Raw genomic sequence first — 134,622 nt, 5'->3', positions numbered from 1 at the left:
ATGATTTTGTATTTTATATTTTGAATTTCACGTTATATTGGTATTTGTTAGTGTACATATTATGAATACATGACTGTACTGGCTCTTCTTTTTATGGAATAATAATGATCAGCAAATACAAGATGCATTTTTGGTATACGTCCAGCAAAGTCAGCCGGATGAAAGCTATCTCACGATGGGTTTCTACCGAGCGTACTAATTGACCAAGGATTTAAAACGTCTACCAAAAATGCAACATAAAGATTTTTCGCTACTTATTATTGACAAATAGAAGAAAACAACTTATGAAATGTTTGTTTTGATCTGATTTTTTCTTATACACACAATCCGGCCAGGTATTCTGAACACTTAAAAAATGGGAAGTGCATGCGGGCATTTTCTTAAATGTCAAAATGCAATATGTAAATTGCAATATTTAATTGGCATTGGACGTTAATAAAAAAACTATTCTTAGGGAGCTACCATTTGATTTTTATGGGGGTGGGGGGCTAGGATGAACAATTTTGTCCTGCATTTTTTTTTAGTTGTAATCTCTGTCCTGCCTTTTTTTTTAAATCAAATGGTAGCTCCTTAATTACATTTTTATTATAAAATAAAATTATCTTAGGTTAATGCCCAGTTGATTGACTTGATTTACACTGCTGTTAGGTTGTATTCAGTCACTGTTAAGCCAATGTTGTTCCTCTAATGACGATTTGTTAAGAATAAGATAATAATCTTTTGTTTTTATTTTGGGAAAGCTTGCGCTTTACAAATATGAATATAATAAATAAGGATTATTCGTAGTAAAGTAGCGTCATATTTAGAGTACAATAATAGAGTTGCTATCCTTGACTATCTAGTTTTGTTAAAACGTTTGAATTGGGTTTTTTTCAGTCACATGACTGTGTTAAACCAAATAACTTTATTCTATCAAAGAATAAAATGGTATATGATATGATTGAAGAAAGAAATATAAAAGAAATGGACGAAAACGAAAGAAATCAATAACAACAGATGAAGAGAAGAGAAAAAAAGAAAAAAGAAAAAAAAGGAAAGAGATATTATGCGGTTAATTACCGAATCGTTTGGTTTTTTTACTGCACTGTTGGACTGCTGTGGTTATCACATTACTTGATGAGGTAAAGCCACGTGACCATTTTGGAAAAAAATAGTTCTATTTTTATACCGATTTCCATATGTCGTTTGTTAATGTGCTTCGGATGAGTGTCGCTATCCATTGAGTTAAAGTTCAAATTAAAGTTCGAGTTGTTGTTCAGAGTTATTTGGTATGAAAAAGGGGAACGGCAGACAAAAATAAGAAAAAAAGTACCAAACAAAATATCAATATTTCGGACATAAGGGGGATATCCCCAAACCACTTGGTCCTGCCGTTTTTCCCCATAGTTATCAAATGGAAGCAGTATTACAATAAATTCGTGAAGAATTCCACGGAACCCTGTGTCTCGCCTGAGATTGCTGCTGTCATTGTAAAAGTGTAATGTTGACTGTAAAACGTCCATTTATCGGTAAAAAACAAAATTAAAAAAATTGTTTTTCTGTACATGCTTGATCTCGATATAGAAGATTAACTCCTATACAAGTTTTATAACAATTCATGGAGGTTTACAAATTTATCATGACAAAATAGTTTAATTTGGTAATATTTAATGCAAATAAAACTTTAGAAAAAACAAGAAGATGTGGTATGATTGCCAATGAGACAACTCTCCACAACTTACCAAATGACGTAGCAGTTAACAACTATATGTCACTGTATGGTCTTCAACAATGAGCAAAACTCATACCGCATAGTAAGCTATAACAGGTCCAGAAATGACAAATGTAAAAACAATTCAAACGAGTAACCTAACGATCTAAATGATGAAGACGCCGCCGACGGAATATAGGTTTGTTGTGTCTCACTTCCGCGACATTTTAATATCGCAGGCTGGACACACATCAAATGACTTGTACTTTATTGTCAACAAACAAGACACTTTAAATCAACTCACACTAAAGTTACAGGGAATCTATAAAATAAGAATTCTCCGATTTTTTTTAGCATGTATTATCATTTGAACATATACGAATATCAATCTTTTAATATAAATTTTTATAACTTCCTTCTCTGATATACCTCGCACTAAATTGAAAAAAAAACTAAACTTTTTGGAATATTTGTTTCACAGGTGACGACGGATATGTTCCAGTTGTCGTAAACACAATCCCGTATTCTTTTCCTCGAATGTGACCTACCGAATTAGACCAAATCACTGAGTTTGTACTTTCACGAATAACACGACGGGTGCCACACGTTGTGCAGGATCTGCTTACTCTTCCGGAGCACCCGAGATCACCCCAGGATTTTGATGGATTTATATTACCCAGTCATACCGATCTATAGAGTTAAGCCAAGTACATCTGATTTTTACAGTTTATTCTTGTGTTGTGTTGTTACGCTATTCACCCATGGTAGGGTTAGGGTTTAGCGCTCACAGACATGTTTAACTCCGCCACGTGCACATTCTTTATGTGCCTGTCCCAAGTCAGGAGCCTGTAATTCAATGGTTGTCTTTGTTTCATGTGTGTCATATTTGTTTTTCGTATGTTCTTTAGTTATTAGTTACGGGTGCCTATAATTGCTTACATCCACTGCATTAAAGATCTGGTGGATAGATGTCTTATTGGCAATCACACCACATCTAACTTTATTTCGATTTCTATGTGGTATTTTGTATACTGTAACATTGTTTGTCTTTGGTACGCATACCCCTTAACCCTTTTTTTTCGGAAGCCATATCAAGTCCATACGAAACCATATCATGTAATATCGAAATATCATTAAGTAATGACTATTCCATATTGAGTAATATTAAAGCATCATTACGTAATGTCAAATCCATATTATGTAAAGACAAAATATCATTAAGTAAAGTATAATACAACATAACGTAATATCAGAGTACCACATAAGACAGCTGTGGCGTTCCATACTAACAAGTCAATTGTTAAGGAGTTTTGTATAAACCCGCTATGAAAAGCCGAGGAAATTCTAATTTTAGTGCAATATCAAAAATATAAACATTTGGTGAATAACAGTATGGTTTCGTATAATTAGGTTAAGTGCTTTGAACTCGTTTTCAGTAAATGTGAACATTGTTTGAAATGGTATTGGATATTATTGTTTTGCTTTGTGTTGTCTATTATTCCGTTAGTATAGAGCAATGATTGAGACACCACTGTCCCAGGTTAGAGGTGGGTTGATCGCTCATTAACATATACCTGTCCCTGGGACAGGAAGAAGCCGTGTAGTTCAGTGGTAGTCGTTGGTTGCTTTCTTTCTTATTCAGTTGTATTTTCGTTTATTGATTTGTCATGAATCAGGTCGTTGGTTTTCTCGTTTATAATGCAAATGAGACGAATCTCCAACAGAGACCAAATGACGTAAACGTTAGCGACTATAGTCACCCTACGGCCTTCAACAATGAACAAAAATAATCCGCATAGCAAGCTAGTTTCTAATGCTTTTTGTTATTTCTGAAAGGAAAACCGAGTGCAAACCAAACTACAATTAACCAGATTGAGCGTAAAGATTGAGAGATATTATCTCAAAACATGTCATGATGATTTGTATAAAGTAAAATAACAAAAATACTGAACTCCAAGGCAAATACAAAACGGAACGTCCTTTACCAAATGGCAAAATCAAAAGCTCAAACACATCAAACGAATGGCAAACAACTGTCATATTCCTTGGTATAGGCATTTCCTTATGTAGAAAATGGTGGATTAAATCTGGTTTTATAGCTAGCTAAACCTCTCACTTGTATGATTTGTATCTTTTCTTTCTACTTGTGAATTAATAATGCTCTTACAAGTTAAACTTATTAGAAAAAATGTTATAAAATGATGTTCCAAAGTTTCCAAGATAAAGCGAGAACGATCTCTGATTACAATTAATGATGAACTCAATAGAATAACACCGTATAAGTATTATTCACATGTGTACATCTATGCTAACACATTCGCTTAATTTTATTGAAACACATTCAAGCGTTTCCTGGTGACATGGCGGTAACAACAGTTATTCATTAGATCCATAGTTTAATTAAATTTGTTTTCCAAAAGATCAAACATGATAAAATTCGTTCTGTAATTGGAAATTGGTGATTTTTTCATTAGTTATTAGCATCATTAAAGCAATAAGTAACAGCATATCTCGCCAGATATAGCATTTTGACGAATATTGTGAGGTATTCACACGAACTTTGTCTGGCATCTCTTCGATAAGTTAACAATGCAACCGTGGTATGATTGTAATTTGTTATATTGAAAAAGATTTAAATGCTTCCTATTAGAATTTATCTTGCATGGAAATGAAAATATTTTATTTACAGCTATGGATTATAAATCTTGATATATGTCTGGTTGCTTGATTTAAATACGTGTCTTTCTACTAATAGTACGTGTCATTTGCTGAATTCATACGCCTTACTTGATTATCTGCATGTTTGTTGCTTTAAATTTTGCACTTTTGCACAAGCTAAGCTTAAAATCAAGTCTTGATTCTATTTTAACTGCACTAATGTATTGTAAAGGCAAAAGTATTCCTCGTTATGGAAGATATGATCGAACTAAAATACGATAGCATGTAAGATCTTGTCAGTATTACTCTCGGGTAACTATACATCTGCAAAATAAATCTTATTCAAACAATGGAATATTAACAAGCACTAGCTTCCGTATGAGTAGGTTGAATGTTGTCACGTGCAAATGTCACAAATGATCGTAGATAAATTTTCCTGATCATGGTTGCTGCACACTCTTAGCGAGTTGTTATTAAGCAGTTTGAACCGATCATCAGCCTTAACAAGTGGTTAATACGACAGATGCCACAATATATGCTTACTTTTCAGGATCACTTCTTATCATGCATGTCCGGTGATGTGAATAAAAAGAAATGTGGTATAAACGTTAATGAGATAGCAATCCAAGATCGAAAATCAAGTGTCTTTGTCACCTGCCAAGCTTTAAAATGCGCCTTTTATACAGTTGTGAATGAAACAAAAAGTAAAATAACACAAATACCTAACTCCAAGGACAATGCAAAGCGGAAAGTCCCTTATCAAATGGCAAAATCAAAAGCTCAAACACATAAAACAAATGTCATATTCCTGACTTGGTACAGGCATTTCCTTATGTAGAAAATGGTGGATTAAACCTGGTTTTATAGCTAGCTAAACCTCTCACTTTCATGACAGTCATATAGTATTCCATTATATTGACAACATTGTGTGAGCAAAACAAACAGACATAATAGGTAAAAATGTCAAAAATTGGGATACAGCAGTCAACATTTAAACAAAGAAAAACAAAATGGCATATAGGCACTCTACAGACAAAGTACATAAGCAAAACTGAAAGACAAAAATACAAAAATGACCATTGCACAATAACACAATGGCGGGATGTATGAATACCTAGCCATGTAAGTCTGTCATATTTGTTTTTTGTAAATTGTTTTGTTATTAATTAGGCCGTTAGTTTTTCTCAATTGATTTGTTTCATATTGGAGCCTTTTATAGCCAACTATACGGTTTGGGTTGTTTTCATTGTGGAAGACCGTAAGGTTGCCTTCAATTGCTTACATCCACTTCATTTGAACTTTGGTGGATAGTTGTCTCATTGGGAATCATACCGCATCTCCTTATTTTCATAAAAATACCGGTACTATTAAAAAAAAAGCTGATAAAAACTTTTAAAAGAGGGACGAAAGATACCAGAGGGACAGTCAAACTCATAGATCGAAAACAAACTGACAACGCCATGGCCAAAAATAAAAAGACAAACAGACAAATAATAGTACAGATGACACAACATAGAAAACTAAAGACTAAGCAACACGAACCCTACCAAAAACTGGGGGTGATCTCAGGTGCTCCGGAAGGGTAAGCAGATCCTGCTCCACATGTGGCACCCGTCGTGTTGCTTATGTTATTACAAATCCGGTAAATAGTCTAATTCGGTAAGTCACATTCGTGAAAAGGGAAGGGTATTGTAGTTACGACATAAGGAACATATCCGATATCATCTGTGAAACGGTTATTCCATAACGGTCAACCAACTCGTGATGGCGTCCGTAAAATTTACGAAGGGATGATCTCAACTTCACCATTTGGAACTCTTGGCTTAATAGCTTCCTTGTGAGCAGCAATCCTCTATCAAGGAAATCATGATAGGAAACACAAGCCCGGGAATATCGTATCAATTGGGAGATATATACTCCGTATGCAGGCGCTGCTGGAATGTTGCTACATAGAAATGGAAAGTTCACAATTGGGAAGCTGAAATCATCTCTTTTGTCGTAAAGTTTTGTTTTCAACCGACACTCATTGTCAATTTCTAGATGTAAGTCAAGATATGAGGCAGACTTAACTGTATCTGTAGTATCCTTTATCTCTAGTTCGATGGGATAGATTCGTTCAACATAGTCACCAAATTTTGTATTATTTAGTGAAAGAACATCATCTATATAGCGGAACGTAGAGTTAAAGGATATTGCTAACTTCTTATCTTTCTTCCTAAGAAGTTCCTGTATGAAGTCAGCCTCATAATAATAAAGAAACAAGTCGGCAAGAAGAGGGGCACAATTGGTTCCCATTGGAATTCCGACAGTCTGTTGAAAAACACGTCCTCCAAACGTAACAAATATGTTGTCAATCAAGAAATCAAGCATTTAAGTATCGCATAGTGTTGTTAAAAGTTCTTAAATTGTTCATTGCCGTGTCAAAACTGAGCGCAAACTATAATTTCTTTTCGATCGATAATCAAATCATGCAGTCTAACAATCTATGTTTGTCCAATTTATTTATAAACCTTGCTACATAGCCATTTCATAGATTGTTTAATCCAGTCCAATGCCCAAATTTGCACACATAAAAAAAGAAAAGAAAAACATAAATCTACAGTATTCCATCCTATAATTATCAATACAATATTTTATTTTAAACTTTAAAAGAATCAGATGTTTACAGCAGCATTATGACTATAACCATTGTTATTCGGCAGAACGCAAAGATAAAAAGGACACTTTAAATTAAAATAATTGACAAAAACAGTTTTGATCGATATATCATATTCTATTGAATATATTATGCACATTAAACAAAATTAAAAAAAGGCTTTTTAGTTTACACCAATGTAATTTTTCATTTTCAGTATTATTTAACTAATGTATACCGCTTATGCAGACAGGTGCGTATCAAACCAAACTACTTGATATCACCATAAAGAAAGGAAAGTTAATCATCAGAAAAGGTCAAACGTTTTTGAAAATGTATCCGCAAAAAAAAGTAATGATTTATTTGATAAGTGTGACCATGCAATAAGATTCATGAATGTGCTAAAGGCTAAAAGAAATTTAAATACTTTTAATTTGACAATTAAATTTTAATAACGCCAATACAAGCAGAATATTTTTATCCGTCAAACGGTTTGTGACTTTAATCATTGCATTGCGTGTTCAATTAGTCTAAGAGTATTTTATTTTAGATTTTATTAATGAAAGGACTGCAAAATCCACGTAATAGGAATATAACATTTTCAAGCATGGAAATTCTGGTTTAAATATTACTTTGTTGTAAATGCATGTATAATGTAGAGCAATCATAGCTGTCCATAACAAAGTTTCCTTATTAGGGCATATATTTTTATTCCAACATTTAATAACACTTTTACTTAAAATATTCAAGCTGCATCATTAACATGATTAATATGATCCATACCTGGCTAAACATCGTATCTGATAGCTAATACTTCAATCGTTTTTGTTTCCCTGAACTTACAGCTCTTTTCATAATGCTAGCAAGGCAAAGATTTAAATCCGCCTTTTTGTGTTGGTTTCATATGTCAATCTTAATTACAATGCTTGAGCAAACATTAACACAAACAAAGCAAGCAAGCCAAACAATCCTTTGTTTTGCTAGCATTATGAAAAGAGCTGTAACGGCAAAGAAATGTGAAAGGACTATGAGAAATATCCAAGAAAGAACCATGATAAGTCCTCAATTACGAAATCACGGACATAACCCGAGATGTCATGGACATTAGATCTTACAAATGTTATGAAAAAGATATATAACTAACAAACTCGTTAAAGTTGATGTAAATAGACCCCATGATGATATCTAATTATTTTAGTCGTTGTGTTGCTGTCTTATAGATATATACCCAAAAACTTATTTTATTTACATAGCTAAAGATTCTGCAATGGTGTCTTACCCTACTTACATTGTCTCCATCAGGAAAGTAAAACACGCAGCACATCAAAAGACAATTAAATTCACCTGGTAAAAAAATTATACTGGTTATTTAAATACATGTATGAGCCAAGGCTCCGTTTTGAAGGCCGTACTTTGACCTATAAATGTTTACTTTTTACACATTGGGACTTGGGTGGATAGCTGTCTCATTGGCACTCATACCACATCTTCTTATTTATATATAAAACTGGGGGAGTTTAAACTCATTTGATTTTTTCCTGGTCAAGTGATGCTGTAAAAAATACAGGTGTCCCTAAGTATGCGACCTGGGCTACTTAGGTATTTATATATCAGGAAATGCTTGAATAAACAATCATATTTGTTATCGTTAATAAAAACAAAAGGGACAACTAAATGGTGAAATAGAAGCGTATATTACAAACAAGACACAACTGGCGGAACTAATTACAGACAATTCTAAAGTTGGGCAGCTAGACACACTGTATTATAACTGTGAACAAACTGATCTACCAACGTCAACAACTAATATTAAAAAAAATAAACACGTAAACATGACAGCAAACAAATACTTAAAAAGCAGCAAATAGGAAAGGATTGCTTTTCATTAAATCATCCTAACGGAAAGTGTTGATACAATAAACTGTTCCTTTGAACCCTGATTTTTGCTCATAGTCCAACATAACTATATAAATAGTGAGACGATTACAGTTTTAAGAGGCGGTGCATTGCATTTGCGCGCAAAAATCATTACGTTTGCTCGCAGCTTTTGATTACATTTGCGCGCATACTTTTACATGTAAGAGGAACAGTACAGCAAGATGAACATTACATACTAAGTGTGTAATTAGTAACCGGAGGATCAGACGTATCTTTGGACATTAAAATTCAACCAATGTGGATGTATGTGCTACTTTTAAAAGCATGCAAATATCTGTATTCAAATGACCGTTTTTCTTTAGCTAATAGTAAAAGAAACGCACATGGGATATCTTCCATTCAACCAAACTGAATCGGTAGCATTTATGTATTCTGAATTTTTAAAAGAAATCTTGCAAACGGGATACACATAGGCACCAATAGGATTTTTTTGTGTCATTTTCAAAAGTAATTTCTACATGTTGTGTCTTTAAAAATAAAAGCAGTTTGAAAAAACTGTGTCATTTTCAAAAGTACGTAATTTTTTTATATGCAAACAATCGTTTTCTTTCGCGAACCGCGCATACGATATCAACCACTGAACAACACCGAATCGTTAGGGTTTATGTTAATTTCCAAAATATACCACAGACGTGAATGGTATATATGCTAACAACTTGGCGTATATACAAGCTTCAAATGCAACTTTTTTTCAGATGAAAACAAATATCAGATACACCGAATGTGTTCAATAATGCACATAAAAAGATTTAACGTGCTTTATGGATATATTGTATATGTGAAATATGATTTCATCTGATCTGGACTATGTTATTCTAAACTTTGTTTTAATTTGCTGTTTTTTTTTATTAGTAACCTTTCTTTTTTAAAAGAATAATACACATACCAGTAACCTTTCAAACATCCTGCCAACATAGAGCTTCTTTCGTGAAAAGCAATTTAAAACTTTAATCTTAATTGATTTCGCTTGTTTTCCTGTGCTGTTTAATGCCGTCAATTCAATGCAATATTCCGACTTAGTGGTTTATGCATTAGATGTAATTGATTAGGGTAAAAATAAGAAATGTTCATAGAATTCAAATCCAAAATGTCAACAGAAAATAGATGAACAGTCTTTTAACATTTTTAGTTGTTTAGAAACGTCAGATTGCTCTAACAAACAAACAAGATGTAATTAGGTACGTGAATTATAAAATGGTTTTATATCCAACCATGAAAATTACATTGTATTTATGCATATGAATACAATGCATTCAAAACTTGGCCTCGCAAGCTGAAAGTGAAGCATAAAAATAAACTCCTTTGATATATTTAATTTTGCGATGAGATACGAAAAATCTATACATACAAATAAAGCGATGGAGCTTTTATATCATGTGATGACCATACTATCATATTTGGACAGCTTTTTTATTTGTCACAGTAATTCAGTTGTTACTACACTGTACGAACTCGTATGATTATGATCAGATTAGTTTATTTAAGTGATTTATTTGATTGTACAATCAATGAAAAAGAAAGTCAGTCTTCAAACTTTTTTAATTAAATATTGCATAGTTTAGATTATTTTTTAAGTTAAAGAAAGTCAAAATCTGTTTTAACGTTGTAAAGAACCAGGATGCCAAACTGAGCGACTGTCGTTACCATAAATAGAATATGAGGTAGACCAAGAAGAAATTATATGTATAATATAAAAATAAGAAATGTAGTATGATTGTCATTGAAGCAACTATCCATCAGAGACTACATGACGAAGAAGTTAGCAAATATGAGTCACCGTCTGGCCTTCAACAATGAGCAAAATCCATACCGCATAGCAAGCTATAAAAGGCCTCCCTATGACAATGTAAAACAATTCAAAAAAGAAAACTATAATGTATAACGGCCTAATTTATGTACAAAACAATAAATGATATGATATACAGCAACAAACGACAACCACAGGGTTTACAGGCTCTTGACAAGGGACGGTACACACATATATGACAGGGTTAAACATTTTTGCTGGCGCCTATCTCTCCCTAAGCTTGGTGTAACGGAACGACACACAAGAACTAACTATAAAATAAAACAGTTGAAAATGGCTTATGCATTAGATCGATACAAAGCACATAAAAGAACTAATTAAAGTACTAGACGCAAAGTACAGATCTTATAGTACTTGCAGTTACTGAAAGCTAGTTCATAACAACTAATAAAAAATCATATGAATTTCTTGATTTTTTTCTCCAAAAATATCTTACTTTCAGTGTATATTTACATTAAACTTGGATTTTGACAAACATCGAGAAAAAAATCCACCAAACACAGAAAATAAATGATTTAGCAACAGGAACCCCTCAAACCTTTAAACCATTCGGTTGAACTCAAACGGTCGGCAGTAACTTGGCCACTATATATTCATTGTGATGCCCATGTAGAGATCATGTGACAAGTCCTATATAATGAGCATGCATGAATGCAGAATTGAATCAGGGAGCACAGGATTTCGACTGCAGAAATGTACATGTCCGTACCGTGAAATTCTACAGTGCAATGGCCAGATTGAGAGCCAGTGTAAAACAGACCGCAACTTCCTAAACATGTACCTACATAAAAATTTAATAATACATGTACCAATTAAAAGTTCGATGTCGACAATGAGGACTTATACCAATGGCTAAACTGACAATTTAAATGGCAGTTGTTTTCCAGACGTTCCGTTGGCTGATATAGATAGTCCAGCTTTTTGGTATTTTCCGGTTATATAGACTCCCCTTTTTAATTTACCTTGGCTTTCGGTATTTTTGTTAATACTTTTTTAAACATAACAACACCAACAAAATCAATACAACTCCTTTCGAAAAAAGTACAATCTGCGTGTAATTAGTTGAAATTAAATCAGTTAAACTGAAACATATAGAACCTGTTCAAATATTTAAAAACTTCTTTGAATTGTGTATTTATACTCATTACAAAATTTAATATAATTTTAAACGTCAATAATTATAGATTATTCTTTCTGGTTTACCTACTTCTAATATAATTTATGAAATGATGTAGATTTAAAGATAGTGTAACGATATTTTGGATTTAAAGGTGTTATATTATGAGTAAAAAAAACGTGTTCTTTGGACCTAATGAGGACACTAGGATTTATGTTGCATGATAGCACAACACTCAAGTGTCATAAATTCTATGACCGAAATCACGACGTTACTTTTATATTGATTGATTGTTTGATTGATTGTTGGTGTTTAACGCCACTTTCAGCACTATTGGCAATATAGTGGCGGTCAGTTGTTATTGGTGAAGGAAGCCAGGGTGCCCGGAGAGAACCACCGACCTTCATCAGGAAAACTGACAATAAGTCAATAAAGATAATAGTCGAAGGCACCTGTCATGAGCGGGGTTCGATCTCACACAACCTTGTCGTTGATATAAATAAGTAGATGCGGTCTGAGTGCCAATGAGACAACTCTCCATCCAAGTCACAATGTATAAAAAGTTAACAATTATAGGTCAAAGTACGGCCTTCAACACGGAGCCTTGGCTCACACCGAACAGCAAGCTATAAAGGGCCCCAAATGACAAGTGTAAAATAATTCAAACAGGAAAACCAACGGTTTAATCTATATAAAAATGAGAAACGAGACCAATGAACCGCACCAACAAACGACAACCACTGAACATCAGGTTCCTGACTTGGGACAGGTGCATAATAATGCAGCGGGTTTTAACGTTTAAACAGGCGCCAACCTTCACCCTAACCTGAGACAGTAGTGTAACATTACAACATAAAAATACACACTATAAAGTATCAATTGAAATGGCTTAACTCGATCAAAAAGACATTTAAACAAAAAGCAAGTAAACATACACTGAACGAATAAGTTTTATCTATGACACAATATAAAATGGCGTTAAATAAAACAACGTACACAGGTAAATTTAAATATAATAATTGTGTTGTTAGGAGTACGGAAGTAAACATTTTTTACAAAATTAATAAATTTGTTGTTCAGAGTACGAGTACAAAAGTGAAAATGTATCGTCATACTAAATACTTATCAAAGGTGGTTAATATTAAAAATAGTGAAACGAGATATAACACAAAATAAGTAAACATTGAATAACAGAAATGCATTACAAATTGTGTCAACAGGTCAAATTAACACGAAGGCATGTTACTGATACAGTAGATTAACTACTTAGACTATTGGGCCACTGAGGCACCCGTTACTTTAAGAAGCTCCACCATGGGTTACTGATGATCATGTGACCTAATAAAGATGTACTGCTTCTTAATGTTGTTAAAACTGCTTAAAATGCTATTGACAGAGTCTTTAGTTTTCTTCGTAGTGTTTTGTAAACTATTGTTAGTCTTTCCGTCGTTTTTCTTTTACCCCATGGCATTCTTTTTTTTTCAACTTCTAATGTTTGATTATCTGTTTTGTATCCTCTTATGTCTGTTATGCGTGTCTAAAGGTGAATGCATTGCCCAGGTTTGCTGAACAAAATGTAAATATGAAAATACGAAGATGTGGTATGACTGCCAATGAGACAACTCTCCATCAGAGACCAAATGACATAGAAGTTAACAGCTATAGATCATCGTACGGCCTACAATAATGAGCAAAAATCATACCGCATAGTAAACTATAAAAGGCCCCGAAATGGTAAATATAAACAATTCAAACGAGAAAACTAATGGCCTGATTTGTGTACAAAACAATAAACGGAAAACAAATATGACATACAGCAACAAACGACAATCACTGAATTACAGGCTTATAACTTCAGTATTTTTAGTGTTCTAACAAAGGAATTGATAAAACATATGAAATTTGTATGATGTATACTAAATATTTCACGAAATTTCGATCTGAGACCAATATAATATTACACTGTGTTGTAGCAATCTCGGTTATACATTCATACATGTATTTCGATGGAACTTTTTGTTTCGAAACTATCACATTGATCAGCTATGAAACGTTAAATGGCAATGCACGTCTTTTCTGTCATTGCATTCTTTAATAACTACAGTTAGACTTAAACTGAATATTAGTACTAATATTAGTACTGTTGTACTTAATGAACTTTTAAATTATTTTAAATATTTATAAATATAGTTTGGTATTAATCGTATTAAATCAATCATTTTCTTTCTAGTTACTTCGATTTCCGATCAGAATATTTTCTAAATTGTGCTTTGCCTTCATAAATTTAATGTTAAGGTGGATATTATTTGCATAAATTTTTCTGTAAAGACTTTTGATTCAGGTACTTTTAAATTCTGTTATTTCACCGTATATGGTATTTGCTGGCACTGGATCAATATAATCATTTGATAGTGGTTCAACTTTAGGAATGAATATCAAAATGTTAAATCTCTACTGGCCCTATGCAATTGCAGTTCCGATAAAATGGGCCTATAAAAAGAAATTAAAACTTTTATTGACCACAACTCAATACCCATCCTACAATTTTATGGCCAGACATTCGATTAACTAAAGCATTGTATTTTGATCGTATATATTGAGACACATATCATCACTGTGAATGACGTGATTCCCTTAATATCACATGCTCGGGCGTTGTTTAAACAGCTACGTACTATAACGCATGCTATTTGACAAACGACTTACTCATGACAAATCAAAATAGATAGAACATGCTCGACCTCGCTTTCATTGATAACAAATACTTCAGTCTACGACCTATCTTTTGAAAGACTGCTTCTATCTACAGTAGACGAATCTAAGGTCTGAGACGAATTTGAAAAGAATTTGGCATAATAAAAGTATAATTAGAGGTTTGGTCAAAATCAGACAGCTGAAGAAAACTTAAAAACTTTGAATATTTAATGATATAGAATGATATATATTTAAAAAGTAAAATAACAAAAATACCGAACTCCAAGGGAAATTAAAAACGGAAAGTCCTTATCAAATGGCAATATCCAAAGCTCAAACACCTCAAACGAATGGAAAACAACTGTCATATTCCTGACTTGGTACATTTCATTATGTAGAAAATTTTGTGCTTTGCCGTCATAAATTTAATGTTAAGGAGGATATTATTTGCATGAACATTTCTGTAAAGACTTTTGCTTCAGGTACTTTTAAATTCTGTAATGTCACCGTATATGGTATTTGCTGGCACTGGATTAAAACGATTTTCTACAATTTTACATACATGTATATCAATAAAATTAAAATTTCATTCAATGTAAACAATGTAATTTGTGTTTTGAATTTACAATTGGATATTAATTTCTAAGGCAAATGGTAATGAATGGTTGATAAAGAATAAGCAGCTACAATAATTTCTTTGTGAACAAAATAATTAGTATCCTTTTTCAGGTACATGTATATACTTATATTTGCATATCTAATATTTTCTATTGACCTTTCGATTTTCATTAGTCTTGTTATAATAATTAAACCAGTCCAATTGAATTTAAGGCATGTTTCATAATATACAATAGCGATTATTATTTAAGGAATGACTGTAATATTTTTTCTGTCTATGAAGAAATGACATCAAAAATGTGGTGCACACTGAATAATATTTTTTTAAAGTGTGCACCACATTTTTTAGGTTATTTCGAATAGACAGAAACAATATTACAGTCATTCCTTATAATTTAATTGCAGATTCCATTTTAAGGGGTAAATCATGAAAAAAAACGTTGATGACGTCACGGTCACATGACACACGTATGTCTATGAGCTGATAGACAAAAAATTTCAGCCAATCAGAAGACGTGTTACATCCAAAATGAAATTATTAGGACATATTAATCTTACATATAATTGGTGTACTATAATTTATTTTCGACGTGGACAATATTTATCTTTCAACTTATAATCTGATACTATCCAAACGTTGCATTTGAAAACGTACTTAATGCTATGTTAATAATTGTCTTATTGCAATAATTGATTAAGCACTTTCACGGGGAGAAAGCGGATGCTCCGTACCTTAGGTTAACAGAATCACAAAATGGAAGACGTTGTAACTGACGAAGAGAAATTTTGCTTCAAATAAATAAAAACAGAAAAAAATGATTTATATTAATACAAATATCATCAGAAAACAAATATATTTAAGACGAAAATGATCCCTGTAATGAAAAAATCAGACCATAAAAAATGTAAAAGATACGCGTTCCTAAATTATTGTGATAATCGTTTGGTTTTTTTTAGGAATCGCAACTCTATAAAGTGCTAAATTTTGCATGCATATTAATATCAAAATAAGCTAATAATATATCAAATGTATAACGAATGTCTGAAACCTCGATTGACATGGAGAAGAGCGCATTGTCATTGAAAAATTGAGCATTATCAAAGATCTGCCTTACAGCGGGTGCATATAGTTCCTTTCAAGTGCCGAAAGCTAGAGGCATTCATTCAATATGTGCTACTGAGTTGTCTCCTTGGCAATCAAACCAAATCTTATTATCATACCCATGCAGATTTATAAGAAATGATTGAACGTGGTAACAGATATTATTTTATTGATATTCTTTATCTTAAAACTTGCAGGATATAGTTTTTATCAATAAATTACACTATATACAACAAGTATACTACGACTTCAATTATGTCGTTTACTTCCGACGGGTAGAGACCACTTCTGGTCACAGTCCTTTAGAAGAGGGTTAATATCTTAGAATACTATTACACAATACTGTAGCCTGTGTAATATCAACCGTGTTGTAGTCATCGCTTAAGCACTGACATTATTTGAATACGTTGTGTAAAACATAATATGCAATAAATTATTAAACCTAGTCTTTGTCACAGACTTTTAATTTTATTATTAATATATAAATGATGACGTCAAAATAGGTTACTTTCGACTTTTTTAAAAAGATTTAAACAAAACAGAAGCTGTATTCCGTCTAGCATCACGAATTGATGCAAAACTATATTGTACCAATTTTTCCCTTAGTTATTTATTGCTAAAAATATCTTCCACTTGGTTAAAAAAAATATTTAATTTCAACCTATTTTTTTTATATCTTCAAATATTTCCTGACATAACAAATGTCAAATCAATTAACTATTAAAACTCGATAGAATAAAACAATTTGATATAAAACTGACAATGCTTGCATTTTATATTTGTAGGCATTTATATATAAGAGAATAGAAATGGATCATTACAAGTTTTGTTTTTGCAACCAGCGCTACAAACATTTAAAATAAAATGAAATTCAGTGAAATAAAACATCCAACGTTGTATCTATAATTATAACGGTCATTTTATAAGGTTGTTGAATTTAAAAACTAAATCGCCTAACAAATCAAATGTCTAATCAGAGATCTACATATAGAACATTATCAAAATAGATATTTACCATCTATTGTTTTTTATTAACTGTAAGCGTTAGATTGTTTTTCGTTTTGTAAACTATGAATTTCGAAAAAGACAATATAAGAAATTACCGTGACTAGAAGCTTGATTAAAAATTGGTAAAGTGGTTTCAGAAGAGATTGTTTGCGCGGCGTACGTAAAAGGTCTAGTGAATTTAAAAAGAAAACGGTCAATACTTTTCATTTTAAACAAATGTCTTACGTACAAATGTAAGTTCAAATAAATGAACGGAAACAGTCGGATTTTAATGAACTTTAAAAACATTGAGGCCAGGTGCGTCAACAAACTAGACATCTCCTGCCAAGCATGTATTAGATACAATACAAAGGTACAAAGAAACAAGCCGGTAAGATGCATTACCCCTCAAACAATCGATTTGATTTGATTTGATTTTTGGTGTTTTAACGCCTTTTTTAAGCACCGCTTTTGGGGTATTTCGTGGCGGCCAGTTTTTATTGGTGGAGGAAGCCGGAGTGCCCGGAGAAAACCACCGACCTTCGATAGGAAAACTGACAATCCTAGTCAATTAAGATTAGAGTCGAGTACACCCGCACGAGCGGGGTTCGAACTCACAACCTCAGTGTTGACTGGCTAGTGATTACAGTAGTAAATACTTAGACCACTCGGCCACCGATGCCCCCTCTCAAACAATCGAAAAGCCAGGAATATAACTAAACCGATAACAAAAGATATAGTGGCCATGTGTGATATTTGACAGAGTAAGCATATCTCTTGTAAGTTAAGACATTGGCATGATTTCTATATAATTTGTTCGTGATAGCCAGCGTAATTCTTTTGAACAAATAATGTCCTGTTTAGACCTTTTCTGTAACTCTCTCCCGAGCTTGGACAATTTGATATACATATATAAATATATGTATAGATGTGACAGTTTTATGAAATAGGTTATGTTACATAATCAACACTTTTACATACCAACACTTTTAATTTCAGAATTGCATAATTAATGTAATTTTGTTACCTGATAATTTCGATACAGCACGGTTACCTGACGATGTTGATGTAGCATGGATACCTGTCGATGTTGTTGCAACACGGCTACCTGACGATACAGTTGTGGCATGGTTACCTGTCGAGGCTGTTGCAGCACGGCTACCTGACGATGCAGTTGTAACATGGTTACCTGTCGAGGCTGTTACAGCACGGCTACCTGACGATGATTTTGCAATGGCGTTTCTTGTTGAAACCAATGCTAAAAAAAGAGAGGAAATAGACATGGGAAGTAGAAGATGACCATGCCGTATTTTAATTGTTGATTTGGGTTTTTTGTTTGTTATTTTGTGGTGATATCTGGGTCTGTTCCTGGTTGAGTTATGATATTTTTAAGGATACGTTTTTATAGAATAATCTGTGTTGATTGTTTATCAATGTCACAATCCGATAAACTTCGGTAACGAACTCGAAAGTTAATAAGCTCGCGATCAACAATCACTGAATGAAATATAATTTGTCGATAATACGTTATAAATTCAGAATATAAACAAAAAACGTGCATTCAGGACATAGTTTAGTATATATGCATGCATTAGCTCAATACTTTCGATAGCATCATAATTACAAGAAACTCGTTTGATATGACTTTAAAACTGGTAGTTAATTAATCATGTTTAAATAAGGTTGAAGGTTCGTCGGCCTTCTATGATTTTGGACGTTCCATTTAGGCCATTTTGGTTTGTTGTTGGTTAGAAGTTTATATATTTGGCTTTCATTATAACTTTTGGTCCCAAGTATACACAAGTAATGCGCACTGAAATCGATTTTATTTACTTTGATATGATTAAATATGTTTTGTGCAAAAAGTGTCTTATCAGCAATGACACCTACAAATAAGAAGTTTTACAAGCGTTTGGTGATTATTCTAGTGCGCACGACTATTTGTTCCAGCAATGACCGACACCATTATTTGGAATTTCACACTAGAGAACTTGGAATTCTTGTAAAATTGCGAATTCCTCATATACCACTTCATCTTTAACTAAAGAGGAGATTTTAGAAAATCACAAATCCGTCCTTCTCATCTTTTGTACTAATATAAAAAAGGACGATGAAAATCTCTCATCATCATACTAAATACCTAAACTTCACATAAAATCTTTATAAAGAATGATTTTTAGCCGGGTCGTTAATGCTTTCTACAGTGAAAAAAAGTTTTCAGAAATATTATGATGACGTATATTCAATCATGCAGATGTGGATACTTAAGAAATCTAAAGATCTACTCCAAATCTACAATCACAATCTTTACAATTTTGGAGAAATATCAAAACCTTAGATTTTGTAGGCTTTACACTACTATACCCCATGCTCATTTAAACGATCTACTAAATTGTCTCATTAAACAGAGCTTATTTTACAAATATAGGATACAGATTCCTTGTTTTAGGTCATGAAAAATCTATACTTTGTAATAAAACCGATTCTAAAATCTAATACACCAAAGGTGAAATCAAAATGCAGGACTTTTGATTAACAACATATTTGTTGAGTTTGGTGGGTTGATATTTCAGCAGACAGTCTGTATTCCAATGGGTACTAATTTTGCACCACTACTTGCCGACTTGTTTTTGTATTCATATGAACAGAATTCATATGTAGAACCTTCTCAAAGACAAAAAGGAATAAATAAATTTGCCAAGTTTCTTTAATTTCAATTTCACTTTCACTCAATAACCCACATTTCAATGAGTACTTACATCTTGTGTATCCTAGTGAACTTGAGATTAAGGATACTACAGAAAGTAGAAAGTCTGCATCATATCTTGATCTTTTCCTCGATGTTGACACAGATGGACGACTTCAAACTAGAATCTATGACGATTGTGATGTTTTCAACTTTCCATTTGTTGAATTCCCATTTCTCAGCAGTAATACCCTATGTCCCATAGTGTGGCGTTTACATATCTGAGTTAACACGTTACGCATGTGCATGTTCACACTTTACGGACTTCATTAACAAGGAAGTGCTATTTACAAATAAACTGCTCAAACAGTTAAGAGCAAGACCGTTTGAAATCGACACTTCATAAATTTTACGGTCATCATCACGAATTGGTTGACCGATACGATGTCTGAACTCACTAGTGACATGTTTCCGCGGTTATAATCTTCAGATATCAGTATAGTCGTCTGATCTGTCTCGCTCATTTTGGGTTTCACTCGATTCCTTGTTTGATACCTTGATTTATCTCTTCCTAATCAATATACAAGATTTACATAGTTACCTCCAATGATTTTATGAGTTTACCATTTTCACAGTCATAATGATGACGCCTATGACTTTCAAATGTTTGACTTTGAGCGTTCATGATGAAGGTAAATCCAGAAAACGCTTCGGACGCATGAAATTTATAAACTTTTGTTTCATTTTTTTCTCTATGATGTTATCATAATTAAGCATCATTAAGGTCAATGGGTATAAATCGAAAATTTAAATTATCGACTGCGTCGGAAAAGGGGTGACCGATCTCTTCAACTTAGTTACCAGCCTATATCACTGATAAGTTGTGTTGGTATCATTGTGTAAAGATTAAAAAGAATATATGAATTCCAATCTAGGTTTTTTGCCAATACACTTAACTGTTAACCAACTACATTGTATTTGCTGGATAAGGGAATTTAGCTGTTTCGTTTTTGTGACTTTTCAAAAGCCTTCGACAAGATTTAACATAGAGGGTTAATAATGATAATTGGTTCTTGTGGAATAAATGAAATCTTTTAAAATGTTTAGAAATTATATTTAAAAGACAGACAAAGAAGGTGTAAACATAAAGTTCATCCTCATGCGTTACTGCTATTTCTGCGGTTCAAGGTCTGTATCAGCCCCTTCTTGTTCCTTGTGTTTATCAACGATATTGGTGACAGTCCTTAAAATTAATCAAGGGTTAACTAGTATACGCATGTTAGATTTTTATCATTTTTGTAAGTGCATGTTCAATTCAATATAATATTGTTATCAAACTGTAAACAGGAGACAAATCCAGAAGCTGTTAAAAGTTGCGTCTGATTATATTTGTATATCAAATAAAATAATCATACACCTAAACATATTCAAAACTATATTCTTAAATTGTTTCATTTCGTATCACGTATCATTGTAGAGATGCACACCAAAAATGTGTAGTTCTTTTTATTTTTTTAATATTTGAGAACATATCGCAATTGAACTACATTTTCCAAATTCTTTATTAAAGTATGATAAAAACATACCTGCATTACACTTATTTCCAGTCCAACCATGTTTACATCCGCTTGGGCATGAACCAGATATTCTATCACAGACGGCATTACCGTGGCAGTGACCACAAGCCTTGCCACATAAAGACTTATTATTTTGTGTAGTTTCACCTGTGGAATCATAACAAAAACTACTTCTAAAAATATATTCTTCCCAAACAACTTCTGCCTTAATGTAATAGCCTTTTCGTTTACGTTTTTGTTTTCTATCTGAACTACTAAATACAAATATTTCGAACTTAACACCAAGATACACCATGATCTTTTTTTCATATTACACTATTTAGACATCTTTACAATTTGATACATTTAGTCTTAATCTTTTGTATTATTGATAACCTAATACATGGTCATCCCTGTTTTTTTTCTGGTTTATGTTTTTTTTTACCTTGTAGAGTTTGGTGAAATTGTTTGTCCAATTGTCTTTCTTTCTTTTGACAATGATGTTGCCTGTTTATACATGCATGTTATTCTCTGTACCTTTGATTGTATTGGGTTTTATAGAATAAAGTATTGTTGTTGTATACTGATTAATCTGTATTGCTTCATTGTTTTCTTCGTATTGTTTTCCAAATGACCATTACAGTTGGTGGGTGGGATAGGAGATGGTTTCATCCCGAATTCCCAAGAAAATAAATGCAAATCTCGAATTCCCGTGAAAATAAATGCAAATCCCGAATTCCCATGAAAATAATGCGTCCGTTCCCGCGTCGCAATATAATTAAATACCGAATTTCCGACGATTTTACTGGCTGTTCCCGTGAATTAAACGGCTCAATCCCAAATTCCCGAAAAAGTCCCTTCCGCCCGAGAGCGCTATTAAAAAAACACCGGGGGAACATTAAAAGTAGCCATACAAATATTACCAAAATCACACGCCCTCTATACATGTACTTTAAACACAACTACTATTCAGTCTGATTATAATACAGATCCTGTGTCCAAGCTTCGCCTACAAGCTTCGCCTACAAGCCTTGTCCAAGCTTCGCCTACAAGCCTTGTCCAAGCTTCGCCTACAAGCCTTGTCCAAACTTCGCCTACAAGCCTTGTAAGCGAAGCTTGAACACAGGATGATCTGTATTTGAGTCAGACTGAACTACTATTATAGCTGTAATCATTTTTCTGAGGGACGCATATGAATTTATTCTGTGATTCACAAAGTAAGAAATATTTTATTTTGAAGTCTACGTTAAGAGCTGATCATGTTTAAGATAAACACAGCTGTTTAAACCCACCTCTTAGTATGTTCATCGCTATTTAACGAAAAATCAAAGGATAAATATGCAGTAAAACAATTGCTGCTTATGACCTTTCGTTTCACCTATTAATAAAACATCCTTATTCTAATGGGAGTTCATTATTTCTAACGATTTTTTTGTACCGTATCGTTGTTTTGAGACATTTTGTGTACTCGAAACTAAACATGTGTAAGCATCACATTCGATGTCCACTTCCAGGTATTTGAAAGTAAAATGTCTATCTAAATCGATAGATTTGCACTAACTTTACTCCTGATATCTCAATTTTTTTCTAATAACTCAATTTGATATATTGTTTTTGTCGTTCCGATCAATTTTGACATCATGATAGTCAACTGTATTTCGTGCTTTTGCTATACTGCGAAACAGTATAAGATATCGACATATTTTGTTTCTCAAAATGAGTAATTTAAGATACAACATCAGGACCGTATCAGTGACTTACTGGATTTCATTCCATGCATTTAACAAATACATATATGTATCGTAAACCGTTAGTTATTTAAATTTAGGTCTTTAGTCCATTCACATGAAATTATGGATAATGCCTAAGATCTAGATTATATATTCTATACGTATATTACACTTATAAAAACGTCTTTACCACAGCAATATCTGATACCATATATGAATAATCATTATTACTTATAAATGGTATAGAAATTGTGTCTTTTTTATATTTTTATATATTTTTGTCTGGTTAGTAAAAATAGTACTTAATTACCTGGTGAGTAAAATCTCCATAAGCCATCACGTTTAGTCATTATACCAATTCCTTTAATCTGTATCGGGTTATCGTCAGTCCATTCAAAATTTAGGTTACAGTCTTGTTCAAGCTGAATTTTCCCATAGGACCATTTAATCGTAAAATTTCTTAATGTTAAACGATGCAATATGGTATTGTTTGCATCTTTGGATGAAGATGAAGTTTTCCAGTTTGAATTTACATGCTTCCTGAGATTAAATTTCAAGTTATGTTGCACTCCTATTCCTATGGCATAATAATCCTCCGAACTTAGGTTCACAGATGCTGATAGCAAAATGGAAGCAAACGGACTTGCTTTCAAACTAAACGTAAACGATTTAGTTTGGGGAGGATAAAAACTGTGATTGCTTAAACTGACGTAATATTCGTTTAATTTCTTTAATTTGGTTATTTGCGACCCACTGAACGTCCTTACTTCCAAATATCCTGTAAATTACAAACAAAAATATGAGAATATATCAATGTTTGCGAAACGGACATCAAAACTATTTCTGCAAAGTCCTATTGATGCTGACAATAAAATGGGGATTACTATGCATACTCTCGTTCTACAGTTTATCAAGCACTAAAAGTAAACTGCTTCCTTATATCATTAAATCGTCTGATAAAGGTTTGCTTGGATTCCATCGCATATTGTTTTTTTTAACAAACAGTACTATTCTATATAAGCAAGAAAGTCGTGTTTATCATAAAGTATTCTGTGGAAAACAACATAATTATATTGGTCAATCTATAAACAATATGATTATCATTTCACACTCAAAATAATTTCAATAAGAAGCATTCACTTATTTTATATATATGTAATTTCACTTTCCTGTGCATTATTTTATTGTTTACAATTTAAAACCACTGATCGTTGCCTCAATGGTTTAGTTGATAGAGATGTTGGATATACGTAAAGGGAAAGGCGTTCCAAAAGCATGATAAAATTTTCCAAAAAAAAAAACCTAGGTGTCAACATATTGTCCTCAAGTGCAAGAAAATGTATATATCATATTTAAAGCTTGCAATATACCGTGTTTAGTAAAGTTGTGAATACATTTAACTTATACGACCAAAGAATTACCACTAACACTCACTGAATTTTATAAAAGGCAACCTTTAAGCTAAGATTCAACGAAAGAAAATCATAGACTGGCTATAGCCCTTGCAACATACGGGTATCCGTGTCAGAGGCAACCAGATAAAGGACAGGGAATCAGGCTAAAGAAAACCACTGACGAAGTTCCTTACTTGGGGACACCTTCTTTTAATTTCGTCGTAAGAAAAAAGTCGATACAATTTCACAATTTTCTCCTAAGCAGAACGTGCATATGTATCGAAAAGGTTTTTTTTTTATTACTAACGATGGTTTTATGCTCAATCCGATGTCAATGAAGACTGAAGGGATTTTAGAGTATAACCATAGATTTACCTTAAGATGTTTGATATCGATATTTGGAATATCAACATTTTCAGAAATTCCGATTCTTGAATAGAAAATATGTAATTATTATGCATCAAATTATATGTTTTTTAATACAAGCACTAGAAGAATTAAAAATTATTTTTAAGGGGAAAATATTTCTGGATTTTTTAAATGTAATATTTGGGCAAACTTGAGTTTACTGCATTTAAAATGTAAAAGAAATTGTAACAAGAAAACCTTTTGTCAGAAATATAGGGTTTCTGGGCCAAAAAAATCATTCCATGGGGAAAGCCAGAGCGGTTAAAAATGTAAAGGAAAAGATGATAATATGCACAACCGATCATCCTTTACTAACCACAATCGACTTGCCTTGAAGAAAACCAGAATATCAAATATTCATAACACAATACAAGGACGGGAAAATCAATGTAATCGACAAGAAGACATCAGACAGAGACAATCCAATAATGCATAAGATGATACCAGATGAGTACACTCCCACACAATAGGGAGACTCAAGACAGAGACAATCCAGAAATGTATAGTATGATACAAGATCTTGACGATCTAAAACCTGAGAAAGGCACCAGACCTATACAATCCAAAAATATGTAGGATGAAACAAGATATAGACCTTCTCAAACCTAACAAAGACACCAGACCTAGACAATCCAAAAATATATATGATGATACAAGACATAGACCTTCTAAAACCTAAGAAAGGCACCAGACGACAGACGCCAAATAATGGCAATCGCTCATTTGGCCTAAAGGACTAGGTGATGTACGAAGTAAGCAACTCCATGATATCATAAAATAACGTATAAATAGATCCTACAGGTAGAAAACTTTAGAACAGTGTTGAATAACAACCAGCACTTTTATTTATCAGTATTGATTAATTTAGTAGAGTCGGATTTTCAGGCCTTTCCATTCAAACGTGATCGCGGATCAAAGAATCGAGTTAGTCTTCTTAGTTATATATATAGATAAATACTTATAAACTAGTTTTACAGCAAAACAATTGTTCAAGTAATGTACATACCAGCTACTAACGTAATCCAACCAGCAAGATGTATTAGAAGCTGCATCTTTGTGATATTAAAACGTTGGACTAAACTAACTTATCAGATAATTGGAAATAAAAGTACAATAATGGCTTGTGTAAACTTTTAATTATCTTAATTTGTGTTTTATTAAAACCCTAAACAGCAAAGTAAACAATTTACAATCTAAAAGTTCAGCTTTTTGTTATTTTAATTTATTATATTCAGATAAGACAGCTGTCGAGTTTCATTATGCAATGGTCTTGCGTCCACCCACTGGACGAAATCTCAAACATAACGGCATGCAGATTTTTTTTAAATTCACAAATTTTTAAACATCCGAAATAATTACAAACTATGTGATATTTGCGGCAGTTACACATTTTTTTTTTATTTCGATAGGTTTTTTTCGCATGTCTGTCATTTTGTTTCCTTTATCAACGTTAAGTCACAGAATGGCAATTTTCAAATGTTCTTTACTTTTGGGGCTATTGGCGTATTTAAGAATTGAGTGTTTTTTTGTAATTTTATTGAGGTGTAAAAGCGTGGACCGAAGCAAATGTTGTATGAATGTTATGGCAAAATCGAAAAACGACCATATTCAAACCAAATTTAGAAATCTATAAATAACAATACAAGCAAAAATAAATCAAGGCCAAAATATTAAGGGGGCAGTTAAGTCGTTATAACGAGTCAGTTAAGTCGTTATAACGAGATATCTAACTCATTATAACGATTTAGCTTCGCGTAGTAGTTATAACGAGTTAGCTAAGTCGGTATAACAAGTCGGTATAACGAGTTATATGTAAAAAACATTCCCCCTGACACTAACCGGCTTCCGTATAATACATGAAAGCGGAGGGACAGGAGAAAAATGTGTTTGTTTACCTGTTATTTGTACAATAGTTGGCTGGTGCAGGATAATGAATGAGGGTCTGTATGGTGTTTAGATAATATAGAGTAATGGGCAAAAAAAAAAGAAAAAAAGGCAAAAAAAAGAATAATGGGCAACAAAAATAAAGAGAATAATTGGGCTGCTATAAAAAAAGGAGGATAGAGAATAGAGGGGTGCTTAAATATATATATATATATATATAAAGAGAAAATAATGGACAAAAAATTTAAAAAATGGTCTAAAAGTTCACAAGAATACAGAAATAAAGACACCCTTAAAGCGTTATAGGAATCTATATTCGTTGCTTAAGTTCCAACATAATATTTGCCGGTTCCAAAGAATTTTATAAGTTCCGATATTATAATAATATCAAAATATTCACACTTTTCTCTGTTAGTTGAATTTTATAAGTTCTGTATAATATTCTATCCAGTGTGTATGGAATTTTATTACGTCAAGGAATATTACATGGTTAAAGTTCCGTAGATTATTTAAGCCGAATTCGTGAAAGTTGTCGGTCCACAACGATTCAAAAATTAATATTGTTTTGGTAAACACATGTTATTATTACATTGTAAATAGAACTCTATATGCCTGTGCTTTTATAAAGTCCTATGAATATGGTTGAGATTTCAAATGATTCTTTGTCGGATCGATAAAAAATTCAACAAGAGGACTGAAAATAAGTTGCAATTTTTGTTTGTCCTAGCGGCTCAGCGATGTCGTTCATGACATGAAGTTCCATAATGTAACAAATTCAAGATCCAACAATTACAAAGGATCTATGTATTGGTAAAATAATACAAACATTAACCAGGTTATATTTATAACTAAATGAAAACAATGTCTATTTATTCATACAAGTCTTTAATGTTGAACAATGACCACGGTCATCTGCAATGAGACATAAAACATTGTAAGCATTAATAAGAACAGTTGAGTCCATAGTTATAAGTCACAAATGTACATAGGCATTTATAACCCTCTATCGCCCCCTTCATTTTTGGCTCCTGTAATGTTCCATTAAAGGTGGCAAACACTTGTCCACTGTTACTTTGGAAAAGATAATATTCACACTAATCTCTGTTAGTTGAAATGTAAAAAGAAAAATCCAAAGGGCCAATGTCATGATTGTTAATCCATATTATAATCTGAATGCCAGGCAGGTGGGCGACTAGCACGACTAGATTTACCGTTGTGGAGTAAGTTCTGTTGGACTAATGATCAACGGAGGAGTGTTGGTGGTCGGCTGTGTTCCTTGTTCCTCGAGTGGTGTTTCGCTGAATTCCAAACGACGGCGCTCAGGATGTGTGTTTCCTACTCTAGGAACTGTATATCTGTTCGCATAATATATGTTCCACATGTAACAAAGTGGTAGTTAACAAAAGTTCTTCGGAACGTAAATTATATACCATTTGATTGTTTACACTTGAGTGCATTTTACGTAGTAGTTCATATATACGAATCATGCAAAATCCAAATTTTGTGATACACTTCATGAAAGTCTACAAATATTTATTTTTGTCAATCATTTGCAATATGGGTGCAGTTGAAAGGAATGATTACTATTTTGCATTTACTGCCTTACCAGGCCAAATAATCATCATACATGTTATAATATATTCCCTATACATCAGTATTTTTAATGCACTTATATCTCATCTGTTAAGGTGCATATAAAAAATTGAATATGAATTTTAATTTATTTTTTTTCCCCAAATAAGATTTCAAAAAATTTCGTTTATAGGCTTTCCACCCACGAATCAGATTTAACATGATTATTACATTTATTTTTTTTTTTATAAATAGGCTATGAATATCCGTTACATATTGATTATTCCAAAAACTACTCTTACATGAGTATTATTCCTGGTAATTTTTTACATAATAAATATTCCCATTTATTTCCCTATAATAATAAAAAAAAAAAAATTGAAAACGAAATATTTTGAAAAACTTTAAATGTTGATTTGAAATGAGTGTTGTCATAAATATTAGTATTTGCAATTTAACAACTATTTTTTTTTTCAATTTTGATATTCCTATGTTATTGTTTCTCTCAAAGCGTTATAGGAATCAATATGCAATGCTTATAAATTCCAACATAATATTTGTTCCAAATAATCCGGTTATTAGTGTAACAAATGTTCCGATAGTAACTTTCTTTGTATAATATTTTACCCATTGTGTATGAAATTATATTGCGGCAATGAATATTATATTGCGAAAGTTCCAAATAGAACTATTGTTAAGTAACAATAGTTCTTAGGGTCACGGCTGGAAATTATATTCTGTCACACATTTTAACGGAACATACTAAATTGCTCGCATATAAAAACAATGGACTATTCAAAAAAATGTCTAACTAGTTTTTTTTTAAAAACCGTAGATAATGCCTCTTATGAACGAGGTTGAAAAATGTACAATATTTTTATTTTCTAAATAATTTTTTTGTTAGTGGTACAACGCAATTAACGCGGACGTCTCCGAAGACACCTTTACTTAAAAGAGTTAACTTTTCTTGACAGTGATCTTCCAAAACTTTTTAGCCAATCAAAATCGCAGAAACAAACATCAACAAATTAGGATTGACAGGCAATGGCGGCTAAAAGTTACAATCTTCTGTGCTTGAAAACTTTTCGATGACAATTTACACAGTTTAATAGTATCTTCTGTTGAAGATTTTGATAAGGTGATGATCTGACATACTTTTTACAACATGAGAACATTATATACAACTCGGACATGACGCCAATCGATTACATATAAAAACGATCAAGTTTGAAAGTCGATGAACTCATTATAATTTTTAGCAACTTAGTCATACACGTTTATATTGTTGTGTTTTATATTTGTTACTTGATAAGCTATACCCAACCATTGGTTTCAATGGATCAGATGACCACTTGAAATTGGCGCCCGCAATACTGGCCCCATGACGGTCAAAAGATTTACCCTATGCAAACAAAAATTATACTCAATAGTGGAATTCAATATACATTTGTCTTGTCCCAGGAACATATGTATTGACGGTACTTGACACTACCTAATTATAGCCAATTTTATCTGGGGTCATCAGTCAGGGGTGCTACTTAAACAAGTGATTTCATCATCACTTATTTCAGTGATTTGATAAATTCAGTTATCACCTATTTAAGTGATTTTAGTGTTTTCTTTGATCTTCAAATGCTAATTTCATTGATTTTCCATATTTTCACAATCTTTTCTATAATTTTCCTACATAAATCAATTATCCCTTTTTCTTTGTATATTAATTTCACCAGTGCGCTTGGGCAGTAAGTTAGTGCGCTTGGGCAGTAAGTTAGTGCGCTAAAGCTTTTAAAAGTACCCTTGGGAATTTTTCTGTAATCAAAAATTCATTAACTATTCTTACTATCAGACAAAGATCAACAATATTAGGTAACCTGATTGGTTTCTTTAGAGTTAGAATGATCTACTTCAAGGTTATGACCTGATCTACAAACTATTCCAGTTTTTGCATATTTTAAAAAAACTGTAAAAGTGTCAGGCTTATCAAGCAAAAGACAGTTTCTGCATGTACATAGTTGTTTTTTCAATGGAATTGTTGTCTTTTTACCAATAAAAAAATCAAGCTTGTGGGAAAAATATCAAGAAAATGTTATAAACACTTATTAAAGTGATTACATTTTAACTTCTAAAATTACTTGTTTCAGTGATTTAAAAAAGTCTGTGTGAAAATTTTTAATATTTCACAGCCAAAATCACTTGAGGAAGTGATTCTGAAATCACTTGTTTAAGTAGTACCCCTGACTGGTCATAGTTAATACATATCACATACAGAAACTGACATGTAAAATACACAATAACAATAAGAAAATCAACTAAAAAAATCAGTAAAAAAAATAATTTACTAGTGAATCCCAAATTGTAAATTGTTTTACAACCTTTGCATTTGCAGGGTTTGAAGCTAAGAAAATATAGTGGCCTGGATTTTATGAATGTATAATAATAATCGCTAGGTCAGGAGAAGGGTGTATAAATTTCCATATGAGAAAAACAATAGTGACCATTGGTGACAGAGAAATTTTCATCTTCAGATTGGTCACAGCTTAACTTTATTCATCACCTTTAAAAATAGAATAATCACAAAAGATCAATTACGCAAGGAGAAGTATCAGAATTGAAAATCACGCAGCACTTCTGTTTTGTGTCGTTCTGCTGTTCCGTCACGGGTTAAACAGAACAGCCAAATGACATCAAAACGGAAGTGCTCCGGATACAGGAGTACATTTTCCATAACAAGAAAAAAAAACATTCTTATCTAGACGATTGTGGCGGTGCACTAATCAGCGGGTGGCCAGTTTAAATAAGCCTGCGCAAAACTAAGTAAACAAAGTCGGAAGACTCCTTTCTTAAAAATATATTGGTAATATTTCTGTTTTTATTAAATTTTTATTTACACTGAAAAAGTGGGCGACAGAGACTGGATTTTTATTGGCCCACACAGGAATTTGATATTCACTCGCCAAGTGGGCGATAGACATATGATAGAGAGAGAATCTTTATGGGCCTACACTGAAATTTACTCACCAATGGCGAGTGGCCGACCACTAATTTCAAACCCTGGTTTGTGCATTCCTTGTTGACAGAGGCTGTCACGTAAAGCATACGATTTTCCGCAAATTTTGATTTCTGATAAATTTACCAAAAAAGTATCATAAATAAAAATATTTCATCCTCTTTTACAGCTAACATCTTCCTCATATTATACTGGTACATAATTTTATAACAGTCTTCTCACTCTTCTGCCATTTGATAAGTGACTTTCCGTTTTGAATTTTCCTTGGAGTTCGGTATTTTTGTTATTTTACTTCTCACTTATTAGCACCAAGAAAAAAAAATCAGTGACAAGAAGAAAAAATTAGCGACCCTAAAGTTTGTATTTTATATATATTTATAAAAAAAATTATAAATTTATTGAAAAAGTCAATTACTTGCTGTTTAATTAATTTTCAAATTTCGTTGTATTTATATGTAGGAATGAATTGTTTAGGGCAAATGGACCTTTTGAGTCTGAAATAAATAAAGATAAGTTAAGATTATTCTATGTTATATAAATCTTAAATGATGTCAGTACTGAAATGCTGACTACTGAGCCGTCTTTTCTTGAACAAATGTTTATTTTCTTCTATCAGTGTATTGAAACAAGGACTTAAAACGTACTAATATATGACCTTGAATAAAATAAAGAAAATATAAATGTAGCTATTGTACTTGAAAAAAATATGTGCACCTCACACTTGTCGTAAGCAAAATGCACAGAAGTCTACCTTCTTTAAGGACAAAACTAACCAGAAATGATAAGAATCAGACTATTAACTAGGTTTGTGTTTCATTTATACTCATAACAAGTTTACATGTACATGTACTAAGGTGTACATGTATTTACATTTTATTACAAAAGAATGAATGGCATTGCTCGCATGCATTTTCCTTATGTACATGTAACAATATGGCTGTTGTACATCTACAGAAGTCTTAATAATCACCATAGCACTGAAAAAAACATGTATTGTAAGAACCTTTTTTGTTTATCCTTATCAGTGGTAAATCAAATGAATTCGTAATAATTATCACACTTCTGCTGCATGTACATGTACATTTGTAAATTGATGAATTGCATACAGGCTAAAAAAATTGTTCTCTTGAGCATGTTGAGATCAATTGAGTATTGTAATCACTGATAAATGAGTAAAATGGACACTTACATGTAACCCTAGATCATTGACATTGTCTTTTCTTCTTGTTTCTATTAGGATTTTGGTACATTTAAGGAGGATGTAAGCATTTCTGAGGTATCAGGCCAGGATCTTAAAACTAGTAGTAGATCTAGGAGGTCACAATATTTAATCACTGTTTCTAGGTGTCTGCTGAGCAACCAACTAAATTGTCTGTCTTCATCACTTTAAAACTACTTGTTTTGCTGGTTTAGACATTGGGAAAATCGTATATGTACAATTTGTGACTCTTAAGCACCGTCCCCTGTTGTCTCCTTTACATTAGCTCAGTAGTCAACCCAATTAATTTTTATGTCTCTGCCATAGCGGAGGGGCATTAAGTTTTACCCTTGTCCATCTGTACGTCTGAAAGTATCGAAATTGGTTTCCATTCTTTAACTTTAGTTTGCCTCAACCAAATGTCATGAAACTTATACACAATGCATATTACCACAAAACACAGATCAAGTTTGAATTTGGGTGGAGTCACTTTTACCTTTCTAGAGGTATACACTTTACAAATGGAAAAATTGCTGAATTTTTCATTTCGGTTCTCTTAACTTAAGTTTGCCTCAACTAAATGTTACTAATCTTATACACAATGCTTATTACCACAAAACACAGATTAAGTTTGAATATTGGTGGTGCACTTTTACCGTTCTAGAGTTATGCCCCTTTACAAATGGAAAAAATGCTGAATTTTTCGTTTCCATTCTCTAACGTAAGTTTGCCTCATCTAAATGTTATGAAACTTATACTCAATGCTTATTTCCACAAAACTCGGATCAAGTACGAATTTAAGAAGCGTCACTTTTACTACTTGAGTTATGTCCCTTTATAATGTTATATGCATGCAGGGGCATCATTTGCGTCCCAATGACGCATTCCCCATTTTTTGTGTCCTCTTTAATTTTGTCCCTCTGCATGCATAAAACTTAAAATTTCTAAATCTGTCCTTTTGTTGTTATTAAACAGTAAAACAAATGTATATGTTGTATCTGTAATGTTTGTTTATGTTGATAAACTGCCCCCTTAGGAACTTGAATTGAATTAAACACATATACCAGGGTACCAGGTGTTGGTTCCTATCAGTATGGATAGTTCATTAACTTCTATTATTAAATTTGATTTTGAATCTTATCTAGCAATCATGAGAATAAATTAGTTCTTTAGACTGCAATAGTCAGACTATTGGTATCATTTGTAATTAATGAAAAAAATCATTTAATAGTCAATATTCCTGGGGGGAATTAGTTTATCATATTTATAAAATCATTATCATTTGATGATGATGATTTTGCAATGTAATTAGTTCAAGTCCATTGTTTCAGTCACATGCATTTTTCAGGATTGTCTCCATCAACAGTTGAATCTGTTTTTCCTTCCCTGTACAATGTAACTAGTGCTTTTCATATTACTATATCTAGATTACATCTTGCTTAACTTTAATTAGTGCTTAAGTTAATGACTCTTTCAATCACAGTCATTAGAACAGCAACAAAAGTAAACAAGGTGTCATTTTTTATTGATCCTTACAACATGTACCAGTACAACACATGTCCATGATGAACTTTTTGAATCATATGTTAAATTACGGTTTTGACCCCAATTACACTGTGAACTGAACATTGTGATTGTGAGCACGTGAGACCAGTACATTCTCAGGTTAAATTTTTTTATTTATTTATTTATTTTACCATGAAGTAATGGTCACATCAACTTTGAACTTTCACATGTTTATTATGAAGTGGTTGGGGGACCAGGGGCTTGGTGGCTGAGTGTTCCAAAAAGTCCAACTACTGTATCACTAGCCTGCCAACACTTAGGTTGTGAGTTTGTTTGAATCCCTCACTTGGCAGGTGGTTCGACTCCAATCTTAATTGACTAGGATTGACAGTTTTCCTACAGAAGGTCAGGGGCTCCAGCTTCCTCAAACAAAAAAAAACTGACTGCCATGATATAGCTAATAGTGCTGATAGTGGCGTTAAACGCCAATCAATCAATCATTATGATGTGAACAATTTTAAAATATGCCAAATAACTGATTTGAATTTGATTTCACAGTTCACAGAATATGGGAATGTGATACTAAGTGCAAGCAAAACATTGTGTTCTATGAGCACATATTCTTGTTTTATATTGTACATGTACATGTATTTTCTATGCTTAGTTGTAAGTCAAATTCTTATTATTGTTGGTAATTACCCTTGATCAGTTGTGTTCTTCGTTCAGAGTTGTAAATATTGCTGAGTTCCTTAAAAGGTGGGAGTTTAAAATGTTAAATAAATAATAAAAGATTTTACAAAAATGCTTGGATATTGGTGAGAGTACATTCTTAGATTAATCTGTTCAGATTCATTGTGTTAAGAGTTCTTTCTTTACGTCTTTATCAATATCATACATTGTACATATCATAGTGTTGATATATTGAGAAAATTCAAGAAACATAAAATCATATGCAACCATGAAAATTTTAACATTGAAATAGGCCACTTCCTTTTTCCGTAATGTTTTTTTGAATATTGAATGTGTATCTTATGAATCATATATTTGAGCAACTCTTAAGCAAGACTAGATCTTTACATTATAATAAGATAATACATTGTACATGTATGTTCAATATTTTATGGTGGTCCTGTAATTTTTTTTGTATATTTCATTTTCTATCAATGTTTTTAGATAAGACAAAATGCCTACAGCTGAAATTACGGTAACATTACGTGAAGTACTAGAGTATCGTGGTAGTCCACTCCTGGAAACAGAAATATGGAGTGTACTTCACCAGTCAATGATATACCTACAAGCAAGGTTAGGTAGGTACAATGTACATGTACTATAGGTTTAATTATTCATTTATGATCATGTTAAGTCAAGTTAGACAAATTAACATGTTACATGTAGTAAATTACCATGTCTGCTTATGTGTATAACTAAACAATTGATAACTGACATTGAGAGTAAGTTAAATGTTACTAGGTCGGTCATGGTGGTAAAAAATTGAAAGAAATTTCTCCATTGTAACCATGTGTTTATTGATATACGAGTGCCGTCAGGCAATCTGTAAGACTTTTACTCTTGACTCCCTTCCAAGAGACTCACGTCAACCGTTTTGTGTTTACATTAATAGGAACAACTCAGATTCTTAAGATTGTCCTGTCATAAAAAGTAAAAACAAACAAAGAGATTGAATTTTAACAACATTTTGTTAAATTTCTTCTGATAATCCTCCTGTTTTGATATCTCCCTTTTTCATTTGCGTTTATTTTCCAATACGGAAAATTAGAATTAAGCAGTATTTATATTGAGGGTTTTATATATTTAGAATCACGTCAGAGAGGGAATTCCGTAACCCGAATAATTCCGTCGTCATATAATTACGATCACTCCGATCACTCCATTAACGCAGATCAACCGGAAATTAAAAATAAGGTGCATCATATCAATGTATCCTGACGTATGGCGCGAAAAAGGAGGAGTTTAAAATTGTTTGTAAACATGTACAATGGAGCACGAAATGTGTTTTCAATGTACACACGTGTTTGAACAGAAGAATTTAGTGAAGGAATGCAGACGAAATATTCAGAAGATTAACGGTGAAATTGATATAACTAGTAGAAATTTTGAAGTCAATTTATGGTGGTGTTGAACTGCATGATGGTTTTGAACAAGAATGTTTTGTTTGCAGTAAGAAGTGCCATAATGTCATACAGGGCATCCCAAATAATCCAGTCATTATATTATGATCACTTCGATCACTCCATTAATTTGAATTTTCCAAATTTCATGGAATTTTATTGTACTACCTGGATTGGGTAAATTTGATCAAAAGGGCAAAATTTTGAAGGAAAAACAAATTTTAATTGTTTTTGGTATTTTACTGAGAAATTAAAATGTACTCAGTTATTTGTAATGGGGGAAAGTAATTTAGACATCAATGAACATGATGAATAGCTTTTTTTTTTAACAAGACATCAATGAATAGCTAGTATTTATATCTCAGTCATCAAAATTTTCTTAAACATGTTTAATGTATTAAATGAACAGTGGACATAATCAAGAAATGCATCAGAAGAAAAAGGTTTATTATTTCATACTGACAGAAGATACAGAAGCATGAGTAGCAAAATCTCATGTACAAAAAATGTATGGAACTTATAATTTAGTACATGTAGTACGCGAGAAATGCTACATAAAACTCATCAGTGGCACATGAATCAAAACAGTACGAAAGTCGAATCAAATACAGAGTTGAAAGTTGAAGAACATAAAAAACAGGGTTTAGTTTAATCAATTAGATTTTTTTGTTAAATTGAGATACCGTTTTCCAAAAAAGCTTTTCATTAATGATAGAATTTACAATCTTGCCCGCGATCATCATTTAAATGTGTGCAATTTTGGAAGACGTCTAGGATTTTAACATTTTGGGCCATATGAATCGTAAACCCAAAGAAAGAACAGATTGACTTTTGTGTGCTTGTACAAATGTATATTTTTGACACTTAGTATGTGGGATTGATAACATTTAGAAGGAATCTATACTACTAAAGGAAGAGACTGATTTCATTGAGCCCCAAATCCTCTGAAACCATTCAAAGTCGGAAATATTTGTGATATCATGTATAGATCTAGTGTTTTGTTCTTCCTAAATTTGTCTTTGAAACACTTGTTTTTCCACAGAAAATGCCAATTTTTGAGAAAATATCCAATTCGGAGACCGTTATCAATCTTTGTCTTATACGCTGTCGTGCCTGCTCAATAGACGTAACTGCACGCGAAATCTAACTAATATGTTGTTGATTGAAAATTACCACATTCCAGGCCCGATCCCAATTGTACCTGTTACCTGTTGCATAATCTACTTTCCGACTGTCAGGTGCACCACCAAACAGTGTATATGGGACCAAAATCACACAAGAACTTTGTCATTATAAATATCAATGAAAACAATGGCAATCTTATCCCTCAGGGCAATCATGCTCTTTGATTTTATAAGTTGTTGTCATGTTTCACTGGGTCCAGACATGAAACTGGGAGTTGTTTAGAGATTGTCTCCTTCTAGTCAGTCAAGTCATATCAATAAAATAATAATTTATACTGTATGAAAAATAAGTTCAGTATTACTGATTATTCAACAAAAAATTTTACTGAGTAAAAAACTGTATTTTTATATCTACAATATGTACTCCACTTCCCTCAAATTTCTCAAAAAGAGGTGACTTCCCTCTAAATGTAATAATTAAATTTACTATAAGAATTTGAGTTACTATGTTAATTGGGATTAAAAAAGTAATTAGTTGAGACCTTTCAAACAATACAAAAATTTGTTCGACAGGTGAAGGAAATACAGGTGTACTGCATTTCGTTATTACACCACGTTCCATAGCCTTTACCTCTGCAGGAAGTGTAGTATTGTCAACAGACAGAACCAGTAAAGGGAACCAGTTTGACTCAGCTGTACAGGACAAGGTAAAAAAAAGTTTAATTACATGCGGTTTATACTATTATCATAAGCAGGATTTGCATTTCCTTTGAATCTGAAAAGAATTTTGACTTTTGGATGTTATCTTTTGAACCATACAATGTTATTCACAATGGTCGAAATCATCATTTGTCTCCTTATAGAATTTTTTGTCCTTTAATGATGATCTATACCAAATTAAAACATTTTTGGTGGAAACTATAGATCGATTGATTGTTAGTATTTTAACACCACTTTCAGCACTGTTGCAATGTATTGGCTATACATGGCAGTCAGTTTTTATACGCCCGTCAAAAATGGGACGTTTTATGGTATACAAATGTCCGGTGTCCGTCTGTCTGTCTGTCTGTCTGTCCGGCGTAAACATGTCGCACCGTAACTTGAGAATGACTTATCCAAATTTCATGAAACTTAACATAGTTGTTTCTTATGATTGTCAAAGATCTGTATACTTTTTGGTGAAAATAAGATTTAAACTTTTTGAGTTACAGGACTTAGTAACTAAAACAGGTGTGTGTTTTTTTTCACATGTCGCGCCGTATCTCAAAAACAATTTATGATTATTGCTTAAAATTTTACACATTTCTTAGTTATATTAATCTTAAGATCTGTATACTTTTTGGTTTTGATTCAAAATTTTATTTTTGAGATATTGATTTTTTTTTTTTTTAAAGGGGGGGTTTTCACATGTCGCGCCGTATGTCAGAAACTATTTATGCTTATTGCATAAAAATTCACACACAAGACGACGGGCGTATCATGCGCTCATGGCGCAGCTGTTTATTACTTGTGGAGGAAGCTGGAGTGCTCTGAAAGAACCACTGACTTCAACAGGAAAACTGACAATCCTCATCAATTAAGATTGGAATAGAACGCACCTACCATGTGTGGGTTTCAAACTTATAACCAGAGTGTTGACAGGCTAGTTATATGTAGTTGAACTTCTTAGATCACTCAGCCATAGAGGCCCCGGAAACTATAGAAGAAAGAGGAAACTATAAACTTCAAAACAGATAAACCAAATGATCAAGATCTACAACTAATTTAGTATGTTTGAATTGTCAATCAACTCCTAAGTCCTAACATGAGTTGTTGTCCCTAATTTTAACTGTTTTGTTTGTTTTTATACTACCGCAAACAAATTTTGTGGTCGTATATTGGTATGACGTTGGCGTCGTCGTCGTCGTCCGAAGACACATAAGTTTTCGCACTCTAACTTTAGTTTAAGTGAATGGATCTCAATGAAAATTTACCTTAAGGTTCAATACCACAAAAGGAAGGTGGGGATTGATTTTGGGGTTATGGTACGAACAGTTAAGGAATTAGGGGCCAAAGAGAGGCCAAAAATAAGCATTTTTGTAACTTCCAAACATAACTTGTGTGTAAGTGTATGGATCTCTCTGACATTGTACCACAAGGTTCCATATCACAAAGGGAATGTTGGGATTGATTTTGGGGGTAATTGCTTCCAAAATTTTAGGAATTAGGGGCCAAAAAGGGAAAATAACAAGCATTTTTCTAGTTTCATGACAATAACTTGTGTGTAAGTGTATGGATCTTTATGAAATTGTACTACAAGGTTCCATATCACAAAGGGAAAGCTAGAATTGAGTTTGGGGGTAATTGCCCAAAAAGTTTAGGAATAAGGGGCCAAAAAGGGGCCAAAAATAAGCATTTTTAGCTCACCTGACCTGAAAGGTCAAGTGAGCTTTTCTCATCACTTTGCGTCCGTCGTCCGTAAACTTTTACAAAATTCTTCTCCTCTGAAACTACTGGGCCAAATTTAACCAAACTTTACCACAATCATCATTGGGGTATCTAGTTCAAAAAATGTGTCCGATGACCTGGTCAACCAACCAAGATGGCCGCCACGGCTAAAAATAGAACATAGGGGTAAAATGCAGTTTTTAGCTTATAACTCAAAAACCAAAGCATTAAGAGCAAATCTGACACGGGGTAAAATTGTTCATCAGGTCAAGATCTATCTGCCCTGAAATTTTCAGATGAATCGGACAACCCGTTATTGGGTTGCTGCCCCTGAATTGGTAATTTTAAGGAAATTTTGCTGTTTTTGGTTATTATCTTGAATATTATTATAGATAGAGATAAACTGTAAACAGCAATAATGTTCAGCAAAGTAAGATTTACAAATAAGTCAATATAACCGAAATGGTCAGTTGACCCCTTAGGAGTAATTGCCCTTTATAGTCAATTTTTAACCATTTTTCGTAAATCTTAGTAATCTTTTACAAAAATCTTCTCCTCTGAAACAACTGGGCCAAATTAAACCAAATTTGGCCACAATCATCATTGGGGTAAATAGTTTAAAAAATTTGTGGCGTGACCCGGCCAACCAACCAAGATGGCCGCCACAGCTAAAAATAAAACATAGGGGTAAAATGCAGTTTTTGGCTTATAACTCAAAAACCAAAGCATTTAGAGCAAATCTGACAAGAAGTAAAATTGTTTATCAGGTCAAGATCTATCTGCCCTGAAATTTTCAGATGAATCGAACAATCTGTTGTTGGGTTGCTGCCCCTGAATTGGTAATTTTAAGGAAATTTTGCTGTTTTTGGTTATTATCTTGAATATTATTATAGATAGAGATAAACTGTAAAAAACAATAAATGTGGGCAAAGTAAGATCTATAAATAAGTCAACATGACCGAAATTGTCAGTTGACCCCTTTAGGAGTTATTGCCCTTTATAGTCAATTTTTAACCATTTTTTCGTAAATCTTAGTAATCTTTTACAAAAATCTTCTCCTCTGAAACTACTGGGCCAAGTTAATTATAGATAGAGATAATTGTAAGCAGGAAAAATGTTCAGTAAATTAAGATGTACAAACACATCACCATCACCAAAACACAATTTTGTCATGAATCCATCTGCGTCCTTTGTTTAATATTCACATAGACCAAGGTGAGCGACACAGGCTCTTTAGAGCCTCTAGTTCTAGTTTCCAGACAATAACTTGTGTTCAAGTGTATGGATCTCTCTGAAATTGTACTGCAAGGTACCATACCACAAAGGGAAGGCTGGGATTGATTTGGGGGTAATTCCCTCAAAATTTTAGGAATTAGGGGCCATAAAAGGGCAAAAAAACAAGCATTTTTCTAGTTTCAGGACAATAACTTGTGTGTAAGTCTATGGATCTTTATGAAATTGAACTGCAAGGTTCCATATCACAAAGGGAAAGCTGGGTTTGAGTTTTGGGGTAATTGCCCTAAACGTTTGGGAATTTGGGGCCAAAAAGGGGCCAAAAACAAGTATTTCTAGTTTCCAGACAATAACTTGTGTTCAAGTGCATGGATCTCTCTGTAATTGTACTGCAAGGTACCATACCACAAAGGGAAGGCTGGGATTGAGTTTGGGGGTGATGAATCATAAGGGGGTTCAAAAAATTGGGGGGGGGGGGGATTTTTTTCTTTAAAATTTACAATTTTAAATTGGTTATTTCTGATATATATATAAAAGCAAATAATAATGATATGGTTTTAATAGGTAAATTATAAATTTTTAAGTTCTTAGACCACTTTCATTCTGTGTCAGAAACCTATGCTGTGTCAAATATTTAATTACAATCCAAATTCAGTGCTGTATCAAGCTTGAATGTTGTGTCCATACTTGCCCCAACTGTTCAGGGTTCGACCTCTGCGGTCGTATCAAGCTGCGCCCCAGGAGCATTTTATTGCCTTTTGTCTTGAAAGCTTAAATGAATAGACAAAAACTTGTGTTAAACAAAATTAGTCAGCCATTCCACACAAATATTCTTATTGCATTGTATCAATTTTATGCAAAAATGACAGGTGAGCCAGACAGGCTCCTTGGTGCCTTTTGTTTATATGTCATATGACAATGATCACAACTTCATGTCTCAGTGGTCAGATTAAATTTTCAAGGAATTTTGAGTCACTTTAAATGATAGTCAACAATTATTGGTCTGTTCATCGGTAGAAAAAAAGTACATAAATAGGTCTATCAGCACTCTATCTGACATATGCCATATTGACTTGACCTCATTTTCACACTCCAGTGATCAGGGTAAATTATCAGGATGGTGTCTGTTCCTCAGTAGGTATACATGGTACAATGTTGGTCAACATTATTTTGTTTGTGGTTTAGCTGGAAGAAGTTAAATCAGAAAATCATATTTCATATTGCCATGAACCTATTGACCTGATATCCAGTGTTCATATAAATTTCTGGATTAAGTGTGTAGCTCAGATATTAATAATGATAGCTTGAAAATATTCTGTTTGTAAATTAATTAGGTACATCTGTGTACATTAACATGTGCACCTTACAGTTTTCATGTGACTATTGAGTTGACATCATGCATAGCCTGGCATAAGACAATGGTTTATGTTGAAAATAGATTTAATAGGTCTTGGTAGCACATTTACCTTGTATCAAGGTATATTATTGATAGAATTAAAATAAAGATAAACAGTGTAACTACATGCTTCACAGCATGGTGAAATTATCAATTTTTACTGAAGTATATGTAGGTGCAAATTCTTTGATTCAGAGATAAATTGAAATTCTGTATAACATGCAAATCACCAGAATTGGCTGATTATCAGAACTATCCTAAAACATGTTTATGTGTTTACTGATGATTCATCGTTTATTATTTGTATTGTAAGTTCTAACTGATTAGAGGTAATTTTCTACCTCACGTTATTAGACAGAAATACTTGTTAAAATTGCCCTGTCATTTCTGTGTCTATGGTTTATATTGATTAACATGCACGATTACGTGAATATTAATCAATCTTTTTTTTTTCAATTTTGTATTTGAAAGAAAATCAAATTTATTATTTACAACTGCTGAATTTAAAATTAGATGTAAAACATATTATTGTATAGTTATATTCTATAGTTGTTAAATCTACAAATAGACTAGTACTGACACCATTTTTGGAAAGTTTGCTATAGCTTGCTACAGCAAAAACTTTCCTTAGGCATCAGCCTCAAACCGGAAGTGACAGACTATCTTACTTTAGGATGTGTGTTCTACTCCTAGATAATGTAGTACTGGTGTTTGACAACTAATTCTAGGAAGATGCTTTTGAAATTTTGAGTTACTTCTATTTTGATTAGCCTACAGTTTGAATTAAAATTTACTGAATGTTCATTGATAATTCAAATAATCCAACTTCATTTTGAAAATGGCTATCACAAACACTACTTCGCAGATCTGCTCTGCGCGAAAGTAAAATCAATACACATCTACACGAGACAGCAGTTTCTATGTTATGCTTTTATCGGTATTCCCCAGATATGCGTGAGAATCATATCAACGGGAGTACTACATGTATACTCCTGGTTTCAGGTGTTTCCTCCCGTCCTCCGGTTGAAGAGAAAATAAATACCATGTTTAAAATATTTCATGAATGAACATTTTTCGACGCTTACTACGATTTTTACAATGTTTATTAAAGATGTAAAAGCCCGAGCGAATCGAAAGTATCCCGGTATCTTATCTCGTCCCACAACAAACTCGAACTATAATAAACTCGGCCTATTACATAATCGGCATCAGAAAATCTGACTATAACAAAATTCGTAATTATACTACTTGCTATTAAGTCTCCTAAACATAGTTTGGAGACTTTTTGTCTTGCTCAGTTCTTATTATTTCCAACAGAAGGGATGGATTTACTATACAATGTAGAACCCTATGGGATTATTTTTTTTTTAATTTTCAAATGACTATAACGTGAAAACAGTAAGTGATAGACACACACGGTTTTCAGTAATGATCACAGGATCATAAAACAGATCAAATGAAATATAGCGGGAGTCCCTCTGGATCAGCCCCACCACCTCCTGTTTGAGAACTTGTAAAACCCCTCCTGTTTGAGAACCTGTAAACGGTTGAGATCCCCACCCCTAAACATATATATTCTTGTATGGGACAATAAAACAAGTCAAATGAAATATAGGGAGAGTCCCTGGGTGTCACCCCAACCCCATCCTGTTTTGAGAACTTGTAAACGGTCAAGATCCCCACCCCGAAACCATATATATTCTTGTACGGGACAATAAAACAAATCTAATGAAATAAAAGGCGAATCCCCTGGGGTCACTACCACCCCCTTCCTGGGAATGACTAATTATGGGAGCTTTGTTTGGGAGACTTCGTAACAGCATCATGTTACAATTATTTCTTGTATTAAGTAATTTTTTTTTAAAGTCAGAAAAAAAGTTAAACACCCAATCTACACATTTACAACCTATTTGAAATAATACACATCTACCGTTGCAAACTTTCCACAGGTGCTATCCAGCACTTTGATTTGTATTCATTAACTATTGCAAGTACCCTTGAGTTAAAGATTTTAAAAACAGTTACCATGACTGTAATAACAAGTATAGTTACTCTTTGCAAACTTAAGTAAGATGAATCCTGTAGCTAAGTTTTAAACTCATTTAAATTACCAGAACTTGGTGGCTTATGTGGTAAAAATTTTCAAAATATTCCTGCTCTGAAACAATTAATCAATTTTAACCTAGACAAGTAGAATTTTAAAGGACCTGACATAAATATTTACTTTATTTTAGTCATTCAAGGCATGATTAACTGCAAGATTTGTTGATATTAAAAAAGAGTTTTATATTCTGATCCATCTGCATCGAATAATTGAAAATATATTTATTCAACATGATTAATAAAAATATTTAGCAAGATAATAGCGTAAATCTAATGTTTACAATTGTACATGTACACATCAATATAAATTACGAAAGTACTTTTGGAATAAAATTGGTCTTTGGTGATGTACAAATGTAGTTGCTAACAGTTGGAAGTCCAGTCTTAATCTTTCCAATAACTTTTATCAATTGATCATGATTATAATAATTCTTTCATTTTAATGGATGTTCTCAGCATAGGTCTGATAATTGCTTCTATAATTACTCTTGGGTAAAGGATGCTCTTTTTTCCACTTGATCAATCATTGTCTGCAAACAATAAACATGACATTCTGACTGTAAAACAAACAAATTGATTTAAATAGTATTAATTAAGAAAACTCCATTATTTTTATGCATAATTTATTACATGATTTTCGAACTTGATTTTTTTTTCTTCAAATTTTCTTTTACTTGCAAATTCATAACAGCAGGGTTGATTTACCTTTATTGGTATTCAACAGTACTTTAAACATGATTTCAACCAATTCAACTCCTCAGAGAAAGAACATTGAGCAAACAGGAATTTTACAAAGTCTGAAAAGTATCTCAACCTACCCAAGTTTTCAAGAACAACCAATCATGAATAATCAAGTTTTGACCATATATGAAAATGTTTATCGAATTTACTGAAAAAAAAATACAATCAAAGTGAAGAATCTTGTGACAGACATAATATTGGGTTAGATCTGGGTGGTGTTTGTGTATTCAGAATAGGGTTTGGACTATATTATAACCAGTGTCCATATTAAGACTCTGTTGCTGATAATTATGTGTGATAATTTTTCAATTTGAAAGATTTTTTAGTTTGAAAAAATGATAAGTCCTGTCACAATTTTTTGTTAAATATTTTGTACATGTAGCTCTCCTGAACCAAAGTGTCAGTGTCAAATTTTTCCATCTTGTGTCTATTTTGTTGTCTCTCCAAAAAGACTTGTGAATGATTTTGCCAATAGAAGCTCCATGGGTAAAAATGTTCTTAAGATGTCTTACTACCCTTATAAGTATTATTGAGAATCTGATCAATACACCATCAGACGTAACCTCTATTGTAATGTGACAAGGATCTGGATTTTTTTCACATAATTTCGGTCATTTTGATATGACTTGAAAGTTGGGGTCTTTTTTCAAACTGTCTAAATTATTCATACTAGATTCATGGCATCAACAGACTTCTATTGGTGGCTTCAATACATTTACTTCATACAGTTTCTTACCGTTTTTCTAAAAACATTCAAGGACAATTTATGAAATGCAACAGTTTAAAATTGAAATTATTTTAATGACTTAAAACTGTAAATTTCTCAGGAGTCATCAACACTTGTTTTGATTTTGAAGACAAAATAAAAACTGTCAGTTTCAAGTTTAAACTAAATTACGAGTGATTCCAAATTCATTTACAGGAATGTTCCGTTTATCAAATGGCAGGAAATCATTGTATTTTTAATTTTATTACTGTGGATTCATTATTATTCGTTGGATACCAATTTTCGTGGTTTTCGTGGATACAGGTAAACCGCGAATTTAAATGTTCAACGAATTACAAATTTTCTATCAGGTTGTATGCTGACTTCAGCAAAACCAGGAAATCACATATCCACGAAAATGCAAGTTTTCTGCAATCCACGAAAATTGGTACCCACAAAAATAAATGAATCCACAGTACCTGTAAAAGTGTATGAATATATAACTGAACTGGTTTCACTCCTTTAATTTGGCATGACATTATTTTGCATTTTACAATAATTGTCTAATCTGGTGCTTGCATGCATATTACATAGTAAAAAAGCACTTGTTTGACTCGACTCGTGAAAAATAACATTTTTGTACTAATTTAATAAAAGTTTTAATTTTTTAATCAGAATTGGTGATTGTGTTTGCTGTAAAGTTATAAAATAATGAAGTAATTTGTCATGGAATAGAATTTCTTTATAATATTAGTTCCAGCACGGGACGTTTGCCCTTTTTCATAGGACATTTGCGCTTTTTTTAATGGACATTTGCGCTTCAATTCATAGGACATTTGCGCTTCTTAAATATGGACATTTGCGCTTTTACAATATTTTCTTTATGGTTAAAAGTTAGATAGTCATTCCATAGCACATTCGTGTTTAAAAGTATTTTCATAGCACATTGATATAGTTATATATACCTAAAAGTAAACATTATAAAGACATCAAAGACACGCATAGTTATCACAGGCCAATTTTCGCTTGATATCTGAAGCCCAAGGAATGAACAATTTTGCTCTTGTAATCTATCCTGACTGGTATTTCGCCCTCATTTCAAATACCTATTCTAGTCTCTATTTCTCAATTCTTGACTGAGATGCCTGTTCATCAACATAACGAATTTTAATGTAATTAACCGACTGTTGTTCAATGATAAAAATCCATCGTGACATATACATTTTTGTCTCGCCTTGACAGAGTCAAAAAGCAAGACATAGGTATGATGTTTCTGGCGTCGGCGGTGACGGCGTCAACAATGTATTAGTTTGTGATTAGGTCTAGTTCATGATGAACCACTAGTGGTAGGTCAATGATATTTGGTATGCAGTTGTATTAGCATTGGCACATCTCATTACCATGGAGATTATTTGGCCCCGCCCCCTCAGTCAAGGTCTATTGACTTTGAAACTTTTCATAGTTTACATGTATTAGTTTGTGATTAGGTCAATTTATGGGGAACCACTAGTGGTAGGTCATTGATATTTGGTATGCAGTTGTATAAGCATTGGCATATCTCATTTCCATGGAGATTATTTTGCTCCGCCCCCTTATCATGGTCTATAGACTTTGAAAATTTTGCTAAGTTAACATGTATTAGTTTGTGATTAGGTCAGTTCAAGGGGAACCATTAGTGGTAGGCCAATGTTAATTGGTGTTCAGCTGTATAAGCATTAGCACATCTCATTTCCATGGAGAATATTTGGCCCTGCCCCTTCAGTCATGGTCTATTTACTTTGAAACTTTTGCTTAGTTTACATGTATTAGTTTGTGATTAGATCAGTTTAAGATGACCTGCTAATGTTAAGTCAATGATATTTGGTATGCAAATTTATTGGCATTTGCAAGTATTGTTTCCATGGAGATTATATAGCCCCACCCCTGATCATGGTTCATTGACTTTGAAACTTTTACATAGTTTACAAGTTAATGTTTGTGTTTAGGTTTGTTTAATCGGAACGACTTATATAAGTCAATGGTATTTGGTATGCAGTTGTATTAGCATTGGCATATCTCATTCCATTTTTGATTGTTTAGCCATGTACCTTCAGTCATGGTTCATCGACTTTGAATATTTGCATAACTTTACATGTTAAAGTATTGCTATTATAATTTCAACATTTGCATTATCAAAATTACAAAAAGGCGAGACATACCTCTGTGATAACAGTTTATTTTCCTGTACTTGTCTCCATAACTTTATACTCTATGTTTAAGGCTGTGTCAATGTGAACTAACTAACGACAATTACAAGTTAAATTTATTTACGTAACTCATTAAAAATTACAGGTAGACGACTAAAGGTAAAAAGCGCAAATGTCCAGTCAATTTACTACAGGTGTGTCAAAACTTAAAGCGCAAATGTTCATAGTGTTTGGAGCGGAAATGTCCTATCGTGTTACAGGTAAAAAAGCGCAAACGTCCTGTGCCCATTAGTTCTGAGTTTGATCTCTAGTGTCAGGTGTGTAGAACAAAGTTTAAAAGTGATTAGAAATCATTAGCCCATATCTCAGGGAGCCATTAATATTGCAATGAGAAGGGCCCTCAGGATTAATATTTTTTATTGGAGTGGCAGTTTTATTACTGGAAAAGCATTTTTAAACAAAAATTAGTGCAAAATGGCATTAAAAAAACCCAATCTCAAAGAAAATGACTGAAATTATTTCTGTCAAAAAATAGTATCTTGACCTAAATCCCAATCTTCCATTTTGGTCAATGACTTTTCAGTTAAGGTCTTGTCTGGCAAATATGACCATTTCTGGACCCTTGGTGACTCCTTAATAGATTATGTTATAAAATTACACCTGCCTTTAAAACATGGCCTCCACCATTTAGAAATAAAATCTGACAGAAATAAAATTCGAGAACTTTGTGTTGGTGGTCGATCTTTGATTGTTTCTGTCTAATTTATTCAGGATACCACATGATTTAGAGCTTGCTTTATTCTTTTGGTCCATTGTTGAATATATATTATCATTGAGTTCTTGTCACTATGAGGAATTCCCAACATCTTTTATTTACAGGATTTATATGAATACATGTACATGAAACAAATTTAAATATGTACAACATGCGTTTCTTTAATGGTTTAATTATATCAAAAGTTGATCGCCAAATTAGTGATTCAGACTCCCATAACCTTCTAATTCTATTCCTTGCCTAAGATAGTAGAGAGGCTTTATGTTTTTCCAGTCAGTATGTCCGTCCATCTGTACCGTATTAGGTTAAGTTTTGGTTAAGATGGCTTGTGGTCACATGAACTTGAAACTTAGTACACATGTTCATTATTAGTGTTTAATGTATGTGCAAAATTAGGGTTTGACCAAGATTTCACGGTTTACTGAACATGAAAATGTGGTCGTGTGAGGTGGCATTGTGTCCTATGGACGCATATTTTTGTTTTTGACTTATTTAACATCCTTACCAGCTATGTCAACCATAGTTAGATTGTTACACTGTTATTTTAGAACTGACTTTAAATTATTTATTTCAGTTTACCTTATTCTCTCTTGGAACATGGCTGATTTTAGAACTGACCATAAAATATTTATTTCAGTTGGCTTTATTATGGGATCATGGCTGATTTTTACACGGTTTATATACATTTGTAGAATTGACTTAGAAATATTTATTTCAGTTGACTTTATTCTCCCTAGTATCATGGCTGATTTTTACACTGTTTATATACATTTGTAGAACTGACTTAGAAGTTTTTATTTCAGTTGACTTTATTCTCCCTGGGATCATCGCTGATTCAAGCAGCTGAATATGGGCTTCCAAAAGGAATGGTAAGTCAAATCATTTCAATATTTAATACCATTTCATATATTTACAGGTAGTATTTCAATTATATTTACAGATAAGGCCAGACAAAACAGGTTGTCTGTTTAGGGTTCCTCCTTGAAAAAAAAAGGTAGTAAGTAATATTTATGCCCCCACGGAAGGCGACAGGGGCATTAAGTGTTACCCTTGACCGTCTTTCCGTCTGTCCGTCCTATTTTCATTGCAACGCTTGAGTGAGAGCATTCGTGTCCTCAGACACTTTCATCTTTTATTTTCATTTTTCTCAACATTTTTCTTTAAATATTTGGAGAGACCTGAAATTTTATGACAATTCACTATCAAGAATACCAAAAAAATTATGGTTAGGGATCCTCAGGCATAACAAATACAGAATGTAAAGAAACCAACACAATTGTTTTTTAGATTTTGGCCTTACAAGTGTGTGTGTGCCAACAGATTCTCCTTCCTGTGAAAATTGCTATGTCAAACATTTCTTTTTTGCCTGTAATAATTAATTTCTCCAAAGATATTTTTGTTGTTTCTGCCATAGAAGGGTTTGTAAAAAAAAGTAAAGTTAATTTTTCTTACTGATTTTCTTTTAAAAGCACATAAAAATTTCCTTCAAACTGAGATTAAAATTTTATGGAAATTGATCATGATCTTTTATTTACCACACAAAATATCTGCACATTTGACTTAAAAGAACGGTCCCTTGAGTGATATATATATATCCTCTTAATCCCCTTCCAATAATACACAGCATAATCATGATAATGATGAATGTGGATTAAAGGATGTCTGGTAAAGTAAAAGAAGAATTAATTATCATTTGTCTTCAGATCTCATTGTGATCAGAATTCTGTTTTTATGATCAAAGGAAAATTTCACTTTGTTAATACAAATAAGAATGAAGATATAAAAGCAAATATGAATGGTAGATAGTGACAAGTAATAAAATTTTATAAGTTTAAGATGGAAAATGATCCCATTATAAACAACTTTGACTCAGAGCTCTGCATAGATTAATTTAATCATTGATATTATGAAGTAAAAAGAACTATATTTATAATAAGGGAAAGCAAAATGTCCTGATGCGTAAATCTATTTCATTTGATTTTGAATGTCATTATCTAAGCTTTCTAGTTTTGAATTGTTTTGAGTCATGGAAATTGTCTTCCAGAAATAGATTCTGCATGTGCAGTACCATACATTTTGTTTTAATTGAATATTGATCTTACCGAATTTAAATTATATTTTCTTTGAAACAGTTTTAAAAGATACCCATGCTACTTAAGTTTCTTGAAATATTCATATATTATTTTTATGTCCCATTTCTTTTTACTGGAAATATTAGCAGAACTATTTGTTAAACATTTTTCCCTGTTATAAGCAAATACATATACAATGCATGTGTAAGTATGCACAATATGGAGCTATAGAATTAAACGTTTGATCATTCAAAAATATCTTTACATTAATCCATGATTGTCAATAATTAATACAATTTTAGTTTGAGCTGAGTGAGTTCTAACAATGTCCCTTATGAGATGTGACTTTTATTACCATTGTGTTGTCTAAACACTTTTCTAAAAATCCTGATATAAGGCCAACATCAGTAAACAGACTGAAAAAAGTTCTTATTTACTTATAAATAAGAACTTTTTTCAGTCTGTTTACTGATGTTGGCCTTATATCAGTAAACAGACTGAAAAAAGTTCTTATTTACTTATAAAAGTATATCCTTCATAAAATGCTTGTACTTTTTATGCCAAATACTGTTATTTATGCTTTTCTGTTGCATTTTAAGTGTTTAATAAAAAAAATAAGGAGATGGTATGGTTTCAAATGAGACACCTATCAAGTAAGACCTCAGGACAAGCATGTAAACAACTACAGCTCCCTGTATGACCTTCAATAATCAGCAAAACCAGCAAAACCATACTGATTATATGCTTTAAAAGGCCCCAAGATGACAAAATGGGAAACAATTCAAAAGAGAAAAACAATGACCTGATTTAAGCTCATAACATAAAAAAAACAAAACAATTATGACAAACAGTAACAAATAGAAAGCACTGGACTACATTCTTCTAGCTTGGTAGAGGCACATAAGGACTGCTACTTTGAAATGTGTAATTTACTGTTTAAGTCTTTTTAATGTTCAAGAATGTATAATTATTATACACATTTATAAACTAACACATGCATTTTGTGTATTTTAGCCAGTAAACATAAGTAATGATTTAGAGTATGTATTATGTGCCATGTGTGATAAGAATGGGAAACAGATACCGGAGGTGTCCCAATTGATGGAGGTAATTATTGATATGCCTTTGTAATAATCATAATAATTTACCTATCAATAGATTAGTCACATTATTAAGATGCTGATATGACAGCTTGATAGGTTGCGAAATGTCGAGTGATGATTTTGTTTTAATAGAATATTGTTACAATTTAATGGAAGTCCTGAAGTTCTGTTTTAATTTTTGACATCAATGAAACCAAGTGTCATTTTTAATTAGCTATTAAAATCTTATTCTCAGAAACTGCTGTGCCAATATTGAATTCAGCAAAATTTATCCGTTTTTGCATATTTATGAAAAACTTGATATTTGTACCATTCAATTTGCTGTGCCGAGTCTGCAATATGGGAACTTACAAAGTTTTAGTAACCCGGGTTAAGCTTTTGAAACTTAACCTCAGGTTTCAGGTAATTCGATATGAACTTAATTTTTTTAACTTACCACATCCTTGTCTCTGTGTTCTCCCAAAAAAAGGTGAATTTTCCTATTAAAAAATTGCTTATACAGTACATGTAGCTATGATATAAGGATACAAATCTATAATTAACCTTCAGTCCTCAGTGAGAGTTGTCTTACTTGCAGCAGACATATAGATTTATAACTTGTGTGTATATAGAAGATATGCACAAGAGCTTGTAAAGTTAAAAAAAACTCAAAAATAAAAATTTTATGCATGGTATGTTGAAATCTCAATTTTTGTTAGTTTTGAACAAATCTGACATATATGGTATTAGAGACGGTGAATAAAAAGTTATAAGAAAGGATCTTGTTATGTATGAATATTTGAAGTGCGAAATTGAATACTCTGTGTATTAGTATTATAAAATCAGGTAGATATTTTGGTTCTTTTTAGTATAGCTCACTGTATTTCTTTACATTGTTAGGCTTGTGCAGGTTTCCAAGAGGAAAACTTTGGATTGAACTCTTTCTCCCAATATACAAGAGACTTGTATAATGCTATTCTTGGCAGTGGAAGTGAGGCAAGTATTTTAAAGCACTTAAATAATTTTAATGGCCAGGTCATGCTGATGAGGTTACTACACTGAGAACAGTTGATGACCTAAAGAACATTAAATATGAATGTTTTTCTTTCCCTTATTGCAACTATAAATATTTGTATTTGAACAAATTCTTTTAATGTCCTCTTGTATACAAGTTGTATCTGAAACAATCATAATCTCTATACTATGATCTACTTTTAAAACATCTGAATAAAGTTATAAACAATGTAATGAATTTTATCTCACTTTAAGTGTTTAAACACCACTCTAATCCTTTATTAATGTTTGTCTTGCTGTAAGAGTACCTTTTATAGTCACAATTCATCTGTCAAAATCATTTTGGGATCAGTTAGGATAACAGGATAGATGCATTTCAGAGAATTCTCATATTGAAAATTGGCAATTGGAGGGGGTCTATCTGATACAATTATAATTTGTATACTTTGATCTGTTTTTTAAAACATCTGAATAAAGGCTTTAAAGGGTTATATTAGCACTGGCTTGACAATACAATACGATACTTTATACACTAAAAACCAATACAATCAAAGGTACAGAGAATGACATGCAAAAATAATATACAAATAATACATAGTATGGTATAGGTGAGTTAACATTGGTGTAGTAGGGACAATATGTAAAAAAAAAAAAAACCCAAAAAACAATACTGTAAATTCAGAAATTATTGCGATGTTTTTATTATTGCGAAAAATGCGACAGGGTTATAATCGCAATAATTTAAACTCGCATTTTGAAATTTTTTATATGAATTAAACAGGATTTTTCTCAGTATCGCAAAAATTAAAATCGCGTTTTAGTCTAAAATGACAAAATCGCAATAATAAATGCACGCAATAATTTCTGAATTTATAGTATTGTAGTGCAGTCTAGCCCGGAGGACAGGTTTTTTGGTTTATTATTTTAATTAGTTTACACAGTCTTTTAAGAAGAGAAATTTTCTTTGTGTTACAAAGTTTCTGAAGTTTTAATACGTATGAGTGATATGAAAAATATGGGAGTAAATACAGTTTCCTTTCGTTTTTCAGTGCAGGACTTTCTGAAGTATAATGATATTCATCTCCTATCTCTGATCTGTCCCAAAGTGTGCATTTTCTCTCTGATCTTTCTACATTTGTCCATCGACCTCTTTTGATTAGTAAATTATGATTAAGTGTCCTTAATTTACAAAAAGTTACTAAGTTTTTTTCATGCCCCCGCCAACTACAATCAATACTTTATACAATGCAATGTTTAATTTTGACTTCCACTGATAAAACACAGATCAAGTTGAATTTGGGTAGACTAAGTATCACTTTAACCATTATTGAGTTATGCCCCTTTATAAATCGAAAGATTGCCAAATTTTTAGTTTCCATTCTGTAACTTAAGTTTGCCCCAACCAAACATTATGAAACCTATACACAATATTCATTACCACAAAACTAAGATCAAGTACAAATTTTTTGTTTCCGTTTTCTAACTTTAGTTTGCCTCAACCAAATGTTATGTAAACTTATACACAATGCTTATTACTACATAATACAGATTAAGTACGAAATTAGGTGGCGACACTTTTACCATTCTTGAGTTATGTCCCTTTAATAAAAATAAAAATTGCTGAATTTTTTAGTTTGTCTCAACCAAATGTTATTATACTTATACAAAACCGTTCTAGAGTTATGCGTGTTTACAAATAGAAAAATTGTTGAATTTTTAGTTTCTGTTCTCTACTTAAGTTAGCCTCAACCAAATGTTATGAGACTTACACACAACGCTGATTACCACAAAACTCAGATCAAGTTCAAATTTGGGTAGCGTCACTTTTACCGTTCTTCAGTTATGTCCCTTTATAACTATATGATATGCAAGCGGGGGCATCATTGGTGTCCACATGTGGAATCTATCCACATTTATTTAAGTATTTGTAAACAATCTTCAAGAGAGGTGAAAGATACCAAAGGGACATTCAAACTCATAAGTCGAAACTGACAACGCCTTGGCTAAAAATGAAAAAGACCAACAGACAAACAATAGTACACAAAACACAACATAGAAAACTAAAGACTGAGCAACACGAACCCCACCAAAAACAGGGGGTGATGTCAGGTACTGTGAAAGGGTAAGCAGATCCTGCTCCACATGTTAAATCTTTCTTGAAGATTTAGTAATTCAAACATTTTGGAGTGTTTTGAATTTTTGAAAGCCATGTTTGCTTAAATTTATCTGTGAATCGAAGTTTTACGGCTGCAACTAACACTTTTTTGGGTAATTACCATTTTGTAGTAGGAAAATATTTGAGAAACCACATTCATTCATTAATGACTGTGATGTCATAATAGAGATTTTCCACCAAGTTATTCCGTCTTGTTTATGAAGTCGCCTTTTGAGATTAGCACCCTACCAATTTCAAATCCTGGCTGGAACACTGCATTGTATATATGATTTTTAATCTTTCTAGGTTTGAGAACAATGTCATCTCAATTACATTTATGATATAACTATAAATTGGATATACAGGTCAAGTTATTTTTAGAAATGTTTGGTTTTTTTTTACTTCAGGGTGAACTGTCCCCAGACACTGCTGCCATTGAAGAATATAGCCGCCATTACAACTCCCTGTCTAAAGAAAACAGACCTGGAAGATCAAGGGGAAAGTATAAGTATACTCATCATCGGGACAACAGAAGGCCAAGGTCATACTCAGGGTCACAATCTAGATCACGATCAAGGTCTAGGTCACCAACAAGAAGTTATGGTGAAGGTGAGTTACAATCTGAAATAAGGGAGGAAAATAAGACAAACAATGTAATAATGTATTAATGAAATAAATAATTCATGATATAAAAAAAATAAATAAAGGTGCATAAGAGTAACTGAATAATAGAATTAAACAATTCACAATGATTAAGAACTGTCATTTAGAAAAGAGATGTATATTTAGTTTATTTATTTTGTACAGCCAAATTAACCAATGGATAATAAGTATTTTTTCTACCCAAACAAATGTCCACAACTTTATAAGAATTATGATTTGGTAACCCATGTATTCCTTGTCTCATTCTAATTGGTTGGTATACAAAATTACTATGGTGTCACAGAGTCCCTGAACATTATGGGGAATCTTTCAATTTCTTGTCGCTATATAGCCTTTTTGTGCTGATGCGGCTTAAAGCAATCACCAGTCAATCAATCAATTTCTTGTCTTCTACTTAATGACCATTATGAAGTTCTCATGGAGCAAAACCTATATGGCATAGTAAGCTATGAAAGGCCCCCGAAATGACAAATGTAACTTCTACTAACCACATGGCTACCTGTGAAATTTATTGAGTCTGGTTGAGTCCCATTCAACCATATTGGATTCTTGTTTGGTTTGAAAATATGAAATGTACAGATCTAAACATTATTTACACATTGCAAAACATGCCTATATTATATAATAGTTTGGATACAGAATTTGATGTCTGTAGAACACATTTGGCTGTTATATATTAGCTAGTTGAGCAATACAGGCCTTTTAAACCCTTCCATTATTAAATTTGTTAGTATCCTATTTAAAAATAGATTGTTTACCAAATTTTCAGTGACTACCGTAGAAAGGCTTGTATAGTCCGCGGTTTTATTCTCCAAAATTGGACCTTCCAGACGGGGTGCGGACTATAAAGTACAATAAGCAAGAAATAAGAGAAAAATTTCAATTTCGCGGGCGAGGTGGTTTGTTTACGTTCCACCATCTTTGTTATTTATATTGTAGAGGGGGCTCTTATCATTTTTCAAACTAATAATTTTAACTCATCCATATTAATAAGTTATTTCTATTCAATATCAAATTAATACTGATAAATATAAAAACTAAACCTTTCATTACAAATTTTTTGTTTCTTTTCAATGCATTGGTTGAAATAAACTGGTATCTGCTTGATTGAAACGATACAAACATAGTGAAAAAGACAACCGTAAACCAGCTTAGAATTTGTAAACTACAAAACGTAATCGGTTATTGTTCGTTCTGTTTTAGTGTTTCATACTGACTAATATGGTTTGTATTAGCTTAAGACCCTTCAAACATTAATGTGATAGATATATTAAAGACTGTTTTACAAAAGGATGGAACTGTTTTACTTTCAAAGTCGTATTATAGTGATATCTGTTATGTACGGATTTCAACTCTCACCGGTTAATTTCTTCTTTAACACGTGCTTTTTAAACTTCTTGTCTAAACATACACAAGTTTCTAAATTTTTTTTTAAGTGAATTAAACTTATTTTAACAATCATGAAGCGTTCTAGAATCATTTACAAGCAGTTTCAGCTTCTGTTTGATGATGGAAAACAGTTTTTTCCAAGAAAATACCGCAAACGACCGCACAGGATTTGAAATTACCGGAGTTTCATTAGACCTTTTCTAACAGTTACAAAAAGTTTTTTTACCTAAAATTTCATGGGGAGAAGGGGGTGAGGACTATGTACCAGTGTGAACTATACAAGCCTTTCTACGGTATCTCAAAAATTATTTTATTTATATCATTCATTGTAATCCAATGGGTCTTATGAAACAATGGTGCTATCTGAAAAGATTTTATAATAGAATGCTATAAAAGTGGTACTATAGTTTAAACTTTTATGTAAATATTTCTGTTTCAAATCCTGTGGTGCATATTTAAAATACTTAGAAAAACTCTGAATCATTGTCATAATAATGTACCATAAAATCGTGATTAAAAAAAACTTTAATAGAAAATTTTCCTGCATTTTTTTTGTGATCATTTTTTGTAAATCTGAAGAAATTTATCAGGCAAATTAATTGCATATGACATTTAGATGAAATCCTTTTAAAATGTTTGTATTGATTAAAAAAAACAAAAAAATAAAAGATAAAAAGAGTTTTTTGTGCCTAAAAAAAGTTGCCGAACTAAGTAGGCTTAATAACATCACGCTAATTGCAAGGCAGAATGTTATTATTGTTATAAAACATTTAGTGCCTCAAATATTGACACTGTAACAAATTCTAACAATATTAATTATATGTATGACATTAAGTTTTACTTGGTAATGGATTATTGATCAGAAAGCGTAAAATATTTATGACTCTTTTCTATAAGTAGCATTGATTGGAATCAAATCTTCAGATTTTTCTTTTCAGACGTATGCTTTCCCTAACCTTTATTCTACTTATCCATTATTAATATCCTAGAAGAAATTGATAATCTTATGAATTATTTTTTACCAAAGTTAAATATAATTTTGGTCTTGATTTAAAAGGTGTTATTAATCTATTTCATAGATTAACGATACAACAAACATGACAGATCTGTATTAGTTGCCATGGCTGAAAGTGAAAAGGCTTTTCTGCTTTGTGTCTTCAGTTTCAAAGCCTTTCAATAAGGGGTCAAGAAGTGGAATCTCTTTTGGAATAAACTTGAACTAAGATATTGTCTTTTTTACTAGTAATAGGTTAAGGTTCACATGGTACGTATGTGACACCATATTCAAACTAGATTTTTCATGTTATATTTTTGGTTAATAATACTTCCTTCTTGTAAGATAGAGTTTTATTGTCCCTTGCTTTATTATAACGTCTATCAGATATATGAATGTTCATAAATTTTCTATGAAATTTCTGCACTACAAGACAAAATTCAATTCTGTTTTGTACTCCATGCAATTTTTTTTGGACAAAGAATGCATACTTAGCATTTTTCTGGTTTTGTCGAGCCTGCGACATTTATGTCGGAAAAAGGAGACATAGCTATCCTAGATTCCGTCGACGGCGTCAACATTTATGTTCAGTCTGTGGTTAAAGACTTTTTAGACATTAATAACTTTGTAAAACCTGCATGGAATTTTAGGAAATTTAGACAGAAGCTTGTTTATGACCAAAAAAGATTATCCATAGCAAAATTTTTAAAATATTTATTTTCATTTTTCCGTATTTTACTAGTAAATGGACTTAGTTTTTTTTACAGTTAACATTCAGATTTAGTCAGAGGTTAAAGTTTTTCAGTCATCAATAACTTTGTTAAACCTTCATGGAATTATATGAATTTTTGAAAGAAGCTTGTTTATGACCAAAAAACAGTATCCAGAGCAATATTTTGAAAATATTTATTTTCATTTTTCCGTATCTTACTGATAAATGGACTTAGTTTTTTTTACAGTTAACAAGTATCAATCTGGGGTTGAAATTTGTTACACATCAATTACTTTGTTGAACCTTCATAGAGTTTTATGAAACTTTGGTAGGAGCTTTTTAATGAATAAGAGATAATGTCTGAAGCAAATCTTTGAAAATATGTTTTTTTTTTCATTTTTAGTATTTTTCTGATAGATGGACTTGGTTTTTTACAGTTAACATTTACAAACAGTCTGGGATTAATTTTTAGCTCACCTGACCCAAAGGGTCAGGTGAGCTTTTCTCATCACTTGGCGTCCGTAGTCCGTCGTCGTCTGTTAACTTTTACAAAAATCTTCTCCTCTGAAACTACTGGGCCAATTGAACCAAACTTGGCCTAAATCATCCTTAGGGTATCTAGTTTTAAAAAATGTATCCGAAGACCCTGCCCACCAACCAAGATGGCTGCCATGGCTTAAAATAGAACATAGGGGTAAAATGTAGATTTTCGCTGATATCTCTGAAACCAAAGCATTTAGAGCAAATCTGACATGGGGTTAAATTGTTCCTCAGTTCAAGATCTATCTGCCCTGAAATTATCAATCAAATCAGACAACAATGAAACTACTGGGCCAAATTAAACCAAACTTGGCCTAAATCATCCCTAGGGTATCTAGTTTAAAAAATGTATCCAATGATTCCTTTTTTTTTGAAGGGTGATAAAAAAAAACATTTAAAGACATTTCCAGCATTATACAGGCCCTGGGTGAAAAAAATTTTGGAGCAGAGGAAAGGATTTGCATTTTTTGTTAATTATCTTGAATATCATTATAGATTGAGATATACTGTAAACAGCAAAAATATCAAGCAAAGAAAGATCTATAAATAAGTCAACATGACCAAAATTGGCAATTGACATCTTATATGAGTTATTGTCCTTTAAAGATTTTTTCTGCAATTTATTGGTAATTTTTGTAAATTTTTTCAAAAATCTTCTGCTTTTAATTTAATTTCTGGGCCAAATTAAAACAAACTTGGCCTCAATCATTATTAGGGTATCTATTATGATTTTAACCGTATTTTACATGATTTCCAAAACCACAGAAGACACAGGTGAGCGACACAGGCTCTTGAGCGCCTCTAGTTTTTAACATGATAAGTTTGTAAACCTTCATGGACTGTTATGAAACTTGGACAGGAGCTAATCTTCAAGACCAAAAAATAGCATCTAAAGAAAAAGATGAAATTTTTTTTTAATTCTGTATTTTACTGATAAAATGGACTCACTTTTTAAGTCGAACATTACACTTTTACACTGACAGCAGCAGTCACAGGTGCAGAACCCCTTACTAATTTTTATTATAATCAACTGACAAGTTGCATGAGAAAATAAAATGGAAGAAAACCATATCGTTAGATATAGATTGAAGCAATATCACTCCTACCACCCTATATGCCTTGATTTACTCTTACTTAACAAATTGGGTAGTATTTTTTTAGGCAGTTTATGCATTTGTGTAAACATATCTTTGAGTGCATTGATATATTCTCCCAGACACTTTATTGCTTTGATTAATCATGAAAATCTGAATAAACAAGTTCTTTTTTTTATCATTGATATGTTATTCTTAAGTCATTTCATGATAAAGCCTAAGCATATTTTGTTGTTATTTAATGATAAAAATAATTATACCCCCGCTTTAAAAAAGTGGGGGTATACTGTTTTACCTCTATCTGTCTGTCCGTCCATCCATCCATCCATCCATCCGTCCATCTGTCAGTCCATCTGTCCATCCCATGAATATTTTTCGTCACATCTTTCTGAGGAACTGCATTACAAGGATTTCTGAAATTTGGTTTCAGGGTTTATATGAGTCAGCTATACCGTGTGATGGGTTTTCATATTCATCACTCAACAACTTCCTGTTTACCTTATACTTTTAGGGGGCAGGGGTATCATTAGTGAGCAGTAGCTCACAGATTCACTTGTTTAATTTGATTGAACATTCCATAGTAGGTGTATTTGAATGAATTGAAATATGTATGCAGCAGTCTGCAAATTGCTGGACTAAAGTTATATGAAATATAGCCCTAATAGTATACTTATAGATTATCAATGGTTTTTCAAACGAGAGGGTGTTTCTCAGCTAAAATCTCATCAGAGGGTGATAGCCTTGAGATGAGATGTGAAGGAGAAACATCCTCAAGTTTGAAAGACCATTGATAATCTGTTTATCGCTATTTTGCCTATGATGTTGTTTATGTTTACATTGACAACGGCACATGCATTCTTAGTTTCTGACGATAAATTTCTATCTCAAGCGAGTAGCATGATATGAAAAATTATCACAAGAAAAGATTAAAGGAAAAATGCACAAAATAGCGATAACATTAATTAAAGGCAGAGAACAGCATGAACAGGTTATTGTGTAAATTTTGACGTGAATTTAAGAATCACACGAATAGCCAAAAAAGCCAATAGATAGAGAATGCAAAGATTTAATTAAATGTTTATTTGCTTCGGTTTCTGATATGCAATACATTGTTTGCAGGATCAGTAGTTAGATGTATTTTATCACATGATATGCATTATCTTTTTTATTTGAAGTAATTTTAAAAAACAAGTTTTCCATAAATTAAAGCTCTAGTATTTTGGGCTAACATTCAGTCTAGATTTATTGCGGCTAGCAAACACCTTAAAAGGAAGTGAGTAGGAATCGCACTTGAAAAAAGTGCTTATACATTTTACACCTATCAGCAGCAGTTTAAACAATGGCAGACATTTGAAAACTGGATGACATAATTTTATTGATTCCTTTTTTATACGACCGCAAAAATTAAAAATTTTTTGGTCGTATATTGGTATGACGTTGGCGTCGTCGTCGTCGTCGTCGTTGTCGTCGTCGTCGTCGTCCGGCGTCGTCTGGCGTCGTCCGAAGACACATTGGTTTTCGCACTCTAACTTTAGTTTAAGTGAATGGATCTCCATGAAATTTCACCATAAGGTTCAATACCACAAAAGGAAGGTTGGGATTGATTTTGGGGGTTATGGTACCAACAGTTAAGGAATTAGGGGCCAAAAATAAGCATTTTTGTGACTTTCAGACAATAACTTGTGTGTAAGTGTATGGATCTCTCTGACATTGTACCACAAGGTTCCATATCACTAAGGGAAGGCTGTAATTGATTTTGGGGGTAATTGCCTCAAAATTTTAGGAATTAGGGGCCAAAAAAGGGGCAAAAAACAAGCATTTTTCTAGTTTCATGACAATAACTTGTGTGTAAGTGTTTGGATATTTCTGAAATTGTACTACAAGGTTCCATATCACAAAGGGAAAGCTGGAATTGAGTTTGGGGGTAATTGCCCGAAACGTTTAGGAATTGGGGGCCAAAAAGGGGCCAAAAATAAGCATTTTTCTAGTTTCCAGACAATAACTTGTGTTCAAGTGTATGGATCTCTCTGAAATTGTACTGCAAGGTACCATACCACAAAGGGAAGGCTGGGATTGAGTTTGGGGGTGATGAATCATAAGGGGGTTCAAAAAATTTGGGGGGGGGGATTTTTTTTTTTTTTTTTTTCTTTTTTTCCTTTTTTTTTTCTTCTAAAATTTTCCATTTTAAGTTGGTTATTTCTGATTTATACTTAAAAGCAAATAATAATGATATGGAAGGAGATACACACCAAACAGGATGTGTAAATTATTATATAATAAGTATTGTGCAATAGCAAGAAATTTTCAATTGCACAGTATTGCACAATAGCAAGAAATCTTCAATTGCACAGTATTGCGCAATAGCAAGAAATCTTCAATTTAACAGTATTGCGCAATAGCAAGAAATATCCAATAGCACAATATTGCGCAATAGCAAGAAATTATCAATTGTACAGTATTGCACAATAGCAAGAAATATTCAATTGCACAGTATTGTGCAAAAGAAGATACTTCGTATAAATTGCTTATTTCTTGATCAATTTCAATGGGGTTTTATTCTTGAATTCTTGGGGTTCTTTAATATGCTGAATCTAACCGTGTATTAAGTTTTTGGATTTTGGGCCCCGTTTTTTAAATTGGTCCACATTGAGGTCCAAAGGGTCCAAAATTAAACTTTGTTTGATTTCATCAAAAATTGAATTGTTGGGGTTCTTTGATATGCCGAATCTAACCGTGTATTTAGATTTTTAATTTTGGGTCCCGTTTTTTAAATTTGTCTACATTAAGGTCCAAAGGGTCCAAAATTAAACTTAGTTTGATTTTAACAAAAATTGAATTCTTAGGGTTCTTTGATATGCTGAATCTAAACATGTGTTTAGATTTTTGATTATGGGCCCAGTTTTCAAATTGGTCCAAGTTGGGGTCCAAAATTAAACTTTGTTTGATTTCAACAAAAATTGAATATATGGGGTTCTTTGATATGCTGAATCTAAACATGTATTTAGATTTTAGATTTTTGGCCCAGTTTTCAAGTTGGTCCAAATTGGGGTCCAAAATTAAACTTTGTTTGATTTCAACAAAAATTGAATATATGGGGTTCTTTGATATGCTGAATCTTACCATGTATTTAGATTTTTTATTTGTGGGCCCTCTATCAAATTGGTTCATATTGAGGTCAAAAGGGTCCAAAATTAAACTTTGTTTGATTTCATCAAAAATTGAATTATTGGGGTTCTTTGATATGCCAAATCTAACCGTGTATTTAGATTTTTAATTTTGGGTCCTGTTTTTTAAATTGGTCTACATTAAGGTCCAAAGGGTCCAAAATTAAACTTAGTTTGATTTTAACAAAAATTGAATTTTTAGGGTTCTTTGATATGCTGAATCTAAAAATGTGTTTAGATTTTTGATTATGGGACCAGTTTTCAAGTTGGTCCAAGTTGGGGTCCAAAATTAAACTTTGTTTGATTTCAACAAAAATTGAATATATGGGGTTCTTTGATATGCTGAATCTAAACATGTATGTAGATTTTAGATTTTTGGCCCAGTTTTCAAGATGGTCCAAATTGGGGTCCAAAATAAAACTTTGTTTGATTTCAACAAAAATTGAATATATGGGGTTCTTTGATATGCTGAATCTTACCATGTATTTAGATTTTTTATTTGTGGGCCCGCTATCAAATTGGTTCATATTGAGGTCAAAAGGGTCCAAAATTAAACTTTGTTTGATTTCATCAAAAATTAAATTATTGGGGTTCTTTGATATGCCAAATCTAACTGTGTTTTTAGATTTTTAATTTAGGGTCCTGTTTTTTAAATTTGTCTACATTAAGGTCCAAAGGGTCCAAAATTAAACTTAGTTTGATTTTAACAAAAATTGAATTCTTCTGGTACTTTGATATGCTGAATCTAAACATGTGTTTAGATTTTTGATTATGGGACCAGTTTTTAAGTTTGTCCAAGTTGGGGTCCAAAATTAAACTTTGTTTGATTTCAACAAAAATTGAATATATGGGGTTCTTTGATATGCTGAATCTAACCATGTATTTTGATTTTGGACATTGGACCATAATAGGTAAATTAAAAAAATTGAAGTTCTTAGACCACATTCTTTCTGTGTCAGAAACCTATGCTGTGTCAAATATTTAATCACAATCCAAATTCAGAGCTGTATCAAGCTTGAATGTTGTGTCCATACTTGCCCCAACTGTTCAGGGTTCGACCTCTGCGGTCGTATCAAGCTGCGCCCAGCGAAGCATTTTATTAGGATATAAACTGCCTTCCTAGCGATTCAGCACTTTGATCTGTAATTAGCTAGCCTCATGCACTCTATTGCAGCATAATACCTTCTTGATTTCATTAGGTATTTTTGTATATTAAGTTCTTTTTATATAAGATGATATAAAATCAGCCGTAAGAATTATTGATTTTTCTTAATTTCAGAGAAACACCATAGAAACCACAAATCATCATCTGACACATACTTTGATGGACAGAGTGCATACCACCCATCATCTATGCAGACAGAAGTTTCACCAACAACTGGTCGTTCATATCATCTCTCTGACATAACTTTTTCTTCACATCAAAATAGTAATCAGAAAGCTAAACAAACTGAAGCAAAGAATCAAATTAAACCTAAGTCCAAATCATTTGCAACAGGAGAACACATGGGTCAGTCAGCATATGAGAAATACCTTAGAATAAAAGAAAGGCAGAAGAAGTTGAAAGTGTTGAGGCGTGGGCTGATTGGTGAAGACAGTGATGATGAGCAGCCAATCAGGGTGGCTGATAGATATGATCACATGACAGCAGATACAAGATCACTTATTTCAACAACATCATATCAGCAAGGTATAATGTTGTATCTGTGTCTTAAAATCTTGATTGTCCTTAATCCTATTAATTTTTTTGAAGACTTATCCTTAGAATGTTCTTGGTGTCAGTTTTTAGAGTTCAACTATTTTCTGTCTTACATAGAACGAAAAAAGGCATTTGGTTCTTTCTTACCTTTTTTTGTAAATTGGTTCATCACTCATTTAGGAAATGACCATATAAAATAAGGAGATGTGGTATGATTCCCAAATTGACAACAATCCACCAAAGTTCAAATGAAGTGGATGTATGCAATTATAGACAACCATACGTATGGCCTTCAACAATGAGAAAAACCCATACTGTATAGTCGGCTATAAAAGGCCCTGACATGAAAAATATGAAACATTTCAATTGTAAAAACTAACGGCCTAATTTATATCAGAACAATTATATTTTTTCTACCCCATTACATCTGTTCAAAAGTATTTGAAAGTATCATGTACTGGTTGTGTTGAAGAGAATTAATTTTGTTATATTGATTTTTTTTTTTTTTTAAACATCTTATCTCGGCATCTTGGCCCAACCTCCTGTTAGCTTCAGAAAGGCCAGGCATAATACAATCTACATGACCCCTTTCAGCGCTGAAGAGGACTAATTAACTGTGCATGTTATATAAACTTGATATACGATAAAAATCAGTGAGATTTTGATCATTATAACTATATTTTTTTTTTGAAAATAGCAATTTGCATGAATTTCTGAATACTTTTTAACATATTCATGGCTATATAAATATTTCATGCCATGTTTCAAGAAATGTTTCTATCATACAATGCATCGTTCTAACATCCAATAAACAAATACACGTCACTGTATTCCACCTGGCTCTACTGATAAGCAGGGAGCCAGAATCTCAAACTAAAATCATCTAAGCTTAATTACCTACCAAGAGATATTGTGTTGCATTTATTTTGATATACCCTCCTATTATTGTACTTGTTGAAATAGATAGGAATTTTATGTTTCTATCCAGTTTCATCTTCTGGTACATTTAACTTGAAATCAAAAAGGGAAATGTAAAAATTGTTAGAAACAATTATCTCTTAACAAATCATTGAGCTAACAAGAAGTTTCAGATACATATTTTGATGAATTGAAAATGTTAGAAACAATTATCTCTTCGCACTTTCACTTGCAAAAATAAAATCAATAACTCAATTTGAAAAATTATGAAGCTCAAGTTTTCTCTAAGCTATTAACCTGTTCATACCAAAATTATTCCTGAATATATAATATAACTTTATTCTCATCACCAAAAGCTTATGTACAATATTTAATGTAAGATATTTAATGTGACAGATACATAATGCCACAGGAACTTAGGCATTGAACAAGAGTTTTGTTTTTATTAGATAGGGATTGAAAAAAGAAACATTACAAAGCCTGTCCTGACTGATTTTCTAGCATTATATCAAGATGGCTTAAACAAATTAAAAAAAAATTCCAGTTAAATTATTGTATAATTGACTTATTCAACATTATACAAAAAGATATTCTGAATAAAGGTATTTTATAAAAATAAATTGTAAATTTATAAAGCAAATTTTTCACCTTTTTTACATTTCCCTTTTTGATTTCAAGTTAAATGTACCAGAAGATGAAACTGGATAGAAACATAAAATTCCTATCTATTTTCAATTCATCAAAATATGTATCTGAAACTTCAGTGAAAAAGTTATTTACTCAACCAGTCTAAATTTTCCCCTAGAATTTGGAAAGTCAATATTGGTTTGTATATATTTTCAACAGTAGAATAAACAAAAATATCATGTTTAAGACAGTCTTTTGTTATAACAAGCGTATTTTGCCAGTTATAAAAGTGACAAGTGAGGTAATTTCTGTAAAACCAAGCCCTAATTTCATACCCTATCATCAGAGTATTATTGATATACATAATCAGTTAAATGTCAAAAAGTTCTTTTTATCTTAAAATACAGGCCAACTTTCACAGGCTTTCATCTATAAAAATCACTTAAAAATTTAAAGTTTTCTAAAGTCAGTCAGCAAAATCTCATCGTTTATATGAAAACACATAGGTATGAAACTTATGATGCAATGAAATGAATGAAAAATTTATAGGTTTTGTTATAGACTTACCTTAAAAATCAATGCAGCTTTAAGCATGCATATGATGAAAAAAGATGACAACAAATAGGGAAGTTTGGAAAATTTTGTACAATGATAAAAATATACAAGAATTTTGTGTGCTTTGGAGATGCTGATCTCTTAACTTTTTGAGACCTTTTTCTGCTAAAAATTTGGAACCCAAAACCACAAATTTACAAATTTATCTATCTTAAGTTTGTGTATTTGATGTGATGTTATACATGTCTTCTCTGTACCTAAGCTTTTGGTGATGAGAATAAAGTTATATTATATATTCAGGAATAATTTTGGTATGAACAGGTTAATAGCTTAGAGAAAACTTGAGCTTCATAATTTTTCAAATTGAGTTATTGATTTTATTTTTGCAAGTGATTATTATATATGTTTATAGAGTATCAATGGTTTTTGAAACGAGAGTGTGTTTCTCAGCTACAATCTCATCGAAGGGCGACAGCCCTAAAATGAGATGTGGCCGAGAAACATCCTTGAGTTTGAAAGAGCATTGATAATCTGTTTATCGTTATTTTGTCTATGACGTTGTTAATTTTTACATTGACAACAGCACGTGCACTCTAAGTTTCTGACAATAATTTTCTATCTCGATTGAGTAGCATGATATGAAAAATTAGCACAAAAAAAGATCAAAGGAAAAATACACAATATAGCGATAAATATATATATATGTATGAAGAAAACAAATATCTTTGCAAAGAAATGTGTCCTGAATGTAAATTAACAGTGCATAGTTTGTATGCACGAAATGTAAGCATGTTAAAAGACTTTTACAATTTTATATGAAACCCCATGCATGGAATTTGATGAATTATCTAGATAAGCCCACTTTAACCCAAATTAAAAGAATCAGATCTTTTTTCCAAACACTGACTTCCACGTCAACAGGACATCCTTTTGTGAATGATAATCTGTTTTCTATTTTCTGGGAATAATTAGCATATCAGATTTCTTACTAAAATTGTCAACATTGACAGATTACACGAAGTAAACAATGACAATTGTTCAAAGCATTCAAAGTGAAATTTGAATAATCTCCGAAGATAACATCTTTTATGGAAGTGACTTTGCAGATGATTCTGTTTGTAATAGAAATAAGATCGCAAACAGGAATTGTTAAAATTAAGAAAATTGATTTCATTTGTCAGACATGCACTAAACTGGTGTTAACTATGTTTGTTACATTTCAATTACAATGTATCAGAAAAAAATCAGTTGTTTGCCTGATATTTAATGTGACAGATACATAATGCCACAGGAACTTAGGCATTGAACAAGAGTTTTGTTTTTATTAGATAGGGATTGAAAAAAGAAACATTACAAAGCCTGTCCTGACTGATTTTCTAGCATTATATCAAGATGGCTTAAACAAATTAAAAAAAAATTCCAGTTAAATTATTGTATAATTGACTTATTCAACATTATACAAAAAGATATTCTGAATAAAGGTATTTTATAAAAATAAATTGTAAATTTATAAAGCAAATTTTTAATTTTTACACATTGCAGTTACTTTTTTCAATATGGATTTTATTCTTTGAGTACATAAAATAATATATTTTGTTTTTTGCATTGTTACAAAAAGTAAGTTATGCATGTGTACACAAAATCATCATTTGGTCAGTCTAGAGGATCCTTCTTGGGGATTTCTAGAAATATAATTGTATACAATGGCAATATGGTGTTTTACACAAAGTAGATTTTTTTCATTTTTGCAGTTTGAAAATGAAATATTTAATTTGTATTTTCTTTTAAAAAGAATTCATATTTAAACATTCTCCTCAAGAAATTCTAGTATAAACATCAGCAACATTAATTGTCGTACAATTATATTTGTTTAATATCTGTACATTTATATTTTGATTCCCTCTATATCTCCAAATAGTTGTTTTGTTTTTTCTCCTGGCAGCTCCAATATAGAAATGTATTTTTATTTGGAATTCATTATCTTCATTTTTCCATAAATCCCTAATCCACCTCTTTTTCATAACTGTTATTTTTATTGCTGGTCAGTGGTTATAAAGCTATCAATGATTCTATTGATTAACCACAAAGTACTGCCCACATGTTCTTATCTTGTATCAGTCAGACAGTGCATTTGTTTATAAAACTGATTATCATCAAAACTCATTAACAGTGCAAGATATGTAAATAAATTTTTCTTCTGTGGTTTTGGAATATTAAGAAGTAATTTCTGATAAAATTTAGTTACTTTTGTATTGTGCTACCTTAAAAGAGCAACTATTGCATGTAAACTTATTTTGTCTGTCTTTATAACAAAGTATGGGCTGTAATTTCAGACCTGTTATGAAATCATAGCAGTTGATAAAAAATTTCCATGACAACTTACTTCTTCCTAAAATTTCATTAAAACGTTCAAAATCTTCGTTTAAATTATAATATTTTCAACCTAAGACAAAAATATTGTATTTATCAATTGAAGTATGTTGAACTAATTTCTTGAAACTCAGTACTATAACATTTATTGAAAAATGATGTTTTTGTCTTTTAATCCATAGTCTGATATTTAATTAATAGCGGGTTTACAAATTTTAATTATGCTGTTTGAAAAAGTTCAAAATATTAAAATGTACTTTTGTAACATCATGCCAGCAAATTTAATTGAAAAAAGATTTTAGGACCACCTCCTGGTGCGGGATTTTCTCGCTGCATTGAAGACCTATTGGTGGCCTTCGGCTGTTATCTGCTCTTTGGCCGGGTTGTTGTCTCTTTGACATATTCCCCATTTCCATTCTCAATTTTATTTTAAATTACAATGTATATTAAATGCATTTCAGCATGAAATATTTACAATTTAATTTTGATTAAATGTCTACAGGTCAAAACATCAAAAGAATAGGTACAATATAAGTAAACACATGGGAATGTGCACACTTTATATGGTTGCATAGTTCAAGCAAAATTACACTATTGTTTTTGTTTTATAAGTAATTTCTGATGTTATGGGTTACTATTTATTGTTGCTAATGAAGTTGTCAGTCACATGGGAGAATATACTGTCAATTTATTTTTTATAAAATCCTATTATTTCAAATTGCATGTAGTGAATCACAAAATTAATTTTTAGAGAATATAATTGAAAATATATAAATATTTTAAAATGAAATTATAGTAATTTTTTATATTTGCCATGTATGACAATTTTATTGCATATGTAGAATGCATGTATGATTCTTGCATAGAAAAAATGGAAAAAGTAAATTAGTACAAGCAAGCCACTCTTGATATGCTGTTTGGGTTATTGTGGCACTAATCAGGTTTATTGTTCTGCAAATGATCATCATGAAAAGGTATATGGTCTACTCATTTTGTGTTTCTGAATGTATCTAGAATGAAAAGGTTAACATCTACTGAACATTATATGACCTTCAAATATGAGCAAGGATCCATATTGCAATTAGCTATTAAAATTTAAGGCTTCTTATAAAAACACAATTGTTAAAAATTAAACAGGGCAAACCTTGGAAGAAATGAAAATGATGAATATTAGATAATGAAAATATACATGTATTTGTAATAACTGATAAAGAACTGTATAATTATAAGGCTCCTGGTTTTCAACAGGCACAACTGTATGTTGTGAGGTTAATCATGTCTGTGAGTTCTTTTCCCACATTGCACCCATTTTTTCACTGGGACAGTTGTTTAACAGAAAAAGGAACCAGTTCTATAAGAATGATGTTTATTGTTCTAAAATCATCAGATTGGTACTGATAGGCAACACTCTCTAAAGAAATAAAGACAAAAATGAAATACTCACAATTCGAAATCTAATGTGTGGTTGTGTAATATTGCTATTAGGTTAACATATACTTAATATTTGAATAAACCTTTTATATTGAAAGGATTACCAAAAGAAAGTTGTTAAATTAGGGGTGCCACAAAATTATAATACCCATGCTTTAAAAAAGTGGGGGTATACTGTTTTATTATACCCCCGCTTTAAAAAAGTGGGAGTATAATGTTTTTCCTCTGTCCGTCCGTCAGTCCATCCATCCGTCAGTCCATCGGTCAATCTGTCCGTCCGTTCCATGAATATTTTTGTTGCATCTTTCTCAGGAACTACAATACAAGGATTTCTAAAATTTGGTTTCAGGGTTTATTTAAGTCAGCTATAACGTGTGATGCGCTTTCAGATTCATCACTCAACAACTCTTGTTTACCGAACACTTGTATTATTTTACACATGATAGCCAAGTTGAAAATTTTCGTCACATTTTTCTCAAGAACTACAATACAAGGATTTCAGAAATTTGGTTTCAGGGTTTATATAAGTCATCTATACCGTGTGATGCGTTTTCAGATTCATCACTGAACAACTTCCTGTTTACTGAAATATTTGGGCGGGGGTATCATCAGTGAGCAGTAGCTCACAGTTTCACTTGTTTCATTTTACTATGCATGATGTATCACATCACTCAACTGTAAAATGTAACAAATATACCGTACTCAATAGCTATAATTTACTCAATAATGATTGTGATTTGTAGTGTACTAATAATTATAGTTTAATTGTTGCTTAGTTGACAACATCATCTGTGTAAACTACAACCCAGTTCACTGAAGTGTTGATGTCAACTTAGGGACATTTTATTTTTAACTTATTTAATTTTACAACTTTGCATACCATTAGTATTCACTTAAGGGACTCTGCAAATGCTTTGGTTCAGTCTTTTCATTATATTGATAATTATTTTGAGATAAGTTTGTAAACAAATTATAAGGGGCTTGACTTTCCATGCTTGTGGAGTTACTGAGTTAATTATATTTCTCCCATCTGATGTGTGGGGAAGGGTCTATGATTGGTCTTTCCTTTCAATAGAAAACAATTAACTAAAATCCAAAAGGGAAACTATTTTAATAGTTTTTTGTGCAGTCTAAAGTGGTTTGTTCTGTTTTAGCAATTAAAGGAAAAGTCAATGAGTAGCAATTTTGGACACACTCATTTTCAGCCCAACTCTGAAACAATGTCTAGAACTTGACACAATCCCAAAGTTGCATATAAAGCAAAAAATCATATCAAAACAATGAAATATTTTTCTGTCAGGAATCACTTTTGACTAAAAATGAAGTTACTGTACAAATTAAATAATATGTGGAAGAATAATGTACTTTTTCATTAGTCCCTATGGGATATAGGATCAAGTGTTTATGCATTCATTTTTAATAGGATTTTGGTCACACTTTGATTGGTCATATCTGATGAAGATAATTGGTTTCTAATCAGGTAAATTGAACTATAAAACATGTGTTAAAGTACAAAATATTTCTGGAGAGCTTATTTAGTTCAGAGGATGACAAATGTATCCTGCTTTGATTCCAGTAATTTTTTTGTCTCGCCTGCGAAGAAAGTCACAGAAGGCGAGAGATAGGCAGAAAACTTGAAAATTGTTGACACCTTAGCAGAAAACTAAACAATTGTTGACGCCGTAGCCGCAGCCATATTCTGAAAAGCAATCCCTATGTCTCGCTTTCTGCGACTTTCTTTGTAGGCGAGACATAGGGATTACTTTTCTGGCTGCGGCTATGGCGTCAACAATTGTTAAGTTTTCTGCTTTAGTTTGATAGAAACTACGTGTGATAGATCATTGATTTTTTGTATGAATATGCATTACTATCAGTAGATATCATTTTGACGACAATTTTGAGGCCCTGCCTCCTTGGCCATGGTCCAGTGACTTTGAATTAATAAGAAATTTTAAATGTTAAGTTTTCTGCTTAAGGTAGATGGGGTGTCTAAATTACAATCCATAGAATTTTTTAATAATTTGCCAAAATGTAGTTTATATCATGCTTTTTAAAAAAAAATAATAAAAAGAATGGGTCACGGGGCTTATTTTCATGCTACAGGTTGTGCAAAATTGACAGATTTTGTATAGATTATGCATGGAAAACCCAATTTTCTGCCATAAAACGAAAACTACACCATAGAATTTTGAGATAAAATATGAGAAGATAGCTCAAATATTATGCTTTCAGATAAGAAAAAGAAAAAATGGGGTCACCGGACCCGTTTTCTTGCTACATAATAAAATAGGTAAATTCCTAACACATTCTATTGTAAAAATAACTTTATCTGAATTGTCTGCCCTTACATTTGAGTTGCCTCCCCTTATGTGGCAAAGTTGGAAAAAATTGAATAAAACAAAAGTTTTCTGTTTTTTGTAAAATACAACCATAAATATGATAAAACATGTCATTTTCTGTATTGAAATGAAAATTCTTACACATGAATTACCTACTACTCTCAAAATTTGCACATTTTCTTAATGATCTAGACCGATTGTTTATAGTATTTCAAAATCCAAGATGGAGGAAGACACCCTATCTACCTTAAGTTAGATTGATAGGAACTACTTGTGATAGACCAATGATATTTTGTATGAAGTTGCATTACAATCAGTACATATCAGTTTGACGACAATTTTGAGGCCCTGGCCCCTAGGCCATGGTCCAGTGACATTGAATTACTTAGCCATTTTCAATGTTAAATTTTCTGTTTAAGATAGTTTGATAGGAACTACTTGTGATAGTTCAATGATATTTTGTAAGAAGTTGCATTAATATCATTACATATCAGTTTGATGACTATTTTTAAGCCCTGGCCTCTTGCCCATGGTCCAGTGACTTTGAATCAATTAGCAAATTTAAATATTAAGTTTTCTGCTTAAGTTAGATTGATAGGAACTACAGGTGATAGATCAATAATATTTTGTGTGAAGTTGCATTGCTATCAATACATATCATTTTGATGACTATTTTGAGGCCCTGCCCCCCTAGGCCATGGTTCAGTGACTTTCAATTAATTAGCAATTTTCAATGATAAGTTTTCTGCTTATGTTAGTTTGAGATGAACTACTTGCGATAGATCAATGATATTTTCTCTAACGTTGCATTACTATCAGTACATATCAGTTTGATGACTATTTCAAGGCCCTGCCCCCTAGGTCATGGTCCAGTGAATATCAATCAATTAACAATTTTCAATGTTAAGTTTTCTGATTAAGTTATAATTAGTCTGATAGGAACTACTTACAATAGACATATTTTCTATAAAGTTACATTGCTGTCTGTACATCTCAGTTTGTTAACCATTTCGATGCCCTACCCACTAGTTGGTCCAGCGACTTTAAATTAATTAGCAATGTTGCTGCCCATCAGATTGTCTTTTTCTGAATTTTATGCCGACAGGCGAGACATATCTCTGTGTCATCAGTTTATTTATCAAGTGCCTATGAAAAACATGATATATTTCTATGATTTAGAAAAATATTTTCACTGAAGAGAAAACAAAATACAATTGGACTTTTATTTAACAAAAGAAATGTTAAGTGGTTACCAGAAGAAAATACAAAAATAAAGAAATGGTCAAAGGAATAACCCCTAAGGGGTCATCCTTAATTGTCAACCATCTTCCAAACTATGCAAAAGACACATCTTTACAGACCCCCATTTCTCAAAAAGTATACATCATCCATTTTCAGAAGCTTGTACCAGAACAGAAATTATATTTACTTCATTCTGTTCACCAATATTGAGGTAAGAGATATTCCAGTTAAAATATCCTCCAAAACCTAGAACTCCAGAAATTAATAGATCATATTTAAAAGCCAACTGGATTTTGTTGATCCACTCCATAAATCCAGGACACTTCTTGAAAAAACCTGGACTGTTAAAAAAAATGGACTAAAAGAATTAATTAATTCACACATAGATATAAGAAGATGTGGTATGAGTGCCAATGAGACAACTCTCCATCCAAGTCACAATTTTTAAAAGTAAACCATTATAGGTCAAAGTATGACCTTCAACATGGAGCCTTGGCTCACACCGAACAGCAAGCATGTACTTTTTTTGCAATTATAAATATTTTTGAAAAGTGAATATTAGTGTAAGGATATAAAGATTGTATGAATCCATTTCATTTGAAATTTGTATTCTTATGTGTATAAATAGGGCTTTATTCCTTGACCTTATTGGAAATAAAAGCATTTTACAGGTTTATTTCTCTTTTGTTACTCACAATAATATGCTTAATAATAACTTTTTAGAACAATTACTCCCATCTCAAATAACTTTATTCCAAGCTTCAGTTCCACGTCTTACCGGAAACATTGTTTTCATTTTACATCATATTCATAGACAAAAACATGGTCACGCTATAATAAAAACCAATCCAATCACTAGAAAAAATAGGGACCCAGCCAGACACCTAGTACTGTAATATACATAAGGTTTGAGATCCATGTAAGTGTAGAGTGGACAGATGATCTGTATTTGAAAATGTCGATCTTTTTTCTCACCAGCCCCCCTAGTGGGTGTTTTGCACACTTTGGAAAATTGTTGACATTTATGGATGACCCCTTACTTGAAAGGTGAAAATGATCAGTCTATATGTGTGATAAATTATTTATATGCTGTGATTTATGGATTGAGGAAGTAGATTTTTTGGTTATATTGTTAAATCATTAATTATTCAGGCATGAACCCAGAGTACTCATCCTTTTTTAGCTCACCTGGCCCGAAGGGCCAAGTGAGCTTTTCTCATCACTTGGCGTCCGTCGTCCGTCGTCGTCGTCGTTAGCTTTTTACAAAAATCTTCTCCTCTAAAACCACTGGGCCAAATTTAACCAAACTTGGCCACAATCATTATTAGGGTATCTAGTTTAAAAAATGTGTCCGATGACCCCGCCAACCAATCAAGATGGCCGCCATGGCTAAAAATAGGACATAGGGGTAAAATGTAGATTTTGGCTTATATCTCTGAAACCAAAGCATTTAGAGTAAATCTGACATAGGGTAAAACTGATTATCAGGTCAAGTTCTATCTGCCCTGAAATTTTCAGACAAATCTGACAACCTGTTGTTGGGTTGCTGCCCCTGAATTGGTAATTTTAAGGAAATTTTGCAGTTTTTGGTTATTATCTTGAATATTGTTATAGATAGAGATAAACTGTAAACAGCAATAATGTTCAGCAAAGTAAGATCTACAAATAAGTCAACATGACCAAAATTGTCAGTCGACCCCTTTAGGAGTTATTGCCCTTAATAGTCAATTTTTAACAATTTTTCGTAAATTTTTGTAATCTTTTACAAAAATCTTCTTCTCTGAAACTACTGATACAAATTTAACCATACTTGGCCATAATCATTATTAGGGTATCTAGTTTAAAAAATTTGTCCGATGACCCCGCCTTCCAACCATCATGGCCGACTTGGTTAAAAATAGAACATAGGGGTAAAATGCAGTTTTTGGTTTATATCTCTGAAACTAAAGCATTTAGAGCAAATCTGACATGTTGCAAAAATGTTCATCAGATTGAGATTCATCTGCCCTGAAATTTTCAGACGAATCCGACAACCCGTTGTTGGGTTGCTGCCCCTGAGTTAGTAATTTTACAAAAATTTTGCAGTTTTTTGTTATTATCTTAGATATCATTATAATATCTAATATCTAATACTATTAATTATGATTTTAACCTTATTTTACATAATTTCCAAATCATCAGTAAATACAGGTGAGCGACACAGGCTCTTGAGAGCCTTTAGTTTTTTTTACATTGTATCATTATACGACCGCAAAAATTAAAAAACTTTTTGGTCGTATATTGGTATGACGTTGGCGTCGTCGTCGTCGTCCGAAGACACATTGGTTTTCGCACTCTAACTTTAGTTTAAGTGAATGGATCTCCATGAAATTTTACCATAAGGTTCAATACCACGATAGGAAGGTTGTGATTGATTTTGGGGGTTATGGTACCAACAGTTCAGGAATTAGGGGCCAAAAAGGGGCCAAAAATAAGCATTTTTGTAACTTCCAGACAATAACTTGTGTGTAAGTGTATGGATCTCTCTGACATTGTACCACAAGGTTCCATATCACAAAGGGAAGGCTGTAATTGATTTTGGGGGTAATTGCCTCAAAATTTTAGGAATTAGGGGCCAAAAAAGGGGCAAAAAACAAGCATTTTTCTAGTTTCATGACAATAACTTGTGTGTAAGTGTTTGGATATTTCTGAAATTGTACTACAAGGTTCCATATCACAAAGGGAAAGCTGGAATTGAGTTTGGGGGTAATTGCCCGAAACGTTTATTAATTGGGGGCCAAAAAGGGGCCAAAAATAAGCATTTTTCTAGTTTCCAGACAATAACTTGTGTTCAAGTGTATGGATCTCTCTGAAATTGTACTGCAAGGTACCATACCACAAAGGGAAGGCTGAGATTGAGTTTGGGGGTGATGAATCATAAGGGGGTTCAAAAAATTTTGGGGGGGGGATTTTTTTTTTCTTTTTTTTTTCTTTTTTTCCTTTTTTTTGTCTTTTAAAATTTTCCATTTTAAGTTGGTTATTTCTGATTTATATTTAAAAGCAAATAATAATGATATGGTAGGAGATACACACCAAACAGGATGTGTAAATTATTATATAATAAGTATTGTGCAATAGCAAGAAATTTTCAATTGCACAGTATTGCACAATAGCAAGAAATCTTCAATTGCACAGTATTGCGCAATAGCAAGAAATCTTCAATTGCACAGTATTGCGCAATAGCAAGAAATATCCAATAGCACAATATTGCGCAAAAGCAAGAAATTGTCAATTGTACAGTATTGCGCAATAGCAAGAAATAATCAATTGCACAGTATTGTGCAAAAGAAGATACTTCGTATAAATTGCTTATTTCTTGATCAATTTCAATGGGGTTTTATTCTTGAATTCTTGGGGTTCTTTAATATGCTGAATCTAACCGTGTATTAAGTTTTTGGATTTTGGGCCCCGTTTTTAAATTGGTCCACATTGAGGTCCAAAGGGTCCAAAATTTAACTTTGTTTGATTTCATCAAAAATTGAATTATTGGGGTTCTTTGATATGCCGAATCTAACAGTGTATTTAGATTCTTAATTTTTATACGACCACAAAAAAATTTTTGTGGTCGTATATTGGTATGACGTTGGCGTCGTCGTCGTCGTCGTCTGGCGTCGTCCGAAGACACATTGGTTTTCGCACTCTAACTTTAGTTTAAGTGAATGGATCTCTATGAAATTTTACCACAAGGTTCAATACCACAAAAGGAAGGTTGGGATTGATTTTGGGGGTTATGGTACTAACAGTAAAGGAATTAGGGGCCAAAAAGGGGCCAAAAATAAGCATTTTTGTAACTTCCAGACATAACTTGTGTGTTAGTGTATGGATCTCTCTGAAATTGTACTGCAAGGTACCATACCACAAAGGGAAGGCTGGGATTGATGATGGGGGTAATAGCCTCAATATTTTAGGAATTAGGGGCCAAAAAGGGGCAAAAAACAAGCATTTTTCTAGTTTCAGGACAATAACTTGTGTGTTAGTGTATGGATCTTTCTGAAATTGTACTACAAGGTTCCATATCACAAAGGGAAAGCTGGAATTGAGTTGGGGGGTGATGAATCATAAGGGGGTTCAAAAAATTTGGGGGGGGGGATTTTTTTTTTTTTTTCCTTTTTTTTTTCTTTTAAAATTTTCCATTTTAAGTTGGTTATTTCTGATTTATATTTAAAAGCAAATAATAATGATATGGTAGGAGGTACACACCAAACAGGATGTGTAAATTATTATATAATAAGTATTGTGCAATAGCAAGAAATTTTCAATTGCACAGTATTGCACAATAGCAAGAAATCTTCAATTGCACAGTATTGCGCAATAGCAAGAAATATCCAATAGCACAATATTGCGCAATAGCAAGAAATTGTCAATTGTACAGTATTGCGCAATAGCAAGAAATATTTAATTGCACAGTATTGTGCAAAAGAAGATACTTCGTATAAATTGCTTATTTCTTGACCAATTTCAATGGGGAGTTATTCTTGAATTCTTGGGGTTCTTTAATATGCTGAATCTAACCGTGTATTTAGTTTTTGGATTTTGGGCCCCGTTTTTAAATTGGTCCACATTGAGGTCCAAAGGGTCCAAAATTAAACTTTGTTTGATTTCATCAAAAATTGAATTATTTGGGTTCTTTGATATGCCGAATCTAACCGTGTATTTAGATTCTTAATTTTTGGTTCCATTTTCAAATTGGTCTACATTAAGGTCCAAAGGGTCCAAAATAAAACTTAGTTTGATTTTAACAAAAATTGAATTCTTAGGGTTCTTTGATATGCTGAATCTAAACATGTATTTAGATTTTTGATTATGGGCCCGGTTTTCAAGTTGGTCCAAATCGGGGTCCAAAATTAAACTTTGTTTGATTTCAACAAAAATTGAATATATGGGGTTCTTTGATATGCTGAATCTAACCATGTATTTAGATATTGGATATTAGACCATAATAGGTGAATGTCCAATTTAAAATTTTTAAGTTCTTAGACCACATTCATTCTGTGTCAAAAACCTATGCTGTGTCAAATATTTAATCACAATCCAAATGCAAAGCTGTATCAAGCTTGAATGTTGTGTCCATACTTGCCCCAACTGTTCAGGGTTCGACCTCTGTGGTCGTATCAAGCTGCGCCCTGTGGAGCATTTTATTGACGTATGTCCTGGATCTCATTTCATTTAAATTAAAAATTTAAAGATGAGATGTGATGGTAAAATTTCATTCTATCACCTAGGGAATACAAATGTATATGAAAGGACACCTACCTATAAGTTTAATTTCACCCATTGAAAAATTTAATTAATAAAATATTAAAACAAATGCAATTTTGATGTTGTTTCTCTTGTTGCTGGAATCATTTTCCATACTGTGACCCTTACATTGTTTAATTTCATATTGATTATGAAATATTCAACTATTTTAATTATCTTGGTTCTCCAACCTTGTATTGATTATTCTATCTGAAACTGTTAAATATATTCAAATCTATCACTTTTTTGTTTGCTTTTTAATGGAATTGAAGGAAAATATTGATTGAACATCATTTTAACAATCTCCTTCTAATCTAAGTAATTCTAAAAAGTATTATTATTCTATTCTTTTATTTACGGTGATAACAGAAGGTGGCTTAGTCTAATGGTATTTCATTTTTTTAAGCAACAAGGAGAGGTATGAATTATTAAATTCAATAGTTGCCCTGATTACAGTTTTCTTTTGATCTTTGTTCTGGAGCAATATGGAAAGTCTTTACATAAACTATTTGATATGAATTTGAATATTTAAACTTATCTGGTCTAAGGGAGATAAATCTGTGTGAACAAATTGTATGCTATGCAGAAATTGGCAGTGTTTTGATGGGTAGTCAACTTATTAATTCTTTTGTCTTCAGTTTTCCTTAATCAGCAAACAGATTGAAATGAAACTGATAAGTCTTAAACCTCATAATAAAATAGTTTTGGTATTAGATTTAAATAAGAGAATGGAGACTGCCGTTTCCTCATATTTCTAAATCTAGTATTTATTACAAAATTAATAGATGTTATACCATTTTGGTACAATGTTATCAAAATTTATAAATAAAAGACATTTTGAAAGATGTATGTTGGCCTCCAGATGTCTTTCTATCTAATTTTTTAGTATTTTAAGTTGGCTGACTTATTGACATGTGCCCTACATTCTTTAATTTTGCCCTCAGCAAAAAATTCAGGTGAGCATTTAGTTGATATTTTGTCTGTACTTCAGAAACAAGTGAATTTGACTTGAATACCCTTTGGAGTAGGTGATTACAACTTATAACATTACCTTGTAGTTTGAAACATTGCTTTCAACGACAAAATGTAGGTTAAGTTGTATTTTACTGTTGCAGCAGTTAATATAAGTTTGGGCCTGTGAACTACCTAAAAATAATAAAAACTAGTTTCTGAATGGTAAATTAGGTTGGTTTGGATTAGACTATTACCATCTACCATGCAATGGATGTCTAGTTCAATCTTCACTTTTGCCAGAAATATGGTTCTAGAGTTATGCCTCTAAATTTTCTTTAATCAGTAAATATATTTCCAGATTGTAACTAAACTTTGGAAGAGAACTTTAAAACTTACAACATTATTTTATAGTCCTGTTTGTCAACATTGTAGATTTATGTCCGTTTAATTATCTCCAAATGATTAACAGATAATAATTGAGATCACTCAAGTATAGGAATTTCTACTTTCAATGAAATGGTGGTCAACTTGTATTTGCGATGGTTATGCAATTACCAATCCAGAGTTATGCCCATTAATTTTTCTTTAAAATCGTGAAATTAGGTTTCTGAGTGATGAAATTAGTTTGATATAAGTTAGGAGTTTAATTCATTGTAATGCTTCAGTCTGCCATGAGATACAGTTCAAACTAGCACATTTAAGTGAAGCAAAGTTTTCAGATCACAACTTAAGCTTGTTCTAGAAGCTAAGTTCAGTTCACTACTAACAACCTGCTCAGGCATGTTACATTGCAAAAAGCTAGTGTTATCATTGTTCCATTGTGTTCCTTCTTAAATTATTTGTCTACATCTTCAATGGTGAAAGCAGGTCTAGTAACGGCTCTGTCTGTCATTCCGTTCCTCCAAAAGACCTAAGGTAGAAAACTTTCGCCAAAGTTTTCATGGCTTCTTTTTAAGGGAATGGTTGTATATTTGGTCTGCAGCTGCAAAATGTTGAGTTGTATTGTGTAAGCAATTTTTTCATCAGCCCTGTGTTGCCCTTCCTTTTTGCCTATATTTTGAAATTTTACAAAACTCATTGTACAAAGAAAACTTTTAATGGCTTCTATGGAAGGAACAGATTTTAAATTTGGTCTGCAGCTTGATAAGTAACTATTATCAGGTTGTCTGAATATTAATATTGTAAAACATCAGCTTCGATCCACAATATGAAGTTTTTTTGTAGAGTGAGTGCAGTGAAGGAGTTCAAAAAGGCTTTATATTGTGTCAGTCAGCTTATATTTTGAAATATCAATATGCAGACAACCTGATAATTGATTTATTGGATTGTATTTGTGTATTTGCCAGCAAACCGGAAGATGACGTGATAAGTTCAGGTCAAACTTATCAATGTAGGTTCGTTTATTATGAGGTCAATGATATGTCCATGTCAAAGTTATTAAGGCCGGGTCATCACATTTGACGTCACAAAGCCGTGATATGCTATTTTATGAAGAGTTGAGCAGAGTGATACAGACAATGGGAACACCAATAATGTTGAGTTGTAGTTACTGTGCAGCCAATTCCTGTTTGTCAATACTAGTAGTTTGAAGTTTTCTTGACTTTAATGATTTTAAGAAATGATCCATTATGCTTCAGTATACATGTTACCTCAATCAATTACATGCAGCAATGTAGTTGAAGACATAATATTGGTCTTTTTTTGTACTACAATTCAGGCTTGAACAATTTTTACTTTTCTGTATGTGCGCTACTGCAAATTTAGAAGTCTTTGCATGCCTTTATAATTGCAATTATTGAATAATAGACACAAATGCCAGATACCGTTAAATTATTGGGATATTAAGAAATGCTGCATGAAATAATGCTTTCAAAATTTAAAATGTGAGTTTTTTGTAAAAATTTTCAGGTTTCTTTTTTCACAATAATAAAACATGGCACATTTACAGTATTCAAGGGATCATCCGCTGGATGTGTCATCTGTTTACTCTTTTTCTTTTGGTCAAAATGGTCACACATAAGAATCAATCCCGAATAAAAATGTTAAATTGCACTTTTATTTGATTTAGATGGGAAAATGATTCTCTGGAAAGGAAATTCCATGCCATTTAATATCCTAATAGTCAGACTTTGGTTTTTAAAGAATTATGATATACTTATAAATATTAATGTAAGCTAAAATAACCTGGCGAATGAAGTACATGTATTATATATTTGTTATATTGTTTCCTGATACTTACGATTGTCATAAAAGAACGCATTACTATGAAATCATACAATAAAACCTAGTGAACGATGTTTGCAGGTTAATTTTCACATGCATAATACATCAGTTTGTCAGAAAAGATGCTGATAAAATTATAATAAAATAGTGCTTTGATTTTTTATCATATATCGATCATCTCTATTATTTACACCTACACAGATCTAGTGGGATAAAGATTTTATAATAGAATTGAATTCTTTTTGAATTCTTTTTATTAAATTTGTAAGTGGCCATTGTTTTACATTCCAAAGAAATAAAAGAATAAAAAGGATTACCTGAATTGAACCATGTTCTTTGCAATTTGCTGTGTCAAAATCTTACGAAAATAAATGAAAACAATGCTGCAAAAGTTTTATTTTTTTAAGTAGGCTATATAACACAAGATGTTTAGTGTTGATGGTAAAGTGAATTACTTCTTGTAACATCATCAGATAATAGGTCCCCACTCATAAGCTTCTTTTTCAAATGTAATTATATATATATATAAGCTGTTATCTGACAAGTGTTGTACAAAATTTGTTATGTGTTTACAGCAAAAATGTTATCAGCTTCAAATATCACCAGAAGTTTACATTAAAGTCAGAAAAAATTATGAAACTTTAAAAAGTTATTTTATTAACTGTCATTTTCTTTGTAATAGGTGCTTATTCACCGGCTATTCACATGCAGTATGGTTCAGAAATTGCATTACGTATGGGGCGGGCAGAATCAGACAGAGAAAGTATTATCAGTAGCGAAGTTTCTGCATTTAACGACCAGAATGCTATGAGGTAAGATAATCATAATTATACACTGTCCATGACTCCATACATGGCAATAGGTTTGGAAAAGACTAAGTAATGACATGTGAAGGAGTTCAGGTTTATGACTCCTTCTGTAAGCCTGTGTATTAAGAAATTTTCAAAGTGCTATAATATCAAAACAGCAAAAATACAGAAAAATTCGTAAGGGTTCCGCGGAACCCAGTGTCTCGCCTACTTTTGCTGTTAATCGCAGGCTCAACAAAAATGAGGAAAAAACTTAATAAAAATATTCCTCTCTATACTATCTTTTGATTGCAAGTAGCTTCTGTCCAAGTTTGGTAAAAATCCAGGATAGTTTATGAATCAAATAAAAGTTTTAAAAACTTAAACTGCAGACTGTATGTAATGTTAACTGGAAGAAAAACAAAGTCCATTTATAAGTAAAAAACGGAAAAAATGGAACAAAATTTTAACAAATTTTCCTTCTACATACTAGCTTTTAATCATAAACAAGCTTCTGTCCAAGTTTGGTACAAATCCAGGATAGTTTAAGAAAGTTGTTAAAATTTAAAAAACACTTTAACCACAGAGTGAATGTAATGTAAACTGGCAGAAAAACTAAGTCCATTTATAAGTTAAATACGGATAAACTGGATTTTTTTTACAAATTTTACTTCTGGATACTATCTTATGATCATAAACAAGCTTCTGTCCAAGTTTGGTACAAATCCAGGATAGTTTAAGAAAGTTGTTAAAATTTTAAAAACTTTAACCACAGAGTGAATGTAATGTTAACTGGCAGACAAACTAAGTCCATTTATAAGTAAAATACGGAAAAAATGGAATTTTTTTTTTTTAAATTTACTTCTGGATACTATCTTATGATCATAAACAAGCTTCTTTCCAAGTTTGGTAGAAATCCAGGATAGTTTAAGAAAGTTATTAAAATTTCAAAAACTTTAACCACAGAGTGAATGTAATGTTTCCTGGCAGAAAAACTAAGTCCATTTATAAGTAAAATACGGAAAAAATGGAATTTTTTTTTTACAAAATTTACTTCTAGATACTATCTTATGATCATGAACAAGCTTCTGTCCAAGTTTGGTAGAAATCCAGGATAGTTTAAGAAAGTTATTAAAGTTTCAAAAACTTTAACCACAGAGTGAATATTTGTGGACGCCGCCGACGCCGACGGAATGTAGGATCGCTATGTCTCGCTTTTTCGACAAAAGTCGAAGGCTCGACAATAAAAGTGACACGCCATTATGTACATATACCAATGGGATACTCTGTTCCAAGCAATACTGTTTATTTATTCATTGCATTTAATAGAAATTGGGGATTTTGTGGCAAATAAAGCCAACATTTTTGCAAAAAATTAACAGACTTTAGTTTTTGTAATAAAATTTAAAACATTGATTACTCACTTGTTTGTCCATGATGTATTAGTGCTTATAGTATAAAAAAAGTCCTAAACAATCTTTTAAATCCAAAAAACCTTGTGCTGAGTCACTAAAGTCGAGCGCACCCTTAAGAGTGTATTTGAATAGGTCCATATTTATGCTTGTTTTAAACGATATCTTTATTTATAAACTTGTTTAAGGGAAATCATTGCTAGCACTGCATGCAATAATCCTGTATCTATTAAGCACCAAATTGTCAAATATAGGACTACAAGGGGAAAGGCTGTGGATTTTTATGCCCCCGCTGTAGGGGAGGGCGCATTAAGTTTTACCCTTGTCTGTCCGTACGTCCCAAAACTGGTTTCGGTTCTCTTACTTCAGTTTGCCTCAACCAAATGTTATGAAACTTATACACAATGCTTATTACCACAAAATACAGATCAAATATGAATTGTGGTGGCGTCACTTTTACCGTTCTAGAGTTTATGCCCCTTTACAAATGGAAAAATTGCTGTAGTTTGTTTCCATTCTCTAACTTTAAATTGCCTCAACCAAATGTTATGAAACTTATGCACAATGCTGATTACCACAAATCATTGATCAAGTTTGAATTTTGGTGGCGTCACTTTTACTGTTCTAGAGTTATGCCCCTTTACATTTTCGTTTCTGTCCTCTAACTTAAGTTTGCCTCAACCAAATGTTATGAAACTTATACACAATGCTTATTACCACAAAACACAGATCAAGTACAAATTTGGGTAGCGTCACTTTAAATCTCTTGAGTTATGTCCCTTTATAACGTTATATGCAAGCGGGGGCATCATCTGTGTCCCATGGACACATTCCCAATTTATTTTATAAAATTTCAATATGTTTAGCATTGAAACAGCAAAAGAGTACATTTTAGGCATTGAAGTATCAGTATTTACATGTAAGTTGTATTATGCATGGACTGTATATATATGGACAATCGAGCTTCTTTGTACAAGCATTATATATAAAAGATTGTTTGCTGACACTGATTGACAGGTAAAAAGAATGTTGTCAGCAAACAGGTTACAGTAAATGATGGTTTCTAATTGTAGAGTATTAAAATTTTCACTTTATTAACTGCGGATCCTTATAATTACCATAATTGCATATCCCTACTGTCCGAGATTTTAATGCAACATGTTATAATAAAACAAAAACAAAATTTCTTCATCTTTTCAAAAAAGAATTGTATGCATATTATGTATCTGTGCATGCATCGGTCTTTTAGTTCCTCCAGTATAAGGTTGAAGTTCTGGTTTAAGGAAGTTTACTATGAAGTTGTCACATCATTTTGAAACTAAATACAAATGTTCATTATGATGTAAACTTTTCAAAATATATACCAAATTTGAGTTTTCATTCAGATTTCATGTACACTTGTTCACATGGAAATGTGATATTGTGGATGTTGGGTAGCTGCATTGTTGACATATACCTTATATATCTTTTGGTCATGAGGACATTAGTGTCCTGTCAATCAATTATTAATTAAGGTATTTGGCTTATATAAACCTCTAGTTTTTGTATTGTAAAAAAAATCAGTTCAAAAGTTTAAGCTTAAGTCAGATTTGTTGTAGATTTATCAACAATTTATTTATCAGTGATGTATAAGCATGAAAGATTTTTTCTCTAAAGATACTTAAGCCTTATTGACATCAGTTTCAATTAGAAAATATAGAAATGTTTTGAAATGAAGGTATTTGAATTGCATTATGGTAATTGAAATATTTTGCCTAAAGAAAAAATGTAAGCTTTTAATACATTGCTGATAGACTTGGAAATATCAAAGTTTGCGTATTGATGAGATATCTAATACTACTACAAGGCTACACAATGAATTGTATGAATAAAACATTTAGAATAAACTGATGACTTTATAGTCATTTTTTTTATCAATTTGGATTAGATTTGAACCTAACTTCCTGGTCAAGGCAAAAAGGTGCTGTTTACTTTTTATTCTTAGATCACTTGAAATTGGTTTAGAAAATGTATACTTTAGAGGGTTTTAAGAATATTGTCTTCTTTTTCTACAGAAGAAGTTTGTATTTTAAAACTCTTTAATTACAAAAAAAAACAGATCATTAAAAAAAATTTAGTACCTAAGCATGATATACTTTAACAAAATCAGATTTTTATGCTTTTTTTCAATGTTTGAGAAAGTAGAGTTCTTCTGTAACTTTTGCATAGAGCAGTAAAAGCTCTATTTGTGATTATATATATTTCAACTAGATTTCAAAATTCCCCAGAATTTTTCTATGAATTATCAAAACATTATTGATCTTACTGTATTGAATAGATTTTTATTTGAGCTTGAGCTACGATTCTTCCAGATTTATATGGTTTTACATGAGCATTTGAATGTATATGTATAATTTCTCTTGTAATTACAGATCCATGGAACATCATTCTCATCATGAAAAATTCCTCTTACCTCCTCCGCCTTCACGTCAACCTCCACCCAGACCACACGTGTCTAATGGAACATTGCCAAAAAGAACCAGAGTAAGTTACTCAAATATGTTTTTTTTTTATTACTGTGAATTCTCTATTGTTCTTGGGGTACTATATTTCATGGATTTTGTGGGTTAAGGTAAACCACATATATAAGTGTTACACAAAGTACTAAATTCCTTTCTATTTGTATGCAGTTTTAATCAAAACAACAGAGTCATATATACAAGGAATACTATTTTAATTTTTTCCACAATCAGCAAAAATTGGTACACACAATGTATTAAAATCCACAGTGTTGCATATTTATACTAATAAAGAATAAACCTGAATGCTTTCTGTTAAAAAAAAATCAAAACTTATATATAAGGTCTGATTATATATGCTTTTAATTTCTATTCCATCATATGGTGAATTGGTATTTTCGGGAAAATGTCAACAAAGAGCACTGTGACAAGATTATTAATACAAAAAAAAGTGATGTGGTATGATTTTCAATGAGACAACTATCCTCCAAACTGCAAGGATATGGCCAATTACAGGTCCCAATAAAGCCTTCAACAAAAAGCAATTCAATACTGTATAGTAAGCTATAAAATGCCCTGGAATAATGAAATATGTAAAATTTCAACATGTTCAAAGAGAAAACAAAAAGCCTGATTGAGTTAAAACAATAAAGTAAAACAATTATGACAGACATCAACATACGACAACCACTGGATAATGGGTTCCTGGCTTGGGACATGTAAATAATGTGGCAGAGTTTATGAGCACTAGCCCTTTCCTGGGACAGTGGTAATGAACTTTATTTGAAGAGTTTTCCCAATATATTACAAATAATATAATTATTAAACTGTATAATTTCAGGATTACTATGGACCAGAATTTGTACACAGGTCATCTAATCCAATCATCAGGATTCCTATACCATTACAGGGAGAGGTATGGTGATGACATTTTATATCTCAATGAAAATGGTTATATTTATACATTCAAACCTGAATGGGAAATAGAATTTTGCTAAAACTGATATGATTTTATATAACCAAATTGCATTTGTGCCCTTCATTATCAGACATTATGAATATGCATCTCTGAGAATAGAAAACAACTATTGGAAAATATTTTTAAGAATATGTGTCACCATTTAAGTTCTAAAAATTATTTGGAGCATAACATTTTACTTCAATTTTTGTCAAGTCATAAATATTTATCCACTCTGAAAGCACAGAAATGTCTGGATATTTTTAATTTTTCAGCATGCCTTGTTTATTGTTTTTCAGGAATCAAAATGAATATAGGTAAACAATGATGTCGATACAGTAGATCATGAATAAATCGCTATTTTGAAAGTTTGAAGATGAGTGTATCTTTTGAAAAATTTCACAAGATTTTAATCTTGATTAATAAAGTGCAATTAATTTTGGATTTAAAAAGAAAAAGTTTGGTATGATGGACATGATGACTGTGTATGAATATGTCACAAATGGACATAGTTGGTTTATACATGTACAAAAAAGGAATTTTTTAAACTGCCTATACAAACAATTTATTTTTTTTTTATTTTTTTCAGAGTTTAAAGAACCCAACTCATGTTAGACGAGTTGTGATAGTATTGTTAACAGGACAGAAATTGGAAGCAATGTGTGATCCTAGTACAACAGGTCAACAGTTGTTTGAAGCTGTAATTACTCATGCAGAACTGCCAGAATTTTTCTTCTTTGGATTATCATATATTAATGGTATGTGTTTTAACTAGGGATGTTAACTCGGTGAAGAAATACTAATTGAGTACTCGTTAGATTTACCGAGCGATACTTGAGTACTCGCTCGGAAAAAACATCTACAAAATGGAAACACAAAATGATACCTATCTTAAGTATTGTGGGTCGTTGTCTTAAGGACGTAAAACCCTCGACATTATTACCTAGGACTAGATAATAGTCTCAGGAATTTTATACCATAATTAATAGCTCATATACTACATGAACTAATTGTGTAAACTGGCAATAATCTAATCAATTAATTAATAAACAGCTATTAAAAAATGTTTACTCAAACAACAGTATTTGTGAATCGTAAAAAAACACATTTAATGACCGACAAAGGGGTGATGGTTAGAACTTACTGATGCTTTAACCATTCTCTGAGGGTCGACGCAGGGTGCAACAAATTCGTTCTTATTTAGAAATATTATTTTTTCAACTTTTTCTGGGACGAGTCGATTTCTCAACTTTGTTACGTAACTATCAGTCCTGCTGATGAAAATATTTGCTCTGACAGTACAGAGGTGTTGGAATGACTATGACACGATTAGCTAAAAGTGTAAGCCTTGGAAAGATGCTCTTATTCATAACCTACATCTGTTCGAGGGAATTTTAAATGACAATAAAACTCAAATATTCGAAGCGTATTTTAATTTTGATTAATTTTGATTAATATTTGATTTCCCGGGACTCTTAATAAAATATTTTTTTTGTTTAAGAAGGCAACACCATTCTAACAGAAACCAATTAGTTGAGTATCATTTTGGTATTCGATACTTGGTACTACCGAGCGATACTCGAGTACTCGAGTACTCGTTGACATCCCTAGTTTTAACAGTAAAATTAAGATTCTTTGAAACAATATTAAATAAGGGAATTTGCAGACACATTCTTGTAATAAGTTCTATTTATTAAATATGTGGCTTCTATGAAAAGAAAAGTGGGTGAAATGGGGCAAAATATTTTACCCTGTATCATAGGAAAAAACCTATGGAGTCTGAACATCTGACAAAAATTCCTAATAAACCTTACCTGACTACATTCTTAGTACAATTTTTTTTTTGGGAGGAAGGGGGGGGGGGGGGGTGTCATGGGTTAACTTTACAAGTAATTTTCAGTGAAGTACATGAGGTCGACACAGTTAGGAGTTTTGAGTCCATATTGTAAATTTTGAGAGAAATAAGTTTAAATTTCAACAACTGTAGACTGTATAATTGGAATGGAAAAGTTGCAATAAACTATGACTATAAAAGTTATAAAATAACAAAATGGTCGATTAAAAGACAATCAGGTTTTGAGTAGTATTGACAATATGTGTTTATGTGAACCTGATTTTTCTTGATGAAATAAATTAATTGTTATTTAGATGGAGAACATTTCTTCATTGATGGTGACACTAAGTTGCATAAAGTAGCCCCCGAAGGATGGAAGGATGGATGGAAAGGAAACATGCCACCTCTCACATTCACTGTGTACCTTAGAATGAAGTTTTATCCAGAACATTTGGGAATGTTGAGGTACTACAAGTAAAGATGACTTTCAAATTCATTTATGCTGCCGTACATTTCCTATGTTACAATGCTTATGTTATTACGTCACAGAACCAATTGTTCAATAACTTCATGTACGCTAATTGACCTCAAGTCAACTCATTCATAAAAGCAACTCAAATTTGGTATAATAATATTTAGATATCACTATTGAAATATAGTTGAAGCTTTCTTTTTTATTGTAAACTGTAACTTGCCTCTCTTTGAACTCTTAAGACATTTATAAACAACATTTAAATAAGATGTTACATTTATTTCACATTCATATATACCATATTGTAAGGACAAGGTCAATAATCATTGAAATAATGTTAAAGAAAGTTTGATAGCTATAATGAAAATAACACCTCTACATTTTCTTGACTTAAACCTAATGAAAATAGACAAATGATCACCATGGCAAGTTCTTTAGCAGTACAAGATTAAAACAGAGAAACAATACATAATCTCATACTGTTATGAGAATTGTTGATTTTGAGAAGAAGTCTTTTAATGTGAAATATAAGAGGTTAATTATTATCTCTATATATTGCATATATTGATAATGCTGAGCCTTAAAAACTGTAATTTCTTACCTTTAAACATTTTCTGCTGTAGACACAGTGTATCAAGACATCAGCTATACCTACAGTTACGGCATGATTTGTTGGAAGAACAATTACTCTGTAACGATGAGAAAACCCTGGCCCTCTCTGGGGTAGCAATACAGGCTGAGTATGGAGATTATGACCAAGAGACAATGGGCAAGAACTACTTCATACCAGAGCATTATTATAGTGGGCGTGTCATCAAACAAGTGGGCGTCGGCTACATCAGAGATAACACAGCTGATTCCCATTGTAAATATACAGGACTATCACAGACACAAGCTGAAGTGGAATTCATAAAGGTTTGTTGTTGATTTTCTTATCCATTTATACAGTTGTTTACATATATATTAACTCTTACTTAAAATAGAAAATATTATATGAATACATTGCTAGGTTTTGACTGTATAGATACTTGCTTGTGTTATAAGACCTTCAAAACTAGTTAGCACTAAAGAAAAAGTATTGCTTATCAGAAAATATTCCTTCTTCATGTTAATATACTACTATAGATCCATTATTCTCTTAACTCTTTACAGATGAGCCAACAACTACCAGAATATGGTGTCCATTTTCATAAATTGCTGAAGGTATGACCTACATATTCTATAAACAATAGTTAGATTGCTGAATGATTATATTAAGAATATAGACGCACTGAAACTTGATATATATATGTTCTGGTAAGATATTGATGTAAAGCTTTATTTTTATTGGTACATACTATATACAAAAGCCAAATGAAAGTCCATCTAGTATTAATAAAATTAGCACAAGGTTATAGATAAATTGCTGACCGGAAGATGTGGAGGAAAAGTCAATGAACACTATGTACAAATGTACATTGTATTGTAACATTCATAGAGTGAAACATATTTCTACAGATTTTACTGTAAACATTTTCAGAATAAGAATGACTCCAACAGTTTGACATGGGTCGGCATTACTGTAAAGTGTTTAGTGTTGGCAGAGAATCATGGGATACAGAGAAACATTACGCATCAGCTTGGTTGGCATACCATCATGAAAATCTCATTTAATAAACGTAGATTTAGCGTTCAGCCCAAACCTGACTTAGGACAAATCAAACCACCAAAGATCAATTACTTCACTAATAGCTTCAGAAAGTAAGTGTCAGCTACAATAGCAAGATCCAATTTATATGAGATTATTATTTAAATCTGAAATAAAATATAACAAGATTAAGTTACAGTTATTATGGGAATTTTTTTTAAAGTGCTTATTTAAATGTGATATATAATGTTTTATCCTATATAAATAGCATATGTAATTCTTTCAAAGCATGTTTTCTTGGCACACATTGGTATAAGTTTTATCATTTTACACCATGATGCCATTAAATGGATAATTGGATATCCTGATTTATCATGCCGTACAGTGCTAGTGAAATTGATGAAAGATCCCCTCCTAAGTTATTGAAAGCTATCATTTTCCATTAATCATAATATCATTGTTTAATTTAGCTATAGATACACTTAATCAGGTTAATGCCCTTATATGTGTATGTAATGAAAACATTTTAAAATATGACAGTTATACTAAAAATATACAGAAACCTTATAACTAACTTACTTGGATTAATTTTGTTACAGAGGTAGATACTTGTTACAGTTCTCAACAGCACAACATAGATTCCAGTTAAAGATGCGGGCAAGAGAAACTAACCCTGATCTGCATGGTATGACGCTAATTTTTATATATAAAAGTAGAATTCATTGTTGATATATGGAAACTGACACTTCAGTCTTATGGAGAAAATGAAAAGACAGTAAATATTATAAAATAAGAGATATAATGCATGGATATACAAGATATCAGGGCAAAGGTAGACAACTGTGTCTGCACAGATTCAAGTCGAGCTGTCATTAATGGGTGATGTAACAACTGAGCACTTTTCAGTTATTTTAGTTACCAAAACAAAAATTTAATTCAATAATATTTTTGTGAAATCTCAAATAATTGGTAATTGAAAACTGTTCACAATTTTCTCCCCACTTTTGTTTCATCTGGTTGAAAATTCCATGAACTCTAGCACTCAAAAGGCGAGCAGGTACCTTCACAATTATTGCTTCCCTGCAAACTAATTTTTTTCCTGTAGATTATTGATTTTTTATTGTTCCTTGTTTATGTGCTGAAGATAAAGATAATTGAATGTTCCCATATGATTTCTACCAATGCATCTCATTCAAGGACTTTACCTTATGTGCTGTAGATAAAGATAATTGAATGTTACCATATGATTTCTACCAATGCATCTCATTCAAGGACTTTACCTTATGTGCTGTAGATAAAGATATTTGAATGTTCCCATATGATTTCTACCAATGCATCTCATTCAAGGACTTTACCTTATGTGCTGTAGATAAAGATATTTGAATGTTCCCATATGATTTCTAGCAATGCATCTAATTCAAGGACTTTACCTTATGTGCTGTAGATAAAGATATTTGAATGTTCCCATATGATTTCTACCAATGCATCTCATTCAAGGACTTTACCTTATGTGCTGTAGATAAAGATAATTGAATGTTCCCATATGATTTCTACCAATGCATCTCATTCAAGGACTTTACCTTATGTGCTGTAGATAAAGATATTTGAATGTTCCCATATGATTTCTACCAATGCATCTCATTCAAGGACTTTACCTTATGTGCTGTAGATAAAGATAATTGAATGTTCCCATATGATTTCTACCAATGCATCTCATTCAAGGACTTTACCTTATGTGCTGTAGATAAAGATAATTGAATGTTCCCATATGATTTCTACCAATGCATCTCATTCAAGGACTTTACCTTATGTGCTGTAGATAAAGATAATTGAATGTTCCCATATGATTTCTACCAATGCATCTCATTCAAGGACTTTACCTTATGTGCTGTAGATAAAGATAATTGAATGTTCCCATATGATTTCTACCAATGCATCTCATTCAAGGACTTTACCTTATGTGCTGTAGATAAAGATATTTGAATGTTCCCATATGATTTCTACCAATGCATCTCATTCAAGGACTTTACCTTATGTGCTGTAGATAAAGATATTTGAATGTTCCCATATGATTTCTACCAATGCATCTCATTCAAGGACTTTACCTTATGTGCTGTAGATAAAGATAATTGAATGTTCCCATATGATTTCTACCAATGCATCTCATTCAAGGACTTTACCTTATGTGCTGTAGATAAAGATAATTGAATGTTCCCATATGATTTCTACCAATGCATCTCATTCAAGGACTTTACCTTATGTGCTGTAGATAAAGATAATTGAATGTTCCCATATGATTTCTACCAATGCATCTCATTCAAGGACTTTACCTTATGTGCTGTAGATAAAGATAATTGAATGTTCCCATATGATTTCTACCAATGCATCTCATTCAAGGACTTTACCTTATGTGCTGTAGATAAAGATAATTGAATGTTCCCATATGATTTCTACCAATGCATCTCATTCAAGGACTTTACCTTATGTGCTGTAGATAAAGATAATTGAATGTTCCCATATGATTTCTACCAATGCATCTCATTCAAGGACTTTACCTTATGTGCTGTAGATAAAGATATTTGAATGTTCCCATGTGATTTCTACCAATGCATCTCATTCAAGGACTTTACCTTATGTGTTGTAGATAAAGATAATTGAATGTTCCCATATGATTTCTACCAATGCATCTCATTCAAGGACTTTACCTTATGTGCTGTAGATAAAGATAATTGAATGTTCCCATATGATTTCTACCAATGCATCTCATTCAAGGACTTTACCTTATGTGCTGTAGATAAAGATATTTGAATGTTCCCATATGATTTCTACCAATGCATCTCATTCAAGGACTTTACCTTATGTGCTGTAGATAAAGATAATTGAATGTTCCCATATGATTTCTACCAATGCATCTCATTCAAGGACTTTACCTTATGTGCTGAAGATAAAGATAATTGAATGTTCCCATATGATTTCTACCAATGCATCTCATTCAAGGACTTTACCATTACACAGGAATCATGTCTATGTGTATAATTTATTTTCAGACATGTTAGATACTACAGATATGAAAAAGGACAATGATGAAGATGTTTCATTTGTACCTGAGTTCTTACAGGTAATTCAATCTCATTTGTGTCTGTCAACATTGTTATTCTAGTTATATCTAATTAGGTGTAAATGTCTATTAAGATTATAATAAAACAAACTACTACAATTTTACAGGTCAATTATCATATGATTTTGTGGTAAATCAATCGAATAGATAATCTGAAAAAATTATGGTAATTCAATTAAAATATACTGGGTTAACTTAATTATTAAATTTACCAACTGTGGTGGTGCATAAGAGGTGAGAGCCCTTACATTATCATAAATGTCAGTGGAGTTGGAACTGCTTCAGGACCTTGGAATTTGCATAAATCATTAGTTGGTTGTTTATAAAAAAAAAAAACCAATGACTGTCATCATACTGATATGTAGAAAACATTTTTTTTTTTAACCATCTTATAACAAGTAGACCATTTTCTGTCCTCCTTTCTTGGTTCCTTTTAAATGTAAATTTTGATAAAAAAAAAATAATAGTAATTATGATATTGACTTGTAAAATATTTGATGATTTAGGTGAAATTTATCTTTTATGGTCAAAGTTTAGAATCATAAAACAGTTTCGTTTTGTTGATTGTAGGAAAGTTTTACCAGTGATGATGAAACACAACACAAATCTGATCCTTTACCCTATAGATTGTAAGTATTTCAGTCTGTGATAATATCATAGTGCCATATGGTTTTGTTCTGGGTTATTTTGAATAGTTATTAGTTCAGAATAATCTTGTCAGCATGAATTTGGTTCCCTACAATTTCTTTGCAAAATGTTTTAAGTAATTTACATGTTGTTAAAGCTGTTTGAACTAAAATATATATGTTTTTGCATGTCATATCTGATCATGTTTATGTATTGTTCTCAAAAATCTATGTAGTTCTTATTTTTGTAATAAAATTTGTTCTAATACTAGTATGCATTTAAAAAAAAATTAACTTTGTAGCATGTTTTATGACTTAATCTTAAAAACTGGATGTTGAGGATTTTACTTATTAGAATTTATCAAACTTTCTTAGAATCTTCAACTTATAATGCCATTGTGCAACTCCTGTTTCATTTTTTATTTGAACTATTTTTGGGGTTTCCCTTATTAAAAAAATCCTGGACTATGCCATTGCTTTAAACTGGGGAGTTACCATATTTGTATCTGCAAGTCTTCATAAACCCTTTATTAGAATTTATTGAATCTTTCTCAGAAACTTCCCATAGAATGCCATTGGTCACTTTTTATCATGTTTTTTTGTGAAATATAGTTTTTGAGTTTTCCATAATCAAATCATAAACTATGCCATTGATTTTTGTTTGGAGCAGGGATATCATTCATAAAAATTTGCTTGCAGTACCTCTAGATGTGTTTGTTATGCTCATATGATGCTATAAGAATAATAAAAATACCTAAAATTAGATTATTATATACGATTTGAAAAATATGTGAAAGGGAAGTTTCGTTCTTGATTTATTTCTCTATGAAGAGCTTTGAAATATCTGACAGGAGTCAAAGGACACAATGTCCTGTTGAAACAATGTTATTTTTATTTAGAAAAATAGACCACAAAAATTATGAAAATATAAAAAAACTTACAAAAAGTAGAAATCAAGAAAAAGCAACTGTGGATGAAGATTTAACAGTTAATCTTTTTGTATCTCTTATATACTTACTGTGGATGAGGTCAAATTTTCTAGAATCTTGTAAACTGTTACTAAAAATAAGCATTTTGATTGCATGTGTTACTGTTCTTTGCATGTTTGATCAGGCCTCCGCCATATAAAACAGATACCAGTATAAGTATGTTGGATTTGCGACCACCCCGTCATACAGGGGAACGATTGCATGCTGCATCTATGAGTGATATACATTCAGCTTTACAAAAGGATGGAGAAATTGAGGCTTACGTAATAGGTAGGACAGGATTGTTAAGTTTATAGATTCTTCACCAATAAATTAATAATAATTTGTATGACATACATATGCTGAAATGATTACAGAAAATTCTTAAGTACAGATTAACAGTTTTAAAAGTTTCTCGTTTGTGAACAAGACAATCAGTTGAAAAAAAGATGCCATAGCAGTGCTTATTTTGTATTTCTGAAAATATTATTAAAAGCTGCAAACCTATTGCTCATTGTTGAAAACTCTGCAGCAACCTATAGTTGCTCACATATGCATCATTTTGTATCGGGCCGATAGTTGTCTTTTTGGCAATCATACCACCTCTCCTTATTTATACATGTACTAATGTTTCCATATGCATAATTGACAGAAACAATTATCTCATTTATACAGATAAATAATTGAAAAGAAAATGTTATATGGATTAAAACTATTAAGCATTATGAAAAGTATAAATTGTCATAAAACTAGAGTATAATGTAAATGTAATGTGATGTTTTTCAGAGCCGAGCAGCCAGTCCCTGGATATGGCAGCATCACCTGCTAATGAAACCATTAATTGTAAGTATCATTATCAATGATGAGTTTGTTTTAAGCAAAATTACTTACTGCTCAAGATTGACATGGATTTAATTTCATTGTTTAAAATATTTTGGTTACTCAAATTAATGTTAGATAGTAAAAATTGGTATAGACTTTAAGTACACAGAAAAATAATAAGTTAAAGTGTCTTTATCTCACTCAAAAAACATGATTACTGTTGCATGTTCAGTTTTTAAAATGTTGAGTAGAGCTTATTTTGTGTCTGTTTTTGTTACAAGGCGACTAAAAAAAAGCTTATTGTTTTTTCTTCATCGGACTATTTAGATATTTGATGATTTTGATGTTACTGAACACATATAAATATAAATTTATGTACAGATATCTTGAAGATTGCTTTGAAAATGCACAATACTGCTTATAGCTGACTATGCGGTATGGGCTTTGCTCATTGTTGAAGGCTGTACAGTACCTATAGTTGTTAATTTCTGTGTCATTTGGTCTCTTGTGGAGAGTTGTCTCATTATTATTTCTTCTTATTTTTATATTAGCTTAATTTTTCAGTCAAAGCCTTGTCCATAATCGGCCTATGAATGAGTTTTTATTCATTAAAGAACTAGAAATGAGTGTATGATGGAATTGTAAAAGGGGTCGCAATTGATTATTTTAAATCAAGAAAATAATATAAATACTAAATAAAAACTGCATCAAAGAGCTGACAACTTAGTTCTCCAGACATTATATAAATATTTTTAGAAATACAAAAGGAACTGCTGATGTTTTATGTTTAATCTATTTATTTATTTTCTTTTTAGCAACACTACAGCACAGATTTGACAATGAGCTTCTTTCTCCAGAAAAACATAATAGCGGCAGAATATTTGAAGTTGTTCTGGAAAAAGAACCTCAGTTTGGGATTGGCATCACCATAGTAGGCGGTGAAAACCCCAACAAAATAGACCTGGGAATTTTTGTGAAGACAGTCACACCTGGCGGACCAGCTGACAAAGATGGGCGAATTTGTCCAGGGGACCGCTTGCTTGCTATCAACGACCAAACTATTGAAGAAATGCAACAAGCAGTTCAGCTGATCCGTGAGGCTAAAAACTTTGTGAAATTATGCGTATGTCAGATAAAAGCTCCCAGGTCTGTACGCAGGAAAATATGTGATGATGTCATCTCGACCAAGTTAAAACAGTCTATGGCTGATCCATCAGACATTCTCATTTATCATGAAAATATAAACCCATTGCATGACGATTCCGATGAAAGCTTTGATGATGATGATGTATATAATTTACCTCATACTAATGTATATACCGATGTACAGACCGATGTACAGACAGATATACATACTGATGTACATACTGATGTACATACTGATGTACATACTGCTGATGTATCTACTATGTCACAGATAGAATCTATAAAAAGTGAAATTGTGGAAACAGAAAGCCCACAACAGTATGCCCCATGTAATACTGGTAAGTACTGACCGAGCTGAGAACAAAAATTAGATTGAGGGGTTACTGTGGATTCATTTATTTTAATGGATACCATTTTTTGTGGATTGAGGAAACTGACATTTTTCATGGTTATTTAATTTCATGGTTTTGCTAAAATCTACCTACATTTATATGGAAAATTTGTATTTCGTTGAACATTTAAATTTTTGGTTCCCCTGTTCTCACCAATGTATCCACAGTAATTTATTCTGTAACAATTAAAAACTTTCTGTTAATGTTTTATTCTTCTTCAAGTAATATTTCTTTAACCAATCTTTGCAATATCTCATCTTATATTCCTTTCCTCTACTTTTAAATGAAGAATAGAAGATGTAAGTGAAATTTATAAAAAAAGAAAAATTTTCATTGATATATTTGAGTTAATGATTGCAATAATGGATAGCCTTTCCAATACAATTTCAACAAAAAATACACAATGTGAAATAAAAACCACATGATTTTTGTATATCTGTTTTTTGTAGTGATTGAATCTGATACAGATTCAGACTTTGACCAAGCTATAGAATGTGTACAGGAAGAAAAGCCATTAAAAGAAGTCCCACAAAAGAAAGTTGTTGCTGAACCAGTACTCAAGTAAGGATTAAGATAGTTGTGTTACCGGAGAGCATGATTTATATTACAAAATCACTTCATCTACTCTGGGACTCAACCCTTGGACCTCCGTGTTGCAAGGCAGCGCTTTAACCAACTGAGCTAAAGAAGTACATAATCAGCTCAACCTCTTACGGCTGGCTAAGTATCTGCTACATGTACTAAGGGAAGCAATCTAGTCACAGTTATATTCTCCCATTACATCATTGGAAGTCTGTCTGTTGTCATTTCCAATTGGTTTATGAAGTTATATATTGACAATGATATAGAGAGAGTTTGCAGTTAAAAAGTTGTTGCTATGTTACTTGAAAGTGAAAAAGAAAATTATTTATAAGAAGAAATGAAATTTTATTGATTGAATAATGGCTGTAATGAAATAATGGAGTAATTCATAATGCAGACTCAAGAGTAATTTGTGTTCAATGTTTAATAATCGGATGATTGAAATTCAGAAGCACATAATGTGATAGTACTTTTATCTGTGGGTATCAATTTTCGTGGTTTGAGCAAAATTTACATGTTCATGGGTTATTAAATTTGTGGATTTTAGTTTCTTGCTTACAAATTGTCTCAATTGAAGGAAATTGCAAAGTAAACATTTAATTGTTGCACACGTCACACTGTTATCAGAAGTGATGACACTAGTTAACCCGAGATTGAATGATCAACAGATTAACGATCATCAATGGGGTTAATTGGGCCTTAAAAATGCCACAAATGTACTTTGAATTGTAGAATTAATTCTAATGAAATGAAAAAGCAAGCCAAAGATAAGGATCATGAGGAGATGACATGAACACTTCATCATTGCATATCATTTTCAGAAGTCTGACTTTCATCGATCCAAGCTAGTTTTTCATAAGAATTTTAGTTTACTTTTTTTATTAAGATTAAATGATTAAAATCCTATCTGAAGTTGTTTATATAGTTCATAGTGCGTTTACTGATATTCGATGTATTCTCTAGATTATATGCCAGTTTCCATGTGTCAAACCAACATTGGGATCTTTCCATGTCTTGATTTGGACAACAGTTGTTATATTTCGTTGGACACTTAAATTCGTGAATAAAGCCATCCACGAAAACCACAAAAATTGGTACCCCATGAATAAAAGTACTTTCACAGTAATTGTTCCTTCTATTCAGTTCTCAAGTTTGGTAATCCACGTTTCCGTTTTGTTACATATTTTTAAATTATGAACTTTTATTTGTTAAAATTATCTATTGGATTGGCATTTAAGTTTGTAACAATGAAATCATAAAGTTTCACAAATATAGAAAATGACTTTTGTTAAGACTCCTGTATTCTATATAATAATTCTTTGCATATATTACAGAGAAAGAAAAGAGTCTATAGAAAGTTATGAAGTATATTTGACAAAAAAAGATGGCAGCTTTGGATTGAATGTCACAGTAAGTGACAACTATTTATCACATCTTAATCTCATGCTCAAATCAATTACACATTTAATTATCTAAATTTGCGTGGTGAAAAAGTGTGTGCAGATTATACATAAATACAAATTATACACAACTTTTTTGAGATAATTTGCCAAACTAGAAAAACAATTACATAAATTTCAAGTGACAGTGACTGATTTAAAATTTATACTTTAGTAAAATTTTCCATATTTTGTAATACAGGGTGGAATAAATACTACAGTTAGACATGGTGGAATTTATGTGAAGTCATTTATACCTGATGGTGCTGCTGAAACTGATGGTACCATACACAAAGGTTAGTTCTGTAATGAGGTTCACTCTTATGTCAGCTTTGTGAACTGTAATTTGACAAAGTTTATTGAATTTAAAGAGGAATATGAAATGACTTATGAATATGACAGTTTGGTGAAATATTGGGAGATTACCAAATGCATCGAATATCTCTTCAACTAGATGATATTTTGTAAATGATAATTGTAAATACTGTGGATTCATTATTATTCGTTGGATACCAATTTTCGTGGATTTCGTGGTTACCAGTTAACCACGAAATTAAATGTTCAACGAATAACAAAATGTCTATAGGCTTGTTAGCAGACTTCGGTAAAACCACGAAATTAAATTTCCACAAACATGTAAGTTTTCCTTAATCCACGAAAATTGCTACCCACGAAAATAAATGAATCCACAGTAAAACGATTCCTTTTACCTAGGTGATAGAATACTAGAAATTAATGGTAAAAGTCTGGTTGGTGTGACCCACAAACAAGCTGTTGAGATTATCAGGGATGCTACTGAGAGCTGCTTGTTAGTGATGGAGAGAGGACATTCTCTATCATCAAGAAGTTCTGTGAAGTCATCTAGATCTTCTGCAGGGTCTACTGGCCAGCCTGGTACTAAGGATATGACTGACGTGAACGTATCACCTCCAGTAGCTGATCAGATGTTGACAACAAACTCTAATACTGACAGTATGGATGGCAGTGGTACAGGGAGTAATGCATCGGAAACTGATTCTAAAAGCAAAGCATATCCATTTGTTGATGCTGGTAAGACATGGTGGTAGATCTGCCATACACCCTTTACCCAACCCTATTTTTGGTTCATTTTTTTAAAACTCAATTTAAAAACTAAACATGCTATATATTAAGCTTGAAAGTTCCCCTTTAAAGCAAAAAGAACACAAAATGAAACAGAAAGTTTTCCTTTCTGGTGAAAAAATTTGATACAAAGAATTGTCTTGTCTCAGGTTTTGCTTGTCCCACATTCAAAACTATTATATGTTGCTCAAATCTGATGCAATCTAAATTTTAGCTACTGGTTTTAAATGTATACCCTGCTTACCTTGTTGATTGAGAGAAAAAATATCAATTTGGCAAACATGAAACAGACCTGCAATATGTTTGAAACCCAATCATACAGTAAAAAAAAAAATATTTTGAAATTTGTCAATATCCTTTACATGTTGGAAACAGGTATTAAAATAAGTAGGTCAGTGTGCTGTATAGAATTAATTTGCTCTTTTAAATAGCATTACATGCCTTGTCTGTATGATTTTGAACAGTTCATTTTGATGTTGACTTTATTTGTTGTTTTTGACAAAGTTTGTTTCTGCCCTGATTGTGAGCACATACGTGTTATCTTGTGTGTGAAGTTTACTTGTATATTAACTTACCTTACAGATAACACCTTAGAAGTTGATTTAGTGAAAGGAAATAGTGGTTTGGGGTTTAGTGTACTAGGTGTGCAGGATGCACCCATTGGTGACCCATCACATGGACTACCAAGAATAAAGAAGATATTCCCACTAGGAGCAGCAATGGATTCTGGGAAGTTAGAAGTAGGAGATGTGATATTAGAAGTGAACGGTCAGTCTGTCAAGGATTTATCTCATGCAGTAAGTAGGAAGAAATGATCATATATATCCCTACATTTAGGTCTACATAAGTTTTTGTAATGAGCTGCATTTGCATATATTAGATGCCCTTGCATCTTAAAAATTATTTATTTAAACTAATTTGAATGCCTGGGTTGTACTGAGAATTAACAAAAAAAATCGAAATATGAAGAAGCCTTTTATACTCAATTTAAAAAAAAAATGTTTTAAAAATATGTGAAATTTTTCGTTAAGAATGAAAAGAAAAAACTCTAAGAGGAAAATTATTGGATTTTTATACGACCGCAAAAATTGAAAATTTTTTGGTCGTATATTGGTATGACGTTGGCGTCGTCGGCGTCGTCGTCGTCGTCGTCGTCGTCGTCGTCGTCGTCGTCGTCGTCGTCCGAAGACACATTGGTTTTCGCACTCTAACTTTAGTTTAAGTGAATGGATCTCCATGAAATTTTACCATAAGGTTCAATACCATGAAAGGAAGGTTGGGATTGATTTTGGGGGTTATGGTACCAACAGTTAAGGAATTAGGGGCCAAAAAGGGGCCAACAATAAGCATTTTTGTAACTTCCAGACAATAACTTGTGTGTAAGTGTATGGATCTCTCTGACATTGTACCACAAGGTTCCATATCACAAAGGGAAGACTGTAATTGATTTTGGGGGTAATTGCCTCAAAATGTTAGGAATTAGGGGCCAAAAAAGGGGCAAAAAACAAGCATTTTTCTAGTTTCATGACAATAACTTGTGTGTAAGTGTTTGGATATTTCTGAAATTGTACTACAAGGTTCCATATCACAAAGGGAAAGCTGGAATTGAGTTTGGGGGTAATTGCCCGAAACGTTTGGGAATTGGGGGCCAAAAAGGGGCCAAAAATAAGCATTTTTCTAGTTTCCAGACAATAACTTGTGTTCAAGTGTATGGATCTCTCTGAAATTGTACTGCAAGGTACCATACCACAAAGGGAAGGCTGAGATTGAGTTTGGGGGTGATGAATCATAAGGGGGTTCAATAAATTTTGGGGGGGGATTTTTTTTTTTCCTCTTTTTTTTTTCTTTTTTTCCTTTTTTTTTTCTTTTAAAATTTTCCATTTTAAGTTGGTTATTTCTGATTTATATTTAAAAGCAAATAATAATGATATGGTAGGAGATACACACCAAACAGGATGTGTAAATTATTATATAATAAGTATTGTGCAATAGCAAGAAATTTTCAATTGCACAGTATTGCACAATAGCAAGAAATCTTCAATTGCACAGTATTGCGCAATAGCAAGAAATCTTCAATTGCACAGTATTGCGCAATAGCAAGAAATATCCAATAGCACAATATTGCGCAATAGCAAGAAATTGTCAATTGTACAGTATTGCGCAATAGCAAGAAATAATCAATTGCACAGTATTGTGCAAAAGAAGATACTTCGTATAAATTGCTTATTTCTTGATCAATTTCAATGGGGTTTTATTCTTGAATTCTTGGGGTTCTTTAATATGCTGAATCTAACCGTGTATTAAGTTTTTGGATTTTGGGCCCCGTTTTTAAATTGGTCCACATTGAGGTCCAAAGGGTCCAAAATTTAACTTTGTTTGATTTCATCAAAAATTGAATTATTGGGGTTCTTTGATATGCCGAATCTAACCGTGTATTTAGATTCTTAATTTTTGGTTCTGTTTTCAAATTGGTCTACATAAAGGTCCAAAGGGTCCAAAATTAAACTTAGTTTGATTTCAACAAAAATTGAATATATGGGGTTCTTTGATATGCTGAATCTAACCATGTATTTAGATTTTTGATTATGGGCCCAGTTTTCAAGTTGGTCCAAATCGGGGTCCAAAATTAAACTTTGTTTGATTTCAACAAAAATTGAATATATGGCGTTCTTTGATATGCTGAATCTAACCATGTATTTAGATTTTTGATTATGGGCCCAGTTTTCAAGTTGGTCCAAATCGGGGTCCAAAATTAAACTTTGTTTGATTTCAACAAAAATTGAATATATGGGGTTCTTTGATATGCTGAATCTAACCATGTATTTAGATTTTTGATTATGGGCCCAGTTTTCAAGTTGGTCCAAATCGGGGTCCAAAATTAAACTTTGTTTGATTTCAACAAAAATTTAATATATGGGGTTCTTTGATATGCTGAATCTAACCATGTATTTAGATTTTTGATTGTTGGGCCCCGTTATCAACTTTGTCCACATTGAGATCAAAAGGGTCCAAAATTAAACTTTGTTTGATTTCATCAAAAATTGAATATATGGGGTTCTTTGATATGCTGAATCTAACCATGTATTTAGATTTTTGATTATGGGCCCAGTTTTCAAGTTGGTCCAAATCGGGGTCCAAAATTAAACTTTGTTTGATTTCAACAAAAATTGAATATATGGGGTTCTTTGATATGCTGAATCTAACCATGTATTTAGATTTTTGATTATGGGCCCAGTTTTCAAGTTGGTCCAAATCGGGGTCCAAAATTAAACTTTGTTTGATTTCAACAAAAATTGAATATATGGGGTTCTGTAATATGCTGAATCTAACCATGTATTTAGATTTTTGATTGTTGGGCCCCGTTATCAACTTTGTCCACATTGAGATCAAAAGGGTCCAAAATTAAACTGTGTTTGATTTCATCAAAAATTGAATATATGGGGTTCTTTGATATGCTGAATCTAACCATGTATTTAGATTTTTGATTATGGGCCCAGTTTTTAAGTTGGTCCAAATCGGGGTCCAAAATTAAACTTTGTTTGATTTCAACAAAAATTGAATATATGGGGTTCTTTGATATGCTGAATCTAACCATGTATTTAGATTTTTGATTATGGGCCCAGTTTTCAAGTTGGTCCAAATCGGGGTCCAAAATTAAACTTTGTTTGATTTCAACAAAAATTGAATATATGGGGTTCTGTAATATGCTGAATCTAACCGTGTATTAAGTTTTTGGATTTTGGGCCCCGTTTTTAAATTGGTCCACATTGAAGTCCAAAGGGTTCAAAATTTAACTTTGTTTGATTTCATCAAAAATTGAATTATTGGGGTTCTTTGATATGCCGAATCTAACCGTGTATTTAGATTCTTAATTTTTGGTTCCGTTTTCAAATTGGTCTACATAAAGGTCCAAAGGGTCCAAAATTAAACTTAGTTTGATTTTAACAAAAATTGAATTTTTAGGGTTCTTTGATATGCTGAATCTAAACATGTATTTAGATTTTTGATTATGGGCCCAGTTTTCAAGTTGGTCCAAATCGGGGTCCAAAATTAAACTTTGTTTGATTTCAACAAAAATTGAATATATGGGGTTCTTTGATATGCTGAATCTAACCATGTATTTAGATTTTTGATTTTTGGGCCCTGTTATCATTTTTGTCAACATTGAGATCAAAAGGGTCCAAAATTAAACTTTGTTTGATTTCATCAAAAATTGAATTCTTGGGGTTCTTTGATATGCTGAATCTAACCATGTATTTAGATTTTGGATATTGGACCATAATAGGTGAATGTCCAATTTAAAATTTTTAAGTTCTTAGACCACATTCATTCTGTGTCAGAAACCTATGCTGTGTCAAATATTTAATCACAATCCAAATTCAGAGCTGTATCAAGCTTGAATGTTGTGTCCATACTTGCCCCAACTGTTCAGGGTTCGACCTCTGCGGTCGTATCAAGCTGCGCCCTGCGGAGCATTTTATTTTATGTTATATTGGACTTGGTCACCTTGAAAATCATACTTGTTAGCTAGCAGCCCTATGGCCAAGGCTTCCAAAACGGTCATATATGCCGGACATTTGTATAATGTCCGGTAAAAGTCCGGCTGGGCAAAGCATGAAACGGTCATCTACTTTTTAGTTTTCAAGGCTTTAAGAGACGGTCATTTTAACATAATTCGCGATCTTTTTGACCCAACATTTCCGGTCATAAAAGTGACATGATCATTAAGTACTATCAAAACAACCCCTACTTTAATGCCTTCTCATTTTAATCAAGGCTAATTAGTTGTCAAACAGCTGAAATTTACCTGTTCAGGTGACAGGTAAACTATTTTGAACCGGACATTGATCGGTCTATTCAAAGTTATTTTCTTACATTTCAGCGGTTTCAACTTTGCATCTAATTAATTTAGCCAAAAAGATTTAAATTATCAGAAATACGTTTACAAATATGATTTGATGAAAAAATTCAAAAGGTGAAAATGAAAAATTGTCATAACCACGTTGTTTGAACCTAGAGACATGTCTCTGTTTGAACTAGTACACGTGTGCGCATGTGCGCAGGTGTGAAATTTAATTATGCATCCTTATTTCTTCAAAAAATGCTTAAATTGTCATTGATACCTTTATCTCACGTTTATTTCGAATATTTTCTTGAAGAAATAACGTAGAAAGAGCTACTTCCATCCATTGATCTTCATTCACGCTTTGCAAACGTACACGGAATTTACGTATCCGTCTCTGGTCCATGTTTTACTATTGTCAAGATAACATCCGGTATAAAAACGAAAGTAAAGTTTTTGACAACGTTATTTTGCACAAATAAAGAGTCTAAGGCAGATATAAGTACGCTGATGTTGCACACTTCGAATGATGCACTGCCAATTTAACAGTTTACGTCAGAACTTCGAATTTGAATCAAAGAAAGTTTAATATCATTTTTTTTAATGTCAATCATTGGGATGGCCAACTCGGCAACTGATTACCATAAAAGGCATAATTGCCTTTTGTTTATTTAGTCTTAAGGGATTAAAATCAGGATAATATATAAAATATCCGGCTGGCTAAAAATAATTTTGGAAGCCCTTCCTATGGCATGAAAGTTCAGTTCAGGTCAGAAATATTTCGAGATATTTTTTTTAGTGTACAAATAAATACACCACAAGTTTTTGTTTTGTTTCATATTCAGGGTACTTAATTAAGAAGTTAGATGTCCCCCAGTTGGTATAATGACAAAAAAATGCCAGTAAATACTGTTGTTTTGAGAATGCTCATAAACAAAAATGTCCATTCAAAGTGTCACAAAACAGTTTTCACATAAATATTATGTCAAGACTGAAAAAAAGCATGAACTGTATAAATATTAACCAAAGGACTCCCACCTTCTATAATCATTCTGTATAAGTAGAATTAAAGCCTGTTCTGTTTATTTTATACCAATCATGTTATTGTTCAGTTATACCTGTTTGCATGTAAGTGCCTGAACTTTTTATTTTGGTATAGCATGGTTTTTAGGAAATAGATGTGGATTAGTTGTAGAAAAAATACAAATGGACTGATAATTTTACTGTTCAAAATACTAATCATTGGTAATTGAATATTTTCAAATAAATGCACATACTAATTGTTAGTCACTAAAAATAATTTTCAGAAGCATCTTGCATCTTGCAGATTAAGTTTCTTTTTGAAAATTTCTGTTGACATCAGTGCATTTTGATGAGTTTTTCACAAAAAGATAAACAGAAATATTTCATTCATGATTAATTTTCAGGGAACTATGGCCACATTACGCACAGCTGCGTCTAATGTAAAATTATTGATATGTAGACCTACCTCTGAGCAGTTAGCTCCCCTTAATCGATTTGTAAGTACGGTTTGTAGAGTGTGCCGTGCCTTCACTTGTAGTGCTTCAGATTATTTTAATATTTACACTTAGTTTGCAAAAACACAAAATTTTGAAAAGATATTTTTATTTTACTTATTTGATCTCATGAAGTTTAATATTTTTTAAATAATTATAACCTGGTTGAAAATTAGTTAAAAAAATTAGTGAGAATAATTTTGAAGAGTAATTTATTAATTAATGTAGGCAGTCTAAAATATATTTATATGGAATTAAGAATTAACCATTATATATGCATGTTCTAACCATAGATAGAGAAGTGTGACTTGACAAGTTTTGGTCTGCTATATGACAAATATAGAGGCATGCTGCAAGTATAGTATCTCCTTAGTTTGTAGTAACACGGTAGCGGGCAGTGATTTTATTTTTGGACAATTTTTTATCACAATTTTAAGATAACTGCTCAATCATTTTCCTTTACAGCTAGATGATAGAATAGATTTATGTTTAATTTAATTACTTAATTTAAAATACTGTTTTTGTCACAGAATAGATAATGTTTTAAGAATGCATGATTTCCTGTAGTTATGATTAGTTTGTAATTTATATAAAATTGATGTATTATTACTGTGTCTGCAGATGAACCTAATTTGCTTAATTACATTTTAATGTCATACCAATCCTGAGTTTATATTCTATATCAATCCATGTTTGTATCTGTATTTTATTTGATTATCAAATCCATGATCTGTTACCTAACCGTTCGTTAGTTAAACTCTTTGAAAAACATTGAAATCTTATTGCAGTTTTTGTAGTGTGTTTTTACATTGATTTTTATCTACTTCACACAATGGATTTTTTGCTGTTTTTGAACACACACAGTTGTTATTTTGCATGATATTCTTTCACTTTACACATCATACTGTGAACATACAAAAGCACCGGAATCTCAACTGCAATCATGATTTGTGTCTTCAATTTTAAATTTTGATTTAAGAAAAAATCTTCAACTTACATAAATTAAAATAACTTTTTGCACCATCCTTTTAGATATTGGTATACCAATTCAGATGAATTTTTGTATTTATTTTATTTTCAATCACTTTGTACTGACTTTGTTTTATTTTTACTTAAAGTTCTGTGTGAGTTTGTAGTGTAGTTTTGTTTTCATCTTTTTCATAAAATCATTTGAATAATTCATTCAACTGCACTTTCTTACCTCAACAGAGTTACAACTAAAATAATCAGGATGTAATTAAAGTAAACACAATTCTATTAATTTTTACTAAGAACGTGCTTTTTGACTTTTTTGACAAAGTTACTTCAAATAGATGCATAAATCATTGTATTAATGTAAGATGAAAATTACCTGTACCAAGGACTATGCACACTATGAAGGTATGTAAAGAAAATATATTGAGTTTTAAAATTTTGCTGGTAAGTGTTGTTTTTTTTTTTAAAGAAAATAAAAAATCCCCCAAAAATCTGAATCATAATATGAAAACCTAGTCTGCAGAAGTATTTTTATATTGACAGGATAGTGGCGAGCAAAAGTCAATCTTGGCTTCCAACAGTATATTAAAGAGCACATCTACCTCTCAATATGAAACAGAATCAGAAGACGAACCAGTCCTGTACCGTGATTCCCTGTACACACCTCCATCAGGCTTCAATTCTGATACCAGCTTCAGAGAAGACATACATCCACAACAAACTAGTCAACCACGACTGCCAACAAGTCCTATTCCTATGCTTTTACGATCAGGACAGTTTGAGTCAGAGGACGAAGATCTGAATTCTACCTTGTCGAGTGTATATCCAGAAGTGGATAAATGTCAAATGAATAAGTATTCAACATACCAGAATTTAGTTGTATCTCCTTTCAGAATGGGGAGTAGTCAATCCTACAGTAGTAATGTTGACATTGACAGTCAGTCAGAAAATAGCGAAATTGAAGAGATCGAAACTCCATTTAGAAATATTGTAACGGAAAGTACTCCTCGGGAATGTGAGCAAGGTGTTATAGAAAACTATGGTGAAAATCACACAGTTGAAATTAATGGTGATGGAAAAACAGACAATGATGTTGTTGAAAGACCCGGAAGTAGTCATTCTTATAGAAGTTGTTCATCAACTGATTCCGTGATTGTTTCACCGAGAAAAGATTTGGTGCGAAGTCAGAGTATAAATCAGAGTGATGGTGAAGATGGTGATGTTTCTAACAATGCAGATCCTGAAGAATCTATATCACCTAGGATTGGTGTAAGTTGTTGTATAGAACATTTAGTTGTTGATGAAAACTGCTTGTATAAAGATGAGAAGATGTGGTATGATTGCCAATGAGACAACTCTCCACCAGAGACCAAAAATCATAGAAGTTAACAACTATAGGTCTCTGAACGGTCTTTAATAATTAGAAAAATACATACCTCTTAGTAAGCTATAAAAGGCCCTGAAATGACAAATGTAAAGCAATACAAATGAGACCTTACTACCTGTTTGGGGTCAATGACACTTAACCTATTGATGCTTCACAACAACCACTTTTGCACTGTTGTATTTCAGACATTTTCTCTTGTGACCTAAAATTTTATGTGAATGTTTGTGTTGTCTTATAATAATTGACAAAAAACATTATTGGTCTTCTATGTAGTTTAAATTATCTATTACTTGATATTTGAAGACTATGTTAATCTCTAGATCTTTTTTGCTTTTTATGCCCCACTTAGGAGCATTATGTTTTTCGGTCTGTGCCTCCGTTCGTCCGTCTGTCCCACTTCAGGTTAAAGTTTTTGGTCAAGGTAGTTTTTGATGAAGTTGAAGTCCAATCAACTTGAAACTTAGTTCACATGTTCCCTATGATGATCTTTCTAATTTTAGTGCCAAATTAGAGTTTTGACCCCAATTTCACGCTCCACTGAACATAGAAAATAATAGTGTGAGTGGGGCATCCATGTACTATGGACACATTCTTGTTGTGTGATATTTTGCTATCTCATCTACTTATACCCCACCTTTATTTTATGACTGTAGGAAGTAGATGTGACCCTGCAAAGACAGGAAGAAGAAGGCCTCGGTTTCACATTAACTGGAGGGGCAAGCAGAGGGGGCTGCTATATTAAGAAAATCATTCCAGGCCCTGCACTTTCTGATGGGCGGCTACAACCTGGTGATAAACTCATCAAGGCAAGTATTTATTCATTGGGAAATGTTTTGTTTGTAGAAATTATTAACTTTAAAGCAACTCAACATAACTGTAACAAATGTATAGTGCTATTGCAATACTGTATATGGTTGACTTAGAAGGCATTTAAACTATATAGAGTTGATTTCCTTTTACCAGAAATAAAACAACATTTTGTAATAAATAGCTAGTCAGGAGTTCAGTAATAGATACAAACACTGCTTTTAAACATTCTTACCATTTAACAATGGTTAAATGATTCAGTGGAAGTAACAGGGGTACTGTAGGTATTCCTATTACTTATCGAGTTACCGACATACTTTATCTCATACTACTAGATCATATTTACCATGTCATTTAGAAATGTTCAGAGTGAATCTCAAATTTTTACTTTACAGTTGATAGTCTTAAGTTGTATGTAAAGGTAGATGTCAACCAATAAGTGCTTAGCCTTGTATTCATATTTTAACCCATGCCTTTGAATAACAAAGCATATTAATGACAAAAATTTATTCTTTTAAAATTATAGACAGCCTTATTGCAGAAGAGAGTAACTTTGGGGGAAAATTGAATAACTAATATGTAATTACTTTGAACTGTTTAGGTGAATGGTGTTGATATGACAATGTTGAATCATTTCGAGGCCGTAACATATCTCCGTAATGCTCCGTCTATTGTAACTATTAGGATCTATAGAGATCCAGATACACAGAAGAGTGAAAAATGCACAGAAGATGTAACATTAGTAGACAACAAAACCCAGGTAAACATCACCTTTTGACATTATCACACATGATTATAGTGAATGTGTTTTTGTGTGTAATTGATTTGTACTGATAAATTGAAATAATTGTATACATATAACTTATTAAGATCTAGTAAACAGTTATTTTGTTCTCTGTTTATTCATTAAAATTTCTATCTAAAGAACGAAGATAGTTCAACACATTCAATATGAAATAAGGAGATGTGGTATGATTGCCAAAGAGACATTTATTAACCATAGACCAAATGACGTAGATGTTGAAGCCCATATTAAAAACTTGACATAAAAAGACAATTGTTAAATGATAAGAATACATGCACTGAAAACATTCCATAGGTTAGTTGCTAAAAGCATTTCTGATGATAACATTATGATTTTTATATCTCAATGCACAATAATTCACAAAAAGATTGAGACAAGAGAATGAGAAAGACTTCTATTAGTAAAATACAATTGACTTTACCTGTTGTTGAGCATAGATTAAAGCTGAACCCATTGTTACAAATTAAAAAATTATTTACTTCTCTGTTTTACAGGGAGAAGAGGAGCAAGTCTTAAGTGACGAGGAGAGTGACTCAGTGACAGAGAGTGTAGAGGCCAGTACTGGTCAGTTTGAGGAAGACAGTTTAATCTCTACTGACCAAAGTCTTTTGACCACTGATCAGTTAAGTCACTCAAGTTCAGTGGCATCAGATACTGTGAACTCGGAGAAAATTGACTCCTATATAAATGAACTAAAGACTAATTGTGACTTTGACAATAGTGGTAAGGATATATATGAATGTGATAGTGAGAGTGCAAATAAAAGTGATAGTGATGATAAGGTTGTGATATCCCCTCCGGGAAATAAATCTGGCCTCAAGTCTCAGGATAGTGAAGAACTTGATTCATTTGGAATGAATTTATCTGAGGTAAGTATACAGTAAAACTATTCATTTAAAATATTTCTTTTTATTTACATCCAACTTTTAAACATTTGAATAATTTTATCTAATGCTCTGTATATTTACACAATACATTCTTATACTCCCCTGTCCCGGAAATATAAAACAACTGTTATACAAGTGGGAGGTTTAGCTAGCTATAAAACCACGGTTAACCCACCATTTTCTTCAGAAAATGCCTGTACTAAGTCAGGAATATGTCAATTATTTTACATTCCTTCCATTGGCTTATAAAGAATAATGTTTGATTTTGTCAGTTTTTATGGACTTCCCCCTTTTTGAATTTACCTAGCAGTTCAGTATTTTTGTTATACTTTTTAACTTTTCTCAGGTAATGGAAAAGCAGGTTTGTGAGGACTTAAAATCCTAGAAAGCTTCAATAAGGTCATCAGAGGAGATGTGCAATAGTAATGATATTCAGTGTCATAATGTTGAATCTTAATGTGCTGTGTTGTTAAATTTAGCGTTTTAATACTTACAGACAGGCTTATTAAAGATTGAGTTGGAAAAACCCCCAACTGGAGAACTTGGCTTTGGTTTGGTCACAGCAGAGAAGGACCAACAGACAGGTGTCTTTGTCAGGTCCATCACAGAAGATGGTGTGGCTGATAGAGATGGAAGGTTACAGGTCATGGACAGAATTGTACAGGTAAGTTACAGGTATTTAATTTAACAGTCAGATGTCTTGATCTGGTCTTTCATAAAAAATTGTGTAGCTGGCAGACAACAAACTCAAGTAATGAACAGAATTTTTACAGGTAAGTTGCATATACAGTTTACAGACAGGTATCTTTGTCAGGTATATCTTAAATGTATGTGGCTAACAGAAAGTAGACTTTGATGATATCATCTACCCATAAAGAATGATTCTGTGTTGACATGTTATAAATGATACATTTTGTCTATTTCAGTTCATAAATCATGTAATTGTATTAAAACTAAGGTTGCAACTCCCTCCGGGTAAAGTTGACTCTAGATAGTTTTGACTTATGCCTTTTGTTTTTAAACTCTCTGATATTTTATTATGCCCCACTGTAGCGGAGGGGGCATTTAGTTTTACCCTTCTCCATCTGTATGTCCGTACGTCCCAAAGTTGGTTTCCTTTCTCTAAACTTAGTTTGCCTCAACCAAATCTTATGAAACTTATACACAATGCTTATTACCACTTAACACAGATCAAGTTTGAATTTTGGAAGCGTCACTTTAACCGTTCTAGAGTTATGCCCCTTTACAAATGGAAAAATTGCTGAATTTTTCGATTCCGTTCTCTTACTTTAGTTTGCCTCAACCAAATGTTATGAAACTTATACACAATTCTTATTACCACAAAATACAGATCGAGTTAGAATTTTGGTGGCGTCACTTTAACCGTTCTAGAGTTATGCCCCTTTACAAATGGAAAAATTGTTGAATTTTTCGTGTCCGTTCTCCAACTTAAGTTTGCCTCAACCAAATGTTATGAAACTTATACACAATACTAATTACCACAAAACTCAGTTCAAGTATGAATTTGGGTACCGTCACTTATACCGTTCTTCTGTTATGTCCCTTTATAACTTTATATGATATGCAAGCGGAGGCATCATCTGTGTCCCATGGACACATTCCCCATTTATTAGTCCCCTACCAACGAAGTCGAAGGGGACTTTAGGTTTGCACTCTGTCCGTCTGTCTGTCCGTCCGTCTGTCCATCCGTCAGTCCGACAAATCAGTTTTCCAGACTTTTTTTTCTTCATGCTTGAAGATATTGATTTGATATTTGGTGTATTGTTTTATAATGACAAGTTACAGGTCAAGTTCGATTTTCACGATTTTATCTTTTCTCCTTGTTCAGTTAAAGCCCTTTCCCTAGAATTAAATTTTTGATGAAATACTTATCAATTACTTGATTTCTGTTCAAAGGGAATTAACTCATTTTTTAACTTTCCCTAGAATTACATTTTTGAAGAAATACTCATTAATTACTAGATTTCTGTTCAAAGGGAAATAACTCTTTTTTTTTTTTTAAAGATTTGTAAAAGACATTGTATTAAGATAAATGACATTTTGGATTTTCTTTCCTTTTCTTTAGTAAATTGTTTGAAGAATTTAGTGGTAGGTTTGCTCCATTACAATGAATTTTTAACCAGTAGGGGACTATGTATTGCCAAGCAATACTCACAGAATGCTTGTTTTATTTATTTTGGGTTCTTTCAGCTTTTGGTCTCTGCTGTACCTGATGAAGGTTATTACCGAAACATAAGTTGTGAGCATGGACGTCTGTTTCATGCTTCTACTTTTTTTGTTGTAATGGACAGAATTGCACATTGCACATTTGAGTTAAAGGTGTACATATACAGGTAATACGCTGATATCTTTGTCAGATCTTTCAAGAAGGAGAAAGCAAACTTAATTGATTAGCAAAATTCTGCAATTTTATTGTCATAAATAGATATGTTTGACACTCCTTTCACTCAAAATAGAAAAACCCCAATCAATGATGTCTGGACCTCCAAGTTTATTTCTCCATTTCTTTGTTTTGTATATTGACTGTTCTCTGATCTGATATTGATCCAAATATAGTAGTAATGTATTCTAATTGCAGATAAATGGAGAGTCATTGGTTGGTTTAACTCACAAGAAGGCAGTTACTATGCTACACAACATAAAAGGAGAAGTCGTTTTAACTATATCAAGGTAACATTACATGAAAGAAGATGCTAATCCTATCAGACAAAGCTATTCTAGTAGGTTATTTTCCAATAGGATATTTGTGATTTTAATATAAAGATATATTGCAGGTATACTTTTTATTAGCTCACCTTTCCAAAGGAAAAGTGAGCTTTTGTAATCACTTGGTGTCCATCGCCGTCTTCTGTCCGGTGTAAACTATTTCAAACATTTTCTCCTCTGAAACCTTCTACCTGCCCTGAAATTATCAGCTTTAGGTTATTGCCCCTGAATTGATGATTTTAAGGAAATTTTGCAGTTTTTGGTTATTATCTTGAATACTATTATAGATAAAGATAAACTGTAAACAGCAAAAATGTTCAGCAAAGTAAGATCTACAAATAAGTTTAAATGACCAAAATTGTCAATTGACCCCTTAAGCAGTTATTGCCCTATAAAGACAATTTTTCACAATTTGTTCATCTAGTTTGCTTACTTTAAAAAATCTTCTCCTTTGAAACTGCTGAATCAATTTCAGCCAAACTTGGGCTGAATGAGTTTCAGAGTATCAAGAAACATAGCCACTATGGCTAAAATGGACCATGGGGGTAAAATGCATTTTTTTACTTTTGAAGAAAATATGACAGATACAAAGAACATTTAAATGGCATTTTTAAGCCACTCATTAATATATATTGAAAAGCAAAAATAATCATTGATGAAAGATTTAAGCAAAAAATTACAGGTGAGCGATTCAGGCTCTTGAGAGCATCTTGTTTATTTACAGGTATTTGTTATTTTTGTAGTGATATAAAGAAAGTAAAATGTGCAAGCATTCAGGAACATACATAATTTTGTTAAAAAATTCCATGGAAATAAAGCTAACATAAGCATAATATTTATGGTGAAATAGAGTTAATTAAAGAACAAGCATATGAAAAAAATGTACAGATGACCATGCATTGTAAATGAATGGAGCACATGTTTGATAGTGGTCACTCTGGTGGTTACATATATTGTAAATATTGAAAGCATACGGACAATAAATAACAAGACAAATTGTACATTTCAGATTATCAGCTAGGCAGTACGATTTGATGACACCTCCTGTTATAATGGATGAAGATTACTATGACAATGAGCATTCCACAGAGACAAAAAGTGTAAATGTCAAACATGAAGTTCAAGGTCAGTCTTATGATAATGGAGAAAATGATAAAGATCATCAGTATGTTGAGGTCATAGAGGATGCTACAGATTCAGAAGAGGAAGAAATGAATGAATTAGTTATGGCTGCTGAAAAATTACTGGCAGATACGAGCGAATTTGACACCGAAGAAATTGTACCACAGAGAAATGAAGTTCAAAGTGATTTGAATGATGGATCACTTGGAGGCACACTCACTTCATTGACCTCATTAAATGAAAATGAAGATCTTCACACTAGAACTTTTAACATGTCTTCTTTACCAAGAAAACTAGACATGAAAGTGCCTGAAGAGGTGAACTTTGAATGGCTATGTTCATGTGTACCCCTTATGACCATGAAAAATGAAATGAAGTCATCTGCTGAAGAACTGGCAAAGAAATTCCAACAAAAAGTAGATCAAGGTGACCCAGCTGAGGAATACAAGGTTTGTTATGTAAAGATAAGTGAAAAGTACATTTTGAAGTGATATTTGGATACTTAAGAGCTTAAATAAATTTCTGAGTAAATTTTTTTTTTTTCTTTCATGGTGGTAAAACCTATGATGAATAGTAATGTTGTTACTTTTTTTAAGTTATAAAATGAATTGCTTCTGGGTATGTTAAAACTAGTGCCACAGTTGACACATATATAGGAGTATTAATCAATACAGTATTAAATTGTAGGAATTAAGACAAGTGAAAATGACTGATAACTGCAGCATAGCCAAACAGGCAGATAACAAGTTGAGTAACAGATTCAGAAATGTTCTACCATGTAAGTATTATATGATTTTAAGGGAAAAAAACCTGTAACTTCTTGATTTGTGTTTCTTCAAAGGAAATGTAATGTTACCATTATTAAGATAGAAGATGTCTATTTTTGGTGGAAATTAAAATCTGCTATATAAATAGTTAAATGAAAATTATTCTGCTTAAAGTTTAGTGACCTACCTTAAAGCTGCATTGATTCATATATCGAATGAAGCTTTTGAGATTTCCATCGTCTTTATATCCAGATATCCAGATTAACATCATTCAATGTAAAATTCTTTTTAAAGTATACACACTTTTTATTTTAGTCGTAGGCTTACAGGTTGATAAAGTATCTTAAATGGTTTAAAACATGATATCCTATATGCAATGTACTTTTGTTTAAAAGTTCAAAAACTTTTGCTTCCAGATGATTTCAACAGAGTATGTTTAACAGGACTTCACAGTTACATCAATGCCAGTCACATAGCAGCACCTGTTGGGGAGGAGGAATGCCATTATATTGCTTGTCAAGGACCACTCCCACTTACCTCAGAACATTTCTGGCAGATGGTTTGGGAACATGATGTCTCTGTTATCATGATGTTGACCTTGGATGTAGAGGCCAGGAAGGTCAAATGTCACAGATACTGGCCTGATTGTACAGAAACACCATTGTTTGTATGTGATAGGTGAGACCTAAAACAAAAGACTTCATTTTCTTCCTCTTTATGTAGACTGATATAAATGAAGTATTATTCACCAAATTAAAACTTTTTGAAATGTTTGTAATGCCTGATACATTACTGTCAAGATTCTCCTGAACATTTCAGGAGTATATCCTCAAACATTTATGAACACTTTTGCCATATGATAGAATTTGTTTAATGTATTCAACTGGAAAGGTAAAAAAAGAAATAGAAAAATTTGTCAACCTTCTCCAATATTTTTTTTGACAAGTCCAGTGAAAAATAAATCGTTTTTAGCAGTTTAGTGATTGATTGATGGTTTGATCATGATTTAAAGTGATATCAGCACATACTGCTTTGTCAAAGCAACAAATTTTGTTGAAATAACACAGTGGAAGACAAATCGCATAGACTTGTTAAAACAATATTACTGTTGTTTGAAGATACTCCTTGGTGAATCAGAAATTAACTTTTAGTTGTCTGCACATATGCTTGCTTGAATATATGTATATATTTTTTTTCTTTTCAGTCAATTGAAAGTGAGTTTAGCTGACAGCCAGACATTAGAACACTTTGACATCAAAGAAATTGAGATAGAAAAAGTAACATCAGGAGAATTAAAAAGAGTTTATCATCTAAACTATACTACCTGGCCTGACCATGGGGTACCATCATCACCTGTCCCAATTCTTCAGGTAATATGCATACTCGTGAATAAAGGGAGATAAGGCCAATTAAAATTAATTGATAGATTTTCATCCCCGCCCGCTCCTCTGAAATCATCCTGCCTCGATTTTTTTATATTTTTACTATTTCTGGACTTTGTTCATTTCCGTTACCGGTAACCGCCGACAATTTCGCTTCATTCAAAACTTCCTGTTTCAAATTTCGGTTTTTCGTATTTCTTTGAGTAATATATTCGACATATTCTTCTGCTTAATGTTGACAACATTATCTTCTGAGAATATAGATTGATTACTAGAAGGGCATGAAATATTCGGGTTACGAGTAATAGGCGGTGTCCTTAAGAACGCTAATCGCGGTATGTCATAAATTTCAGTGAATAGAAAACCGTGGATTTTTTTTTTTTATTTATACAATGACTTTGTGTCAGATAATTTGGACTGTAAATGATATCCAAAGCACAAGAATCATGGAACACATTGGTACAAAAACATTACTGGCTTATTGACACGGCCAACGTACAAACTGTATTATAGCAAGCCCTTAGATTTACCCCAAGGCTGTCATTTTTGTCGAGCCTCTACTTTTGTCGAAAAAGCGAGACATAGCGATCCTACATTCCGTCGGTGTCGGCGGCGTCCACAAATATTCACTCTGTGGTTAAAGTTTTTGAAATTTTAATAACTTTCTTAAACTAACCTGGATTTCTACCAAACTTGGACAGAAGCTTGTTTATGATCATAAGATAATATTCAAAAGTAAATTTTGTAAAAAAAAAATTCCATTTTTTCCGTATTTTACTTATAAATGGACTTAGTTTTTCTGCCAAGAAACATTACATTCACTCTGTGGTTAAAGTTTTTGAAATTTTAATAACTTTCTTAAACTATCCTGGATTTCTACCAAACTTGGAAAGAAGCTTGTTTATGATCATAAGATAGTATCCAGAAGTAAATTTTGTAAAAAAAAAAATCCATTTTTTCCCATATTTTACTTATAATTGGACTTAGTTTTTCTGCCAGTTAACATTACATTCACTCTGTGGTTAAAGTTTTTAGAATTTTAACAACTTTCTTAAACTATCCTGGATTTGTACCAAACTTGGACAGAAGCTTGTTTATGATTAAAAGCTAGTATCTAGAAGAAAATTTTGTTAAAATTTTGTTCGATTTTTTCCGTATTTTTCTTATAAATGGACTTTGTTTTTCTTCCAGTTAACATTACATACAGTCTGCAGTTTAAGTTTTTAAAACATTTATTAGATTCATAAACTATCCTGGATTTTTACCAAACTTGGACAGAAGCTACTTACAATCAAAAGATAGTATAGAGAGGAATATTTTTATTAATTTTTTTCCTCATTTTTGTTGAGCCTGCGATTAACAGCAAAAGTAGGCGAGACACTGGGTTCCGCGGAACCCTTACGAATTTTTGTTGACAAACAGCAAACACCCTCCGTCCCCAACCCCGCAATAGAGTTGTCAAAAATCTTTTTCTTTTTGGTTCAGTTCATGTTTTTGAATTGTAATTATATTTGCACCTTGCAAAGTAATCTTAAAAGCATCAACCCTAGTATTTTCAACACAGTTTGAGTTTTCATTTCACTCTGTACTCATAATATTTGATTGATTGTTGATTGTTTGTTGCTTAACGTGCAGAGGCAAATATTTCATGCATGTTCAGGACGAGAACAAATTAACAATAAATACAATAGGTAGGTCCTGTAATAGAGGCAATGGAAAATGAGGGTATAATGGATAGGGGCAGAAATTTAGCCTTGCAACAGGCGACCTACGAACCCCTCATAGAGTTGTTGCAAGGGTTACATCCTGCATAGCCAAACGGATGCCCCACTGTGGCAAGGGTTTTACTGCCGGTCGGAAGAAGACCTGTAGTGACCATATTTCTATTCCCCAGTCACCCTTGGGGGTCATATTTGGGCTGCATACCAATGCATATGCTTTATATTATGGGCACTACAAATCATAGCTTAATATGATAATAGAAAGCAAAACAAATTTGATCTAGGTAGTCGAAAAGAGAACATTTCTCCATGTTTTTGCTATTTACTAAAAATAGGTTTTAAAGCGGCAATTACATGTAGAACAGTGGTTGCCAATCAGAAATATTAATTGAAGAATTTGAAAAATAATGCAGAATTCCTTATATATACATGATACAAGCTTATTATTACCCTTGAACATGAACAACATGTCACAAAAAGGTTTAGAGTGAAATAAAAATAAAAAAATAAAATCCTCCCACCCGCCCCATTTTTTTCAAAAATCTGGATGAAAATCTACTAATTAATTTTAGTTGGCCTAACTGAAAAATAAAAATAAAAAGAGATTGAATGAATAAGGATATTGTGATTGGTTTAAATTTGTTAATGTGCAATAAGAGAATTTTGTAGAAACGCTTGTTGTATCCTTAATTTATTGTTAAAGAACTTACAGCCAGTGTCAAGATGAAAAGCAGCAATATAAACACCTTTAGCACATTTGTCATTTTCTAGTAATTTCATGGGATTGTTGTTTTATGTATGTTGTACATCCATAATATATTCTTTCATTTCCTTTCAATGTATGATTTTAAGTAAAAAAAATAAACCATAGATAATTAGTTTTATGTATGTTGTACATCCATAATATATTCTTTCATTTCCTTTCAATGTATGATTTTAAGTAAAAAAAATAAACCATAGATAATTAGAAAATAAAGTTGAATAAAGTCTTGTAGCCGTGTAATGTGTTGTTTATAGCAATAGTTTATTCTTTATTTTCTAGTTTCTACAGCTTGGTCATGTATACCATACCAGTGGACCTTTGATTGTACACTGTAGTGCTGGGATAGGAAGAACTGGTGCCCTAATTACTATAGACATAGCTCTTGCTAGACTAGAAAGTGAAGGAAAGGTAAACTTGGGCTATAAAATAATTAAACGTTTTAAGTTTAATGAAATTTGGTGATAATAAATGAAGTTCTTCATGATTTTTCGTAAAGTAAATAACTTCAAATTCCTTTAAAAACTTGATATATACCTGACAATAAATTGAAGTAAATTTTAAAAGATAACACATTATTATGAGTAAAAGGAAAACATCAATCATGCAGCAACACAATAAAACTATCAGGTCAACATAGGAATTTCAACAATAGGCAGGTTTCAATGCCATATGTCAAGCTCTTATTGTTGTAAGTCAAGATAATTTTAAAAATTAAACACTCTCCCAAAGGTTGCCATCAACACGAAATTCATTTCAGTATGTTTTATCATGTAATGAGTATTTTACTATTCACAGAAGGGTCAAAGTTTAATATACAAAATATCTATATGTATACCATACAAAGTCTTTGCTATAAAAATAATAATGATAAAGTACTTTATTCAAAGAGAGTTACACATCAAAATGAAATTCAAATATTTGTGAAATATTTGAGATTTCAGTGTATTATATTTGTGATTTCAGTGTTGCATATTTGAGATTTCAGAATGATATATTTGATATTTCTGTATGATGAATTTGATATTTCAGGGTGATAAATTTGAAATTTGAGTATGATATATTAGAGATTTCAGTGATATATTTGAAATTTTAGTTTGATATATTTTATTTTCAGTGTGATATATTTGAGATTGTGAAGGACCTAAGAAGACAAAGACAAGGAATGATCCAGACCAAAGTAAGTGTTTATAGAGAGTCACATTTAGACCTTATATCAATAATAATGAGTATAGATTGCACTTTGTGAATACAGCTGTTTCACAAACCACACCTCTTTTAGGGAGATATTTAATATTTATAGATATTTTGTTTTGTTTACCTATTGGTTCCCAGATATGATCTACATGTCATCTCATAAATACACAACTTAGGAATTTTACCAGTATAAATACACATGGATAGCGGCCAAATTGAATTCTGAGGAAGACTCAAAGTAAATGCATGGGTAGTACAGAATTTTAGTACAAGTTTAAACGATTAGAAGTTTGAGGCATATAAATGTTGAAAATATGCCACACAGCCCTATGTTTTGACCTTTGAAAATAATAGTAGTGTATATGAACTGTCCATTCTAGGATATAATTTTCCGAAGCTTCATAGTAAAAGTGGCACATTGGCGCCGTTAAAGGAGTTCCTATGGGAAATTGCATTTTCGATGTTTACAGACGTGCAACCTGTAATATGATGAAATTCAAGAAACAAGTGCTCTTAAACATAGAAATTCACATGAAGTATGATATTGATATATACTGAAAAAACAAGCTAACAGTATACAAGTGAAATATTATTCAGAAATTGTTGAGAAAAAACGCAAGGATTCCAGCTTCTCTAAAATTGATAGGTTTCAATGCTTAAGTGGCTCCAGTTATCCAATATATCTGCCTAAAAATATTAAAGAAAAAAAGAACAGGGATACAGTTATTCAGTTATAGAAATAAAGATTCTACCACTGCATCGAGTGTGATACGATATTTATCCACTAGAGACTGTTAAATTCTCAAATTTTAAACTTGAGGCTCGGAGTGAGGCTCTCCGAGTGTTTTAAATATTTAAAATTTAACTGCTGAGAGTGGATAAATATCGTATTGCACGAGATTTGGTGGTGGAAACTGTTTCTGTTATGATTTTTAGACGATATGCAGACAATCTTAATCCTTCTTTTCGAATGACCTGCAAAAAGATGTGTTCTTTCTATGCTACGTCATCAGGCATGGTTTTTCATGACGTCACAATAGGAATTGCAGAAGAAAGCAAGAAAATTTGACGTCATAATCAAAATTTTGACCATTGAAGAACTGAGATCAAACGAACCACACGTTAATTAAATAAAAATAATCAACAGGTCAGGAAAAAGATAATTCGAGTAAGAATTAGAGAAAAATATTTATATTGTTCCTTTTAAACAAATAAAAGAAAAATGATATGGAAACATACTGGTATTCTAAACATGTTAGCTAAAAAAATTATTTATTAAAATCTTTGCTTTAAAAGTTTTAATTATACATATCAAATAAAATTGTAAATTAAATTGCCAAACAGATTTTGAGACAATGATTTTAATATAGAAGCACAGATTTTTATTGAATCATCCAATTATACTATTTTGTTTGTATATTTTCAGGACCAGTATTTATTATGTTACGAAGCATGTTTAGCAGCCATGTTAAGTGCTGTAGGATAGATAATGACATCATCATGTAGCAGCCATGTAACTAGTGCCCAGTGCCATCAGTCTTCATCCTCCGTCCATTCTTTCTCTCTCACATTATATATGCTTATCAGCAAATCTCATGTTTACAAATAGTGCCAGAATTTTGTTTTATTTTAAGTTTTATTTGCTATAATTGTTTTATTTCCCAGTGGTTTATTTTATTTGTTTACCTCCTGTTTATTTTATTGTGCTTCCTTTGTACATATATATACCTGATCTGATGCACTGTTTTATTATCTTTGCACGTTTTGAAGTGATGAGTTGAAACCTGTTAAGGTTGAATATGATATTTTTCTTATTCATTCACTGTGTGTCCCTCTTACCTGGATAAATTTTTCAATAAATATTCATAAAAATTTTCCAACTTTCTAGAGTAATTGGATGCACAAAAGTAACTTTTCTAAATACTGTTACATGTAAATTTGAATAAAACTGACTATTTATTCAGTAGCGTACTGTTCTTCTAAATCTTTATGTTTGAGTAGATTTGACCTTCTAGAGTCAATTTTAAAATAGTTTTTTGTTTCCATTCAGCATTTATTGTTATAACCTCATGTGCAATATATTTATTAATTGACTTTTTATCTTGTTACTATGTAAAGGAACATATAACCTTGCCATAAGCAGTCTTCCAGCAATTTTTAACTGTTACGGTGCTTCTTTGTTGTGATATTAAGTAATTCTAAGTCTCATCTGTGTGTATTTTACATTTTTAACCGTCCTTTAGTATGTCTCAACATTATGTTTTTAAGCAATTCTTTGTTTTTATTCAATGATTTTTTTAGTACAGCAAACATGGAAGTATATATCAGGATATTGGAGTGAAGTTATAATTTGTATTTAGATTTTTAAATTATAAACAGTATAGGCGGTTTTCATCTTTGTGAATAAATAGGATTGATTTTCCTTTCTTTATTATATTCACCTCAGACATATAAAGTATTATTCATATTTAGACGACAAAAAAAAACAATAATGTTAGTTATTTTTTTAGTCTAAAAATTAAGTCTTGAAAATTATTAAATTGCAAAATAGAAAGAAATGGAATGTTTCCAATAGAATGACAAGAAGTTAATTTTTCTGTCTCAGCAATATGCTGCTTTAAACTGCCTGGTTGATGTATGCAAATTTTGTTATTTTTATCATATGTAATTGCAAAACAGTTAAAATGTATGTTCATGCCATGAAAATGTATTCATACACAATGTAGGTTCTCATTCAACTGTTTTCCTTGAAAATACAGGCCCATTTCCACTTGATTTTTTTTTGTGAAATAAACACACAGGAAATTGGTCCTACCGCTTTAAATGAAACAGTATTTTTTTGAAATTATTTTTAACTTGCTTTGTAAAAAAAAATCTAGTTAGTTTTTTGGATGTACATGAATTATTTTCTTTACACGGCAAACTTCAGATTATTATTCTCCTACAAATATCAACTGAATCTCTTATAATTGTCATTCCAATAGTTATTATGCCAAACATTTGTAAGGAATCAAAATTGATATAGTTGACTTTACTGAGTATTCAACACTTGATATATTTCAAAACTGCAAAAAAAATTAGAATAGAATTGACAAAATTCAAGAAAATAGGTGAACACTTTTTGGATGAGAACCTGGAATTGATTTTAATATGGCTTTCATAATGGTTGTGGAAATTTGATTGTTTTTGTTATCCATAAACACTAGTCTTTCCAGTAAGTTTTGTTATTTATTGTTGCTATATTTGTCAAACCTGTTGATGTGGAGTTTTCTTATATTGCCGTAGACGGATGTTTTCTTAAGAAATTTCAATGCCATGCAAAAAAAAAAGGCTTTTCATTAGCTTGCAAGGATTGTTAAAAAGGAATAATATTTAAAAACAGAAACTATTCATGTATTTACCAGCTTTCTTATATTTTGCCAATTCACTTTAAAATTTTGTCAAGAGCTAATCAAGTCCTTCATTTCTTTTCAATTGAATTCTGTCAGAGCATTTTGGTTCAGCACCTAATTTATTTTAATTGTACTCTACAAAACTAACATAGAATCAATTATAGATGTAACATCCTTTATTCTATTTTAGGTAACATATTCTGTGTAGCTGTTTCAGTTTTTTTTCATCATTTCATTTTAAAGACTTGTTTAATACTTTTTTAATATCATTATAGCTTTAAATTAGTGTTGTCACTAAGCCAAAAGATAAGTCCATAGACTAAAGCATAATTTTATTTAAATACCCCAAAAATAACCCAAACTATTTTTGGTATATGTTGTTGTAGTTTTGTTATGCTAGGCAGAAACTGTGTACCCAACACCTTGACTAATATTAATTTGGCTCGTTTAATTTTCATAAAATTTTGACAAAATGTTTACTTTGACCCTTTGACAAAAATATAAAAATTTCAAAAAATTTGAATTAACCACTTTATCAGAAAAATTTCATTGGTTATATAGCAGTTTGACAAACACTAATTTTGATCATTGAGAAGCTTAATATTTCCTTAACAATACAACGTAATTAAAACGTTTAGCTGATTTTTACAGAGTTATCTCCCTGTAGTGTTAGGTACCACCTTAAATGAATTGATACATTTTCATTCAGAAAAAAAAAGAAATCCATACAGATGATATGACCTTTATATTTATTAGTGTTAGTATGCAGTGATCCACCCTCAAAAATGAATGAAAAATTGGTAGCATGTGTTCTTTTATAATAACATTATTTTGTGATCAATTTGTCTAGGGTCAATGTATGTCTGGTTTGAAATGTGTTTCAGAATTAAAAAAAAAATAAAAAATGGCAGGTTCATATTAAAATATGTGTGTTTACCTTAGTGGCATTCATCTGGGGAGTTATGAATGTGAATGACCAGATATGAAATGGTTAAATGTAGATTGAAAATTCAAATGTTCCTAAAGCAGGAAATAAATACAATGGGTACTTTTTCTTGATGGAGAAAATTTCTATGGTTTCATACATATTTTAACAGTGAACACTGCATTTATTGTAGGGAAAATCTAATATAGATTAATTTAAATCATTTAGTAAAATTCTACTCACATTACCCTTCATTTCATTGGTAATTTTAGTATTTCATTTTTTTGCAACAAAAATTACAATTAAAGATTAAAAACAGCTTTATCATTAAACATCTGACTACATATTATTGTAGTATGATATTTAGATAAGGTACATTCCATATATTCTACTATAGTAATGCATTGATGTCATTATTAGACTTATATATTTATGTAACAATAAACTTACCAAGACCTTGTGAGTTTTGTTCTCGATCCTTTATATTTAATGTTATTTAGCAGGAGAGGCATTCCCTGTTGATGCAGCAGATATCTTTAATACGGTTTGGATTTTTCTTAGATTTGTTTTTTACTTTGATTTATATCTTCTTAATCATGTAGGATAAATGAACATTAGTACACCACTGTAGCCTTGATTTAAAACATCCTTTTGCAAAGGTGATCTTTGTTGATATTCCTATTCTAATTTTTTTACCATATTTTTGTGCTTGATCTGTGTCATTAATGGAAAGAATTTGGTATCCTTTGTCATTTGTTAATCTTTTTAAAAAATCTTGACAAAACCTACTGATCCGGTAAATATCAAACATGACCAGAATGATCCCATAATTGACTTGCATATGACAGGTATTTGGAGATTTTTTTATTGACAACTGCTGGATCAGAGATGAATAACTAATACTACTACAAAAACTGATTGCAGCATAAAGGTGAACCATCAATCTTTTCATATAATTGCATTTGTACTTGTTCAACTTTCTCTTGATTCCTTTGACAGATTTATTTGCTGTTTGGTAGAAAGTAACTAATGTTCCAATCATTACAGATTTGGTTCAAAATTTGATATTGTTCGTGGTTAGTCTCTTCATATTGCTTTTTCAAGAGTTAGCTGAAAGCAAAAGAGATTCACAGATTATCTTATTACTCAACAATCACTCTACTTTCTCATTGACTTCTGATCAGCTTTAAAAATAATGGTAATGTAATGGGAGATAACATACAATTATGTGTATAACCCAGAAAAGACTAGGTGAGAAAAAAGTAAATACGAAAATAAAAAGTAAAAGGCCAGATGACAAGATAAAATAAAACAACTTGATACAAATAAATACACATCTAAGTAAAAAAAAAAAGAAATATGAGGTTTTCGGGAATAGTAACTTTACACTGATATGTGTACCCTGGGAGTCATACTTTCTCCTATCAAGCCTGTAATTTGTTTTGAATGTTCATACTGTTGTCGTCAATTATCTAGCATTATGATGTTGATACAAACATGTTCTTCTTTATTATTAATTATTTCTTGTTTGACAACATATTTGTTTGGATGACTAATTTTTCAAGAAACAATCGGCATTCCCATGGGAACCAACTAAACTCATATTTTGCTGACTTGTTCTTTTATTCATATGAGACGGACTTCATACATAATAGATAGATGATATCCTCTCACTAAATTATTAAAAGTTGGTGACTATGTTGAAATTGAAAATGAGGGTCGGTTGAGAACAAAATAATAAGACATAAGAGATGGTTTTAGCTTCCCAATTGTGAACTTTCTATTTCTAGGTAGCAACATTCTAGCAGCGCCTACATATGGAGTATACATCTCCCAGTTGATACGATATTCAACAGATTGCATTTTCTCTCATTGTTTCCTTGATAGAGGGTTGCTGCATTTGTCTACCATAAGATCTAAATTAATCCTAATACTGTGCCTATGGGTTATCAAAAATCTTCTGTGGTGTTTGTTAGTTAGAAAATTTGAAAGCCTTTGATGAACGTTTCCTTGTATTCCTTATTGAAGTTATTTTGGAAATAAGATTACAATTATATGGAGAAGCGTAACATGGTGATGTCTTCTTGGTGGCCTTGATCAGGTTTTTTCTCTTCAAAATGCCGTTAATAAGTTAAATCCATTCTTTCATGATGCCTTACCTCAGATGTTTTTAGCATTTGCTCTAACATAATAATACAATTTAATAAGAATTGTTTTAGTGTCAACAATATTTAATTATGAAATGGTAAAAAAATATCGATTACAATATAAATACACATAGTGACAATTTAGATCCTGAATTGTTTTGTTTTATTTTTGTTCGATTCTTCGATAACACTGTTAACCAACAAATTTTTACGAGCGAATAGATTCATTTTCGCAACTTTCCGCGAGAAGGAAAAAAAGCAAATATATATTGAGTCTTCCTTCGTGTAAATATATAAAACAGAAAATCACAAAAATAAATCGCCACGAAGTAGGCTAGAAAGGACTAATCGCGAAATAAAGTATCTGCAGAAATAAGTAGATTTACAGTATTTCAGATACTTATCGTTATATTTTAGTCTTGTGGTATTGGTCAATAGTGTATTAATTTGATTGATTTGGTTGCTTGTTTGCATAGTTTGCGTCTTTTTCTTATCATGTTTCGTTCTTTCCTCCTGGATACATGTGATTTTGTTTGCGTATTTTGATCAATAACCAGTGGATGTCCCTTGTTGGTGTGTATTTTCGAGGACTTTGCTTTGGTTATCCTTGTGTCTTTGTATTGATTCCATAAGTGCTTTGCTATATATGCAGTGTTTTTGTAGTGATGTATTTTGATGAAGATTTTGAAATCTGGATGCCATGGTCGAATATTCCATGTTCTTTATTACTTAATTTTACCAGATAATTTCTTTCTCTTTTCTTACTATACTGTTGTTTGTCTTTTCGTCGTGTTTTCCCTTAATTTTGTCTGTCTTTCTTTGACCTACAAGTGTTGATATCTTCCGCCTCTTTATCCCCGATGGTAATTATGAATGTTTGATATACTTTTTGTAACTCGCGACTTGTGTTTATGGAATTAAGAAACTAATAAGAACGCTCGATATAAAAAGTTTTTGAAGCTCTAATACATACAACCTGTTGTTCAGTGGTTGTCGTTTGTTGATGTGGTTTATAAATGTTTAACGTTTTTTATATAGATTAGACCGTTGGTTTTCCTGTTTGAATGGTTTTACACTAGTCATTTTTGGGGCCCTTTATAGCTTGCTGTTCGGTGTGAGCCAAGGCTCCGTGTTGAAGGCCGTACTTTGACCTATAATGGTTTACGTTTACAAATTGTGCTTTGGATGGAGAGTTGTCTCATTGGCACTCATACCACATCTTCTTATATCTAAAAAATAACATAAAAACAGAAGGGCCTCAACAGAGTAGCACACACTGTTTAAGATCAGATTAGCTTCAAGGTGTCAACTTTAGTGTTACTTAATTTGTATGTTTAAATTAATGTAAGTAAGCAAAATAAAATCAAAGGTACCAGGCTAAATATTTATAACCCTTTTTCTATTGGAAAGGCGGCCAACTATAGACTGAAAGTATATTTTATAAATCATTTGTGACTCGACATTAAGCAAAACAAAAACAATCAATCAATCTCGCTAACATTTACTAGGACTATCGATCTATACATGAATTATTAAGACATGAAACTCTATCAAATCAATTTATTCCCGATAATGTAAACACTGTTACAATGTAATGCCATTTCATTTTCCTCACTTCAGTATTAGTGATGATGTGTTTATGTCCGTTCGTTTGACGTTGTGAGTACTCTCACACCTTCATACCCATCAGTTTTTGATTCATATTTTTTTTATATCAAAGCCTTTCATCAGAAATATCTCTATCGATTTTAACTTAGATCCCTCGTCTACCTTAAGGAATATCGTGCTAATATCAGATCTTTCTAGAGTTTGTTGTTAAGAGAAGAGAGGCGAATAATACCAGAGGAACATTCAAACTCATAAATAGTAAATAAACTGACAACGCCATGTCAAAAAAAGAAAAGACCAAAAGAACAACAGTATACAAAACACAACATAGAAAACTAAAGTCTAAGCAACACGAACCGCACCAAAAACTCGGGTGATCTCAGCTAGGTGCTAAGAAGGGCGATTAGATGACAGCTTCTCATATTCTTTATGCGCTTGTCCATCGTTGCTGTTTTGATATCTAAACGCGTTTGACAGTGTTCCTATTATTTTTATTAAAGGTGAATATATGACAATAAATGCTCAAATGATTTTTAGTGGTAAAAACTTATGCTAGTTAAAGACCATGGTTCAATAGGATGGCGTACACTAATTTCTTTTTCCCTCTGTCAACCCTTTTATTTTCCATAAATGCACGTAATGTATTGCTAAATATATACGTATATAGTATTGAACAGTGCCATCCATTGAAATCATTTGGTATCCCTCGCTATTTGTTTACCATTAAAACAGTCTCGGCAAAAGCCACAGATCCAGTTGAAATAAAACATGGTCAGAATCGTCCCACAAATTGACACACGTGACAGGTATTGGCAGACAGTCATAATGAAAACTATTTGATCATACAGGAATAACTAATACTACTATATACATTGACTGAATTATAAAGCTGGACCCTCCTTCTGTTTATATCATTACATTTGTACTTTGAACATCACAAATTTGAATAAATATTTAATATTGCCCATATTAGGTTTCTTACATTGATATCGTATGACATGAGCCAGCTGATAGGTTCACAAATTACCTTATAACTCAACCACCACTCTAATTGTTCATGGACTTCTGATCAACCACAAAATCACAAATAAAATGGAGGGAAACATTCAATGTTGTGTATAACCCAGTCAGGTCTTGAAGTGAAAAATATTAAAACGAAAAGAAAAAGAAAAATTCCAGATAACAAGATAACATAAATCAACTTAAAAAATGAAAGACACAAATAAGAACATCTAGGAAATACATTGGTAATAAGTTCCCTAGTAATTATTTTCCCTTCGTTTGCTCAGAGTTCAAAGTTGTTTAGGTTTGCTTATAAGGTTTAGTGGTGCTTTTTTATATTGTTGCGTGATGTAAGCAATTGTCAGCATACGGGTGGACACATACTTGACACTGGTAGATCATTGATGTGGATTAAGTACAAAATGGTTCCAGTACAGTGCCTTGGTGTTATTCAAAATCTACCAAGGTTTCTGATTGTAAAGAAATTTGAAAATCTTTGGTGAGCGTTTCTTTCTTTTTCTAATTGCAGTTGTTTTGTGTATAAGCTTTTAATGTATCGACTACTTTAAAGAAGTATCAGATGGCGATGTCTATTAGATGGCCTTAATCACGTTTTCATTTTCTTCTTTAAAGGCAATTCAATGTTATTGATTGATCTTCATTAATCTGAAGCTGAAGATTCCAACATTTGTTTTGTGTATGCATATGATCAAGATGTGTCTTCAATGATATTCCGAATATCAGCGATCAATCATAACATGGGAAATACAATTTCTGGATACAATTTTTTGAAGCAGTAGTTTTTTAAAGGCAGTGCTTTAATGCCTTTCTGGTTGCCGGGTTAATCTTTCCTTCCGCGATATCCAACTTATCTACGTGGGGGGTCATTAGGCTCCAAGTAGATCCGGAAATGTTGAATTCTCTCCTCTTCTTATTGTGATATAAAATGTTTTTTGTTTCATTTCATTTACATTGGGAAATAGAGAAACGATCATTGTGTTTTGTTAGTTTTAAAAATTTTTGATATATTTGTATTTTGCATTATAATCAGTCAACCGATTGACAAACTAGAATTATTTGAATTCCGTGTGGAAAGAGCTCGGGTTAATTTCGAGTGTTATCTGCAATCTAGATGTATATAAATCATTTCAGTCGTTGCTATAATAATTAAAGGTCGACTAAACATGAATTATATTATACAATTTAAAGCGCATTTCTGTTAATGCACGTGAACCCGTCTAACGTTATTGTTATTTCGCAGTTATATAAAGTAGCAAAAGTATCGTTCCTGAATAGGTGGCGCCGTGGTAGCCGATCCTCAACTTCCGGTATCTGCACTGTGCAACT

The 134,622-nt window shown here is 32.0% G+C and overlaps 1 protein-coding gene across 4 annotated transcripts; it reads left to right on the top strand.

Moving 5' to 3' along the window:
• Positions 1-29,496: 29,496 nt before the first annotated feature.
• On the top strand, positions 29,497-128,978 carry LOC127707482 (tyrosine-protein phosphatase non-receptor type 13-like). 4 transcript variants are annotated; one of them, XM_052212047.1, is made up of 43 exons: positions 29,497-29,614; positions 35,361-35,494; positions 38,014-38,147; positions 49,811-49,876; positions 52,094-52,186; positions 53,062-53,157; positions 55,738-55,939; positions 65,166-65,576; positions 70,558-70,578; positions 84,204-84,333; positions 88,133-88,244; positions 89,061-89,135; positions 89,767-89,935; positions 91,326-91,476; positions 92,107-92,398; positions 92,636-92,686; positions 93,003-93,223; positions 93,710-93,795; positions 96,158-96,228; positions 96,799-96,857; positions 97,968-98,113; positions 98,609-98,665; positions 99,460-100,128; positions 100,632-100,743; positions 102,099-102,174; positions 102,406-102,499; positions 102,918-103,253; positions 103,887-104,101; positions 109,575-109,667; positions 109,958-110,020; positions 111,183-111,908; positions 112,680-112,832; positions 113,435-113,593; positions 114,133-114,507; positions 115,022-115,189; positions 117,125-117,216; positions 118,262-118,823; positions 119,062-119,152; positions 119,558-119,819; positions 120,346-120,511; positions 123,287-123,415; positions 124,122-124,184; positions 125,628-128,978. In XM_052212047.1, the coding sequence occupies exons 2-43, from the start codon at positions 35,371-35,373 to the stop codon at positions 125,685-125,687; spliced, it is 7,431 nt and encodes a 2,476-aa protein (XP_052068007.1). In that variant the 5' UTR covers positions 29,497-29,614; positions 35,361-35,370; the 3' UTR covers positions 125,688-128,978. The 4 variants fall into 4 exon arrangements, with proteins under 4 accessions (XP_052068007.1, XP_052068009.1, XP_052068010.1 ...); XM_052212049.1 differs by lacking the exon at positions 70,558-70,578; XM_052212050.1 differs by lacking the exon at positions 109,958-110,020.
• The last annotated feature ends 5,644 nt before the right edge of the window (positions 128,979-134,622 follow it).

Source organism: Mytilus californianus, unplaced genomic scaffold, assembly GCF_021869535.1.
Source record: "Mytilus californianus isolate M0D057914Y unplaced genomic scaffold, xbMytCali1.0.p SCAF_7, whole genome shotgun sequence".
In the NCBI taxonomy this organism is placed as follows: domain Eukaryota; kingdom Metazoa; phylum Mollusca; class Bivalvia; order Mytilida; family Mytilidae; genus Mytilus; species Mytilus californianus.
This window is presented reverse-complemented; position numbering and strand designations above follow the sequence as displayed.

Bases quoted from the DNA above. Each gene is read 5' to 3' on its own strand.
- LOC127707482 (XM_052212047.1), top strand. From the start codon at position 35,371: ATGCCTACAGCTGAAATTACGGTAACATTACGTGAAGTACTAGAGTAT. The intron at 88,245-89,060 runs GTAAGTTACTCA...GTATAATTTCAG, and splicing joins CATTGCCAAAAAGAACCAGA to GATTACTATGGACCAGAATT. The intron at 98,114-98,608 runs GTAGGACAGGAT...GATGTTTTTCAG, and splicing joins AATTGAGGCTTACGTAATAG to AGCCGAGCAGCCAGTCCCTG.